The sequence below is a fragment of the Xyrauchen texanus genome, chromosome 8 (assembly GCF_025860055.1).
Source record: "Xyrauchen texanus isolate HMW12.3.18 chromosome 8, RBS_HiC_50CHRs, whole genome shotgun sequence".
Lineage (NCBI taxonomy): Eukaryota > Metazoa > Chordata > Actinopteri > Cypriniformes > Catostomidae > Xyrauchen > Xyrauchen texanus.
In genome coordinates this window covers 5,690,899-5,835,077 of record NC_068283.1, presented here as the reverse complement: position 1 = coordinate 5,835,077, position 144,179 = coordinate 5,690,899, and the positions used below count along the sequence as shown (strand labels likewise).

The 144,179-nt window shown below is 39.8% G+C and overlaps 5 protein-coding genes and 1 pseudogene across 7 annotated transcripts; 3 read left to right on the top strand and 3 right to left on the bottom strand.

Annotated features, from left to right (window-relative positions):
• The first annotated feature begins 23,781 nt into the window (after positions 1–23,781).
• On the top strand, positions 23,782–25,837 carry LOC127648371 (GTP-binding protein Rhes-like; annotated as a pseudogene).
• Positions 25,838–38,305: 12,468 nt separating this feature from the next.
• Positions 38,306–54,787, bottom strand: LOC127648008 (phosphoribosyl pyrophosphate synthase-associated protein 1). 2 transcript variants are annotated; one of them, XM_052132564.1, is made up of 11 exons: positions 54,505–54,787; positions 53,786–53,838; positions 51,488–51,554; positions 51,061–51,233; positions 50,751–50,866; positions 50,587–50,642; positions 49,891–50,033; positions 49,134–49,172; positions 44,913–44,983; positions 44,661–44,807; positions 38,306–40,061 (listed from the first exon to the last, which is right to left on the bottom strand). In XM_052132564.1, the coding sequence occupies exons 1-11, from the start codon at positions 54,585–54,587 to the stop codon at positions 39,903–39,905; spliced, it is 1,107 nt and encodes a 368-aa protein (XP_051988524.1). In that variant the 5' UTR covers positions 54,588–54,787; the 3' UTR covers positions 38,306–39,902. The 2 variants fall into 2 exon arrangements, with proteins under 2 accessions (XP_051988524.1, XP_051988525.1); XM_052132565.1 differs by lacking the exon at positions 49,134–49,172.
• A 2,138-nt stretch (positions 54,788–56,925) lies between these two features.
• luc7l3 (LUC7-like 3 pre-mRNA splicing factor) lies at positions 56,926–72,004 on the top strand. 2 transcript variants are annotated; one of them, XM_052132571.1, is made up of 11 exons: positions 56,926–57,137; positions 58,918–58,984; positions 59,075–59,114; positions 60,502–60,646; positions 60,946–61,020; positions 61,102–61,206; positions 61,330–61,491; positions 62,843–63,183; positions 66,573–66,760; positions 68,586–68,782; positions 71,491–71,995. In XM_052132571.1, exons 1-10 carry the CDS (start codon positions 57,039–57,041, stop codon positions 68,747–68,749), a joined length of 1,386 nt encoding a protein of 461 aa, XP_051988531.1. In that variant the 5' UTR covers positions 56,926–57,038; the 3' UTR covers positions 68,750–68,782; positions 71,491–71,995. The 2 variants fall into 2 exon arrangements, with proteins under 2 accessions (XP_051988531.1, XP_051988530.1); XM_052132570.1 differs by having other exon boundaries at positions 68,586–72,004.
• Positions 72,005–75,465: 3,461 nt separating this feature from the next.
• LOC127647680 (ras-associating and dilute domain-containing protein-like) lies at positions 75,466–117,729 on the top strand. The gene is made up of 16 exons (XM_052132087.1): positions 75,466–75,966; positions 76,975–77,307; positions 78,754–78,989; positions 80,997–81,325; positions 85,025–85,696; positions 85,943–85,980; positions 86,612–86,796; positions 87,353–87,465; positions 96,568–96,787; positions 97,248–97,420; positions 106,966–107,110; positions 107,300–107,478; positions 107,958–108,354; positions 113,109–113,227; positions 116,058–116,197; positions 116,577–117,729. Exons 1-16 carry the CDS (start codon positions 75,839–75,841, stop codon positions 116,674–116,676), a joined length of 3,507 nt encoding a protein of 1,168 aa, XP_051988047.1. The 5' UTR covers positions 75,466–75,838; the 3' UTR covers positions 116,677–117,729.
• A 3,480-nt stretch (positions 117,730–121,209) lies between these two features.
• Positions 121,210–124,817, bottom strand: im:6904045 (protein NATD1). The gene is made up of 4 exons (XM_052132308.1): positions 124,607–124,817; positions 123,476–123,594; positions 122,960–122,980; positions 121,210–122,879 (listed from the first exon to the last, which is right to left on the bottom strand). Exons 1-4 carry the CDS (start codon positions 124,776–124,778, stop codon positions 122,760–122,762), a joined length of 432 nt encoding a protein of 143 aa, XP_051988268.1. The 5' UTR covers positions 124,779–124,817; the 3' UTR covers positions 121,210–122,759.
• Positions 124,818–125,017: 200 nt separating this feature from the next.
• On the bottom strand, positions 125,018–138,869 carry dhrs7ca (dehydrogenase/reductase (SDR family) member 7Ca). The gene is made up of 8 exons (XM_052132307.1): positions 138,727–138,869; positions 137,352–137,408; positions 137,098–137,254; positions 133,804–133,916; positions 133,162–133,372; positions 131,090–131,182; positions 130,632–130,781; positions 125,018–125,578 (listed from the first exon to the last, which is right to left on the bottom strand). Exons 2-8 carry the CDS (start codon positions 137,352–137,354, stop codon positions 125,367–125,369), a joined length of 939 nt encoding a protein of 312 aa, XP_051988267.1. The 5' UTR covers positions 137,355–137,408; positions 138,727–138,869; the 3' UTR covers positions 125,018–125,366.
• Between the last annotated feature and the right edge of the window lie 5,310 nt (positions 138,870–144,179).

Genomic DNA, 144,179 nt, shown 5'->3' with positions numbered 1-144,179 from the left:
TCTGAGATTGGATTTGTGTTGATCTAAACATTGAAATCAATTTCAGCAGACTTGTTAGATGGTAAACATTGGGAACATTTTCAAGCAAATACTTCAAATCAAGATTATAATCATTTGAAGTGAAATCAACTTCTAAGTCATGAAGTAAAGGATTTACTCTTCAAAGGTTACTAACAAAATGCATTTGAAGACACTTACTCTGCAAGTACAGGTGTGTATCCCCATTTGATTGCAGGTTTTAGTTTTATACCTTAACCAAAGAAGATTTGCAAATTCAGCAGAGAGAGAGAGCAACAAATTTGCAAGGGGATGTTTTTGCCTGTGTGTGGTCCTGGGTTCAATCTCCACCATCTCCAAGGGTTTCTTGTTGTTACAAGCTTAAAAAAGTATCAAGCAGTTCTGTCTCTTGTTGTATTGAGATGCGAGTTGAGCTTGATTTACACTGCCTTTGAAAAAAAAAATTGGTAGAGGGTAAACAAACAATTCAAGCAAGTACTTAAAATCAAGATTATAATAATTTGAAGTGAAAGCAACATCTCAGTTTTAAAGTAAAAGATTGACTCTTTATCAGTTAAAACATTTCATTTGAAGATGACTTGACCCTGATGGTAAAGGTATGTATCCCCGTTTGATTGCAAGTACCAGTTGTTTAACGTAATACATGTTGATTTGAACCATCAGCAGAGACAGAAAGAATGCCTTACAAGGGGATGTAGCTCAGTGCTAGACCACATGCTTTGCATGTATGATGTATTTCAATCCCCAGCATCTCCAATGGTTTCTTGTTGGTACAAGCCTAAAAAAGTTCAAGCAGTTCTGCCTCTTGCTGTATGTGAGTTGAGCTTGATTTACACTGCCTTTGAAAAAAAAACTTGATAGAGTGTAAACACGAAATTACTCTGAAGTCACACCGCAGGGAACCCCATTTCTGGGTTCTTCCGAGCAGCAAATTTTAATTGTGGAAATAGGCATTGCTGCAGTTTAAATCATCTTTAAAGCTTAATATAATGTAAAAATCTATTTTAATGTTAATATAAGTTATTATAAAACAATATCTATGATTTACAGTGAAGAAAGTATGTGGGTTCTTTTCTGAAATATCGGCAAAACAAGTTTAATCTTGGTTCAATGAGCCTGTATGATTATGACGGACATGTAACTAATTGATAAATACACATCCTTACATGTTTAACACGCTTCTAAAGCCTAATAAATTTGATATATAAAAATAAAAATTACCACTAGACATGCAATATGTGCCTTTTCTGCTTAAATTATTAACCCACATACAATAAATAATATTCGTACTTCAGTATGAACATATTCCTTATCAAAACTTAATAACAGCCATTTCGATTGAACCATATTATTTATTTAAAAAAATAAATAAATGCAAAGACATTATTTTCACAGTATGACATTATTTTTATTCCCTTATCCTTTCACAAACAGTAGTCCATGCGCTGCGGTGGTGGAGATGGGATCTGTTCCTCCTGTTAAATCATATTTGTTGATCTTGATCAAATAAGATCATTGTTAGATTATATTTGACCTCAAATCTGTCACAACGACAGCACTTTGCAATCAGAGTTTGCGTGATTTCTTTGTAAAAAGTTAATATCCACCAACAGCTAATGCTGGTCAATTGTGTCTAATAGAGCAGACACGATAACAATAACGGTGACCCATGAATTATCCCTATGAGTTGTTCCTGATGCAGCGATCAGGTGGAAATATAAAGAAGCCCTAATCTCCAATAATCTGTGGCAAACGGGGTGTTTCAACCCTAAAAACAGCAACTTTTGGGCAGTTTCAGTGCAATTTGAGTGCAGCGCCCATTGACAGCAGTTCTTTTCTGGGCTACCAAAAGAACCAGGAAAGGGAAGGGTGGAGCGTTTGTTTGTAAATAGTAATCTATTATCTATGTCATGAATGGGGCACAAATGACACTGTTTTCTGAGAATGACCCAGCTATGTTTAATTTATCAACTGAAAAAATTAAATAAAAAAAACCTTGGAAAGAAATACTTCACAGTGCATTTTAGATTTCTAGTGGAAAGCGTTCAAAAGAGCCTACAATAAAAGTTTCACTGCAGTCCAGTTACTCCTGCCTGAAGAATGAGTCAGCAAAGTCTCTCCACACATCAATCTTAGGCTCAAGGTGAAGTGGATAGAGGGCTTTTTAAGTCCACATAAATAACACAGCAGAGTTCTTGTTGTTTGTGGTTTCATTCCAAAAACTCCAGAATGATACAAATCCAATAAGACCGAATGTCTTTAGAAATCCTGAAAGTAGGTAATTGGTTAGGAGGTTCTCATGTGCAAATAGAAGTACTCTCATTAATATTTTGGATGATCTATTTGGGTCAGTGCCTGGCAGCCATAGTGACCTGACAGATGCAGAAAATGAGCCCTCATCTTTGCATATTTCTGCCTATAAGGCATTTGAGGAATCTACTGCCGCAGCACAATGTTAATGATGATGTACACAGTGTTCCCCTTCTGTCGCTCTCTCCACGTTGTGTCAGAGAAGCGACACTAGGGGTCTCTCTTGAGCGCCGATATCCACCTCTGATCTATGAAAAAAGGCCAATTAGAAGTTGGCAGCCGGTATTTCCATTTCCCGCCCACGGACATACGGGTATTTAAGCGGCGCAAATACGGGAGTTCATTCAGAAAATTTCTTCGGAGCCGATGGTCGTGTCTGCAGTTGCTGCGTGTTACACACCGAGTTCCTGACATTCCTCTGCTGCAAGCTGTTGGATTCTACGGCGCACAAAAGCGGCTTTCTCCTGTTTGCACGGCTGTGCATTCCTGCCACTCTAGCCGCCCCCCGCATTGCTCCTTCTTCCCACGGGATTGAGGATGATGCGGTTGCGATGGAGGCGATTTGGGGATGGCAGTGGGTGCAGTTTGACTGCAGACGACTGGTTCCTGGGGACTGGACGCCGCTCACAGCCTCGTCCCACCCCAGTCCCGTTCTTCCCGGAAGTGCATGATGAGCTGATGTCTTCGTGGAGCGCACCCCTCTCCACTCGTCACACCGCCACCTGCTCATCCGCCCTCGCCACCCTCGATGGCGGAGCGCGCCACAGGTACACAGCGATTCTCCAGGTGGACAGGGCAGTTGTGCTCCACTTATGCCCCGGAAGCCCTACCACCTGGCGGGGCCGCCCTGTACTCCCTTCCCGGACCTGTAGAGCAACATCCTTGCTGACCGCAAAGGCCTACAGCGCCACCGGACGTGCCGCTTCCACCCTGCATGCCATGGCTCTCCTGCAGGTCCATCAAGCCAAGGCACTACGAAACATGCACGGGGGTGGTCCTGATCCTCAACGCTCCTGTCTCCCAGTTTGGCCTCTTCGGCGACACCGTCGAGGACTTTGACCAGCAGTTCTCCCTGGTGAAGAAACAGACAGAGGCCATCTCTCACATCATGCCTTGCCGCAAACCTGCCGTTACGGCTCATGCCCCGTCTGCTCGCCGAGGGCGTCCTCCCGCGGCCAGGAAACCTTCTGCTCTGCCTCAACCCGGGCTCAGCGCTCAGCCCCAGCGTCGAGCCAACCGCGGGAAGCGCACGCCCCCTGTCTCACGGACCCCCTCGAGGACCCGGAAGGCTCCCAGGCGCTCCTGAGACAGCCCACCCAGAGTCCAAGATGTTAGCTCCAGAGGTGGTAAGACCGCTCCGTCCCCCGGTGGAGGGCCGGGAGGAGACTCTTGTGTTTTTTCATTGACCGTACCCCCCAACAGGGGCTGCGGTACCCAAATTCTCAATAAAAGAGCTATTTCCTTTGTCTCTGGGTCACATGGCCCGCAAATGCCATTCTCACGGCACTCTGCTTTCAGGCCTCAACAGTCCCGGCTTCCTGGACGTGGCATCCCTCGCCTTCAGCCCCACGACTGTTCCACGGCCGGCCGGTTCAGACGAGTCCAGAGGACGTCAACATCAGACCTCCTCCTCAGTCATGAACCTGCCCCCTGCCGGGTGCGCGGAGCAAGTTAAGTGCTTTGAGTCTATTCTCAGCACCGCAGCCTCGGCCACTTCTCTGCCTCCCGACGCCACATTACCTGTTCCGCACCGCTGTGAAGCCCCGCCGGGTACATCCAAAATACTCGTTGCCTTGGTGCCCCTAGCATGGAGTTTAGAGGCGTGGCTTTCACTGCCCAGCCCGTCACGCTGGCTGCACCGGACCATTCGACTCGGTTACACAATTCAGTTTGCCAGGCCTCCGCCCCCCTTTGTGGGCGTTCATTTTTCCGCAGTACACGGCGAACATGCCCAGTCCCTGTGCGAAGAAATCGCCTCCTTTCTAATCAAGGTCGCGATAGAGCCTGTCCCTCCAACCGAAACGAAGAAGGGTTTCTACAGCCCTTACTTCGTTGTACCCAAGAAAGGCGGCGGCTTACGACCGATCTTGGACCTGCGAGTTCTCAATCGGACCCTATCCAATCTCCTGTTCAAAATGCTCACCCAGAAACAAATTCTATCTGGCGTCCGGCATCTAGATTGGTTCGCAGCAGTAGACCTGAAGGACGCATACTTCCACGTCTCGATTCGCCCTCGACATCGACCCTTTCTACGGTTCTCGTTCGACGGCCAGGCATATCAGTACAAAGTCCTCCCCTTCGGCCTGTCTCTGTCCCCTCGCGTCTTCACGAAAGTCGCAGAGGCAGCTCTTGCCCCGCTCCGAGAAGCCGGCATACGCATACTCAATTACCTCGAGGACTGGCTCATCCTGGCCCCCTCGCAAGAGTTACTATGCGCGCACAGAGACCAGGTGCTCCGGCACCTCAGCCGTTTTGGGCTTCAGGTCAACTGGGAAAAGAGCAAGCTCACCCCAGTCCAGAGCATCTCTTTTCTCGGTTTGGAGTTAGACTCAGTCTCAATGACAGCACGTCTCTCCAACGAGCGTGCTCAGTCGGTGCTGAAATGCCTCGCTTCCCTCAAGCCAGGTACCGTGGTCCCTCTAAAGTGATTCCAACAGCTCCTGGGGCATATGGCGTCCTCCGCGGTGGCCACGCTGCTGGGGTTGATGCATATGAGACCACTTCAGCACTGACTCCAGACTTGAGCATGGTGCCGCGGCACGCACAATGTGAAAGTTACCACCGCCTGCCGCCAAACCCTCAAACCCTGGACAGACCTCTGCTTTCTACGGGTAGGGGTACCCTTGCAGCAGGTGTCCCGATGCGTTCTGGTCACAACCAACGCCTCCAAATTGGGTTGGGGCACCGTGTGCAACGGGCACGCAGCCGCAGGCCATTGGAACCGGGCCCCGCTGCGTTGGCACATCAACTGCCTAGAGCTGCTGGCTGTTTTCTTTGCCCTGAGGAAGTTTCTCCCGTTAATTCGAGACAAACACATCCTAGTCAGGACAGACAGCACCACAGTCGTAGCCTACATAAATCGCCAAGGCGGAGTATGCTCCCTCCACATGTCACAGCTCGCCCGTCGTCTCCTCCTTTGGAGTCAGCAGCGACTCAAGTCACTGCGCGCCACTCACATCCCCGGAAACCTCAATGTGATAGCGGACGCGCTGTCAAGACAAAGCTTGCCCGGCGGAGAGTGGAGGCTCCACACCCAGTCGGTCCAGCTGATCTGGGACCGGTTCGGCAAGGCCCAGGTAGACCGGTTTGCCTCCCAAGAAACCTTCCACTGCCCGCTCTGGTATGCCCGGACAGAGGCTCCCCTTGGGGCAGATGCGTTGGCTCACAGCTGGCCCGCGGGGCTACGCAAGTACGCATTTCCCCCAGTGAGCCTTCTTGCACAGGTGCTATGCAAGGTCAGGGAGGACGAAGAGCAAGTCATTCTGGTGGCCCCCTACTGGCCCACCCGGACTTGGTTCTCGGACCTCACGGTCCTCGCGACAGCTCCTCCCTGGCGAATTCCCCTGAGGAAGGACCTTCTTTCTCAGGGACGGGGCACCCGCACCCAGACCTCTGGAACCTCCACGTCTGGCCCCTGGACGGGATGCGGAAGATCTAGCCGGCCTACCACCGACCGTCATAGATACTAGCAACCAAGCCAGAGCCCCCTCGACCAGGCATCTTTACGCCCTAAAGTGGCATCTGTTCGCGAACTGGTGTTCTTCCCGAGCCGAAGACCCACAGAAGTGCACGGTTAGGTCAGTGCTTGTGTTTCTACAGGAGTGGCTGGAGAGGAGGCTATCCCCCTCCACCCTCAAGGTGTATGTCGCCGCCATCGCGGCTCACCATGACACGATAGATGGCAAGTCTCTTGGTAAGCACGACTTAATTGTCAGGTTCCTCAAAGGTGCCCGGAGGCTAACTCCCTCTCGGCCTAACCTATTTCCCTCCTGGGATCTCTCGGCCGTCCTCACGGGCCTCCGGAGACCCCCCTTCGAGCCGCTAGATTCAGCTGGACTCAGGGCCCTCTCTCTCAAGACTGCCCTGCTGATCGCGCTGGCCTCCATCAAGAGGGTCGGGGACCTGCAAGCGTTCTTTGTTAGCGACACTTGCCTGGAGTTCGGTCCGGCAGACACATACGTGATCCTAAGACCGCGACCGGGCTATGTGCCTAAGGTTCCTACCACACCCTTCAGAGATCAGGTAGTGAACCTGCAAGCGCTGCCCCAGGAGGAGGCAGACCCAACCCTTTCGTTGCTGTGTCCAGTACGTGCTTTGCGTATCTATCTGGACTGCACGCAGAGCACTAGACGCTCTGAGCAGCTCTTTGTCTGCTTCGGGGGACAGCAGAAAGGGAACGCTGTCTCCAAACAGAGGCTTGCCCACTGGGTTGTCGACACCATTTCATTGGCTTATCACACCCAGGCCATGCCCCCCCCCCTGCGGGTCCGAGCTCACTCCACTAGGGGTGTTGCGTCCTCGTGGGCACTTGCCAGGGGCACCTCCCTAGCAGACATCTGCAGAGCAGCAGGGTGGGCAACACCTAACACTTTCTCGAGGGTTTACAATCTCCGTGTTGAGTCAGTATTGTCCCATGTTTTCTCAGGTCCGAGCCCGTAGAACTCGGTAACACGCTGGCGTTCTGACCGGGTGAATCGCTTGCGCCTAGCACCCTTTCCCTCAGCCTAGGTAAAATAGTGCGCCTCCGTTCCCAGGAGACCCCATCTTCGGGTCGCTGGTTGACTCCTCCCTAGCCCTTTTGGGTTCGCAGTTCAGCGGAGGAACTCGCCGACCCAAGCCACTACAGGTACCCGAAGGCTACCCTGTACTGGAATAGGTGCTCCACAGGTAAGGCCTCCTGCTCGGACTCCCCCTGTGTGTAATTCCACAGTACTGTCCCCTCACGAGCGGACCCCTGTGTCTCCCTTAGGCAGTTACAGCTGCCTCGGTCGCGGTGCTGTATGCTTCCCCCTCTACGAGGCTGGATCTACCACCGCACCAACTGTTCCACATAGGTCCTAACAGGCCATGTGATGCATTTGCCACTCTTTGCCTCCCCTCTCGGGTAGGTGTGGCCTCCGCAGGGTCTTCTCCCCCTGAAAGAGGGCTAAGACCCCCTTCCCTCAATGCAGGTAAGGGCCCCGGACGTAGTTGCTCTATGCGAGAAACATAGAGAGAAAAGTGGCCCAGCCAGGCTGGCCCGTTCCCAGGTTGGCGGCCATCACCTTGTTCCCCCCTCCAGGGTAACGAAAAGGATTCTGATGGCTTGAATGGGGCATTGGGGAAGGGTACGTGCAGTCTGATACAGTTGGTCATCCTGCACGTAAGAATACCTGCTCGCTCCTGTATCAGCAGTTCACGTACACAGCTCAGCGCATGGCACTTTTATAAGTGGACCCCTAGTGTCGCTTCTCTGACACAACGTGGAGAAAGCGACAGAAGGGAAATGTCTAGGTTACGTATGTAACCTCCGTTCCCCGATGGAGGGAACGAGACGTTGTGTCTTTCCCGCCACGTCGCTGAGCCGAGCCACTGTTGTGGCCGGACCATTTCCGGCTCCTCAGAAAAATCCTGAATGAACTCCCGTATTTGCGCCGCTTAAATACCCGTATGTCCGGGGGCGGGACATGCAAATACCGGCTGCCAACTTCTCATTGGCCTTTTTTCATAGATCAGAGGTGGATATCGGCGCTCAAGAGAGACCCCTAGTGTCGCTTCTCTGACACAATGTCTCGTTCCCTCCATCGGGGAACGGAGGTTACATACGTAACCTAGACGTTCTCATTACAAATGATCATCGGTGTGATTTGATGCTTTGCTACTACAGTTATGGATCATTGTAAATTATGAGGGTTGGTTACCCCCAGTCCCCGAGGACACTACTTTTATTTGTTTATTTGTTGACTTCAAAAGGCTAGCATCTAATATTGAGCAAGTTTAGCCCAATTTAAGAAATGTTATGAGATGTTCTGTGTTTGAGGCCATAAAATCCAATGGTTTTCAAGTTGATCTCCATCAACTGCAATGCCAAGATATGGTTTTAAATATAAAGCACAACAGTAGACATCTGGACGTAAAACTCCTGTTAATTTTGTCTATGGAGGCAGGGCCGGTCAACTCATTAGGCGAAATAGGAGACACTCTAGGGTGGCAACGCTTCAGGGGCACCGATCTACCGTACAGAGTTAATTTTAACATGGGTTGATCAAAATGTGCCATGTGCATTCCAATAACATGTTGTGGTGCATGTTGATGGAGTGGTGGTGGCGTAGTGGGCTAAAGAACTAAACTGTTAAACAGAAGGTTGTTGGTTCGATCCTGAGCAAGGCATGATGCTCCAGGGGGATTGTCCCTGTAATAAGTGCACTGTAAGTTGCTTTGGATAAAATCATCTACCAAATGTAAATGATACCCATTTATGGTGACTTCTTAAGAAGTCTTAACACGCACTTGCATATTTCTTCCCAACATAGTTTTTATTCATGCTTTTCTAGATTGAGTTTATTCCCATTTGTGATGTAAGAATTATGTTATGCAGCAGGCTGTAAGAATTGACATGCTTATGTGGTAAAATGCTGACTTACAAGAGACACGAAGAACTTAGCATTTGTTTTATAAGAGGTCCTCTTTCCAGCACGAACTCGTTATGTGTTTATTTGTAGTGTGCATACGAGTGTAATGTCCATATCGCAAGGTTTCCACCCTCTAACAAGTGTTCAAAACTCACAAGGAGCTGAATAAAATGTCAGAATCTTATGTCAAATTGGTACATGCCTTAATCGTGATTAAGAAAAATTTCCGTTTTATCCATTTTAAATTAATCGCATGTATTAACGCCGACAGCACTAATATATATATATATATATATACTTTAGGGGTGTAATGGTTTAAATTTCTCACGGTTCGATTTGTATCGCACCCACACTTTCTGTCTCCCCGTGTTATTCAACGGGACGTGAGACCAACTAAACAATTAAATTACACTTCACATATCTTTTTTCCAAAGATAGTTTCTGTCATTTACTGTAGTTTCTATCACGTTGATGTAATTTCAAGTGTTTGTTTTCAAAATAAGTTTTTTTTTAGTTAGTTATTTGATGCTATAAAAACGGTGCTGTGACATCATGATTGACAGCTGTGATTGACAGGTTCTCTGAGCGAAGTAGTCACTAAGCACCAACTGACTTTTTTTCGGGATCTTCGGAGGACTGAGGAGATTGGAGCTTTAAATTGAATATCAAAATTTCTATAATTAATTATTTCACACCGTCATAAGTCAAAAGTCAAAAGTGCAGGGACGTGTGCTTGCGACTGATTCCTTGATTTCGTGGCTTTACTTCCTGCTCACTACTGCGCCGGTCTGGTCCCGAAATCGCAACTGTGCAGACTCAAGTCCCAAGATGTCAGCGCCATATCGGGACACTGACGGCTTCAGTTCTCACCAATGGAAAAGAGCGAAGGGGCGTCGTCCATTTTTTTTACAGTCTTTATTCACATTTTATCCACACTAAATATTATGTGACAAGATCAAAAAATGCCAGCCTAAGGAGAATTTGTCATAAAAATGGGATCTTTAGGAAAGTAGGTTACACCTGGCCACAGCAGGTCTGAAAAGTGTGAAGTATAGTATAAAATAATTTTTTAATGGCATTTGATCTTTTTTGTTTTTGTTTTATACTGTTGTATTTTATTTTATGGCCATTATTAACTGTATTATTGTTACTATTCATTAAATGTATTAAATACATTTAATATATTTGATTAAACACATTAAATGTATTTAATTAATACATTAATTAATAAATGCAATTAGTGTACATTTTGTTATTTATATTATTGGTTTGATAGTAACATAAACAATACTGCCTTAATAAGTAGCTTCAATATAGCTGGCTACTTTTTGACTTGTAGTGTAGCTAACTGCTTTTTCAAAAGAGTAGCTTGACTGTAGTTTAACAGCTTAAAATAATGAGTATCTTGTAGCTTGTCAAACTACAGTTTCAAAGTAGCTTCCCCAACAGTGTGAAATATCGATGTATTACCAGTATACAGCACTCGTGTCGAGCAATGTCTGCTAACAGTGCCTGTTTTGTAAATGTTTTTGACCATCACTGTTGTAATTCACTGCACAAAGAAAATGTTTCCAGACAGGAGACCTGAATAACCAAGGGGGCTTCTCTATCAGTGGCTCTTTTTCTCCACTTGCCATTTTCAACTACACACAACACGTGCAGTCATCAAGTTGACCCACGTGAAACACAGGTGGCATGTATCCATTTACAGGTCCATTCAGTGCATTGGCTGAGGTCGTAACAGTTCATGTCTAGATGCCACTTTATTTTCTTCACAAAACCTTGTGCTCCAGATGCGTCAATAAACTTGAGGTGAACGGCGGTTCCAATGATTCCCGAATCGTGGGTGGTGAACCGTATGGTTTGTTTTATTTTTTTTTACAGAGAATATTACATCCCTAATATAATGTATATACAGTATATACACACAACAGTTAGTTCCGGTCCTTGAATCTGATTGGATGAAAGACATTCCATGAGTGCTGATGTCTCAAACAAGCACTCACGGATGCTTCACTGTTTGTATCACTCTGCTTGTGTTCGTGGCGCTCAAATCAAAGTGTAAAGCTGCGTTCACACAGCCAGCAACACGCAGCGACAAAACCGTTTGCGACAAGATGTGGGCGTGTCCAACGACACGACAAAGTTGAGAAATGTTTAACTTTATGCAAATGAAGAGGACTTTCGGGAGTGACAGCCAATATGAGAGAAGATGGTACAGCTCATGTGATCCAAATATCTTAATAATAATATTAATTGTAAAGAAACAGTGCTGTTTAGACTCTCCATACACACCACTAGCGACCTAACTGCCAGCCACTGGTGACATGCAGCAACAAAGTAGCTGGCAGTGTGAACGCATCTTAAGAGCAGTGCAGATGTGTAAAAAGGCAAGATGTGAGTCTTTTCATTTTTCCCTGTGACATAAAAGATTTTAGCAGGCAGGTGGCGACAAAAGAATGAGCCAGCGAAGTGAGCAGTATCATTGGCATTGTCTCTCACTCCATGATCGCTCTGCACTACACTACTACAGCTGGGAAATACAGTTAAACTAACAGCTTCAGCATTAGACTTATCACAGCTGAGAGACACAGCAGAAGGTGTAATCAAAAATATATTCATACTGACTGACCATATGTTTGCAGTCACAATTGCAATAAAAAGTTATTTTAATGTAATTTTCATGTGCAAATCACTTTTGTGCAGTTCACTGATTTAATTCAATCAATTTATTCATTATTCACAACATGATCAGCTGTTGCTTGAATCGGAGGATCATATCTATTCAGATACCAAAGCATTTTAATTAACATTTACATTTTATAAGCATCATTAAAATGCAAATTTTACAAGCATGCACATTTCAAATGCACGGTCGTGTATTTCCTTGCTACACGCATCCTTAACTACCTGAACAGAAAATTAAGCAGGTATAGAAAGTCTACAGAAGGGCATTTTGAGATCTCTTTTAGACTTTTAGATAGGACTCATTCCTAAATGTCCTCTGATACAATTTATTTAGTCATCTTTTTCCCTAAAGAGTATTTGATAAAAAATAGATTGATTTTATAGTATGCAGAAGGAGTCTTAGACTTTATTAGAAACAAAAGACAGCTGTTTCAATTATCTGTCCATCCCAAATGAAATGATTTGATCACTATTTAAATTGTCTTTTATTTCCCAATAAATGGATGAATTCAAATAATGAGCATACAATAAATGTCAAAGATGTCTGCTCTGATTGCAATCCAAGAGCATTTATTGAGTAATTTTGATGGAGTTAATTGCGCTACATTTTAAAGTTAGTAATTTTTCATGAACTGTTAAATACATGTTGTTTTTTTATTTTATGTATCAAAACAAAACAATGCAATAAGTAATAATAAATTAATCAGATTAGATTATTTTAAAAGAATAAGATAACATAACTAATTACTATTTTATTTGTGTAATTTGTAATAAGTCCCAAATAACAATTCAGGAGCAATCTACCCAACACTGACAACACAGATATTAAATGCATCTAATAAAAGCAAAACACATTTGTTTTAAACAGAGTTGAAAATATGTGAAGACATGAATCAAGACAGGTCAAAGAACTATTTCTTTCTCCTCTCCAAATCTTTCACAGTATAGTTATGGGATTAGATGTTTTGTACCTAACTTTTCAAGAAACAAATAAAAATATAAACCGAGAATTAATAAATGCAAACTGAAAAAAAAACCAAAAAAATTCAAAAAGGAAAACTGTTCTCTTAGTCTTCACATAAACTGCATACTATGTTAACGAAATTCTCTGCTTTCTTTCGCTGATCAGGGCCTATGAATGCACTTCTCGCATTAAAAGTCGCAATTCCAAAGATTCCTTTTAACCTCCCGAAGTTTTTATTTGCAGTTCTGATGCAATACTCTCATGTGGGCGGGGCTAACAAAGAGGAGTTCTCATTGGCTTGTGAGAGTTTGAGTTATTCGAAAAGGCCAAATAAAATTGGAGAGTGGAATTTGCATGCCACTGCCCTTGATACACGGGTATAAAAAGAGCTGGTGTGCAACCACTCATTCAGATTTTTACTTCGGAGCCGAGTGGTGTCGCTCGGCCATTCCACTGCCAATCCATTCACCTCTACAAGAAAGCAAAGAGCAATCTCCGTGGCTGCTGGACATCAGTTTCTCCCCTCTCTCACAGGTAAGTGCGGAGAACACCCCTGGGCGCTTTGGAAGCGTGTTGAGCACTAATAGAGCATATTTCTCCTTAAAAAGAGTATATATTCCCTAAATTAGTGGGCACTGACGGAAAGTGTCTTTTTAAAGATGCCTTAGTTGTTATGTGCAGTTCCTGGTGGCGGTCATTATCTCTCCACTTCTGACTGTCATGATCGCTGCCTTACGTGTCTGGGCTCCAGACACACTGAGACAGCTGTCATGGATGGTTCATGTCCGCACTGCGAGAACATGACTATGGCCTTGTTGCGATCGCGGCTTTCCTTCCTCAGAGGGAAAGCCACTCCAGCCGCTCCCTGCCTTGGTTCTTATGCCCGCTGGCACAAGAACATTACGGTTATCGCTGGGGGGCAATTTGGGACTTCAATGGAAGTAACTCCACCAAGGGAATCCCCACGCACCTCCCATTCCCCAGCACTCTCATGTACCCCGGTTGAGTTCCGGGATGAGCCAGGTGGCCCGCCTCAGAGTGGGTTCGACCTCTCATTTGGAGCTCAGGAGGAGGATGAGATATCGATGGCAGCTTCGGAGAGCAGGCTGCTTCAGTCCGATGCAGAGGACTCGGCTGGTCTGCCGCCATCGAGTATGGCCATCCAGTCTGAGGCTGACGCCGAGCTGACGGCTGATCCTGCCTCGTCACAGACCATTCCCTTCAGTTTGCCTTCGAAGGTCGGGCATACCAGTACAAGGTCCTTCCCGTCAGTCTGTCCCTGTCGCCTCGCATCTTCAGGAAGGTCACAGAGGCAGCCCTTGAATTCACAGCGTCATTATCACAGCTGTGTACATCCCCCCACAAGCTGACACTGACCTGGCACTCAAGGCCGTGTTCATTGTGACCGGGGACTTTAACAAAGCCAATTTTAAAACAACCGCACCAAAAAAAACACAAACATATCAGCTTCAACACATGGGGGGACCGGGTTTTGGACCATTGCTTTTCTCCTTTCTGGGATGGCTAAAAATCCCTTCCCCGCCCACCATTTGGCAAATCAGACCACTCTTCTGTTCTCCTTCTGCCCGCTTACAGACAGAAACTGAAACAGGAAGCACCCACCAAGTGCTGGTCAGACCAAAAAAGTTAATGAGGCAGACTCTATGCTACAAGACTGTTTTGTTCATGCAGACTGGGAGATGTTCCGGTCTGCCTCTGATGACGACATCAATGTTTATGCTGGATGTTGTTCCGACCAAAACAATATGGATCTACCCCAACAAGAAACCATGGGTTAACAGCGATATTAGCGCAGCACTTAATGCGCGGACCTCCGCTTTTAATTCCGGGAACGCGGAGGAGCATAAACAAGCCAGTTATGCCAGTTATCAGAGCAGCCAAACGCCAGTACAGGCACAAAATTGAAGGACAGTTCAACACCACCGACTCTAGAAGTATGTGGCAGGGAATTAACATCATCACGGACTACATTGTTTGGTTCACTCTCCTTCTCTGTTGCGGATATAACCCGATCCTTCCGAAGGGTGGACATCCGTAAAGCCGCGGGTCCAGACGGCATTCCGGGCCGCGTCATCAGAGCATGCGCGAACCAACTGGCTGGTGTTTTTTCTGACATTTTCATACTGTCCCTCTCCTTATCTGTAGTCCCAACATGCTTCAAAACGTCCACCATTGTGCCTGTACAAAAGCAATCAAAAATCCCTTGTTTTAATGACTGGCATCCTGTTGCTCTGACCCCCATGAACAGCAAATGCTTTGAGAGGCTAATCAGAGATTACATCTGCTCTGTGCTGCCCACCTCACTGGACCATTGCAGTTTGCCTATCGCAACAACCGCTCCACTGATGATGCCTTTGCAGCTACAATACACACTGCTCTCTCCCACCTGGAAAAAAGGAACACTTATGTGAGAATGCTGTTTGTAGACTACAGCTCAGCATTCAACACCATAGTACCCCCAAGCTTGATGTGAAACTCCGGGCTCTGGGCTTAAACAGCTTGCTGTGCAGCTGGATCCTGGACTTCCTGTCAGACACACATCAGGTGGTTAGAATTGGCAGCAACATCTCCTCATCACTGACCCTCAACACTGGAGCCCCGCAGGGCTGTGTTCTCTGCCCAGTCCTGTATTCCCTGTAGAATTCAGCCTACAGAGAAGAGGTGCACACTCTGACATGCTGGTGTCAGGGCACAACCTCTCCCTCAATGTCAGTAAGACCAAGGAGCTCAGAGAACACAGCCCCATCACCATCAATGGAGCACATCACAGAGGAACTCACACGGTGCTTTCACACTGAGGCCGTTGTGAAGAAGGCTCACCAGTGCCTCTTCTTCCTGAAACGGCTGAGGAAGTTTGCAATGAACCACCACATCCTCATACGGTTCTACACCAGCAATGTAGAGAGCATCCTGACAGGCTGCATCACCGCCTGGTACGGCAATAGCACTGCCCACAACCGCAAAGCCCTGGAAAGGGTGGTGCGACCTGCCAGACACATCATCGGAGGTGAGCTTCCCTCACTCCAGGACATATATACCAGGAAGTGTGTGAAAAAAGCTCAGAGGATCATCAGAGACTCCAGCTACCCGAGCCATGGGCTGCTCTCACTGCTGCCATCAGGCAGGCGGTATTGCAGCATCAGGACTCGCACCAGCTGACTACATGTCAGCTTCTTCCCCCAAGCAATCAGACTTTTAAACTCTTGATCTCTCACGATCAATATATCAACACTGTACTTTATTAATCTTATTATCTTACACTGGACTGTCATAATTATATTCTCCTCACAATACATCTACTGCATATATATTTTTTATATACTTTTGTATTTTTTTATTGTATGTGTATTCTTTATTGTGTTTATTGTTTACTGTACATTGTATATTATTATTGTGTTGTGTAATTATGTGTACATTTGATACATAAGATATGTAAATTGTGTTGTGTAAATATGTTGTTTATTGTAAATTGGTATAGGTCTCGTCACTGTCATGACTGCTATGTTGCTCGGAACTGCACACAAGACTTTCACACACTGTTGCACTTGTTTATATGGTCGTGTGACAATAAAGTGATTTGATTTGATTTGATTTGATTTTATTTGATCTCCTCTGCTGGAGCTAGCAGCGGCTCAAGTCACTGCAGGCCACTAATATCCCCAGCAAACTCAATCGCACAGTGGACGCGCTGTCACGGTCAGGGGAGAGTGGAGGCTCCACCCCCAGGTCCAGTTGATTTGGAGTTGATTCGGCGATGCACAGGTAGACCTGTTTGTCCCCTCCACATTGAAGGTATATGTAGCCACTATAGCGACACAACACAACACAGTAGACAAGTATTTGGGGAAGCACAACCTAATCATCAGGTTCTTTAGAGGCGCCAGAAGGTTGAATCCTCCCATGCCGCACCTCGTTCCCTCATGGGACCTCTCTGTGATCCTAGTGGTTCTACAGAAAGCCCCTTTTGAGCCTTTAGACTCAGTTGAGCTGAAAGCTATCTCTTTGAAGATGGCCCTCCTGACTGCACTCACCTCCATCAAGAGGGTTGGGGACCTGCAAGCATTCTCTGTCAGAGATATGTGCCTATAGTTCGGTCAGGCGTACTCTCACGTGATTCTGAGACCCCGCCCGGGCTATGTGCCCAAGGTTCCCACTACCCCTTTTAAGGATCAGGTGGTGAACCTACAAGCGCTGCCCCGAGGAGGAGGCAGACCCAGCCTTGTCGTTGCTGTGTCTGGTTTTGGGGGACAGCAGAAGGGGAACGCTGTCTCCATACAGAAGTTTCCCCATTGGATTATGGACGCCATCACGTTGGCCTACCAGGCCCAGGGTTTGTAATCTCTGGGTTGAGCCAGTTTTGTCCCGTGTGTTGGTAGGTACAAACAGGTAAGAATGCGGGCAGCTGACCAGGTGTACCGCTGGCACACAAGCACCTTTCTCCTTCCATTTTGCCCCAGCTGGAATCAAGCGAGATATTTCTCCTGGAGAGAAAAGAGAAGATAAGGCCAAACCAGCAGGTGTGGCCTGTTTCCATTGTGTGCACAGCTTTTTAACACTTCTGTGTACAAATTTTAAGGCTGTTTATAGGATCAATTCAAGAAAACATCATATTATGCGAATACACATTACTTTACGGAGATCTTAGGACCTACTATTTTGCCTTAAGGACAGGTGGTGAAACCACTTAGTTACACACTAACTAGTAGTTACCAAGCCCTGAGTGTGAACTTTACATCTCAAATTAAGTGAGACCTTACACACAGCTGGTGAATGAAAACTTTGGAATTGTGACTGAAAACACGAGGAGCGCATTCGTAAGTCCTGATCAGTGAACGCAAGCAGAGAATTTCGTTAACAAAGTATGCAGTTTATTTGAAGACTTTCAAAGCCTTTGAATTAATTTTTCAGTTTCAGATTGTTTTTATTCACTCTCTGTCAAGTTTGAAACAACTGGCACCAAAGTATTCCCATATATAGTAAGACAGCATATTATAGTGGCCTGAATGGAGCCTGAATGAAATGTTTCAATGATATTCCATGCAGCTGAAGGATCTGAGACTGAAAACCATGAAAGAACCAAGAGGTCAAATATATGAGCAATTATTGAGAAGTTCATCCAAAAAAGCAATCAGTTAACAGGGCTCTGCAAATATTTCTAACATTACTAACATTTGTGAATGCAACTGAAAATTACTGTGTACGAATGTGGAAAATGATTTGGCCGCACAAGTGTGAGCAACTTTTAACACCCAATCAAAACTACTGCATCTAAACTTAAACAGTATGTAATCTCATAAAACCTATCAAGAGCATGACCATATCATGTCACCCCAAAATCAAAAGAAATAAGAAATTGTATTTTGCTTAGAAAAAACGCAGCCTATTTTTATGATCATTAAGAGTTTTTGCATTGTGACATGATTTTCATGTCAATTACCCTAGTTTTTAGGACATCATTAACTTTTTTAACATTTAGTTGAATTGTTTTTTTTTATTATTATTATTATTATTATTATTATTATAAGAGAAATTGCATCGCTGCCCCTAGAATGCATGCAGTATGTGAGTCCTGTTTACCCCATATAGGTTTCCTAAATTATGTATTGCCTTTAACACAGGGATTATTTGTGTAATACATAGATTATTTTCAGTTTCCATTTGTTATGTAATTGTTAAATACCATGTTCACATTCATATGTATGTATAGTATACAAGTTGTCATTCAGCTGATGCTTTTATCCAAAGTCCTTGACATTATACCCATTACAGGGACAGTCCTCTTGGAGAAACCTGAGATTAGGTGACTAGTTCACAATCCAAATTCCAAAAAATAAGTCGTTTTATAAGAATAAGCATATAGACTTCACCTGGGTCTTTTCTGACCCACAACTGCTTAAGCTCAATAGAGAGTGAAAACATGTAACTGAATGAGGCAATACTGTAAATTACTGTATAATACTGTATTCTGTGTTCAGTGTAAATTATAACTAATAAAACTAAGAATAGTAACTATAAATAAAATGGTTTGCATTCCTGTAAGTGTGTTGTGTTATTTCTCCATAACATGTTGTAGCCACAAATATGGTCTTCCATCCATCCATCCATCCATCCATCTTCAACCGCTTATCCGAAGTCGGGTTGCGGGGGCAGCTGCTCCAGCAGGGGGCCCCAAACTTCCCTATCCCGAGCCACATTAACCAGCTCTGACTGGGCGACCCCCGAGGCGTTCCCAGGCCAGTGTGGAGATGTAATCTCTCCACCTAGTCCTGGGTCTTCCCCCGAGGCCTCCTCCCAGCTGGACGTGCCTGAAACACCTCCCTAGGGAGGTGGCCAGGGGGCATCCTTACCAGATGCCCAAACCACCTCAACTGACTCCTTTCAACGCAAAGGAGCAGCGGCTCTACTCCGAGCTCCTCACGGATGACTGAGCTCCTCACCCTATCTCTAAGGGAGAAGCCCGCCACCCTTCTGAGGAAGCCCATTTCGGCCGCTTGTACTCGCGACCTAGTTCTTTTGGTCATGACCCAACCTTCATGACCATAGGTGAGGGTAGGAACAAAAATTGACCGGTAGATCGAGAGCTTCGCCTTTCGGCTCAGCTCTCTTTTTCGTGCGATAGAGCGAGTGCAATACCGCCCCTGCTGCCCCGACTCTCCGGCCAACCTCCCGCTCCATTGTCCCCTCACTCGTGAACAAGACCCCGAGGTACTTGAACTCCTTCACTTGGGGCAAAACTTCATTCCCTACCTGGAGTACGCACTCCATCGGTTTCCTGCTGAGAACCATGGCCTCAGATTTAGAGGTGCTAATCCTCATCCCAGCTGCTTCACACTCGACTGCCAAGCGATCCAGTGAGAGCTGAAGGTCACGGACCGATGATGACATGAAGACAACATCATCTGCAAAAAGCAGCGATGAGATCCCCAGCCCACCGAACCGCACACCTTCCCCACCCCGACTACGCCTCGATATCCTGTCCATGATTATCACAAACAGGATTGGTGACAAAGCGCAGCCTTGGCGGAGACCAACCCCCACATGGAATGAACTTGACTTTGTGCCGAGGACCTGGACACAGCCCTCGCTTTGGACGTACAGGGATTGGATCGCCCTAAGAAGGGACCCCCCCCCACCCCGTACTCCCGCAGCACCTCCCACAGTCTCTCCCGGCGGACCCGGTCATACGCCTTCTACAGATCCACAAAACACATGTAGACCGGATGGGCATACTCCCAGGCTCCCTCCAGGATCCTTGCGAGAGTAAAGATCTGGTCCGTCGTTCCACGGCCAGGACGAAAACCGCATTGTTCCTCTTCAATCTGAGGTTCGACAATCGGCCGAACCCTCCTCTCCAGCACCTTGGAGTAAACTTTACCAGGGAGGCTGAGAAGTGTGATACCCCTGTAGTTGGCACACACTCTCTGATCCCCCTTTTTGAAGAGGGGAACCACCACCCCGTTCTGCCACTCCTTAGGCACTGTCCCAGATTTCCACGCAATGTTGAAGAGGCGTGTCATCCATGACACCCCTCCACATCCAGAGCTTTCAGCATTTCTGGTCGGATCTCATCAATCCCCGGGGCTTTGCCACTGCGGAGTTGTTTGACTACCTCAGTGACCTCCCCAGGGAAATAGAATCTGATCCCCATCATCCTCCGGCTCTGCCTCTACCATAGAGGGCGTGTTGGGATTTAGGAGTTCTTTAAAGTGTTCCTTCCACCGCCCAATAACCTCCTCAGTTGAGGTCAACAGCGTCCCATCTTTGCTGTATACAGCTTGAATGGTTCCCCGTTTCCCCCTCCTAAGGTGGCGGACGGTTTTCCAGAAGCACTTTGGTGCGGACCGAAAGTCCTTCTCCATGGCTTCTCCGAACTTTTCCCACACCCACTCCTTTGCCTCCCTCACGGCCGAGGCCGCAGCCCTTCGGGCCTGTCGGTACCTTGCAACTGCCTCTGGAGACCTCCGGGACAACAAATCCCGGAAGGCCTCTTTCTTCAGTCGGATGGCTTCCCTGACCACCAGTGTCCACCACGGTGTTCGAGGGTTACCACCCCTTGCGGCACCTAAAACCTTGAGGCCGCAGCTCTCCACCGCGGCTTCGGCAATGGAAGCTTTGAACATTGTCCACTCCGGTTCAATGTCCCCAACCTCCACAGGGATGCCTGAAAAGCTCCGCCGGAGGTGTGAGTTGAAGATCTCGCGGACAGGGACCTCCTCCAAACGTTCCCAGTTCACCCGCACTACTCGCTTGGGCTTCCCAGGTCTGTCCAGAGTCTTTCCCCACCCCTGACCCAACTCACCACCAGATGGTGATCGGTTGACAGCTCTGCCCCTCTCTTTACCCGAAGTGTCCAGAACATATGGCCTCAGATCCGACGACACGATTACAAAATCGATCATCGACCTTCGGCCTAGGGTGCTCTGGTACCACGTACACTTATGAGCATCCTTATGTTCGAACATGGTGTTTGTTATAGATAATCCATGACTAGCACAGAAATCCAATAACAAACATCCACTTGAGTTCAGATCAGGAGGCTGTTCCTCCCAATCACGCCTTTCCAGGTGTCCCTGTCATTTCCCACGTGTGCGTTGAAGTCACCCAGCATCACTATGGAGTCCCCTACTGGGGCCCTATTCAGGACTCCATTCAGGGTCTCTAAGAAGGCCAAATACTCTGAACTGCTGTTCGGTGCATATGCACAGACAACAGTCAGAGTTTTCCCCACAACCCGTAGGCATAGGGAGGCTGACCCTCTCATCCACCGGGTAAACTCCAACGTAGTGGCGCTCAGCCGGGGACTCGTGAGTATCCCCACACCCGCCCGTCGCCTCACACCCTGGGAAACTCCAGAGAAGAATAGAGTCCATCCCCTATCCAGGAGTACGGATCCAGAGCCAAAACTGTGCGTTGATGTAAGCCCCACCAGATCCAACTGGTAACGCTCCACCTCCCTCACTAGTTCCGGCTCCTTCCCCCCCAGTGAGGTGACATTCCACGTCCCCAGAGCAAGCCTTTGCTGCCCGGGTCTGGTCCGTCGAGGCCCACGGCCTTCACTGCCGCCCATATGGCAGCGCACCCGACTCCTGCGGTTCCTCCAATGGGTGGTGGGCCCAAGGGATGTAGAGGGGGGTTCCACGTTGCTTCTTCGGGCTGTGCCCGGCCGGGCTCCGTGACACGCCCGGCCACCAGGCGCTCGCCGACGAGCCCTCCATCTGGGCCTGGCTCCAGACAGGGGCCCTGGCTTCCTCCGGGCAGGGTAACTCCTCCTCTTGCCGTTTTATCCATGAGTCATTTTGAACCATTCTTAGTCTGGCCCCTCACCTGAGACCACTTTGCCTTGGGAGACCCTACCAGGAGCACATGGCTCCAGACAACACAACCCTCAGGATCATAAGGGCACACAAACCTCTCCACCACGATAAGGTGCTGGTTCCCGGAGAGGCAAATATGGTCTTAAATGTCTTAAATATGGACACACAATGCATATAGGGATTTGTGTGTTGTTGCTTCTAACATTTAAATTATACAACAAATAAGGCACCAGAACATTATGACAAGCATCTCAACTAAGCTGAGCAGACAACAACATAATTGTAAATAAGGGAAAAAAGAAAATAGGAGAAAAGGGGCTCTATTTTCGTGAGGATAATGAAGTGGCACAAAGAACAATGACATTTTCTCCTGAGAAAGGTCATTGTGCTAATACTTTGAAAATCATATCAGTGCAAAGTTTAAACCCAGTTCCTGCATTTGCAGTTTGGATATTCCACCAGCAGGTGGTGATAAAGTTCATGTTCAAACTCTGAAAATATAGTGGAACATGAAATGATATCCCTGACGATCAGAGTTGTAGCCATTTTATATGAAACAAAAATATATGATATTTTTGTTAAACTATCAATAGGTCATGGTTTATTTTTCAGTTATTATTATGTATACATTTTCAATTGTATTTATGATCTAATATGTAATGGTATTTTTCCACCTGTTGTCATCGAGTGATTTTTAAGTCATCATGAAATTACTATTATACTCAGTGTCTGTGTTTCCCATGATAGTCCCAAACAGTATGTACTATAGGCTTATATAGGGAATAAGGAGCAATTGATCAGACTTTTTGGGAACTGACTAAAAGTGAAATGCCAGGTGATTAAAGTCATGTGTCTGAGTGGTCAATGATACATTTTTTTTTAATCCTGTGCAGTTTGTGTAGTAAGCAGTCATGAAACTAAGCGGCTCATGTCTCATGAACACAAGTGCTGCTGATTCGACCCATTCGGATTCCACACCGCCTTCTTCCATTGAAAATACAGAACATGCGGCTACAGAGGAACCATGTAAAACCACTTTTTGTTTGTTTTATCATGACTGAAAAGGACAGGATTCACACTGAAATACTATAAGCCACTGCTTTCTTTAAACATTAAGAAAAGAGAGTGGAAAAACGCTGCAAAACCTGTCAAACGCATTTCACCGCTAAAGTAAATGAACAGTGACCGATCAGAAGAAAACATAAACATATTCTACATTAGAATATAAAAAAAAAAACTGATTGAATGTTCCGCATATAGTAAAACATATTTGACACGATTGGATATTAAATGACAACATTTAAACATGTGACTGTTTGGGCATCCATTTAATTTAATTATAGACGATACCATAAAAATCTATTTTTTGAAATTCAAATAAACCATTAAAAATCCTCTTGGCTCAAAATGGGCATGACACCTTTGGCAGTGACATATAAATACTTTCTACAGTGCATGCAAAAGTGCTAACTTCTATTTCAAGGATTGCCCTTGAAATAGACAATGTTGGGCACATGTCTTTTATGGCAATACGTTACTTTTTGTGGTAACAATGAGAGATAATGTGTGTCTTTTTACCAAAAATGTTTGTATTCTGCTGCCAATTCTCCTTGCTTCTAAACAAAGGACAACTGATGCATCTGAACCACAAAACACCTCTGAAACTTCTCCACCACATCACATCTTTCAAGAATAAGAGATTCTAGCTCATTTGCATGCTACCCTGTCATTGGTTTCTAGATGCTGCAGCAAGCTGATTGGCTGAGAGCTGAAGGGGGCGTAGAGCCTCTATAATTGAGAAAATTCATAAATAAAACAGGAGAACACACAAGACACAGATGTCGCTGCAACAGCTCACAATTCAACACTGCATCTGCTCGGAGACTGCAATAAAAACAGATCCATCATATTTAGAAGTTTGCAGTCTTTGCAGGGAGCTGCACAGGAATTAGGCAGTCATAAAACTTCAAGAAAGCTTGTGCTTGGGATTTCTAAGCATGTCTCTAGAGGTTATGGACAAGACAGGGGAGTGTTTGGTGTTTATGGGTGCTGCGGGCATGGGAAAACAGCCCTGATTCGTCGCTTCCTACAAGACAGCGTCGAGCCCAAACATCGGCGCATGGTGGAGGAGCGCCACAGCAAGGAATACGAGGTAGCAGGATTCAAAGTGACCATTCACATCATGGACACAAGCAGTAGTTATTCATTCCAAGCCATGCGAAAGCTCTCCATCCAGAACGGAGACGCCTTCACCCTGGTCTTTTCTGTAGATGACTCTGAATCGCTAGAAGCCATCAAAAGCTTGCGTGAGGAGATCAAGTTCACACCCATCGTGGTGGTGGGTAACAAGAAAGACAAACTGCACGAACGCAGGGTGTCTGCCAATGATGTTCTGGCAACAGTCAATCTGGACTGGAACAACGGCTTTCTTGAGGTCTCAGCCAAAGAAAACGAAAACGTGATGGTTTTCAGGGAGCTGCTCCAGCAAGCCAACCTACCTAGTCAACGGAGTCTAGCCTTGCGACATCGCAGAGAGCCCTTTCCCAAGGACAAGTGTGTACGGCCGCCTATGAACAAGATCAACAGTTACACTCTCTCCTAAATCCAGCAAGAAAAAGACGACAGTTGGGGTTGAGTCACTTCTCAACACTAAAGTTGAGATAATGAGAACAGCGTTGCAAACTATCTGTAATCTTGTTCCTCCCCAGTGATGAAGGGAAAAGGACAGAGATTACTGGCAAAGGGGAAAAGAATCGAGAGACACAGAGTTTGTTATTGCAACTGCTGTTGCATTTGTACAGACACTCTTGACTTTATCAGTGGTATGAGTGCCTGAAGTTCAGTGGTGTGCTGTGTAAAGAGCTACTTCAATATTCATTTGTGTTTATGTCTAGGTATTCGGACCAGTTGTACTAATATTGTAATGGTGTAGCACTAATTTTTATTCACAAAATCACAAAGATTACAGAAAAAAATGACAATGCATTCATTGGTTTACAAACCATTGCATCAAGTACAGTATAAAGCCATGTTCATTTTTCACTTCTTTCTGAAACTGCTTGGCACTGAGCACATGCACTTTTACCATGTAAAACCATTTCATTGTTTACTCATTCTTTGCATAGATTCACAAGAGTTTGTGATATACACTACCATTCAAATGTTTGGACGCAGTTGCTCATTCTTTATTCTAACTATCTTTTCCACATTTTAGAACAATAGCCAGAGGGGAACTGGCTCCTCCAGCTGACTTCACCCAAGGGTTTTTCACCACTAACTAACATGGGGTTTTTGTTCTTTGCCACAGTCACTTTTGATTTGCATACTGGGGGGCTAAGGATGACAAACATTTTTTTAAAGGCAAGATATTGAATTTTTAATGAAGATATACACATGGCACTTTAAGACATGACCATTACAGAATGATTTTCTGTAAAGCTGCTTTGAAATGATCTGTATTGTGAAAACTGCTTTAACTTAATACTAAATTAATAAAAAATATTGAAGCATAGGGAATTGTGTAGTGACTAAAAAAGCTAAACAAATAAAAATAATCTTGTATTTGAGCTTCTCCAAATTTGGCACCCTTTGTCTAGATTTCTGCTCTGCATTTTCTCAACCAGCTTCGTGAAGTACATCCTGAGATGCTTTTTAAACAGTGCTGTTTAAATGTTTTCCCATGTATGCTCCATGTCCCAATATCTCCTCCATGTCACCATTTACATTTTAAATAAAAATGTTGTACAGAAATTTATATGTAAGCATTATATATATTTGTCTATAATAATAATACATTTGCACTGCATATAACAGATTTGTATTTTGCACTTTACATAACAGATAATAGATTTGTACTAGTTTTGCACTACGTATGTGTATGTGTGCATGTACGTATGTGTATAACTATTTTTATTTTTTATTAATATCTATGTATTGTTGCTGTTTTTGTATTGTTGAGCACCTTCCAGTTTTTCACCACAGCTCCTGTCACCAAGACAAATAAATTCTGTTCAGCATACTTTTCAGCATCAGTACTTAAATACAGAGATATTCGTTCCTGTATACAGTATAAGGTTTTCAAAACACCCACCAAAAATCCTGTAAAAATCAAGAGGCTCCCCCGCAACTATGCAGTGAACATACTAAAGGAACTGTCCAATATTGCCCCCTTGTGGTGAGTCAACAGGTCTAAAGCTTCTAACTCAGTGGTCGCAACCTATGGCACGCAGAGGGGTTATCACTGGCACCAGGCCCGGATTAAGAATTCAGAGGCCCCTGGGCACAATGTCTTGTAGGGCCCCCCACCCCATCCACACAATCAAGCTTTTGAATTTTTGGATACTATTTGCTGGTAACACCTATAGCAAGCAACTAGCTGGCACATGCAAGCACATAGTGCCTCACCTTTACCAATCCAGTTATATGAATCAAATTCTTCCATAATTAACACACAAACACGTACACACACCCATTAATGTAGCTTTCCTATCTGTCTCTCTCTTCCTCTCCTGTCCTCTACTCCTCGGCTCTACAGGGGCTGCCGCTCTTTGTCTCTCTCCCCCTCTCCTCTTCCTGTGATGAAAAGGATGCAAACAGTATAGGTCATCTTAACTCAACTTTTTACTCTTCTTTATACTAAAAAATTCTGCACTTATGTATTTAGCACTTTATTATTCATGACCCCTAATGGCACTTTGTTTGATGATTGAATGATAGTGAAATGGTAGTAGACACATTACAAGATGCTGTAAGTATTATGGTATAATATTGGTTGCTTACAATACAAATTACAATTGCTGGTGTATGACCTGTCCAACTATTGACAAATGTACTACATGTAAGTCGCTTTGGATAAAAGCATCTGCCAAATGCCCTAAATGTAAATGTAAATCAAATGTAAAATAAAGCAGCTTGTTTTTTTTTTTTTTTGATAATACTATATTTCATGTAAGTTGTTCTCTCTCTCTCTTTCTCACACACACACACACACACACACACACACACACACACACACACACACACATGTTGTGTTTCCATGTTTTATGGGGACTTTCCATAGACATAATGATTTTTATACTGTACAAACTTTATATTCTATCCCCTAAACCTAACCCTACCCCTAAACCTAACCCTCACAGAAAACTTTCTGCATTTTTACATTTTCAAAAAACATAATTTAGTATGATTTATAAGCTGTTTTCCTCATGGGGACCGACAAAATGTCCCCACAAGGTCAAAAATTTCGGGTTTTACTATCCTTATGGGGACATTTGGTCCCCACAAAGTGATAAATACACGCTCACACACACACACACACACACACACACACACAATACCTCCTCCTCTCCTCAGGGTCTGTCTATCTGTCTCATGCTCTCCTCCTCTCCTCAGGGGCTGTCTGTCTATCTGTCTGTCTTTCTCCTTCTCTCCTCAGTTTCAGGGTCTGTCTTTCTCCTCCTCTCCTCAGGGGCTGTCTGTCTGAGTCGCTGCTGCTGCTACTGGTAACGTTACAGCTAGCAGGTTGTGCTGCGCTGCTAACACTAGCCTCCTCAGGTCCCTGGTTAGCTTGCTCGTCAAAGTCTACCACACATTCTTCTTCACCCTGATTTTCCTCCTGGTCCTGGCCCTGGGCCTGGCTACATTTGAAGAAAGTTTTGATAGATGGAACCTGTCTAAATAAAGAGGCTTTTTCTCTTTTTCGTTTGCGTTTAGTACAACCGCTTCTCTCACAAATTTTTTTCTGAATCACAGTCCGCTCGATTCAGCGCGGGGTTATTTGAAGACTGGGCAGTACCTGCATGTGTTGGGAAAAGGGAGAAGAGCGAGTTCGGCAAAAGGCGGATTCGAACTCTGGCCGAACGCGTCAAAAGCTACCATCATGCACCTCACGCCTTACGCTACAGTAGTTATTTTGTGTCGAGCGTCTTTTTGCTAAAAAGACAGGCACCGGGCCGGCACGTAGTGCAAATATACGCTCCGTTTTCGTAAATGAAAAAAATTAATAAAAAAAAATAAATAAATCTTCCCCTCGCTTGGGGAAGTGCGCATGGGCCCCTGGGCCCGTGCCCATAATGCCCATTGGGTAATCCGGGCCTGACTGGCACGCCAGCAACAGCGATAGAGAAGCAGCTATATAATTTAGATAAATTCCACACCTGCATTCATGATCACTCGGAGTGTTTCCATCAGCCGAATGGGAGACTAAACAAAAAGTTAAAATGTGACGAGACTGCAGAATACCCAACAGACTCGTGCAACACAACACTTTCAGTTAATCGCGTGAGTAAACATGGCTGCTTTAGGCGGCGCCGATGCTGAGGGATGGAATGTTATGAGATGATCAAGGATTGGGGAGAGGTGAGCCGACCGTTTTCCTTGGAGGATGAAATTGAGCAGAAACACATGTGGTCCTCTGCCCCACTCATGTGAACTACACCTGTGTGTAATGTTGCCTGCTGTTGTGTGGAGGGAAAATGCACTGACTGAATCTCTGATGCATATTTGCATACATTATTTTCAGAGAAATCCACATGAATCAGACACTCATGTGATTTCATTTCTTTCTTCAGTTCGCGATAGTGCCTGAACTGGTTTCTCATGCAAAAAAGATGCCTCTTAAAGGAAACCAATTGACTGTGGAAGAAGTCAAGCATCTCTCCTAAGGAACTTTCAAGTTCCTTTTTGACTGTGACCCTAACAGGCACTTTCTCTGCTGTCTCCTCGCTTCCATTTCAGTTGTCCACTGTGTGTATGAAACCCTGGCCTCAGGGTCATAGTTAGGGTTTACTTGAATCTCCTTTCTTTTGCAGTCACTGCATTCTCCATACATGCATTCTTTTGTGTCAATGTTGATTCCACGATGCTCTCCAAGCTGGTGGTCCCAACCACTTTAAAAAGATGTAGCTTTACAACAAGGAATGCCATGTTCTCATGAAATTTACATAAGCATGTCTCCCTGTCTGCATTGGTTGGAGTTACCACCCAGAATGGATGCATACGGCAGAACAAGGAGTAGGAAATGAGGGTACTTGGATTTTCAAGCAGGAATCGTTTGTGTAGATTTCTGACCTGATCATTTAAGAGGCGCTTCTGCTTCTTCTGTTTCATTCTTGTGATTGTTTGATGTTTGCCTGCAGTCAAACGACTGACATCTCTACTGAAGAAAGTGCACACTCTATCTTGTAACTTTATCCTCTTAGATGTGCATTTCTTTCTTTTGTAGGCAAGTTTTTTATTGCTGATCTTTTTCCTAAACCTCTTCCTTGATAATCCAAGAGTTTCCTGAACCTTTGTCTGGAACTTGTATTTCCATACGATTCTACCGGACACAATTTGGGAAATAATTTGTCTGGATCTCTCTGATTTGGAACTTTTATATTTTTCTTTGATGGTGTCTACAAGAGCATGGTGGTAGTTAAGGGTTTTCCTGACATTATCAGAGACATGGGATTTCCAACTAACTTCTTGGTCTTACTTTTAGGAGAAAGTCCATCTATTTTCACTCTCATAACGTTTGCGGTACATGTCAGTCTTTTTAAACTGCATTTTCAGTGCCTCTTTTAACTTCTCTATCTCCCTGTACAGTTTTGAGGTCCTACGCTGTACCCTCCTTTGTCCTGATCTCCGCCTGAAAATATATTTTTTCATTACTCAATAAAAGGCATATTGATCACTTACTCAATACTTATATAGTACTTATATATTAACAACTAATACTTGTTTTCTGTTCTAAAGTGTCACAAAAACAGCACAACACTTTCTACCCTACAACTTCTCATTAAACACACATGTTCCATCAACTTTTGGTGCCTTTTGCTGTATGTACCAACATATTCCACAGTGTCAACCAACCTCACTTCATGTTTTTGTAGGCCTTTAGGACTCTGGGGTGACTCGAAGGGCTCTGAACTCTGTGGTGTGCTTAGTAGTTCTCTATGCTACGCTATTCTGGCTCTACTTGCAGCCTGTGCCTTCCTCCAGTATCAATTTCAATTTCAATTTAAAGTACTGTGATGAGTGGTGGGGATTTGTATTGTGTGTGACTTTGGTCCCGCCGATCTGAACGTTTTGCAGTACGTTCTCTTTGCATGGACTGGAGGTAGAGATAATTGAGCTCACCTGGAGTAGATGATAAAAAGAGAGGGAGACGTGAGTGGCGGGAGGTGCTCGGGGAAAAACGGGGAAGCTTCTGGTTGCTCGAGACCGTTAGGGTTTGTCCGACAACGAAGATAGCTAGCTAGCTAGATAGATAGAGTAGTGTAGTAAGTAATAGTGGGACGGGGTGGGTAGCAGCGCTGGCCACATGTTCCCGGAGTGATTTTAAGAGCTGTGTTTTCATAAGAGACCACAGTTAGCCCTTGTAATTCCCAAATAGAAGTTGTATAACGAGGACTCATTAATGCCCGCGCCATTGTGATCAGCTGTGACTGTGGGAATAACGCGAAGAAGAGCGCATGCTTTCTCTGTGGACAACTTGGCACGGCTGATTCCTTTCCCGAGAACCCTGGGCGGGGTCTTGCTTCCTGAAAACGGGGAAGTGTTTTATACTTTACTTATTTCATGTATTTTTGTGTATGTGTATGTTGTTGTTGGAAGTTTTAGAGGTTGTATGAACATTGTCTTGGGTACGCTGGACTGGGGACGCGCTAATGTTTTCCACGCGATAAATGGATTGCTGTGTAATCACGATTTCTATTGTGCTGTGCGGGGCTGGGGAAATTTATTAGAGTGCAGTGTAGTGACGTGGAGTGTTCATTTGTGTGTATCACCGGTGGTCCTAGTGTGAGAGTATCAAGTAAATGTTTGGGTGAACCTCGTTTTAATGGTTATTTATATCATGGTAATATTTTGAAACAAGAACTTAAATAAAGTGATATTTCTCCCGAGTGGTTGGTGTGTGATGTACCCTCTGTCCTCCAGAAATAGTTAAACCTCTATTTAAAAAAATTAGAAAGGTTTACTACAGTACTTTATTGGCATGATTGTGTTTACATACAATATTGCCAAAGCATTAATACACAAAACAGATATGACAAGACAAATAATAATGATAAGAGAGTAACAAATAACAATAAAGATGGAATTAAAATAAGGTGCCAGGTAATGCATCAAATAAAATAAAAACTATAATAACAATATACACTATACAATATAAAATAAAATATTTAACAGGACATCATGAACATAAGAAAATAAAAGTACTGTGACTGAAGTATATTAAGGTAGTAATTGGTTTCTGATGAGGTGCAGCTCAAAAATGAATTTAGCTGCAACTGATGCATGATGGTCCTCCCCCAGTAACACCAGCATCTGATCGGTTTCTGCCAAACTGGAAAACTGTGGCATGAGGTTTGAGAGTTTGTGGAGGTATCTCTCTCAACTCTGTACATTTCTCACAGTGAAGGAGAAAGTGTGTCTCTGTCTTGACCTCACCCGTGTCACAGTGAGCACAGACTCGTTCTTCCTTTGGAAGCCATGTTTGTCCGTGTTGGCCTTTTTCTATGGCCAGACTGTGATCACTGAGTCTGTATTTGGTGAGGATCCGTCTCTGTTTTGGATCTCTTATAGTGTGCCGATATTCTGCCAGATCATATGTTCTGTTTAGGGCCCGATAACATTCCAGTTTGCTTTGGTTTTTACTTTCATTTTCCCAATGGTCCAAATATGAATTTTTGCTTTCTTTTATGATTTGGTTTATTCTGATCTGGTTATGTTCAGCAGTGCTGGTCTGAAACTGGTGTTTGTTAGTGGGTTTGTGAGTTTCAGAGCCAGCTGACAAAGGGAACTGGTTTTAGGCTTCAGCTCTTGGGTTTTAAGGGCTTCATGTTGCAGTATGTTTGGGGAACTTGAATTTAGGTGTGTCCAAAATTTGAGAGATCATTTTTCAATATGTATAATAAGGGAGTATCTGCCTAGTTCGGCCCGGCATGCATTAATAGGTGTTCTTCTCTGAACTCTTCGAATGTTTCTACAGAATTCTGCATGCAGGGATTCTATTGGGTGTTTGGCCCATCTCGAGTAATCTGCCATACAGAGTGGACCCCAAACTTCAAATCCGTACAGAGCAATAGGCATTATAATAATATCAAAGATCTTACACCAGATTGTTACAGGAATGTCAACTTGGTAAATTTGCCCTTAACAGCAAAGAATGCTCTTCTAGCTTTCTCTTTTAGTGCATTCACTGCCAGACCAAAACCCCCTGAAGCACTAATTTTTAGACCAAGGTAGTCGTAGTGTCGGTTGTGTTCTATTGCAGTGTTCCCCAGAGTGAATGTGTATCTGGTGTCCTGTAATCTGTTTTTTTCTGGAAAATCCTAATTTGAGATTTTTTCAGATTGACTGTCAGGGCCCAGTTCTGACAGTAGTTCTCCAGCAGGTCCAGGTGCTGCTGTAGCCCTTGTGCAGTAGTGGACAGCAACACCAGATCATCTGCATAGAGAAGAAAGTTAACTTCAGAATGATTTAGAGTAAGACCGGGTGTTGCAGATTGTTCCAGTAGCACTGCTAACTCAATGTAAATGTTGAACAGAGTTGGACTCAAACTGCAGCCCTGTCTCACTACTCGCCCTTGAGTGAAAAATTCTGTTCCTTTATTGCCAATTTTAACTGCGCACCTGTTGTCCGAATACATAGATTTGATAGTGTCGTACATTTTACCCCAATGCTGGATTGTAGAATTTTATAGTATAGACCATCATGCCAAATGGAATCAAATGCTTTTTAAAAATCAACAAAGCATGCATAAATTTTGCCTTTGCTTTTTTGATGCATGTGCTGGTTGACTATAGTGTGTAGCATGTGAATGTGGTGAGTGGTGCAGTGGTTTGGTAGGAATCCAATCTGACTCTTACTCAAGACATTGTGCTTGGTAAGGAAGGACTGTATCCGGGCGTTCAGGATACAGCAGAAAGTCTTCCCGAGATTGCTGCTCACACAAATGCCTCGGTAGTTATTGGGGTCGAATTTGTCTCCACAAATCTCTCTCTCTCTCTCCCCACTACCTCACATGAACAATCATGAACACACACTCTTACCCCTCTCACACACACACACACACACACACACACACACACACACACACACACACACACACACACACACACACACACACACACACTACCTCACATGAACAATCATTAACACACTCTTACCTCTCTCTCTCCCTCCCTCACACACTCACACATACATACTTGACTGTCAATTCTGTTACATACTGTCAACATTGTTACTCTACCACAGCAACAGAGTTTGATGGCAACAGAATTGACCATTTTTAACTTTTTAGCCAAAAACTCCACTTGCTAGCATAAATGCTAAGAGCACCACCATTGTGTCCTTGAGCAAGGCATTTAACTCCAAGTTGCTCCGGGGGGAATGTCCCTGTAATAAGTGCACGCTTTGGATAAAAGCGTCTGCCAAATGCATAAATGTAAATGTAAAATGTGATCCTTGACAATGAGTAAAAAACTACTCAAATAATACAAAATTTAACTATTTAAAAAAAAAGAAAGAAAAAAAATTATGACTTTGGATACCAAATGTACCCGCAATTATAGAATCACCCACATGTACACCCTCCTTAAACCATAGTCACACTCATGTTTGAATTACATGAAACAATTAAAAGAGAAAACATAAACCCACATTGAGAGGTCCAAAATCTGGAAATATAGTTTTAGGATTTTGCAGTTGCGATTCATTGATTAGGGCTAAATAGTTGATCAGCGAATGTTGTGCACATGCAGAGAGTCTCGTCACACTTTAATAGTGTTTAACCTCCCATTCAACTGATGAAAACACGCTGCATGATCATGACGAAAACCATATAAATAAAATAAACTGATCCTCTCTCGCTGTTGCTTGTGAGCTAGTGATTACATGATTACAATTACATAATATTAGAAATATTTAACAGTCCATACAGTTTCGTGATCAGTAATTAAATAAGCAAATTTGAGACATTAACTGGGTGAACTCATTTTGTACAAAAGGACAGGTTTTATTTCATTAAAGCACTTTCACAAACAAGATATTTCACATGCAGGTTTTGCACAAATTTTTCACTTCATCGACACAGCCATTGACCAGGAACATAGAAAATGGCATTCCATGCCAAAAAGGTTGCCGACCCCTGTTCTAACTTCATGCTTTGTGTGTAATAAACTCTAATTGTCCTGAACAATAAAGAAACAGGAAATGTGTGGTGGGTACAACAAAAGCTTATTGTCCTCTCATACGGTCGAACAGGATCTAAGTTAGTTCCTTAAACATTCCTCACATTGAATGGTCTTTTAAATGAAAATGTAGCCTGTTTTATGTAACAATAGGCTTATACTAACAGAATCACTGAACAGAACCCAACTCTCACATTGCAGAAGGGTGTTTTCATAAACTTAATTTAAAGGGATAGTGCACCTAAACATTTTAATTCTTTCATTATTTACTCACCCTCATGATATCTCAGGTGTGTATGACTTACTTTCTTCATCAGAACACATTTGAAAAAAATAGACAAATATCTCAGCTCAGTAGGTCCTTAAAATGCAAGTGGATGTTGATCATTGAAGCTCCAAAAAACACAGACAGTCAGCATAAATGTCTGTGGCAGGGCATAGGGTGGGGCCGGGTCATGATGCTGCCCCTAATCAAGCCACCAGGAGGGATAAAGGCTGACCGTGGACGGCAGTGCGAGAGAGAGATTTACGGACAGCTGTTAGACACCTGTGTGCGTTTGTCTTTTTGGTTCAGTTTTATATTAAACTATTATTTATATTGTCAAGCCGGTTGTCGCCGCCTCCTTTCCATTAAGCCCTTTACACTGTTGCCGAAACCCGGGAAGGAGGAGAGATGCGCTGTAGTGGAGTTCTTACCACTACCATCCACCCGAAAGGAGCAGCCGCGGCCATCCGCCAGAGGACAGTGTAGCCCGGCTGCCTGGAAGTGGAGGAACGGCCGCCGACCGCAAGGGGAGGAGGGGCTCCCAATCAACACCTGTCCACCAAAAACGCATCGGGGCGTTCTGTCCACCAGGGGCCGGCCTCCGATCCACCCGGGGATGCGCGGTTGCCATGCGCTAGAGGGTGGAGGAGTGGCCAAGGACCAAGCTACGGTGTATCGGAGAACCGGCGAGTACGTTTTTTTTTCCTTCTCTCTCTCTCTCTCTGTCTCTCTCACTACATGTTGGCCTTTCCCTCTCTTTTAAATTTTATTTTGGTTTTTAAGGGGTACTGCACTGTTACAGTGAGTAAACACTGTGTTTTTAATTATTGTTGTTTCCCTCCCCCGGTCCACTCCCAGATTCAGGAAGGCGGGGATAACCTCCCAGCAGACATCCATACGACTCCAGCTGTTAAATTAATGTCTTCTAAAGTAACATGATCGCTTTTGGTGTGGTAAAAGAGACATTGTTAAGAACTCTAAATGATCCTTCCGGTCGGCAGCGGTTCACACGTGTGACGTAATTGCATTGGTATTTGAAACACGTGAGAACTGGCACACGTGCGTCACAGACAGAAGAAGAGCGCTGTTTACAAGTGAGGAGGAACGCTTTACAGAAGTTTGATTGGTTTTGATTTAGATCTGCATATGGTGTGTTTGTGTACTTATCCTGGATGTCTCAACCGAGAGGAAAGATGAGATTACAGCCGTAACATGACAACGTGAATATGTCAAACGAGAGACTGCGTGATCTCCACCTTCTCGTGAAGCTTACCGGAAGCATTGAATTATAGTTAAAATTACTAAAATATTGATCTTTTTCACAGCATAAACAATCGTATCATGTAAGACGACATTCATTTAATCACTGGTGTCAAAAGGATGACGTTTATGCTGACTGTCTGTGATTTTTGGAGCTTCAAAAGAGAAATCTGCATTCACTTGCATATAAATGACCTACTGAGCTAAGATATTTGTTTATTTTTCTTCAAATGAGTTCTGGTGAAGAAAAAAAGTCAAACATCTGGAATATAATGAGGGTGAATAAATAATGAGAGAATAATGAATGAACTATCCCTTTAAGCACTGTGGATTTCTAGAAAGTAAAATCTCTTTGAAACATTTCTCAATAATCTTTTGAGAACATTTCTTCAAATATTTGTCTAGCTCAACAATGCCCAAAGTCTATGTAAATGCATCACAGGACATTTATGTCATTTTTGTCAATTCTGTATTGTTTTTAATAGACTTGTTTGCTGGAAATGACAACTTTTCAAAACATTTTTGTTTGTTTTGCTTGCGTTGCTAGAAGCGTATGTTTGGGCCTTAATATACAATGAAAAAGACAGTTAATGTTGGGTGAGATTTGATTACAAAGTAATTAGTTACTGTAATCTACATACTTTTTAGTCAAAAGTAGTGTAATGCATTACATTTAAGTAATGTACATTACTTCAGTTACACGTTTCTGAAATATTAATTATGCAGACAACAATTAAAACCTGAATTATGTTTATTCTATATCTACGGCAGTTTGCGTTTCTTTGACAGCTGAAGGTTGTGTAAAGTAATCTGATTAAATTTGAGATAAATCATTAGTCATTTGTAGTGGATTACTTTAAGACTGTAACAACTAATCAATAAAATCAGTTATTATCGATAATGGAAATCATCGACAACAAATTTAACGATCCATTAGTTGGATATTAGTGGCGAGCACGGAGAAGCTCCATCAGTGACGTCACTTGGTTTGAACTGACAAAGTCTACAGTAACTCAGATAACCGCTCTGTACAATTGCGGTGAGAAGAATATCATCTCGGAATGCTATACTGAGATGTGGGTTGGCGCAGTTTTGTCGGCCTACACGGTTTTAGGCAGGTGGTTTTAATGTTTGGCTGATCGGTGTATGTCTCTAACATAATTATGAATATTTAGCTGGGCAGAATTATTTATAGGCCTATTTCTATTCTGGTGTCACCACTGCCCTCTGCTGGACTGATGTTTTGTCACTCCATCCACGATTACGGTTTAATGAACTGTACTTTTTAAAAAGTGTTTTGCAGATGTACTGAAAGTAAATAATAATATTGCTAATAAATTTAAACGTAACTTTTCACGATTCAGGCTTTTTTCAAAGTTTTGTTAGAGTAAAGAATCATGAATTCAGTCATGCAAATCAAACCAAATCCTTATGCCCTTTATCATCTGTTTAAAAAAAAATCATATTTTAATTAAATACAGGAAATATTTTTTTTTTTATCCGATTAATCGAAGATTAATCGATTATCAAAATAATCGTTAGTTGCAGCCCTAGGTTACTTTTTTTGAGTGACACTGGTTATACAACAGCCCTATCTATTTTCCACCTGTCTGCATTGAACAGATTCAAGTGGAACAATCAAAACAGAAGTTTTACAAAGTTGAACAAGTGTCTATTCTAAATTCAGTCCTACGTTATAATGTTTCCCAAAGTCTATGCTCAGTTTTCACACAGCACCTGCTAAAACACAGTTGTCTCTCACACAAACACACACTTAAAGAGTATTTCCCCTTTCATACCTAGAGCAGAAACAAGGTGCATTGTTTCCTGAGGCCGAAAGCAGGAAGTGACCACCATGTGCTGCATATCTAGTTCCTCTTCTAGTCCACTTTAAACACACAGCTGTCTGTCTATCAGCCCTGACCGAGAGCCATCCACTCTCTGATAAATTCTGCTCTTACCAGGTCTTTTCATTTGTTTGAGATAAAGGACAAAGCTTCACAATTGAGAACAACCGGAGGTATGTTTTTTTTTTTTCAGTTTGTTCTAGTAGCTAAATGTTTTTAAATCATTCTGAATTAGGGTGTGCACTCTCGATGTGTGAGAACGCATGAAACTGGTACTTTTTCACTCTAGCACACAAAGAAATAAGAAATTAGATTTTGTACACAGCAAAAAAAAAATGTTTTGCATATTTATATTTTTACTGCAACAAAAGTACAAATGACTTTAACAAGAATCACCATTCACAAAATGACCTGTCCAGATTACAGCAATGAGAATAAGATTTTTTTTTGCGCAGAATATTATTATTTGTTATAATTTGTGGGAGGAGGGTGGGGGAAATATACTCAATCTTCATGAAAATAATGTAAAATAAAAAGAAGAAAAAGTTAAGTCTACAAGCAGGCTTCATTTTCTTTATTCTTTGTGCTGAAATGTGACCCATGCATGGTTTCGTAGTCTTGTTCGGGCCCCTTGACTTGGTCTAAGCTCCTCAGTGTCTTCTGAATAAACCTGAGGAGTTTAGAGCAAGTAAAGGGTCCTTTACTAACTCAACCCCTTTACACTGAAGACCACTGATGACATCATCAAATTCTGAGACGAGTTTGCTGGACATTTGCAACTATAATCCTAATATAGTATGCGCCCTGTCATTACTTGCAAAGTCAATTGCATGTTTTTTTCTGGTGTTTCAATTTAATAAAGAGACAACTGCAATCCATGAAGCAAATACATTGTTTATTTACAAAAATAAGATTGCAAATCAACAGCAGTGAAATAATACAGAACATTATAACAAAAATGTACGTCCTCCTTAAGGCTGGATCGAAGACCAAATTTGCACCACTGCAAACATATCTGTGGCTATAGGAGCTGAGAACCAAGTAGTTTTCTAGTCTCTCAGAGACGTAGGGCACTGGGAAATGTTTTACCTGCTTTACTGAACATAGCGATCTGTGGGTTTACATTTCTGTTAGTTGGATTACGGTCCATGTTTTTCAGACAATAAATGATGACGCAAAAGCAAGTACTATCTGATTGGGTGGATGAAACTTACATTTAGCCAACTGCTCTTATTATATATCAAATGAGTTGATGCTAAACACGTCTGCACAGATAATCCGCCTAGTATTGCTTGTCTGGTTTCAAATCCCTTTAGGTTTGAAACCAAGGTTTTATCTTCTACACCAGACTATACTGCAAATATAGAGATCCGCATTATTCCAGACACTGAAACAAGTTTTACATGCACTTTTTGCCCCCTTTAGTATCGTCTAGGAGTGTAGAAGCTTTTTTTGGAGAAATATTCACAGTACTTGGTTCATTTAAAGCTCATTTGATTTGTAGAATACATTCATGCATAAATCAACCAACCAACCAACCAAAATGGCCAAAAAACAATCATCTTCTCAATATAATATCTTCTGGTTCCTTACTATCCACCATAGATATCAAGTATGAATATTTAAGGGATAGTTCATCCAAAAATGGTGAAGGAGAACTTGGAATTATTGAGGCCCAAAAAGAAAGGAAAACTTCATTTAAATGTAGTCCATTCGACTCGTGCTCTTTATTCCAAGTCTTCTGAAGCTATACGATAGCTTTGTGTGCAGAACGAAATACAAATTGGTCATTATTCACTTTAAGTAGTCTATTGTTTTGGGGGTCATTTTGGTTCTTGACTTGACCTTTTAACTTTCATTTTTGCAATCAGGATCATCGTCCTCCTGTGTTTAGACAAATGAAAGTTATATGGATCTGAAATGTCATTTGGGTGAATAAAACGTTATTTTTTATTTTTGGGTGAACTATATCTTTATTTTATATCTCCTTCATTTGGCAGAATTAAAACCAAAAAATACTGGTAAGCACTGAAATCCAACTTGACTCTATAAGAATCTACACACTGTAAGAGTAGACCTAAATGTTTTAATGTGGAATATAACTTAAAGGTGCAAAACAGAAGTTCAAGTAAGTGAACTCTTGCATATTAAGTTGTGCGCATTAGATTACGAAGGCATATCTGTGTGCCAAAGAATGAGAGATTCATTATATGTTTACTGTTAACACTAGGCTCTGAGTGAATTCATGTTAGACATCCATATCAATTTAGTAAGCTGTCAATAGGAGTTTATTTGATTGTTTTGTAGGATAAAAGGAGTTTAATTTAGAATTTACGGTCACTTTTTGCATGGCACACCTTACAAGAGGGCAAAAGTTTCCCCAAAGTTGGACCTCACCACTGCCTTTTAACACAAATGAATTTGTAGGCTAATCATCTACTGTGATATTGCGGAACAGGTAGGCCATGGACTCCCCGTTGTGAATGCGACGGATCGCCTCAGCCAGGATCATACTGACATCTACTGTCTTGATCTTTGGACACTGCAGCTTTTGCACCTCATGAGGGACCGTGTTGGTCACCACCACCTGGAAGAGCATAAAATATATCACAAACATTGGTCAGTTTTGTAAATGAACCTTTAATTATATCTCTAGCAATCATTTGATACTGAACATAAACAGAACAAATCCATGTGAATAAAGTTAAGCAATTGCTGTGGGACATCTGGCCCATTTTCCAGTTTCCATTCAGGAGGAAAGTCATCATAAAAGTAATCCATATGAATTCAGTGTTTAAATCAAAGTCTCCAGAAGCGAATTGATTGGTGTGGTTGAGAATCAGATCAATATTCAAGTCCTTTTTTACTATAAATTCTCCTCCCTGCTCAGTCAGTTTCCACATTAACATTCTTCTTCTTGTGTTTTTGGTGATTCACGTTCTTCATGCATCTCACCCCCTACTTGGCAGGATGATGAATTTCTAGCAAAATGTACTTAAATATTGATCAGTTTCTCAACCATCATATCACTTCAGATGATATGAATTTATTCACTGGAGTCATATAGATTACTGTTATGATGCCTTAGTGTGATTTTTTGGAGTGTCAAAATGTTGGCATTTGCAATGTATGGACCTACAGAGCTGAAATATTCTTCTAGAAACCTTTGTGTTCTGCAGTAGAAAGAAAGTCATACACATCTGGGATGGCATGAGGCATTCATTCATTTTTGGGTGAACTATTCTTTTAGGCTCAATCAACAGCATTTCTGGCATAAAACTGATTACCACAAAAACATTATTTTTGACTCGTCTCTTTAAAAAAATAAAAAGGCAAAAATCTTGGTAAAAGTAAGACACTTAAAATGGAAGTGAATGGGGGCCCATTTTTGAACATCAAAATACTCACCTTTTCAAAAGTATAGCCACATGATATAAAGGGTATTAGTGCAAAATGCTTTTAGTGTGATAAATTAACTTACTAACCTTTTCTGTGTAAAGTTATAGACAGTTTTACAACTTCGTTACCATGACGATGCCCTAAAACGACTGTAAAAATATAAATTTAAACAACTTAACAGCTAATATAAATACACAAGTTTTAACAAAGGAATGAATGTAAGTGCTTTTATAAAATTATAAGCTTTACATTTCTGCCTTTAAACCCTCCAAAAACTGGCCACTTTCACTTCCATTGTAAGCTCGATTTTGCATCTTTTTTTTTAAGAAGGGATGAGTCGACATAAATTTTTGTGGTAAACAACATTATGCCTCAAATACTTTTGATTGAGCTTAACTTGTTTTGAACCCGGAACATTCCTTTAAGACATCGTTCAGGGTTTTATATCAAGACATTTTCTGGTATTCAGCCATAAAACGCTATTGTGAGTGGAACTACTTTCTACCGCCACAAATTCAGCATCTTTGTTTTGATGCAGTCCGAGCCTCAGTTGCTAGTTCGAAAACATCACTTTATAACTAGCAACGGTAGATATGCTGCTTTAAATGGAGCACTTACTGGAGTAATATGTTACTGTGTGTGAGTGAGAGAGAATAAGAGAGAAACTGAGAAAGATTGCGTGCGGAATTACCCGTGTTTGCTGTGGCTCTCGTCAGCAGTTACATCGCTTCAAATTGCCAAGATGTAAGTTTAAGTATATTTCTAAGCAGCAACACGTGTCGCCATTCTTGTATATAGCTTTTCAGTTTCTAAACAACTGTTTACAATCCCACTGAGTCACAAAGGTGTGCTGACATGAAGGCTCTTTGTTGCTTAAGTGTGAATGTGTGTCCGTGTGTGAGAGCAAAAGAGAAGTAGAGGGGGAGCGCAAGGGTTTTTCCCACAGATATAATAAGATATTTTGGATAATATAGAAACTGTTGTATTGACCAAGTTGTGGGGTGCATTGACATCATGTGTGCATATGCATGTGTGCAAGTGTGTGTGTGAGAGCGAAAGAGTGAGGGAGTGCAAGGGTGTCCTAAGTGTCAAAAGCTTGATCTCATATATATATATATATATATACACACACACACTCACCTAAAGGATTATTAGGAACACCATACTAATACTGTGTTTGACCCCCTTTCGCCTTCAGAACTGCCTTAATTCTACGTGGCATTGATTCAACAAGGTGCTGAAAGCATTCTTTAGAAATGTTGGCCCATATTGATAGGATAGCATCTTGCAGTTGATGGAGATTTGTGGGATGCACATCCAGGGCACGAAGCTCCCGTTCCACCACATCCCAAAGATGCTCTATTGGGTTGAGATCTGGTGAATGTGGGGCCCATTTTAGTACAGTGAACTCATTGTCATGTTCAAGAAACCAATTTGAAATGATTCGAGCTTTGTGACATGGTGCATTATCCTGCTGGAAGTAGCCATCAGAGGATGGGTACATGGTGGCCATAAAGGGATGGACATGGTCAGAAACAATGCTCAGGTAGGCCGTGGCATTTAAACGATGCCCAATTGGCACTAAGGGGCCTAAATTGTGCCAAGAAACATCCCCCACACCATTACACCACCACCACCAGCCTGCACAGTGGTAATAAGGCATGATGGATCCATGTTCCCATTCTGTTTACGCCAAATTCTGACTCTACCATCTGAATGTCTCAACAGAAATCGAGACTCAGACCAGGTAACATTTTTCCAGTCTTCAACTGTCCAATTTTGGTGAGCTCTTGCAAATTGTAGCCTCTTTTTCCTGTTTGTAGTGGAGATGAGTGGTACCCGGTGGGGTCTTCTGCTGTTGTAGCCCATCCGCCTCAAGTTTGTGCGTGTTGTGGCTTCACAAATGCTTTGCTGCATACCTCGGTTGTAACGAGTGGTTATTTCAGTCAAAGTTGCTCTTCTATCAGCTTGAATCAGTCGGCCCATTCTCCTCTGACCTCTAACATTAACAAGGCATTTTCGCCCACAGGACTGCCGCATACTGGATGTTTTTCCCTTTTCACACCATTCTTTGTAAACCCTAGAAATGGTTGTGCGTGAAAATCCCAGTAACTGAGCAGATTGTGAAATACTCAGACCGGCCCGTCTGGCACCAACAACCATGCCACGCTCAAAATTTCTTAAATCACCTTTCTTTCCCATTCTGACATTCAGTTTGGAGTTCAGGAGATTGTCTTGACCAGGACCACACCCCTAAATGCATTGAAGCAACTGCCATGTGATTGGTTGATTAGATAATTGCATTAATGAAGATATTTATATATATAAATTGTATATATATATATATATATATATATATATATATATATATATATATATATATATATATATATATATATATATATATATATATATAAATTGTTTTACAATATTGCATTAGTCTTTTACTGTTGCCAGATGGCCAGACACAGAGACTACAGTGCAAATTGAATAAAATCCCAGATGCAGTTTATTGTGCTACTCCAATCCTAAACAATAATTACCAGGAGAAAAAAAGTGGTACACATTACAGGACTTTTAATTGTAAACAAGCCTGAAATACACATGGGACTCTTATTTTGAAAAGTCTGTACTCCCAGTTGTAAGCTCACTGATGGCTGTCAGTGAGCTTACAAAGTGCTAACCTAAGCTCCAGAGTTCAAACCCTCAGTTCTTTTCTGGTGATTCATGAAAAAGATCAGATTCAAAAGAATAATTTGGTCAAGGCTCTCTTGCGCTGGATTTGTTGTTGTTGCGTGCGGTTCAGCGAGCTGGTCACAGCAGAACGGGTGAAAAGAGCGAGACACACTTATGGTGCGCGCTCTATAGATGTGTTAAATTACTCACAAGATGATATCTGATGAAACCGCATATGAACGCACACAACCAGACTGTCGCCAACGGCGACTAGATTTTAAATTATTGTCGCAATAAATAATTTTTGGTTGCATTTGCGACCATTTTAGTCGCAGTCTGGAGCCCTGTGTTGTGGGGGTGCTTTGCTGCAGGAGGGACAGGTGCACTTCACAAAATAGATGGCATCATGAGGAAGGAAAATTATGTGGATATATTGAAGCAACATCTCAAGACATCAGCCAGGAATTTAAAGCTCAGTCGCAAATGCATCTTTCAAATGGAAAATGACCCCAAGCATACCTCCAAAGTTGTGGAAAACTGTCTTAAGGACAACAAAGTCAAGCTATTGGAGTGTCCATCACAAATCCCTGACCTCAATCCGATAGAACATTTGTTGGCAGAACTGAAAAGCATGTGCGAGCAAGGAGGCCTACAAACCTGACTCAGTTACACCAGTTCTGTCTGGAGGAATGGGCCAAAATTCCAGCAACTTACTGTGAGAAGCTTGTGGAAGACTACCCAAAACATTTGACCCAAGTTAAACAATTTAAAGGCAATGATACTAAATACTAACTGTATGTAAACTTTTGACCCACTGAGAATGTGATGAAAGAAATAAATCATTCTCTACTATTATTCTGACATTTCAAATTCTTAAAATAAAGAAGTAATCCTAACTGACCTAAGACAGGGAAAGTTTTCTACGATTAAATATCAGGAATTGTGAAAAACTGGGTTTAAATGTATTTGACTAAGGTGTATGTAAACTTCTGACTTCAACTGTATACTGTACATATGCGCACACACACACACACACACACACGCACACGCGCCGCCACCATTTCCTGACAATGAAACATTTACTGCACTGTGAAAGGGGTGAAGCACTCACCACGTCTATGGCAGACTCCTCGATGAGACGTGGGGCATCTGCAGACAACAGGCCATGGGTGGCCATGATGTAGATCTTATACGCTCCTCTCTCTTTCAGAATCTCAGCGGCTGCCACAAAGTCCTCCACATCATCAATGATGTCATCCTACATGGGGTAGGAGATGGGATGGAAGCATCATGCACTGCTTGCCTTGGCTATTGCAAAGAAAACAACATACATCTACCTAGTCCAAAAATAGTAATTTCTTACGACAATGATGGCGATGCGTCCCCCAACATCTCCAACAACGGTGATGGGAGGTTTCTCCTTAGCCATCATCACTATAAAGAGAAATATCAACTAGTCTGTAAAGCAATCATTTCAGGGAACTGTAATTAGACCAAAGGCGCCCATCAATCACATTCCATCATCACAGTAGATTGGGTAAGATGGGTTCAAGTGTATGTATTGGCCTAAATCTCAACCATCTCGAATCCTAAAATGGTAAAATTACCATCTGGAGAGTCCTACAGGGCCCAAATTACACACTGCATAACACTGACGTATGCTGCAAACAAATAATATTCTTACACAATTACTTTGTCTTGTTTTGCCATAAAAATAAACATCCTAAACATTCATAAAGATCAGGTGTATAATAACTGTGCCACAATCATCACCAAACAGTATTGCAAAAAATAATGATTGTTTCCAAACAGGTTTCCAGAACACTGCCCATTTACCATTGGTTGCCCAAACAGACAGTTCTTTCAATGTTGCTATGTCGAGTTTGCCGGGATGCAACATTTCGATAGCACGACAGAGCCTCAGTATTTACACTATTCGGGGAAATCAACAAATGAATGGCCTACTTATAGGTGTGTTGGCTTATTTAGCTGGGATAGACAAGTGGAAGTAATTTAACATCCAAATAATTTAACACATCAGCTTTAAAACCAAATACATTTACATGATCAGCTAAATTTTACATATAATAAGACTTGTTTCCAGAGCACATACCTTTAAATTAAGTTCATTTTCTTACCCTAATGACAAACTTTATTACTATTTTAAGGATAAATCTTTAAGGTTTATATGTAAAACTAGGAAAAACTATTTGCCAAATTGGGGTAAGAGCAATAAACTTCAATAACTTCCACATAAGTCTTTAAGTCTTAACTTTTTGCTTCGCAGTTATTTTTCTTCCAGTTTTAAGGGTGTTTTCGATATTTTACTGGAAAACAAGACAAAAATATTGAGTAAGAAAACGATTTCACTAGTGTACTTGTTTGGAGAATGCTTCCCATTTTACCCCACCTACAATTCAATCAAAATTAGAAATCAAAAAAAGAACTGGGGGGGGAAATGCGACACAAGCCATGCGATATGATCATCTCTTGTCACCAATATACTTAATTTGAATGTCTAGAAGTTTACTCTTAATAGTCAATGTTGGAAAAAACAACATAAATCAATCTCGTCCTTGAGTCAACATGACAGACTCCAAGACATTGCTGTAATTTAGGAATGATTGCTGGGCTAATCTCATTGAGCCAAAACACACGCTCCAACCCAACTGAACATAAGAGGGGAAGACTGGAGAATACACAGGGGTTAAAGGAGTTATACATGCCTTCAACACATGCCTTTCATTAAGAGCACGACCCACAAAGCTTTTCATTCCTAATACCTTTACTTTTACAGATCAAAGATCAATAAACCACGTCCGATACTGTAGCGAGCCGCTGTCCAACACAATTCAGAAGTGAAACCTTTGTAAGGGGCTGTTCACACAGGACACGTTCTATGGAGTTGGCATGACTATGGACTACATTTGTAATTATTTTCTTGTTGGAGCTTGGAAGTATCAATCACCATCTACAGGACTTTCATTGAATGAAAAAGGCAGCTCGGGCATTCTTCCAAACATCTTGTGTTTCATGGAAAACAGAAAATAATAAGGGATTGGAGCAACATGGCAGTACACATGCTCAATACACTTGAGACCTTTATCCCATCCCAGATCTGACTGGTACATTGTTTTAAAACCGCTCATGATGTAAGATGCTAAAAATATGCAGCACAATGTGGCACAGTGGTCAACACTTCCATCTGGTGCATGTTGACATTGTCCAACAATTAAAAAGTAGTGCAAATGGAACACAAGAATGTGTCTTCTATGAACAGCCCTTAATATGGTGTGATGGACAACAGCAATATTGAGGTTTGACAGTTTGTTTATGCCCATAATCTCTATGAGTATCAAAAAGAGTTTTACCTTCCATAATTACCCAAATATGCATTAATATTATATTGACTAAAACGAAACAAAATTAGGGATGCAATGATGAATCTGCCACAAAGACTTTTCTGCCAATTATTTACATCAACATATCGGTCATAGGCGTGAAAATAAAACACAGATATGAAAAAACTATGGTTAATTTATAATTAACTATAAATATAATGCAATGTATAAAGCTTATAATAATTGTTTGTGTTATAAATAAACACCACGCAAAATAATATAAATCTGAATCCGTAAAGTAAGATGATGCATAATATGAATTTGTAATGTTCAATCATAATATGGAAACTGTGAGTTCTCTGGTTTAGAACTGCAAAAAAACATTTCATTCTCCCACATGAATCGTTAATTATTATTATTATTATTATTATTGGCCCTGTATCTACTACATCTGTACTACAACTTTCCGTCAACAACTTCCTCTTTTAATCAAGGTCATGTGTTTCCAAGACAGTGTGAAGGCCTTGGTTACAAGCAGCTAAACATCTGTAAAACTCTAGTCTATGGGATCCCACAAGCAGGCATGATGTGTTGATTGGCAAGATGAGCCTCGATCACAACAAAGGCTTTTCCCTCAGCCAGACATTCAATGGCTCCATTTCTCAACAAAGTTAATTACACAGAATTTGAAAGTAAGCACTCCATTTGAGGCTTCTTAGTTCTGTTTGGAAGCACTCGGAAGCTTACACATCCATTTTTAACTTCGTAATCAGGGCTGGGAGGGATGACAGTATAATGTATATATCGTGCAATGGTAGACCATATTCATTCAAACGGGTGGATAAATCCATGTGGCTATTAGTGAGCAGGACCATTACGTTTTTCATAATGTGTTCTTAACACGATAATGCTTCGTGATGCGGCACAATTGCAGCCAATCAGAATATATTTTATGTTCAATATACAGTTATGCGGAGCAGGATTTTGGACCAATGAGAGTTCACAGTGGGCTGGGCTAAGCGGTGAAACGGTGTAAATATAGAAACCAAGTGATTTCAAAAATGTTACATTTGTATCGTCTAAAATGCTTTAGGAATTATCAAAATTATACTATTTATAATATTTGAAAATGTTTTAATTAATTTTAATTACCTTTATTTGGTATGCTATTCATTACACTTAATTCAATTAATTACTCATATATCATGTAATTAATTTGATTTCAACATTTTATTGATTGACAGCCCTAATTATATATCATATCATATTATATTAGTTGCAATATTTTGAGTTTTTAATCTCCACTGTTCAATTATGTGAAATGTATTATTTAGTTATTATGAATAACTTTCTTTTGGTTTGTGTCCATCAAGTTCCAAATTAAAAAAATACAAATAATCAAATGAGATGAAGTACCATCCATTTTAATAGTATATAATTCACTGGATTATCCACAAATGGGCATCACCACATGGTTATTTAATACATAAACCATTTTTTTCCACTGCATTTCCAGCAAAAAATAACTAAATTGTGATATATACAGTTACTGTGAAATAAAAATACTCTATGATTTAAACTGAAGTGTGTAACTTTTTGGTGTTAAACTTTATGAATGGTAAAATGGTTCTTCCATATTCCAGCTTCATATGCAGAGGCAATTATAAGTCATTTGTAAGATAGTTTTATCAAAAACTGGAAAAACACTGTCTATGTGGCACTACAAAAAAGTTTGTTTTGAGCAGCCTGTCCAGCCGAAACAACAACTTTGACTCAACCAATGACATGACTTTTGGCCGGGACTATTTTGTTTGTTCGATCAACAGCCAATGGGGGAGTATTAAGAAGGCTGTTCTGAAAACAATGTTTATTTTTGCAATTCCACTGGGTGGCACAGAAATTACACACTTCAGTTTTAACTTAAACCCTCATAAAATTTGGGTCATACCATCCACCCTAATGGTTTATAATATTTAATAATTGCCTTATATTCAGTAAATACATAATTTTAATAATATTTTAAGACTTTTTGTCAAAATATGAAATGAATAATTAAAGAATAAATAACCTCAATGGGCTCTAAATCAATGTCTTTTCTCTAAATAAATGGTGAAAATAGTATGTCTTCAGAGTGCTTGAATTACAGATACTGAGAGACCTCAGCCACTGCACGCATGCAAGAGGGAACCATTTCAGAGTGGTTACTGCTGTGATCGGTAGCAAATAAGAGTTAACCGTCATACTTGGGAGCTCAATGCCTGGGAACGGAGCTTGCTGTTTGCCTATTTCCAATAAATAAACATCAAGTTACACAAAAATCCACACACAAATGATAGAACATACAGACAAGAAACTAGGACTTCAACAATCCGCAACAACAAACAACCTTTTTTAGGAGATAATTCAATTTAAGTGGGCTATGTACTTCAATAAACTTTCATATAAATTAGTGGCTTAACAGGGGAGGAAAGACAAGGAGTGTTCTGAGGATTGTCGAAGTCCATTCAAAAACTATAAATGTAAACACAGCAACTTGGAGTGTACTCCTATCAGGCAATGTATATTAGAGAATACAGAATAAGTAATATAGAAGCAGTATATGCAATAATGAAAACAGTGGCCATGTCTCAAAACCTAGAGTTGAAAGGTCTATTGCCTTTAAAGGTAGCCGTCTATATAAAGCATCCCAAATTCAATGCTGTTGCAAATGCTGGCCAGAATGGGGTATGCTAGAAGGGAATGCCTAATAATTTGTAGGGTAAAAGTCTTTACTTTTAAGCATAAAAATCTTATATATTATTTGTAATTATTTTGGTTTTGGGGTGAAATATGACCCAACATGTTTTTGACAGGTTACGCAAGTTTTGCTCATTCACTGATTTCCATTCCAAATCATTTCAAATAAGAGAACTCTGAGAAGCCCAATCAGTGTTGCTGGTCTTGTATGGGCTTATCCTGTAATAGTAACAATCAACAGATGCACAATGTGTTGGTTCTTACATGGTAACTCCAGGCCGGGGTGTCCAGTGTTGCGGACGCAGGGAGGAGATTGCCGCCCATCAGCCATATCTGATTCTGAACACTGAGCTTCACCATGCATGACGGCCAGACCGAGACGCAAACGCTCCGCATATGACTGAGCCCTGTAAAGAGAACCACGAGAGCCTTGGATATATGTCCTTGGATGCGTGGCTGGTTGTGGTTGAGAGATTCAAGGAGTTTATGCTTTTTGAAAGATTTATCGCCAAGAGAAATGGGAATTTCTCGAGAAATTTGAGAAAACAGACAGTAAAAACTCATCACATCTATAGCTGAAAGTGTGATAACTGTGGGTTCTGTGTTAAATACAAGTTAAGAGCGATCAACAGCATTTGACGCATAATGTTGATTACCACAGAAAATAATTTAAATAACTTAATGGCTTAATAGTCTCTCAATTCCTTTATAGGATGCACCTCATGAAGTTGATGGAGAGTGTGCAGAGATCTAGACCAAGAGTGACTACTCTCAAAAATGTCATATATAAGATTATTTTTGTCTTTCACTTTCATTTATGTTTGAACATAGTTCTGATTAATTTAGTTATATCCTAACATGTAAAAAATTTTAATACTAAAGAAAGAACAGCTGTGTCCAAACTTTGGCCTGATAGCGTATTATACAAAGAGATCACAATCCAAACCAGGTGCTGGTTACCTTTTGGCAGCAGATGGGGACTTGGCTACAATGATTGCGTTTCTATAATCAGGAACCTGAGCAAGAAAGAAAAAAGGAAGAACATAAAATGATCCTTTTGTTTCAATAGATTTGTTTCTCCTTGCTATTTAAAGGGGAAGTTAAAATCGGTCAAATCTACCCACCTCCTCCTGAATGTACTGCAGCAGGAACGGAGACGCCCTCAGGTTATCCACGGGGAAACTGAAGAAGCCTTGGATCTCTTTCTGGTGCAGATCCATGGTGATTATGTGAGTCAGACCTGGTTAACATTGCAGATTATTAAAAGGCAGAGCTCACGCAAAAATGAAAATACTGTCAAAATCTACTCACTCACATCTGGATCCAACCATGGTTGTAATTATCATTTTTTTTGGTGCACTTTTCAATTAAAGCTTGCTTAAAAACACTATTTTATAACATCAAAACAGAAGTAGGGACATCTTAGATCAATACCTGCTTTGGCTAACATGGACGCGAGCAGCTTGCACACTATCGATCCCCTCTTCCTCATCTTACACTGTTTACTATAGGGGAAGTATGGGATCACACCAATGATGTTCTTGGCACAAGACGTCTTCAGTGCGTACGCAATAATCAGCAGCTCCATAACAGCAGTATTCACATCTCTGACGGATAAAGAATCGTGTATTTTAGCCAGTGTCCTTGTGAAGAGTTTGGATGGAACAGCACAAACAAGATCGATGAAGCTAAGAATAAAGTGTTATGCTAAAACACAGGCTCAGAGGAGTACAAACTCACTCAAACTTAACAAGCAGGCTAAATCATCATTATTGTGCTTGCTGAATGTTTAAATCTGTTTTAATTGAGTGATAATTCATCTAATTAGATCTAATATTCTCCATCTCATTGGCACTCTTACCTGGGAATGGTTTGGATGATGAAGATTGTTTGGCCTCTAACAGACTCTTTGATCTCAACTCTGGTTTCTGACACAAATGAGAAAAGCCATCAAAATAAGAACACAAATGTATTTAGTACAAACACTAAGAACACTAACATCATCCTTTAGGTCACATGAAGATGAAATTTCACACTGAACACATCCAGGGCATATTGTAACACAAACAAAGCACTGAACAAAGTATTTTACTAGATAAAGAAATAATCATTTTGTTGTTTTAAATATTAAATTGTGTTATCCATTGCACGGCTCTCTGGTATCATTCATTCTAAATATTATCTGTTTCTTCGGTCTCTACTAGTGACAAATAAAATGATTTCAACTCAATAGTTGGATTTTGAATAAGGATATTTCCAAAATAGCAAATCCGACTTTTATCTACATTTATGCATTTGGCAGACGCTTTTATCCAAAGCGACTTACAGAGCAATTATTACATGGACAATCCCCCCAGAGCAACCTGGAGTTAAGTGCCTTGCTCAAGGACACAATGGTGGTGGCTGTGGGGATCAAACCTACAACCTTCTGATTACCAGTTCTGATTACCAGTTAAGTGCTTTAGCCCACTACACCACCACCACTCCATCCCACTATCTCACAATTGCGACTATTTCTCGCACTTTCGACCTTATGTCTCGCAATTTCAACGTTATTTCTATTCATACAGTTGTATGATATAACTAACAAGTGTAACTTTACTGTATAACTCACAATTTTTAAAAAACATTTTCGCAATTGCCAATTTACAACTCACAATTGCAACTCTCACATTTTTGACCTTATGTCTCGCAATTTTAACTATTCCTCACAAATGTGACCGTTTCTGGCAATTTCGACTGCTGTATTGCACACTTCTGACTTTATTTCTCAGTTTCGTGACAAACTCGCATTTGCATTACATAAACTTGAAATCGTGACTTTGACACAATTTCTTCTTTATTATTCACAATTTTAAATTATTTCTCGCAATTTCGACTTTATGGGAATTGTGTGATATAAACTTACAATTGCAACGGTTTAACTCACAATATTTACTTTATTGCTTGCAACTGCAACTTCATTTCTCACAATAGTGGCTTTATTTTGCCCAATTTCAATTTTATTTATTACAATTGCTAGACATAAACTCCCAACTGCGACGTAAAATCTCAGAATTGTTATTTCTCGCTATTTTGACTGTGTAACTCGCAATTCTAACCATTTCTTGCAATTTTGACCTTATGTTTGTATTTCTCGCAATTAAGTGATATGAACTCGCAATTGCCATATAAACTTGAAATTGCGGTCGTATGACTCACAATTTTATTTCTTGCAATTGTGATTTCATTAGTCACAATTGCGATCAATATTTTCCACAATTTCAAACGTGTCTTGCAATTACAATTTTACTTTCATGCAATTTCAACCTTATATTTTGTAATTTAGACTTTCTTGCAATTGCAAAAAAGTTGCATGATATAAACTCAAAATTACGACTTTCAAACTCAGAATTTTAACTGTATTACAATTTAAACATTACATCTCACAATATTTACTGTATTTCTCGCAACTGCGGGATGTGCACGAGTGATCGACTAATCAAGTACTCGTTCTGCACCAGCTAGTCAACAATTAAAACCCTACAAAAACATCGCAAATTAATTTTCTTTGCTTGTTGTAGGCAACACGGGATTATGCTGTACTCTCTCTCTGAATATCCACAGTGGGCAGGGGGTTGTGGATGTGTCGTAGAGGTGTTGAATGGATTATTTCCCAAAATAAAACCACAGTTTGTTGAAGTTATCTTATTTTGAAACCATTCTTGGTCATGTTTGTGAATAAAACTAAATATACATTTTTACTTATGTTTTAATTTACAAGTAATCGATTACTTGTTTATTGGTTAGCGTACTCGACTACTAAATGACTCAAAAATGCCCATCCTGAATATAAACTTGCAACTGCGTGACATAAACTCACAATTGTGACTTTATAGCACACAATTTTGACAGTATGTCTTGCAACTGTGACCTTATATCATGTTTTTTATGTTTTTATTTTTATTCTTGTGTTGAAATCAAGAAGTCACCATATTATAGGATACACTTACCTAAATTCAGCATAAATCAAACACTTAATGCTATTTTAAATGAGTACCTAAAAGTGTACGCCATTATTTTTAGAACTATGGTAAAGTGAACGAAATGTTCTCATTACAGTAGTGAGAACTGCCACATGTTATTAGGGCATCTAAAAGTTAAAAAGTAGAGCATTCACCTCTGTTGGATTCCTGGTAAACAACAGATTTCCCAAGCTCAACTCCCAGACGCCTGAGGTGCAGATACAAGAAAATCAAGATTAGAATGCCAAATTGCATGTTCACATAATCATTAAAAGTGACCTGTTGATGTCTGTGACTGATGTATCATTTGTCAACATTATGAACCATTTTGAACAGCACACTATATAGTAAATGTGATCTCATTTATGTAAAGTTAAACCCAAGGGTGGGGTCAATGAGCATCAAAGTACAGCTGAATGAGTCTTAATTAGAAGTTATTCTCTGGGTCACGTGGTTTTCTTCATGAATGCAGTCTATTTTCAAGAGCACTGATGCGTGATGCTCTGTTCGTGTGCAGAGGAAATTACATAAGGAAAGCATTGCATTACATGTCCATTAGAGGTTTGCAGACTTTTAGCTCTCATCCAGAAAACTGAGTATAAAACATCTCAGTATCTTGATCTGATAGTAAATTGAGCAATCCTGTTGGGGTTTGAACCTCCGACCTTTCAGTTATCTGCCCACAACTGAGGTGGTGGTGGACTCAGCACTTTGGCATCACAGTATGTGTAGAAAACATCAAATGTCATGTGTTCTGCTAATCCAAAGGCCAAAATCCTACAATAGCATCAATGCACATTCATACAACAGCAAGATCGGCCTCTATAATGACAACCCAGGTTAAATGTTGCGCTGTTTGTAATGGGATACGTACTCAGTAATCTTCTTAGCGAGTTCAGTGCATGCAGGCGTGGAGTTTGCAGAGAAAACACGATAACCGCTTTTTGCGACGTTCATGATGAATTATCTAAAGATCAACAACAGATCGGATCCTTTTTCCACGTCTACCGGTACGCCAAAAATGAATACAAAGATGCTGGGTTTTGTCTCTGTCTTTAAGTAAGAAATCCAACTGTGAATCATGAAAGTAATTAACTGCTCTGTGGCACTCAACAAGTTTACTGCAGTTTCCACACCAGTCGGAACTCTTACTGCGGGTTCTGGTGGTGTCTGTTAAAGACTGAAGGCTCACTACAGCCACCTGCTGGTGTGGATGCGATACAACGCCTGTGTGAACAAGCAAACACTCGGTTTCAAAACACCTTTTGTGGCATAATGTCTGTTACCACACAAATCAATTTGACTCGTACTAAGCTCGGACATAAAATAACACTGAATACATATAAATACTACTGAATACATACTGAATACATATAAATATATAATTCCAAGCTAACAAAAAAGTCCACAGAATGTCCCCTGAACGTCTTCGTGTAGACAGCAAGAACCTTTGGGCCAAATGTGGAAGTTAGCTGTCACATCTGGCATTGCTAAATGCATGTGGGCCATGTGTGGCTTGGCTATGGCAAGCAGTGGCGATTTCTCAGGGCCAGCAAAGCCATTTCTGATGGTGTAACATGCCTAATAAGTTAATCTTTTTCATTGACCTTTTTGCCTATGTATTTTCAATCGTTTTCCACTCCTATTTCATCTACAAATGAATAGCAAAAAACTAAAAGTTTCAAATCAGAATGTATTCCTCAATGTTTACAAGCAAAGCGTGAGTTTGAGCCTTCAGAATTCCACAGAATCCCTCAACAGTTTAAAGACGGGTGCACACTGTACGATTTACAATAGTCCTTTACGACTGTTGCTTGTCAGACTATACGACATGACCACATTGATATCGCCATGGCACACCGTGCGACATTATTTCAGACTGCACGATATACATCGTAGCCGACTGTGGTCTCAATCTTCCCGATCAGTGAACATGACTCACGTTACAGGAGTGTTGCGGAATAGAAGCGAAACGGTGAAATTGGCATTTTTGGAAAAAATAATTTCTCTCTCTGGAAGTCGAGACATCAGCATTTCCATTGCGCTAATACCCCTCCATCTCGAGCATAGGCTAACATTTACAAGAAAGATGGATTTTGTCAAATGGGCCTATAATAAGATAGCCTGATCACAAATACAGAAAATTACAGATGTTGAGAATGAACGTGAGTGAGGGACAATCATAAAGTTCATAAAGGCTGATAATATATCATGCTTGCAAATTCCCTATGAATGATGCACAAACATGACATAGATTTCTATAATTGTATCAACTGAATTTGATTCAATTTTACCAGTATAAATTGTACAATCTTTATATTTTATTTCTTTATAAATAAAATTGGATTGGTGTGAATCTTAATAAAGAAGTTTACAGACATTTAAAGTACATTTATTAAAAGTAAAATAGTAATTAAAATAACGTTGTAAAGAAAATTCATGATAAATATAAAGAAAAAACCAGAAAATGCAATTATTTATTTATTTTCATTTTGTAAGATCTGTATTTATTTAATTCAGAGAATAATGCTTTCATATTGCTGACGTGTTACACTTTTATCGCAGTATTTTCTGCTTATTTATTTATTAAAACTTTTTATATGAAATGAAAAGAAGAAAAAACAGAGTGATAACTGGACACAAATGCTGCTATGGTGCAAACACAGAGCAGGTTTCTTTCCAACAGAATTATGGTGCGAGAGAGTAGTGGAATATCTCATCTGGCCGTCGTAACAGCAGTCACACTATACGGCTACGATGCTAAATTTCAGAACATTGTAAGATTGCCGATTTTGCCCTGCAAAACAAAAGTTCATTATTGAGTGAGTACATACATTTTACACAGTAATCTGAATAGTACACTTCACATTATAGGAAAACATCCAACCGGCTTTTGTGATCATTGTCAGGTAACAGAAAGTGTAGAGCATGTGCTTGACAATTGCAGAAAATATAAAGCAGAAAGACATAACATGATGGAAGAAATTGAAAGATTTGGAATATCAGGAACAAGAGTAAAGAGTATACTGGAGTGTGTTGGGAATGGACAAGGTAGAAGATGCTTGAACAGCTTCCTAATAAGAACAGGATTGATGGGGAGAATATGACATACTGGACAATTTAGGAGTTAGATAACTCCAGAAGATGGCAGTAGTGTAACATTAAGGATGCAAGCTGCCGGTAAAACCCAAAGAAGAAGATGTCGCTCCAGTCGAGAATCGGTACTTGTCATCCCGTCCACTAGGGGCGCACTAAAGGCCAAAGTTCCTCGAGGTGGATTATGGGTAAGCTCCGTTGCGCAGCTGCCATTTTGTTGTGTAGATCATAGCAGTGGACACGGCACACGATACTCTGTAAGTGAATGAAATCACTCTGTTATAACGGATCACACATCAAACTCGAGGCACGATGCTCTCGGCCGCCCAGTTACTCGATGAGTTGATGGGCCGGGACCGGAACCTGGCTCCGGATGAGAAGCGCTGTAACGTGCGTTGGGATCATGAGACTGTGAGTGCGCTATCTGCTAATCACTCGTTACCTGCTAATCACTCGTTACACGCGCACACAGACTGAATGAAGACGCGTGTGGACGACTGAAGGGATGCCGATATAGCTGTTTGATTAAAGTTCCAGTTATTGAAGTCGGTCTTGCTTATTACTTTGTTCAGTGTTGTTCTCAAGCAGTTAGCGCGCTAGTGTCATTGAATGTGAACACATGCGGCACACGTACAGGAGCGCAACGTCCCGCCCTCAAGCTCTTGATGCAGTGTTTGCTAAGGCTGAATCACTTTATTATTGCCTTTATTTGGGATGCCGTGTGAACGCGCACAATGATTGACAGGCTGAAAATCCTCAAGCGAACTGACCGCGGATATCTTTTACCGCTGTTTTTCGAGACGGGCGCTGCAAATAAAAGTCACCATGGTTACTAGTTTCTGCCAAAAGACCTAAAAGGGAATAGTTCACCCATAAAATGAAAATTATCTCATTATTTACTCGCCCTCATGCCATCCCAGATGTGACTTTCTTTATTTTGTAGAACACAAATTAAGAATTTATAAAAAAAAAAAGCACAAAGTCAGCATACAGTAATCCATATCACTCCAGTGGTTAAATTAATATCTTTATCAGCCATATTATAGGTGTGGGTGAGAAATGGATTAATAGTCATATTTTACTATAAATCTCCACTTTTGACCAGCCTTGTCCAGTAGGTGGCAAAATGCACGAAGAATGCAATTTTCCACAAAAAAGTGAAAGTGGAGATTTAAAGTAAAAAAGCACCTAAACCTTGATCTGTTCTAACCCAGATCTATCATATCACTTTTATTTTTATCACCGAAGATATAGATTAAAAAACTGGAGTCTTGGATTACTTTTATGTGCTCTTTGGATCTTCAAAATTCTGGTCACCATTCACTTGCATTGTGACCTACAGAGTTGAAATATTCTTGTAAAAATCTTAATTTGTGTAAGTAAATAATAAGGGAATTTTAAATTTGGGGTGAACTGTCTCTTTACCGTGCATTTAGACCAGAGGCGTCGAGAGTGTCAAATCGACCGGAAGTCATACATTTTCTATGACAGCCAGCGTCTCTCGGCGGCGAGAAGCGGTGCGGCGTGTCTTGGGCGGTGTGGGCGTCAGAGGAAAGTTCAAGTGCAGCCAACATTATGTTAATGAGCTTTGACGTGGTTCGGCGGCAACCTATTGGAATATAGAAGTGCTCCGCTCTAGTGAAGTCTAGAGAACACAACAGTGTAAACTTTGGTTCCCACCAAACATTAGTTCCGAAGACAAAATGGAGAAACAAATTATTGCCATGGCGGGTTTTCCCGTAATATTTGTTTGCTTACAGGGATATAAATAAAATAAAAAAACTATGCATGGACAAAGGTGTCTGAAATTGTTAGTGTGCCAGGTGAGTTGATGAAGTGGATATTATGGTTTACATAATATGATATAATTTATTACAATATTTCATGAGGATATACGCTACTTGTAATATGTCTTCAAAAAGATACCGGTCGACATGTCTGGATGTTTTGTGGCCACTTTAAATATAGTTCACAAAACCAAGCATTCCCAACGAACGTTGCCACCTATTTAAAATACAAACACTAATTTTCGATAGCGTAGTTGGCAGGGCAGCCAGAGCGAACACACATTAAAGTATCATTCCTGGCACTTACACCAGAGGTCTTGGCCTCATCTTTGGGTTAATACTTTTCTTCATTGTGTGAGATGAGCTTTAACATGAGTACTAACCTGTGATTCTGTGTGCTTCAGGTCTGTAAATACTACCTGTGCGGCTTCTGCCCCGCTGAACTGTTCACAAACACCCGATCAGATTTGGGTAAGAATCTTAATGTTCTTAAATCTGCTAATCTGGTTTTGTTCTTGCAATCAGCTGTGCATTGTGTCTTTTTTTCTTTTTTTTTTTCAGGTCCTTGTGAGAAAATCCATGATGAAAACTTGAGGAAAGTGTAAGTTACCTCACAAAAACATGTTCTCAGGTCCATATTTCACCCCAAAATGATAAAAAAAAATCATGTATTTTGCATAAAGAAAACAGCTGTTTTTTTTTTTTTTTTTTTAGGATCTTCAAAGGGTTCATGACATTACTTTTTTAATATTTTAATATGTTCCTTGACATTCACTTATTATATTAGTAAGGGTTTTTGCACTGAAAACAGTCATTTATTTGTAAATCATGATAAATTTCCACCCTCATTCTGACCCTCTTGTCACAAACACACTGTTTTGGTGCTGCTTCCCCTTTAAGACTTGACAGTAAACACTCACTGTTATGATTGGCTCTGCTTTCGACTGACCAGGGCTGTTTCTCCCAATAACGAACTCTTTTAGTGGTTAAGAGCGTTTTCTACGAGCAATTTTTACGTCCGTTATTTTTTGTGCGTTTCCCAAAACTGCACTTAACATGAGCGTGTGAGGATGCGCTTTAAGTGCTACTGAAGAGAGTTGCTGTCCATGTGACAGTACTGAAATGTAACCGTATCAAAAAGTATCATTGCATGTTTTTTTTTTTTTACATGTACATTGGAGTACTAGTGTTGCATGTGCTGTGTGAATAAGTCTTTTATCAATAATTTGTCGCCCATAGTTACATTGCTACATAAGATATACTTGCGAAAAGGTAAAAAATGCTGCTCTTAAAGTCACCAGAATGAAATGCTTTAGTGCCGTTTTTGCATAAAGTTTCTCATGGGTGAGCATGTCCCCAGACCCCCCCAATAAGGGTACACTTTTTTGCTGTACCTATGCTTCAGACATTACTGTGAAAAAGTGCGTTGCCTGTTTTCAGGCTGCAGCGTAGAGATTTCTCTTCTGTTGTCACCACGTGCAAACTGATATTAATAAAATTGTTTGTTTTGCACATATTTAGTGACCAAAGCTCAGCTCCCTCATCAATGATTTAGCACCTCTACAGCACCGGCAATCAAAATGAGCTGGTGCCGCCCGCCCCTGCTTTTCTTATTGTAAATGTCTTTTACTTGAGTGAAATTTGACTCGGACGAGTTCTTTACAGGTTTCAGAGATTCGTCCATTTATTGTACTATGCCATTTTTTTTAAGGTAAATTAAAGTCAGCAAATTATGATGTTTAAATATGTGACAATTTTGATATTTTTTTGCATCATGGTCTTAAGTATTTGAGAAAATGTCTAGTCTTAATGGTCAATTTGTTTTTATGTATAATTTCTTATTTCTTTTATTTGAGTGATATTACCCGTCCGTGTTCTTGACCGCTTTTATAAGATTCATTGTAGTTTTAAATCATACAATGTCAAAGCTATTGAAATGAGTGTCGTTTGTTGAGTTCTGACTCGTGATCTGGTAATTAATGCTTCAGATATGAGAAGAGCTCCCGCTTTATGAAGGAAGGATATGAGCGAGACTTCCTGCGGTACCTGCAGAGTCTGCTAGCCGAGGTGGAGCGCAGGATTCGGAGGGGTCACGCTCGCTTGGCACTGTCACAAGCGCAGCAGAACTCTGGAGTATGTGCTTTTACATTCTGTCATCATTTACTTGCCCTCATGTTGTTTCAACCTTTCAAAGCTTCCGTTAAACAAAAAAGGAGAAATTGTGAGTAATATTTAAAACACTGCTTCCAGACTATGAAAATGGGTGGTGATTGTTACCGCAAAGTTCCAAAAAAGGACAAAAAGCACTATGAAGTTGCCCCTTCATAACCAGAAACCATATGATAGCTTTTAAAAGGAAAGTTTTTGGTTCAGTTTTCACAAATCTAATTTTCTGTCATATTTTTATTCCTACTTCCAACATTGATTTCCAGGCACCGGGTCCAACGGGGAAGAACGAGGAGAAGGCTCAGGTCCTTACAGAGAAGATTGAAGAGCTTGTAGTTCAAGTATGTTCTGAGTGTTGAAAGAAGTAAATACGAGAGTTTTGAAGGCTTTGAAATGTTAAGTGTGTGTTTGCGTATGATCAGATTGAGGAGTTGGGCTCAGAGGGGCGTGTCGAGGAGGCGCAGGGTATGATGAAGCTGGTGGAGCAACTGAAGGAAGAGAGAGAGCAGCTCAGTTCCACTCCTTCAGTGAGTCACACAAATGAGATTAATCCACATTTCCTTGTGGAATAAGATCTGTGTAGTCTTTATTGTAAAACAAACAGCAAACGTATGTGTGTATTAACATGTTTCTTTTACGTTCTTCATCAGACGATTGAGAGCTTTGCGGCTCAGGAGAAGCAGATGGAGGTGTGTGAAGTGTGTGGTGCTTTCCTCATAGTGGGTGACGCTCAGTCCAGAGTGGACGATCATCTAATGGGCAAACAGCATATGGGATATGCCAAAATCAAAGCCACTGTAGAAGAACTGAAGGTCAGTCAAGTTTGTGGATATGATTTTTGCCACTTTTTGTTTTTTTAACTGCTGTTTTCATAAATGAAATGATTGCATTTTATACATTTTGTTTGATGTGTCTGAAACATTAATGCATTTTCTTCAGAAGACTGATAACTGTCTTTTGAAACATGTAGAAAAGCTATTTTGAAAAATGCATATGAATTCTTTTTTGGAGTTAAAAAAAATAATGCCCTTGCATCATTGGCTTCACATATTGGCACTGTCAGATGCAAATGATAAAAATAAAGAAGAATCTCGAATGTTGGTCAGTACCAGGGTTGCTCTCAATGTTCCTTTTTTCTTTTGTTCCTGCTGAGCAAATCCTATTAAAAATAATGAATATAAACCATTTTGGAATAAGGCTGTAAAATAAAATGTGGAAAAAGTGAAGCGGTGTGAATACTTTCCAGAGTCATTGTGAGATGATAGAAGAGTTTTAAAGTTGCCAATTCAGAATATTTTTCCGTTGTGAAGTACTTGATGCAACCAGTTTAAATAGTTTGTCCATCATAACATTGTTCTAACAAACTCCAAACCGCTGTCAAACGCAACTCCTCACATGCCTATAAAATTAAGTTTCATCACATTCGTAGTAAAAACATTCAGTCAGTGAACTGAATAATTAATGCATTGCAAAGTGTGTTGCAATTCAAATATCAGAGAGATCCTCAGTCGCTAATGAATTAATGATTTAATAGAATAGAGCAGGCATATTGATTTACTCACAGACTAAAAGCTGTTTATTTGTTCACAGCATATAGTTATAGATGTTGTAAACAGATGTGGCTTACTGGTCGCGTTTCTTTCGTGAAACATAAACAAAATGTGAGAAACTGTTACACACGATTACTTAAAGCAAATTCTCCTGTTAAAAACAACACTATACGATGTGTATATTCTGAGGCACTGTAATATTCACCGAGCGCGCTTGATATCTGAACTGGTGAAGGGAAGTCATACGGCTGCTCCTGGGTCCTAGTGCCTGACCAAGGCAACCTCTGTCAGTGCGACTTACAGTATACAGAGATGCGACAATTTCTTTTCCACGCATAATGTATTATATACATGTTACATATGTATATGTTACAGACAAATCATATAAAACTGAAATGCTCACAGAAACTAACTTCCATTGCTAACACAATGATTGGAAGCACTTTCCTTTTTTTTTATGCAATGGGAGTAAACATGCAGGAGTGCTGTAATTGACACTAGTTAATTGTGGCAGTTGTAGTCTTAATTTTTTTTTTTTATTTACTGTGTAGCACTACTGATAAAGACACACAAAAACAATGAATAGTATGAACTGAGCTATTTGATCCTGCAGGAAAAACTGCATCGGCGCTCTGAGGACCCAGAGAAGGACGAGCGAGGGAAGAAAGAGAGGGAGGACCGAGAGCGTGAAAGAGAGGAGCGTGAGAAGAAACGCAAAGAGGAGGAGGAGAGGGAGAAAGAGCGGGAAAAAGAGCGGGAGCGAGAGCGTGAGAGAGAGAAGGAACGCGAGCGAGAGAGGGATCGGGACAGAGAGAGAGAGCGGGAACGAGACAGACGCGGGAGGCGAAGCCACTCCAACAGTAGACACTCCAGCCGAACGTCAGACCGCCGCAGGAGCCGCTCACGAGACCGGAAGAGGTCCAGGAGTAAGGACCGGGACAGGAAACGCAGCAGGTATGCAGCTATCACACAGCTACTATAGGCCACTATACAGAACCTAAGATTTCCTTAATGTGACACATTTTCAAGTGAAACCGATCTTTTTTTTGGAAAATGTTTTGGAGCATCTCACTGATTTTTAGCATCATGTATGCTGCATTTTTTGGACGCTGTGTAGGGCTGGACGATATATTGAATAATCTCAATATAATATGCAAAGATTTTGCTGACAATGTAAAATTAAGCAATATAGTGGATCTCGTAATTATTTGAATGCTTTTTTCATTTGGCCAATAAGTGGCATAGAGTGCATCAGTTGACTAATTTCACGATCCTTCAGGGCTGCACAATGAATCACAATAACATCAAAATTATGATATGGATGATATGATTATAATACTCCAAAAGGTTGCGATTGAACGCAGATAAACATGGTACTTTTGGAGTAGGTCACATGCGTTACAACAGGTTCAAGCAGTCGCACAATTCCAAACATTAGAAACCGCTATAAGTTATTACACAAATCTAAGAAGGTGGCACAGTATAACAGAAAAGGAGATGACAACGTTTCACCAGATGCTGAACACATGTATACTACAAATTTTCCACAGAATTTCAGTGTCCAAATAAAGGCTCCGTATGAAGGTGAAGCGTGAAAATAAAGGCTCCGTATGAAGGTGAAGTGTGAAAATAAAGGCTCCGTATGAAGGTGAAGCGTGAAAATAAAGGCTCCGTATGAAGGTGAAGCGTGAAAATAAAGGCTCCGTATGAAGGTGAAGTGTGAAAATAAAGGCTCCGTATGAAGGTGAAGTGTGAAAATAAAGGCTCCGTATGAAGGTGAAGCGTGAAAATAAAGGCTCCGTATGAAGGTGAAGCGTGAAAATAAAGGCTCCGTATGAAGGTGAAGCGTGAAAATAAAGGCTCCGTATGAAGGTGAAGCGTGAAAATAAAGGCTCCGTATGAAGGTGAAGTGTGAAAATAAAGGCTCCGTATGAAGGTGAAGCGTGAAAATAAAGGCTCCGTATGAAGGTGAAGCGTGAAAATAAAGGCTCCGTATGAAGGTGAAGTGTGAAAATAAAGGCTCCGTATGAAGGTGAAGCGTCAAAGTAAAGGCTCCGTATGAAGGTGAAGTGTGAAAAAAAAAAAAAGCTCCGTATGAAGGAGAAGCGTCAAAATAAAGGCTCATTTGAAGGTGAAGCGTCAAAATAAAGGCTCCGTATGAAGAAGCGTCAAAATAAAGGCTCATATGAAGGTGAAGCATCAAAGGCTCCAAATGAATAATTCAAGTTAACATTGCGGCATTGACGTATGGATCAGGAAGCATGATTAGTTGCGTACAATTCTTTAACACATTTTTATATAATTAGAACACTGCACTAAATTAGCGTGATCATTCTACAGCCCTGATTTATATACAATAAAAAATTTTATATGAATGTTATTTTTCAATCAGACGAACTTTAATTTAAACTAGGGATCTGCGAGACTAGTCGACTAAACGACACTGGAATTACTAGTCGGTTAATTTTTCCCCCCATTAAACTGCTCATAATTTTTACACATTTATGTTTAGCTTTATATTTTTACAAAGGCTGCGCTTATTACTATCAATTTATAGTTGCATATTTAAAATGGAATGAATTTTACAGATATTATATTTAAAAAAAAAGAGGATATGTGGCCTCTCTCACTCGCAGCGCATGCAGGAAAATGTCTTTTCGCTAGACAAGCAAACTCCGTTAAGTAGCTATGAAATCACTTCGGTGGTGGTGCGGGAATCAGATTTCAAAACATTTGAAAGTCCTTATGGATTTTCTCCACATTTGAGTCTTCTTTACATCTGTGCACGCTTGTACATTAAGTGCAGGATCAGTTGTGTTTCAATAAATATATCAATAAAAAAAATAGTGTTGATTTCAATAAATATGCCTGTTAAATATTTGCTAAAGTTGATAGTGAATGTGTGTCATGTTCTTTATTTAATGTATAATTATCATAATTTAAGGCGAGCACGTCGCAGATAAATGCCCCATTTCAGTGGAATTTGGCTTTTGGATTTGGAATAGATGAAATATTTTAAATGGGTCTCAAACAAATTTGTTTTACTTTTCTGAATGTTGGTTTATTTTTAGACTAGTCGACTTCAACATTTCCATTTAAACTTCAGTGAAATTTGTCATTCAGCACATCCCTAATTTAAACCAGACAACCAACTGGATTCCTAATGTTTACATTATGCATGTTAAATGAAATCCAGTAAAAATCTAGTTGAATATAGTCTAGGCATGTTTTCAACACTGTCTTTCGTTAATGGAACAAAGGAAACAAAATGTATTTTCATTTAAAGAACCAATATGACAATGCATATTAATGTACAGCGATATTTACCTACACAAATATTTTACTGAAACATTTGAATACATGAAATATGCCACTCGGATGTCTGTGACCAAACTTACCAACTAGTGCAACATTTTAAATCAGAGACTCTTAAAACATCTCTTGATTGTCTTGATGCTCTTATTCTGGACAGACGAGTGATGGTGAATCTTGAGAAAGTCTTTTGGAAACATAATAGTCAAATAAAAAGCATATTAAAATCATAGGGACGTTCACAATGCTGCTTATTTGGATATCACCAGAAAGGTTTTCATGATTATGTTGTGAATATTCAATTTATCACCCAGCCCAAGACAGCACTTCATTATTACTATCTGGACAAACAACTACAAAAATGAGCATTTTTACTTGTTAAAATGTTAAAATATATTTTTTAAAAGCTGTTGATTTATTTATTTTTTGATTTTGATTTCATGTTGTCTTTATTACATTCTGAGGATGGTCTTGTTCGACGTACTTGTTTTACTCTGTTAAGCCAGGTGCAAACTGTACGATTGCTACTTGTCAGTCTGTTTGATATATATCATTCCAGACTTTGATCCCAATTTTCTCAACGGACAATGCTGACTGGGGTTTTATTGAGCAGTCAAACCACATGATCGCAATGCAAAATTTAAGACGCTGCCAAAACTTTGTCTGAGGCTTAGATTCCTTGTATCGACTGTCGGTGAACATGTCACACTAAGCATAAACAATCAAAGAATGCTGATTTTGCTCTTTCATGATCCCCGGAATTTATCTCTGATCGCAAACCTGCATGTAGATTGATGGGCTAGTTAACGTAAATTCTAAATTATTATTTTATTATCCGCATACCTGTGTGTCTCAAGCACAGTGTATGGGACGCAAGTTTCATCATCAGCACAGTCATCGTGTCGTCGCTGTATGTGCCTGCAATTTATTGTACTAAAAAGCACTTCAAATCATCAGAAAAACTAAGCATACTTGCTGTGCCCATAAGATTTGGGATTTCCTTGATGCAGTAGTACTTAATCTCTCAACAGGAGCCGTGACCGAGAGAGGAGGCGCAGCCGGGAACGGTCGGACAGGAAGCGGCGCTCTCGGAGCAGGGAGAGGAGGAGGTCCCGCAGCTCTGAGCGCAAGAGCCACCGGCACCGCAGCCACAGCAGAGACCGAGACAGAGACAAGGACAGAGGGGACAAAGACAAGGGCAAATCCTCTAAGGACAAAGGTATGGCAGGTGATGCTGAAAACAAACTATTTCCAGAATAGTGCAACAGTGACCATCCATTGTATTTATTTATTTCTCAGTTTAGGGAATTTATGAGGAATTTAAAACATTAAAAATAATAAAAAATGTGTTAAAAAAATGACGAAGGTACAAGACTGTGTACTTGAAATCAACAAAGATGGTACTAGAGGTCGACCGAAAGTGGATTTTGCCAATACTGATAACTAAGGTGGTGGAAAAGGCAGATAAATTGTCTCGTTTGACCCATTTTAAACAACACAATACTAATGTTTTAACTTAGGAAAAGTTCAATATCAAGATTTGGTGGAATAACACTGATACCAGTCTTTCACATTGCTGTTGGGTGACGTTATGCCACTCCTGGTGCAAAAATTCAAGCAGCTCAGCTTTGTTTGAAGGCTTGTGACCATCCATCTTCGTCTTAATTACATTCCAGAGGTTTTCAATCGGGTTCGGGTCTGGAGATTGGGCTGGACTTGATAGGGTCTTTGTCCGGTGGTCATCCATCCACATCTTGATTGACCTGGCTGTGTGGCATGGAGCATTGTCCTGCTATTAAATTCAATAAAAATTAATTGGATATTTATATATATATATATATATATATATATATATATAAAAATATCGTGAACATATTTTTTGCATATCGGCCAGCCCTAGGAGGAAAAAAAAAATGTATTCAAGACACATTCAAAGTCATTACCCTTTCAAAGCAAACTAAAATGCCAACTGTAAACCCGCAACAACCCACAATAAGTGGTGTATTTGCCCAGACAACGGAATACCCGTCTGGTAGCCCACGATGGAGAGAATGCACGAATGAAGTAGGTTCGTTGCTAGAGAGACGTTGCCCTTAACTATTGAAAAGACATCTTTCAAAAAGTTGAACACCACACGTTTTAATTGCACTTTATTTTTATCCAGTTTCATTTGAATTTTTAGTTAAAATAAAGTTCGATGTTTGAAATCAAGCTGCCTTGTGTTATTGTGGTTCCCAACCCTGTTCATGGAGCCCCCCCCAACACGGCACATTTTGTATATCTCTCTTATCTGACACCCTATTCAGGTCGTGGAGTCTCTACTAACAAGCTAATGAGTTGAATCAGTGTTTGATTTGGGAGATATCCAAAATGTGTAGTGTTGGGGGGCCTCCATGAACAGGGTTGTACCACCTAGCGTGAACACTGCACCGGTGTGGAAGTCTTATATACTGTGTGTGTGTGTGTGTGTGTGTGGGTAGGTAGGTAGGTACACGCACATAACCCACTATCGGTCAACCTCTTGTATTTACACTTGGTCACTTGTATTTTTACTGATCAGACAGCTGTCCAATCATGAAAGAACAAATGTAAATGGCAACTAAAGCTGTTTTTTTACAGCCCATTTTGATTGTTGCTTGTCGGCATGAACTATATGATCGTAGCGAAAACTTAGCACATCATGCCACGTTGTCAGACTGTGCAATACACATTGTAGCCAAAACTTTGGTCTCATTCATCCCGATTAACGGGTAACCCTTGTTTGGCCATTGTACGGGCAGTCTTGACTGCAACACAAATTTTCTTACACTGCCAGGACTCCATAGGAGGCTAAATGCCTGGGTGTAGTTAGTTTTCTGTGTTCCGAATGAGATCGCGCACAGTCAACCATGCTGCCTTTTAAAAGTGCTCTCGTTTGACCCATGCGCACTACGAGTGCTTTTTGAAACTCTGATGTATACTTTGACCTTAAGACACATTGCAATGGCTGAATCTGACATCACCAATATTTGTTTTCTAAATATTATTGCCATCATTCCCCGCAGAGCACAAGGACTCTTCAAATGAGAAGAGGAGCAGCAGAAAGGGCTCTGTTGACAAGTCCAAAGAGCTTTCCAAACCAGAGCTCATGGAGGCGGAGCCTCCCAAAAGGGAAGTGAATGGCAACGACGAAGAGCTTCATTCTGAAGGTGACACACAGTCCAATTAAAACTGATCTGATAGGACCTCAGATCAGAGCCAGGTAAGTGCAACCGTCCCCCCCGGCCCTGGGTCTCTCCCCCTCTCCCCTTCCCCCCTTTTTCTTTCAGTTCTGTCTGTGATATTTCTTCCTGTTTTTAATAGTGCATCGTAAGTATGCACTGAAGATGGAGACTAGGCCGAAACGGAAGTAGAATGAATGAAACCCAGAGGGAAAAGCCAGTGTAGCCCTGAAAAACATGCTTTGAGGTACCTCGTTTTGTATCGGTCATCTGTCTTTTTAGACAAGTTCTCTTCCAAATTTACGTGTTTTTCCTAACTCTGCTTTTACTACCTAGACCTGTTTAGTCAATGCTCGCAGTAAAAATAAACTAGTATCTAACTTTTGTTTACTCCTCTATTACACTTCTACAGAATGATTGTGTGCTTGTGTATGTGTGTTCATGCATAAGCACATGGCATTGTACCATCTGCTGTCTATAAGGTGTTCATAAGAAGTCCAACAAGTGCATTGAACTGCAATAAATACTGATTCTGTTGGAGTTACATGGATATGTTGCACTTTAATACCGTCTGTTCTTGAAGTTGAGATCCGATAGCATTGGGATGATGGAAGTGTAGGGTTAATGAATTATTGCAGCTGACTTCCACAACTCACACAGCGTTGGTGTTGTGAACGACCCCCCCATGAAAAGCCCATTTAAAAATCAAGGATACTGTCAATCTGTGCAGGTACTCACCCAAGGTACTCCTTTCACTACCCACATCCATTTGAATGCTGTTGCCTGTGAACGTGTCTGAGCGCTTGATGTTTGTTTACCCTATCTCTTTTTTCCCTAGTTTGAAATATCCTCAGTTTTGCTTTCTGTTGGTTTCAAGTGCCAATGGCTTACTCTGCACCTTAAACAGGTGGATTTAATGTGTTAGATTTACCAATGTTGATATCACAGAGAAACCAGTCAAAGCAGATTAACCTCAAAACCGTTCTTTCTCATTTGTGTCACTTATTTTTGTTTTGTCTGTTCAGTAAGCAGAGATAAGTGTGAATATGGGCTGGGCAATACTGCTAAAATGGTTCTCAATATTTTGTTAGCCCTTAATGACGTGCGATTACCTCCTATTTATGTATTTGACCTGAAATGCATTGAAATAATTCAGAGGAAGCATTTTGACTAAACAGCTAGTGTCAGATGTAATGTAATTACAAAATAATTAGTTACTGTCATCGAATTACTTTTTAGTCAAAGGTAGTGTAACATAAAATGTTTAATTCTTGCAATCAGATTAGGCCTAAAGACAATACTAGGGCTACACATACTTCTAAAATAATATTATTTATGCAGAATACTTTTAAACATTTCAAATGTGAATTATGTTCACATGTATTGTGGTAAGGGAAAAATGTGCCAAGTGTATGATTTGTGTGCAAGAGGAAACATATACAATGTTTTGAATTTGTGTGAAAAAGTACAGTAATTAGTAATGTGATTACTTTTTCAATTATGAAATAAGTAATCTGATTACGATTTTTTTATTGAAGAAATTTGTAGTGGATTACTTTGAGTAACTTACCCAACGCTGTTGCAAAGTAGAATAAAAATTTATAATGCAAATAAATTCAGAAAATCTGTCAAATGTATTTAATTAAGAATGGTAATAAATTATTAAATATGTATTTTATATGCACTAATATAATACTAAAATTGCAATATTATTTACATATGTTTACTGATCATACGATAATTTGGGAAATTTTTTGCATTATGACAATAAATTTCGAATTGATGAATTGAAACGGACCGTTTGAATAGATTCTCTTAAAAGAATCGAACTTGTAAATTCTAACGGCATGTTTGCTACTGAGCTTCAAAGTCGCTAGACAGAATGATTGACACATTGGCATGTTTTGAAGTGTAATGACGAATAAAAAGTGCTTTAAAATCATTTCACAATTCATGATGTTGCTTAATTTAGTTAAATATTAGTTTTATTGCCAGTGAAAATCATTGCATATATCATGAATATCTGCTATTGCCCAGCCCTAGTCCAAGGCCACATCCGCACTAATCTGTTTTCGTTTAATTTTCTGTTTTCAATTTTCGAACGTCATCTTTTTTTAAAGTATACAGTATGCAGGAGGGCGTTTTCGAAATGCTCGCTCTGATTTCGGTGAATGAAAACGCAACTAGTGTGGAAGTGTAAATGTAGTGAAATTAGTGCGTTTTCAAACTAAAACAAATCAGTGCGGACGTTACTTGTTTAAATGCAGGTGTCTTTTTGAAGTAAAGTATTGTTATTATTTATTATTCATTCTCTCGTTCTTTAAATTCCCTACCTGTGTTGTCCTTATGATAGTGGTGCATGCTTTCAGAACAAGACCAGCCACCTAGAAAGTCAAAGTCAGACCGTATAGATGAGGGGATATCAATTCTTTAAAGAAACACTACAAGGTTTATTTGTCTGCTTTCCTTCAATGATTTTTACTTGTCACTGAGCAGTCAACTATCGCTGCTGCTATGCTAAATTCAAATGAAACATTTTTAATTTGTAGATCAAAATATTTAAAGGTTTAATGATTGTTAATTGGACGAAAGACATTTTTTTCTTAACAAATGTGGTTTGATCATTTAAGTGTTTGATATAAGGAGCCTTTTATTTGACTGAAATAATATTGAAATGTTACTTGGATCTGCTGCAAATGTCTGGTTTCACACACTAATCGAATGTTTTCTGACCATTTGTGTACGTCAGGCGGAGTTTGGACAGCTGCAAGAGGAAGACTTTGAAGACCTCCATTCTACAACACAACTCCGCTGCTTTAAAACAAGGTGAACCACAGACGTAGTGGCCTATTATGATAAAAATGATAAAGAAATGTAAAATGGTTCTGTAACCCTTTCTCAGCATTTCCAAAGGACCTTTAGTGTTCTTTTTAATATGTTTGTTTTGTTTTCTTTGGTGTTATTGCTATGAAATGGACATGCAGCCGTGATTTCATTTAGTATGCATTCAGAATGAATAAACTACTTGTGGCATGTTTGCTCTGTACAGTCCACACTCACATCTGAGCTATTGAAGATCGGTTTTGTTCAGTATTTTGACTGGAAGCATTAAAGGTCTCTCAACTGCTTGCGTATTATTTCCCCTCTGTACGCTAAATCCCAAATCGTTATTACATTTTAGTTCAAACAAATGAATTTTCATTTTGTCCCACTTTTAAATCCTGTATTTGTCTTAAATTAAAAAAAGAAAAATGAAAACTGTTTGAAGTGTCTTTTTTTCTTCAATAAAGGAACACACCATTGAACTGCCTGGTGTTAAGTGTACTTGTTCTTTTGAAATATAAATCGATGTGTGTGAATCCAAGATTAAATTGGCAGAACTCTGAATGTTTTGGAGTAGTCTGGTACTAATCGATGGGTCTAAAAAAATATATTGTTTTAAGTTTTCACTGTACATTCAACTCATTGCCTATTAAAGGTATATTTTTTTACAAATCCCCAAACTTCAGCCGAGTCAAGGCCACCAAACCACCTAAACGGTGTGATTTCTTTGGGTAGTTATTATATTTTATGTTGCATTAAAAAAAATTATTGCTTCAAAAAGAAACATCATTAAAGTTTCAAAGTGTTTCTCTGGTGTAAATGAATGTCCCAACCTCCTTTCTCAGCCCCTGTCAGGATGGACAAATCGCTGATTACTAATTGACAATTATTATATTTTTTGTTATTAACAATTTATATTGATTCCAAACAACAAGCCAAACAGAAAATGTGGAATCACATTGTTGAAGCTAAAACCCTTCCCCTGGAATTTTTTTTTATTCAAGAAATCCAGGCTGCCTAGCAATCTACATGACATCTCCTCAAATGCCACCACCCTGCCCATCTCTGTGTGCCACTCTTGAAATGAGGGCGCTCCAGCCCACTTCCATCCCCTAAGGATGACCTGTCTGCCAGTCATAACCCTGGCTAGAACCCAATTTTTTTTATGTACTTATCCCCTATATTAATGACCGCCCCATCGCTTAAAATACAGAGTCTGGGGCAAAATGAAATTTGACTTCAGAATGGTTTGCTTTGTTGTAGAGTGTTATAGTCTGCTCTGCCAATAGATGGTAAAATAGGGCCTTTCTCTGCTGTTATACTTCAACATTCAGTTGGCAAGACTTTCATTGATTATTTTACATTGTTGAGCCCTTTCACATCCAGAGCAAGGGAAATCATTTCACACCCTTCTCTCTTCCTCACACTTCATCTCATATTCACATACAGTGAGAGCACTGCTTACATTATCTGTGTCACAAAGCATTTCTGTTACATTAATGATAATGAGTCAATCATTTCACCTGAATCTATACTGTTTTCATTTTAGTAAATCGACTCAAGACGAACAAGTATTTCCACACTGTGTTCTAAATTCAATTGTAAATAAAAATGTCTGTTATATATAAATTAGAGTTCTTATTTAATAAGATTCTTAAATTATATTAAATAGATTATGATGTATAGCTAACTTCTGCTGTAAAACTTAATGTATCATTGTCTATATATATATATAATTTTTTTACCCTGTGGTGAAATCACAAATCCAGTTGGGATTGATTTCATGAAGAAATGTCTCAGTCCATCCATAGAGTCTGTTTTCACATCAGTCAGAGTCAAGTGCGCATCACAGATAATCTTTATTCAAATGCTGTTCTTATGTCAGTACATCATTTCTGTAATTGCCTTTAGAACAGAAAATATCTTAAACTAAGAAATCTTCGCTGTCGTTCAAGTTACTGTATGTTCCTTCTCTTTGATGACACGGGAAATTCCTCCAAAAGCAGTGCATCCAAAACCAATATTTCCTTTTTACAGCTTATTCTTTGAATGCCTTTTCAATTAGTTACATAAAAACAATATTGCCTACTATTGGCATGATTACAATTACTTCTGATTAAAGCACTTAACTACATACTTTTTTATTCTAAATATGGTGAATGAAATGAAAATCAGAGTTTATAATCGGTCTGTTAAGTTCATTGTTTCTCCAGCTGGAGTCACCAACTCACAAACACCAGTAAAAGAGTTTGTATGCACAGTCAACAGTCTATATCGATACACACACACAAAACAGTTAGTTCCGGTCCTTGGATCTGATTGGATGAGAGACGATCCATGAGTACTGATGTGTCAGATCATCAGCACTTGGACACTTCACTGTTTGTATTTCACCGCTTGTGTTTTTGCCATCCTAAACTAAAGTGTAAGAGCAGTGCTTATGTGTTAACAGCTATATGCGTCTCTTTACGTTTAATATTGTGACATTACATATTTTAGCCAGCAGGTGGCTGCAGAAGACCATTTTTATGTGTAAAATGAGTCAGCATCAGTCAGTGTTTACACTCATCAGCACTACATGATCGCTTGTATTACTACTAAAATTAAGAAATAGCATTAAACAGCTTTAAACAAACAACTTCAGCATTACAGCTCATCACAGCTGAGAGACACAACAGACTGATTAATTGCACAAACTCAAGGCTCTTAACTCTTACCGGACTTTCCACGTTGGAGAGAAAATACTGTCCAAAATGGCAGTTTCTATAGTGAATGACTCTTGTGCATCGGCTACAGTGAAATGGGGAGTAATACCCCCGCTTAGACGGCTATTTTTCCACTGAGAAAATAGGATGAATTTCACCAAAATGACATTATCTTCAGAAATCTGTCTAACACACTACAGCATCATCTAACGCTCCATCTCTCTCTCTCTCTCTCTCTCTCTCTCTCTCAAACACATACATCCTTGTTTCTCCAGTGACATGTTAGAAACAGTCCAAGCTGTGAAACTAGTAGTTTTTAAGTGAGGTTTTTGAGAGGCTTGGACACATCATTTGGTATGAACCAGCAACGGCAGATTCTGATCCATTGTGTAAGAAAGAAGTTCCATGCACAAATACGTTTTTAAGACCGTATTCAGATTATCCTAATTTTTTTATTTTATTGTTCATTGAACTGTTGTATATAAGCAATATCACACTCGCAATCATGCTGTGATTACCTACAGCCGAATCAAAGCAGTGCTGATGTAGAGCCATATAGCACTCTTGCTCGTGTGGTATTGCTTAAATTATCACTATAATCATCCCAGCTTGGAACACCTCATGATCAGTTTAAACCAGCTACCGTGTTCAAGGGGTGGACAAATCGGCACATGATTTTACATGGAAACTGGGCCAAAAGTTGTCATTTTCTGCATATCGCGGCGCCATTTTGTGGCCCGTTCTGCATAACCGCAGCGGCCCATCGGGAAAAGTTCTGGGTTTCCCGATAGCCAGTCCGCCCCTGACTTCCGCTACATTTCAGTGCATATTTTATGTGTACGCAGGGGCGAAAATTTCATCAAAATGTTGGGGGGGGACAATAAACATAACAATTCTCAAGAGCAATTTTTGAAGTTTTTTTTTTTGTTGTTGCCCCTTTTGCATTTGTATTATTTTATTTCTTAAACAATTATTTTAAGAATATATCATTATATTATTTACAATACACATATTTTAATGATATTTTAGGGGGGGACAACCCTCAGATATGGGGGGTCCTGACACTCCCGACCCCCCACGATTTCCGCCTATGTGTGTACGCAACGTGTATACACCAAGCACCTGGTCCAACCTCTTAACCTCGTTTATATGTATGTCCTAAACCTTGACTAGGAATTGCTGTCCGCTGCTGGTGGTGACGTAAGTGTAGTAGCGCTGAACATGATTCAAACGGGACGTAAACACACGCACCCGGGACACTCAACGGAATCGGACAGCTCGCTTGACACTTTGTGAATAGTTTAAGAGGACATCATCAGACTGGTCAATAGGTTTTCACATTATTTAATGACGAAGTGAACTTTGTCACAGTGGAATGTATTTATGAGAACGATCAAAGGACACTGACTCATATTGGGAGGCAGGACGTGCAATGATGTTTAGGACATGAAGTCACTATATTAGAGCAACATGTGTTGCGCTGGCACGAGTTATTTTAGCTGCACGCGGAGCTCCCAGACAGTGACATACTGAATAAAACGGCATATCAGCAATAATACACGTCCTAAAATGATCTCGGAGGAGAGAAGCGATTACATCTCTAAACAAGCTTTCGGCTTCCCTGTTGGGTTATTGATCCGCTCACCCAAGAGGCGCCTGGCAAAGCTGGGCATAAAGACCAGCAATGGATCTCTACAGTAAGTTATTAATACACTCATGCATTGCGTCCATTTGCTTTTAATACACGTAACTGAAATTGAATATAGCACTTACAGAAATGTTGAATCTTTTGTTGCTGAGACTGAAAATAAATAGTATGACCAAATAGGTAACTCAACACGGAAGACACACAAAAAGTGAATGAATGACATGTGGAGTAACAAAATACTAAATTGTCATTTATTGTAAGAATGATGATACAAGCACACTTTTCAAGCTAAACATTTTGCAAAAGTAAGTCTGTTAGGTTTAAAATGCTAAAATATATATATACAGTGTTTAACATTAAGACAATGTGTACTTACACTCTCTCTGCTTGTCCAACTTTGGGACATAAAAAAAAGTTTATATAGCAAGGAATTATTTTGGATTGATCTATTACACATGTGCAGAGGTATTTATTGGTTTTGGTGTAACCTACTAATATTTCCTCATTTATTTGTTGTGACAGCTAATATAAGCCTTATAACACACACACACACACACACACACACACATAGTATGTATATTTTGTTGTATCTTTGATCAATTAAATATGTGCCTCAAAGATCTACTATATTTTCCAGAAAATGTTGAAAATGTGAATGTTGCCAAACTTGCCATATGGCAACTTAAAATGGAATTGCAGTAGTGCATTTCCTAGTCTCAAATTAGACTGATTTCCTTCATAGAAATACAGAGCTGATTTCCTTGTTGGGAATATTTGTAGATAACGGCGTCGATTATATTACTGCAGTTATTTCATTATTAGGAAGTCTTTGTGTTGATATAATTGTGTTCATGCATATAAAACATAATTGTGATTTAAGTCTCGTGTGTCTAGAAAACTGTACACAATTCATTTATTCTACAGAATGGCCAAGAACCCATTTCCAAAATAATATTTTTAATCCCCCCATCTATTTTGTGATTACTGACATTGTTATATTTAATGAGACTGTGTACACGTCTAAACCTCAAGCTTATCTCCTCTCTGTCTCTCTTAGATCCAACACATCTGATAACATTGCTGAATCTGTGGAGAGCACTGGGGTCAGGCAGCCGGCCAAGAGCAAGATACGCCAACACAACAACAACCGACTGGCCACAGTGTTTAACCGAAGTCCTATCCTGAGAGATACTGGGCAATGTCAGGAGGGCAGAACCCTTGCCCTGGACTTACAAGCGGTGGACGACCCTTCAGAGCTCTCCAGTCAGAGATCTGTACCAGGGATCCTCAAGTTATTTGGCAGCGACATTTGTCAAGGGGCCAACTACAAGAGTGTGCTGGCCACCAGTCACTCCAGCGCAAAGGAGCTGGTCAAAGAGGCTCTGGAGAGGTGAATGATGCTCTCTTGATCTGTTCTTGAAGGATCAGAAAAGTGTAGATTAAGTTGTGTATGTTGTTTCCTAAGGCTTTATCTACAAAAAGGTGACTGATATTGGATTTTCAGATCCCAATAACTGAGTTGGTGAAAAAAAGCAGATAACTGATTAATTGACCGATAGATTTTGGAACGATTTAACCAGGAAAAGTTTCTTAGTCTTTTGTTACTGTGATGGGCCCAGACATAGAGGCTACAAGAGGCTACATTTAATGAAATCCCACAAGCAGTTTATTGTGCATCTAAAATCCACAGAAAACTAATAAGATGTGGTGCATAAAGCTGAAATTTTTATTTTAAACAAGATCATAATACACTAGGGACTCTTATTTTGAAATATCTGTATTCCAAGCTGCTAACACAAACAGATAGGGGAAACAATCATGTACAATGTACACTCGTGTAGTCAACACACTTTATGTGCTACATGTTACAAGATAAACATTATGAAGAAAACATTGTGCAAACTATCAGCTTTAATTTCTGACAAAAAACATTTTTCATTTATCGACAAAACCGATATATCTGTCACTCTCTACAAAATAAACACAGCAACTAATCAACAGTAGATTATAGGGAAAAAACTAACAATGAACTATCATTCACTGCCATAATAACTTCATTTCTGCCGATAACAATAGTTCCAAAAGTAGTTATCAGCACCGATTAATTGGCAAAACCCATACATCGGTTGACCTCTACATTGTAAAGAAAACACTGTCATGTAACAAATATCAGTAATTCATCATCAGTAGATCTTAGGAGATAAACTATTAGATAGTTATTTGCGTTATTTTCTGCCAATAACTGATAGTTCCAAAAGTAGTTATCTGCACCGATTAATCAGCAAAACCAACAAATTGGTCAACCTCTAATGTCTACAACAGATGCAGGCAGTGTGTCACAATGTGTTAATGCTTAGGCACACTATGCTGTCAAAGAATCTTCTTTGAATTCATTGATTTTAATGAGGATGGATCTTGCAAGGGCATAGACTGAAAATTCAAATGACGTTCTGTCCATTTGTGCTTTTGGAAATCCAAATTGAACTAAATTCAACCATTTACATGAGAATACAAATGTGTTGTGTTTGTGTGTATGACTAAAGCCCATTAGATGTAATGTTTCGCTATTCTAAAATGGCCCATTCAAATAAAATTGTATTATAATGGATTTCCAATGAAAATGATATATGATCAATACTATTCAACCATTTTTCTTTTGCTGAAGTACAGTATATCTTCAAGCTCATAACTGATTGGTCCTTTCTGAAATAATGTACTGCTCCAATGCTTCCATTGTAGACAACTTCAAACCGATTTCAGTGACCACTTCCACAATATTAGTCCATCCAATGAGGTCGGTGCTTTTTGTCATTTGAACAATTCTCTTGCCCGACAGGTACTGTTTGGAAAAAGAAGACCCCAGTGCGTATGTGCTCTGCGATGTGATTGGCCAAACTGGACTGGACAATGAGTGGAAGACAGAGTGCTTTCGCATTGTCGGTGACCATGAGAAGCCCCTTGTGCTGCAGTCGTTATGGAAACCCAAAGAGGGATTCTCCAGGCGTTTTGAGATCCAGAAAACATCAAGTGTGGAGGCACAAAATGCCAAGGATGCTGACACCATCACTGCAGGTATGGCAACAATATCAGTTTGGCTCAGTGAATTCAAACAATATTCTTCCATAGTTTTAGATAGGGATGTGCAAAATTACTTATTTTCAAAATTGACTATTCAATCAGTTACCTGACGATGTATTGGTTTTAAGCCTTGTATAATTAGTCTGCTTTGGGGTTCCCCTGAACCGGCTGGACACTTTTAGGGGCAGTTACTAGGACTGGAAACGGGAAAACCCATTCTTATTCCGAAACATACACTATGCAAGTCCATGAACACAGATGCATCTAGCTATGCAAGCTAGATTTTATCATTGCGTCTTTCAATTCTGAAATGTTTCAGAGCGCAATGCAGATTCCAACGCAATTACGCCTTGCATTCTCAGCATTGCCTCAGGGGGTGCTATAGCAAGATTAGTGTGAACTGTCCGCTTCAATATATATATATATATATATATATATATATATCTATATGAATAAAATGTAAATAAACTGGTTGGACCTCACTAGTTGTTGGACGACTAGTCAACTACGTGACCATCCTGACGATCCCTAGTTTTGAGATGCTTTCATGAACTGCTCTTTGATCTCTATTTCAGTTGACACTATAGGAATGTTTTAACAGTCTGAGGTACCTCATAGCTTATCCTAACAAAAGCTTGTCAGCGAGAAGCTTAGTGAAATCGCTCCCTCACAAATATGTTTTATTGGGATAGCCCTAAGTTCTCACACTGGGCTTTCCCACCGAGCTTTAGCCGCCAACATCGAACTGGCCGCTTGTTTTTATTTCCTGCACTCTTAAGGCTGTTTTGTTCTTGTTGGCTTTGGGCTGCTGTGTTCCAAAGAGTTCCCTTGTGAATCAGTGACTGGGAAGCTCAGCCCCATCGCTGTGTGTTCTGGCAGAACAATGTGGATGACTGCTCATTTCCACAGCTGATAACGCCCAGATTGTTTATGGGTGTGAAAGCCTGACCTCTCCGAGAACATTTCACAGCCCTTAACGGCCCTGTGGCTGAGTTCAATGGTGCTTAGCCTACGCTACGTCATTCCAATCCAATCAAGGGTTTCTTTGAGTCATCTTAAAGCAGATCATCTGAAAGTGAAGTTACACATTTTTACAGTTGTACAGCTATATTTAGTAGATTTACTGGGAGTGTATAAAATCATTGTTTTAAAGCTTTTAATTGTACTTGTCTTCTTATAATATTAGACAGGTATCGTTTCATGCATTTTTTAGTTGTTGCTTTTTGTGAGTAAGGCATAGTCTGTGCAGTTACAGCTGACTCAGATGAAAATCATAGCTTAACACTTACATCCAAAACATTGTTGACAGTGTTCTAAGCACATAACTGGTAATCTGGTAATCAGAAGGATGCTGGTTTGAGCCCCACAGCCCCCACAATTGTGTCCTTGAGCAAGGCATTTAACTCCAGGTTGCTCCAGGGGGATTGTCCCTGTAATAAGGGCTCTGTAAGTCGCTTTGGATAAAAGCGTCTGCCAAATGCATAAATGTAAATGTGTTGTACAAACTAGGCTTAGGGTTTTCCAAATCCATTGTTTAAAGGCCAATGTATACTTTGGTTTGCCATGTGCTGGTACGTCTCACTCCATGTCTTGTCCTGTTGACTGTATCACAAAGCAGTCGTAGTGTGTATGCGTTGAAACCGTCCATATGGGCTTGCATATAAAAAAGTATACATTGAAAGGCTGAACTCTTGACACTGCACAAGACAAAACAGCATGCTTCAAAACTAAGTATACCCTAATCTTATCTCTAACTCCTCCTTGAGCTTAAAAGCTATATCACATTTGAAATATTACAAATATAAAAATCTAGTTTATTCAGTTATTTTCCCTTTCCCTAGTTTAATATCTAACATCAAATATATATGTCTTAAGAATGTATTGATTATTTTTATCTACATAGACCACAATTTTTGTACAATTGCTCATTTAAAATATTAGAAATCCCTTTCTGGCTATCACAGCTAGTAATTGTTCCCATCCTCCCTCTACTTACCCCAGGCCTCAATGCACAGATGCGAAAGCTGCAGAACACTCGTTCACGAGTCACCTCGCTGTTTGTTAATGGGACGGGTGATGCTGTGGATGCTGTGGGCATGTGGAGGAGCTTGAGTAACATGGATGTGTCCACTATGGGGAAAGATGCCAGTGAGGCCCATCATGCATCTCTACAGGAGGATCCAGAAGCAGAGGCTGATAAAGACGCTCACCATCTCAATGCAGCGAAAGAAGAGACAGAGAGCAGTGATGACAACCACACACAATACTCCATCCACCTGCCTTTAGATTTCCCATACTTTCTTCTACTGCAGGGATACAGCCACAGACAGGTATGACAGTAACATCACAACTTGTTCCCTCTGTGAAGAACTTCAGCGATGTTCTCTAATGTTGTATATAATGGTATGTGCCATGCAATGGTAGAAATGTGTCAACCGGTAGAGATTCTGCTTGATTTACTTTGTAGATTATTGTGGGAGCATTTAGGTTTCACGTGTCTTAACAGACCTCTCACGTCCACTGTAGACACTTTGAAATGTTAGTTGTTTGCGGTTGCTAAGCATGGTCACAACTTATACTGTACATATTAGCTATTTTAAGGCTAATTGTTTTGTTCCATTGTATAAGTTAGACTTTGTACGTGGCTCATCCAGTCAGATTTGTAAGATTGTAGCTTGGGCATTTGAGCATGGGAAGAAATTACCAGGCAGGGGATCAGCCATAATGAGCCTTTGTTCACCTGACACTAATAAGCAACTAATGTCACACTGATATATTGCTTTAATAATCATCAGAAGAGACTTTATTTGATTTAAACATGATCACAGGTAACTCAAAGTAACACTAATCTCACCCAGGATAACTACATGTGCAAACACAACAGCCAAAAGCAAATCCATAAGCATAGACAACAACATAAACACAAGGTGATCAAACGTCCCTGACAGCAGTTTTAGACGGCTTACCCAATGCTTACATAAGTTGTTGGAAAACTCACCCTGTGTTGTTGACAACTGCCCTAAAGTCTTGATTTAAACCATTTTTAATCTGGTGAGCAGTATCTTGACTTGTGACCACACACTGTAGAGTGTGTGTGTGTTTAGTTAGTTCCAGGATTAGCTCAGGTCAGAGCGACAAGGATTTGGATAGACAGAGAGACATGTGTGAGATAGGTGATCCATGTGTCCCTGGGTATCCCAGGACCGTCCCATCACTGGACGAGGAGCGAAAACATAGTGCTAGTGAACTAGAGAAGCTTCCAGCAGCTTATGTCTCATGCAGGAGGAGACGACTTTCAGAGAATCCTGTGAGACGAACGTTAAGAACATGGCGAATCCCAAAGCCCATAATGACCCAGAGAGCTGACAGATTAACAGCTGTAGTGAGGAAAATATGGGTTTATATTAATATGGGTCTTTGACTACTATGTACTAACATAAAAACACATATAATACAATGAATTTATTGTGTAACAACATGTTGTTCTGCATAATTCTCACAAGATTCACATTTGTTTCATTTGAGGTTGAGGTGCGGATTGGTTTAGGGGTAGGGGCTAGGGGCTAGGGGATAGGGTTGGGGTAGGGTTAAAATTAACACTGTAACAACAGATGTACTTAAATGCAGGTACATATAGAGTATGTGCATAATAAATACATTGTAACAGATTATTAAGTACATAGAAGTTAAAGACACCTAATATATAATGGGTCCAGAAAGTTTGCCTTTTGTCTTTTGATTTATCATATGAAAGCTAACAAATGAATGTGACTCTCATTTGATATTTTTCTGTGTCATTAAATGTAGTTACAGTCTACAGTCTATTTTTGTCCAAGCTATTTAGTAATACTATCTTAATTTAAATCAGTTTGATTCATAAACACATCATTTGTGTTAATAGTACTTGTAAAAGCCGCTGGAACAATCTGTGGCATAGCCAAGCCCATTTTCAGAGGTAGGAAATGTGCTACCCTGCTATTCTTCATAGTCAGTGTTGCTGATTGAGCACTGTTCATGGTGTGTTATTGTGTGCACTGGAAACTTGCATCAACAACATAGCCACACTAGAAATAAACAGTCAAATTTAAAGCTGTCCATAACCCATATGGGGAAAGTCGTATTTTCAAGTAAAACAAGATATTAATAAAAATGCCCATCAGAAGTTGATTTGGGTCCATTTTGATTTCTTGTTGACCTTAAAATACCTCCAAGTACTCATGTATCACTTGATAGAGGAAAGCACTGGTTTGCAGTTCTAATAATTATATGATTATTGTCTCATTAAATTCCAAGAACATGATGACACGCCCAGCACTGCCATTTGCTGCAGGTAATAATCAGCATTGTTTACTATGCCTGCACTCAGCTATGGCAGTGTCAGAGCTTTGTGACTGAGAGAACACGTTCCACCACACAATGCAGCGCAACAGTGACTTGTGGCTGGGTGAGCATGAGATAGACACAGTGGGTGTGCCGTCAGGCCTCGGAGAGGCATTTATTTAAAAGAATAAAACACCGAAAAATGAAGTAAAATAGTGTCCAAAGAGGAAAGCGTCCAAAACAAAGGTGAATTTGGCTTCCTCCCGGTGCGCTAGGGTTATGTGAAGGAAGGGTTTTGATGACAGGGTAACGTCCAGGTTTAATGGGCAGGGTCCGGCGGCCACAACGCTCTTCCCCTCCCTGGTCTGGGGCATGAGGGGACATGGCTTAATCTAAGTATCTCGGCTTCCCTGGGCCGGGGCATGTGAGGGGAATAGAGTGCTTGGCATCCCAGCTTTCATTTAGAAGGACATATACTGCATTATCCAAAAATAAGCATTGCCAAATGTATAAGCAAACTAAAACTAAGTTTCAGCTACTTTGAAACTTCACTTTGCTAAGCAATGAGCTATTCATAATTTGAAGTACTTTATTTAAAGTTTATTTTGAAAAGTGTTTAGCTACACTACAAGCTGCTAAAAATATCTAACTACATTGATGCTACAGTATTTAAGGGGGTAGTACCTTATAAATAGACAACTATCAGTTGATATCGCACATGTGAATGGGTTAAAATTTGTCATCTCATATTATAATGTTGAATTTGCAGAAGCTACTGAATCTTTCACACTGTACAGCCCTGATTGATATAATAAACATTTTATCTACAACATAATTCTGAAATTCCATGCAGGGACATTTTTTGAACCAGTACATTTACATGAATCATCCGAAAAAAAAGAAAAGAAAAGCATTCTTGCAAATTGTTCCCAGATGGCTGACAGGGAATAAATCATGAGAACTCGTCATATTTACGTGTTCCACAAGACACGCCCACGGAACGTCAAAGTGCCAATAAACCTCTGAACATAGGACGAATCACACATGCGCATCACCGACTTTCCTTTCATTTGTTCTTCAAAATATACAGTAATCAAGTGTGGTTCTTCAAATGTGGGTCTTTGTGACTAACAGTATTTATTGTAATTTGTCACTCAAAGACGTCTTACAATTCGCTTGCTACAGTGGGCATGAAACACCCGCCATTTGGTGGATATTTCAGACCATGTGTACAACGTATTACAGTTTGAACACTATCAAGCAAACATTTTCATATCTGCAAACTATCAACATACAGTTCTGCCCATAGCTGAAAGTTCCAAAAGTAGCTATCGACAGAGATTAATCAGCAAAACCTATATATCGGGCGACCTGTACACTTTAAATTATACATCATCATAAAACAAATGTGAGCAGTAACTCAGCAACAATAGATCCTAGGGGAAACCTATCGGCGAACTTTCAGCGTTTCTGCCGATAATCGATCAATTGGCAAAACCGATATATCGGTTGACCTATAGAGATGATGTACATTTGTGTATTTCTGACATCCTTCCTTCAAATATTAAATTACAAAATGTGTCATGTCGAACAGACTGATGAAGACTATAGCTCGACAAAAACTTGCTGTAGCTTGATTATAACTGCACGTGTAAATATACTGACCATTATCTCGCTTTGAGATAATCTGTAGTTCTTCCTTATTGCAGGACTTTCTCATCTATCTAATGAGTGGAAACAGATGTGTATTTGGCTGCTCCAATGAATCCACCTCTGGTAAAGACGAGGAGACGTTAAAGGTAGACGTTCTACTCTTTGCCCCCGATATCCTGCCCCAACACTGCTGCGTACAGCGCCTGGATGCCACCAATGACCATTCCAAGGATGGTAGCAAGATGCTAACCAAGCTTAGACCCTTCCACGGCGCTCACGTGTCACACAATGGCGTCCCGCTTGATGAAGAGGTGGAGTTGTGTCCGGGAGACCTGGTGGGGCTCGGTCAACACTATCTCTTTATGTTCAAAGACCATACTGTCTCTGGAGCTTTCCAGACCCCATCCTGGATGTCCACCCTGTGTCCCCCTAGCACGACGGCCTCATGTAAACTGTGTGGATCCTCCATATTAAGGACAAAGCCCCTTAAAGCGGTGGCACGCTGGAGGGACCTGGACGGTAGAGTGGTGTCACTGTCCTACCAGCTGCAGTATGAAGATCAGGTCTTTGAGAAGATTCTCAGTATGGTGGACCCAGCAGAAGAACCCAAACTCACTACAGCGTTTCTGATGTGTCTTTGCATTCAGCAGTCGGCCACTAACTTTGAGTTGGTTCACCTGCGGAAATTACTGCTACGTATCGCCAGTCAGGTCCAGCTCACCATTTGGGTGAGTGGAAGTTTATAGACTACATACAAACAACCAACACTGCTAAAAACTATTGTCATGCTACTGAAAATATAATGCTACTGTATATCAAAATACCATGATTTTATGTGAGTTTATAATTTTATTCAACATGATGGGGACTTGAAAATGTACAGCATAACAGCAATGACCCATCAGAGATGAAAGATTATGGCACACTTAAGCAGAACTATTCTTCTGAGATGGATTTCTTTTTTTGCTCCACAGGAAAGAACAAAGGAACTTACAGTTCAGCAGCCGGACATGTGAGAGAGCTTTTCCTTTTCCACATGCCCCTGAAATTAGAGCAGAGAACTTAAAGATCAACAGTAACTAGCTCATGATCACCCATGGTGCTGTAGATGTTCAATTCACTTTTGTTTTCAATGTAATGCCCAACTGTGACCTCAGAATAGACCACTTGAGTGCCGTCATTAACTGCTGATGAGTCTGCAGAACTCACTTATAAAATGTTTAAACGTTAAAGTGACTCATGCTCCGACTGTCTTGTGTTTAAATTGTGTATTTGGCTATCAGAGAGCTAGATCGTTTTTTTCAGCTGATATTTTCTGCCTGAGTCACATACTAATTCTCAATTGTTTCCCTACATATTATGGTGAGTTAAATAGATTTGTGGTTAAAATTGAAGCACTAAAGCGGGAAATTAAACTCCTGGATGGTTTGCACTTCCTTTGATTTAGTAGCTTTTTTGCTGCTTTTAATGCTATTAAAAGTACAGAGACAAATCAATTATTACGTTTTGTGAAACCAGTGGCATCATTTGACCAAGATGTAGATAGATAGGTAGATAGACAGATGGACGGACGGACAGATGGATAAAGCCATGTGTTTCAGTGTTTAATAATATGTGTGTTCATTGTGTTGTGGATGTTGCAGAAGCTCCAGTGATGTCGAGCTGGACTCAGTGGAGCTGCATATGTTAAACGTGAAGGATCTGATCTCAGGCTTGCAACCAGTAGTACTGTGGATGTCCAACTCAATCGAGCTGCTACATTTCATCCAGCACGAGGTTCCTCTGCTCTTATCATGGAGACAGCAGGACACTCAGGAACAGGACAAAGGTACTCGTTTTGACTGAGATTTCATAAGCTGTAGTTCTCTTATGCTTGATATAAAGCTTTTGTGGTGTTGTGATTTCAATCTTTGTGGTTTATGAAAACATTATAAATGATTAGTTCTGTCTGAAATCTGATTGGATGAGCGGAAACTATAAAATAGCTGGATGAGCTGTGACAGCTAATTAAATAAATTAATAGAAATATTTTTGATTCTAATGTTGCTTGGCAACCTTCAACAGCCTACAGATAGGACAATGAACTATATTATTTGGTGGAAGTATTGTTTATTTTGATTATTACTAATAATAAATATTTTGTGCAATTACAATGATTTACCATGGTTAAAAACAGGTTGTTTGGTGCAACCCTCTTAACTGTGGTAAATTGCTGCAACACATGGCCTCTTGTTGCTTACTACTTAAATAGTAATTGGTTGATTCCAACGGATTACCAGTTTTCAGAGTTAAAATATGCTGGTAGCAGAATAAATCAGTACTCTGGTCAATACTGAGGCATGTTGTGAATGTGCAGTTAAAGTGTCATGTCTCCATCTGCTCAGAATTGTTAGATTCTCAGATCCAGTCCACACGTATTGCCAGTGAGGAGGCCATGACAGTGCTGGAGGAGGTCATCATGTTCAGCTTCCAGCAGTGTGTCTATTATCTCACCAAAGTAAGTTCCATGGCTGTCTGATGTTTTTTTATTTTTTATTTTTAAGGTGGGATTATCTGTTGGTCTGACCAATGGCTCTTTGAATACAGCGATTATCTTTGCTGATGTTTATGGTACACTTCATCTTTGATTTTAGTATTATTGTTCATATGAGGAAAAGATTATCTTTTAATTTGACCACTAAGTTCCCTAAAGAGTGTGTCATTAAACTAGTTTCACAATGCTTCCTTGTCTCATCACTGTCATCATGAGCATCAAGACAGATTTTTTAATAGTGCAAGAAGCAGATAAACTTTGGGGAGTCACGCCATAAGAGGGTCGGACGTGTGAATGGCGAGCTCTGCTCACTTTGTTAGTTTTAAATACTTTTTGTGTCATAAACCGTTGAGATTCGATACACCTGTTCCATAACTGTTCTTTGAAGACAATATGTCAAATAATTCAAAATCCTTGGGCTCTGGAGACATTAAAAGACACTTACATGCTCAAGCTGATACCCGGACAGGGCCGCAGACCAGGAACTTGGTTTGGACGGTGCAGTGGAAGAGATTTAGCGTCAACTGTCAAACATGTCTGCAATGCTGGCAAAGGTTGTTGCTGACTTGGATGATCTTGCTGTAATACGTCGATCGATCACTGCCATGGAGACGAAATTCTCTGAGTTACCGATTATCTGGAGTCATCGGAGAGGGAATTAGCTGCTAAGCCACTAGCGACCAAGATGGACTTTGAGCGCATTTGGGAAAAGTTGGAAGATGTTGAGGATCGTAACCGGCAAAACAACATCTGAATTGTTGAAATTCCTGAGAACGAAGAAGGCCGAGATATGGTGAAATTCCTAGACGGGCTCTTTCCGAATCTGCTCGACACAACAGGCCATAAGCTGGAAGTCGAGAGAGCTCACAGGTTTCCGGCGCGGAGATCCGCGGAGGGGGGCAGCCCACGATCAATTCTGGCCAAATTTCTGAGATCATTCAATAAAGATCTTGTGTTACGCAAGGCGAGGACTAAAACAAGGCTTTGGAAGAACCACAAAATGTTCTTGTTCCCAGACTTTGCGAATTCAACAAGAGAGAAACGTGATCGATTCAAGGAATGCAAGAAACTCTTACATAAATGTAAGGTAGCTTTTGCACTGATGTTCCTGGCTAAATTGAGAATAGATACTAAGGATGGCCGCAAAATATTTACATGCCCACAGCAAGCGATGTGATGGAATGTGTAAGTCATTGTGTGCTTCTCTCGATCACTTGACCACTCGACCTTTGTTTCTTTTTGTGCTGGTTCTGCCTAGCGGCTGGAGTTTGTTTTATAGATTATTTTCTGTTGTGTTATTCTGTCTCACAAAATATGTATAGAAACACCGGACTTGAGCAATCCGATGGCAAAGTTGTTGCGGGGGCTCTCATAGGCGTACTTGGTCTGTTTGAGTTTGGAGGGATGGACGCCAGTTGGCGCTGTCTTGAGCGGGGTTAATGGCACATTTTTCTTTTTTCTGTTTTTTTTGTTGTCCTAAGGAAGTTCGGGTTTGATTGTTGCTCCAATTTTGGAATGTGGTCTTTATAATTTTGTTTTTGACACACAATCTATTTTTTCTAATCTTTTTCTAAATCTATTTTCCACATGGAATGTGAATGTGTTGGGGCACCCCATATAAAGAATGAAGGTTATTTCTTTTCTTAAACATAAGAAATATGATATAGTGTTTCTTCAAGAAACGCATCTTTCTGTGCAGGAAGCTGAAAAATTTGGTAAGATATGGGGTGGACATGTTTTCTTTAATGCTGGCTCAAGTAAGAGCAGGGGAGTCATTACGTTGATAAGTAAACATCTACAATTCAAATGTCTCAAATAGATTAAAGATAAATTAGGAAGAGTCATTATTGTTTTAGCAGAAATTCAGGAGCAAAGGTTGATTTTGGCTAATATTTACGCAGCTCACGTTGATGATCGGGGCTTTTTTATAGATCTTGGAGGGATGTTGCAAGCCACTGGCACCCCTCATGATATAATATTGGGAGGAGACTTTAATCTATTGATGGACTCTGCCCTTGATCATAGTGAAGCAAAAGTGTGTAAGCCCCCTAGAGCAACATTGACGCTTCACAGGATGCGAAGTCTTACAGATATTTGGAGACTTTTGAACCCAACTGTTAGGGACTATACATCTTTTTCATCAGTCCAAAAGATTTATTCTAGAATAGATTTTTTTTTCTTTTATATCTAAATCTTTAATTTGTTGTGGAATACTCAATTGGAAATGCCTTTGTCTCAGCTCACTGAGACTAAGAATATAGAGGTGTTGCAACATCCATCATCAACCGCTTATCCTGTGTACAGGGTCACAGCTATCCCAGCTAACATTGGGCGAAAGGCGGGGGACACCCTGGACAGGTGGCCAGTCCATCGCAGGGCCACACATAGACAGACATACACTCACACTCACATCCACATCCACATCCACATCCACACCTAGGGCAATTTTTTTTGGAGACACCAATTAACCTAGCCTGCATGTCTTTTGGATGGTGGGAGGAAGCCGGAGTACCCGGAGAGAACCCACGCAGACACGGGGAGAACATGCAAACTCCACACAGAAAGGCCGGGGCAACCAGGGTTTGAACCCACGACCTTCTTGCTGTGAGGCAACAGTGCTAACCGCTGCACCACCGTGCCGCCCGTGTTGCAACATATGGATCAAAATTAATCATATAGTTGGCATTTTAATGTATCTCTTTTGCAAAATCCTGAATTCCAACAAATCAGTGTTTATATGGAGACCAACTGGTCCTCAGTATCCTCTGTGGGCGTGGCTTGGGAGGTACTTAAGGCGGTTCTTAGGGTTCGGATCATACAGTATGCCTCATTCATCAAAAAGCTCAAAGCACGAGAACTCGGGGTGCTGGAAGGGAATATTAAAAGTGCAGAGTCAGATCTGAAGTGCCGAATGTTGTCTGATGGCCTCAGGGAATTGACCTGATTGAAATACAGATATAATACTATTTTGTCATGCAAGGTGGAGTTTTGGCTATTCAGGGCATGACAGTCATACTTTGAGTCAGTGGAAAGAGCAAGGAAGCTTTTGGCTAGTTATATAAAGCAGAGAGAGTCTTTTCCTACCATTCCCTCAGTGAAATCTGCTGGTGGTGAAATTTTTACCTGAGCCATTGATATTAATAGCTTTTAAATAATTATTTCTTGATTTTTATAGTTCCACATCTTCGTCTACTGATGAAGATATTAGAAATGTTGTGGAACCATTAGAACTCCCTAAACTGACGACTGAGCAAAACAATTCTCTTGAATCTGAGATAACCTTGGGGGAACCTGGCGAGATAATTAAGGCAAGGTTCCGGGGCCAGATGGCTTTGCCGCTGAATTTTTTTATCTTATGGTACAGAACTGGCTCCACTTTTGTTAGAAGTTTATACGGAATCATTAAAGAATGGAAAGCTTCCACCAACCATGACACAAGCCCGGATCAGTCTGATTCTCAAAACTGACAATTTCCCTGCTCCAGCTGGATGTAAAAATATTGTCAAAGATTCTGGCTAACCGATTAAGTAAAGTTATGACATCTCTTATCCATATAGATCTGGTGGGATTTATTTGGGACCATAGCTCATCTGATAACATTAGGCGTTTCTTCAATATTATGTGGTCAGTGGCGAATGATCAGACACCGGTCACAGCCATCTCACTTGACATCTAAAAGGCATTTGATATGGTAGAATGGGATTATCTTTTTAAGATTTTGGAAATATATGGGTTCGGGAACACTTTTATTGGATGGATTAAGTTACTTTATAGACACCTGGTAGCAGCGGTACAAACAAATAGATTAATTTCAGATTATTTTACTCTGGATAGGGTCACCCAGCAGGGTTGCCCTCTTTCCCAATTATTGTTCTGTCTTGCCCTGGAGTCATTAGCAGCTGTATATAAGATAAGAAAGGCATATGATTTTCCAGGGTTGATTTCGGGAGGTATGGCGCACAAGCTTCTGCTTTACGCAGATATTTTATTATGCATCTCTGACCGTGCTAGATCTATGCCTTACCTCCACAGAATTATTCATTCATTTTCTAAGTTCTCAGGATACAGAGTCAATTGGTCAATCCGAAGCTTTGGGTCTGACAGCATACTGCCCAGTAACGGCTTTTCAGCTGGGTGCCTTTCAGTGGCCCAAACTGGGCATTAAGTATTTGTGCATTTTATTCCCAGCTAATTTGTGTGATTTAGTTAGTTCATTTTGACCCTTTAATAAAAAGGTTTTTTGAGCGATCTGGACAGGTGGGCTTCATTACATTTATCTATGACTGGGAAGGTTAATGTTATTAAAATTATTTGTATTCCAAAATTCAACTACCTGCTACAGTCTCACCCTATAGATGTCCCCCTCTCTGATTTCAAGCAATTTTATAGCATAACGAAGTCCTTCATTTGGAATGGGAAACATCCCAGATTACATTTTAGTAAATTGCATAGGTTGATTGACAATGGTGGAGCCCCTCACTGGTTTTGTATTGAACAGGAAGTTCTTGCCCCTATTTCACCATTGCAAAGCCTTTCTATCAAACTATCCTAGTTAAATTACACCCTGTTATCTCACATTTACACTTGGTATGGACAAAGTTGTCCAGAATGTTTAATTCGGACATTTATTTAAATGTTGCCTCAAGCTTTTGGCTGAACTCCAAGTCCCCTTTCTGCTGGTTAGACTGTATTGTGAGGGGGGTTACTACATTTGGTGACCTATATGAGAGTGTTGAGATCCTTTGAAAATTTGGTTCAACATTTTGGGTTTCCCAGATCTCAGTTCTTTATATATTTACAGCTGCACCACCTGCTCTGTACTATTTTTGGGAGTAGCATACACCCCCATAAAGTGGCAGATACTTTGGAAGTGGTAATTACTGCTTTTGGAAAAGGTCATGAAACATCAGTGTATTACTCCCTGCTAATTCATGATAGTGTGGGGTTAATTGTTGATTCTGTTTATATATGTTTTGTTTTTCTGAGTTCAAAATGTGAATCAGTAAAAAATTGTGTAAGCAGCATGAAACTGTGTTTTGAAAAAAGAATCACGGTTTGGAGGCATAACTCAGAAATGCGGTGTTGAAAACGTGCATTAATTAGGTTTTTTTTCTAGCATTTAACATTTTAAATGTACTTAGCTACAATGGCTGTATGGTTGAAATTATCCCCCTGATTTATTAAAAAAATTGTGGATTTGTCATCAAGATATATCATTTTATAGAAATATTGCCTGCCCAGCCTTATTTCCTCGTAGCCCTAAAAGGATGTAAAATATGTGAAACAGGACATGCAGTGTGTAAACACCATTCTGTGCTTCCTTTCAGCAAGCCAGTGTTCAGTTATAACAAGGCAGTGGAGATATAGAGATTGGCTGTCTGTATTGATGGGCGAGATGGCTAGTTTTCGTCTTCCAAAGAATCAAATACATAAATATTTATTTTCTCAAGTTTGAACCGATGGCCTGTATCTGTCCATTAAATTATTCTGAACGAGCAACTTCAACGTTTATATTCTTGTTGGATTTATCTGTAGCTGTTCTTGATGTGTGTTTTAGGGATAGTGCACCAAAAATGAAAATTCTGTCATCATTTACTCACACCATGCATTTATTCTTTCCATGTAACACAAAAGGAGAATTTCTGATAAATCTTAAGGAACCCATGTACCGTATAGTTCCACTGCCAATTTTTTTTTTCCTTAAAACACGATATATTTACTTGACAAGAAAAATGGCCAGCAGATAATGGCCATACTGGTTTGAATTGGCAAAGTCTACAGTAACTCAGATAACAGCTCTGTACAATTGTGGTGAGAAGAATAACTTCTCAGGATGCTATTATGAGATTCGGGTTGGTGCTGTTTTGGTGGCACGAGGGTGACCTACACAATATTAGGCAGGTGCTTTTAATGTTTTGGCTGATATGAAGTATGTCCTGTAATGTTCTGTGTGCACTTGATTCTCCTATCACCAAAAAAAACTAAACGTGTTGTACATGAGAACACATGGCAAATTAAGCTCACATATTAGGCCATTTAGCTTTTCAAGTAAATATATCTTATTTTAAGAATGTTTAGAAGTTTTTACAGGGAAAAGTCCTAATTAAGAAAATGATTATTGTTATTTTATATATATATACTGTATATATATACACACCTATCAGCCATAACATTAAAACCACCTGCCTAATATCATGTAGGTCCCCCTCGTGCCACCAAAACAGCTCTGACCCATCAAGGCATGTACTCCACAAGACTTCTGAAGGTGTCCTGTGGTATCTGGCACTAAGACATTAGCAGCAGATGCTTTAAGTCCTGTAAGTTGTGAGGTGGGGCCTCCATGGATCGGTCTTGTTGGTCCAGCACATCCCATAGATCCTCAATTGGATTGAGATCTGGGAAATTTGGAGGCCAAGTCAACACCTTGAACTCTTTGTGATGTTCCTTAAACCGTTCCTGAAACATTTTTGCAGTGTGGCAGGGCACATTATCCTGCTGAAAGAGGCCACTGCCATCAGGGAATACCATTGCCATGAAGGGGTGTACGTGGTCTGCAACAGTGTTTAGGTAGGTTGTACGTGTCAGTTAACATCCACATGAATGCCAGGACACAAGGTTTTCCAGCAGAATATTGCCCAAAGCATCACACTGCCTCCGCCTGCCTGCCATCTTCCCATAGTGCATCCTGCTGCCATCTCTTCCCCAGGTAAATGATGCACATACACCCGGCCGTCCACATGATCTAAAAGAAAACGTGATTCATCAGACCAGACCACCTTCTTCCATTGCTCCATAGTCCAGATCTGATGCTCACGTGCCCATTGCAGGCACTTTCGGTGGTTGACAGGGGGCAACATTGGCACTCTGACCGGTCTGCGGCTACTTAGCCCCATACGCAGCAAGCTGTGATGCACTGTGTGTTCTGAGACCTTTCTATCCTGGCCAGCATTATGTTTGTCAGCACTTTATGCTACAGTAGCTCTTCAATGGGATCGGACCAGACATGCTAGCATTCGCTCCACACATGCATCAATGAAGCTTGGGCGCCAGTGACCCTGTCGCCAGTTCATCGGTTGTCCTCCTTCGGACCACTTTTGGTAGGTACTAACCACTGCATACCAGGAACACCCCTGGGTCAGAGATGCTCTGACCCAGTCGTCTAGCCATCACAATCTGGCCCTTGTCAAAGTATCTCAGATACTTACACTTGCACATTTTTCCTGCTTTCAACACATGAAATTCAAGAACTGACTGTTCACTTGCTGCCTAATATATCCCACGCCCTGACAGCTGCTATTGTAACAATATAATCAATGTTATTCAATATGTTTGTCTCAAGAATCGCATTTTGTAATGTATGTGACATCGGCACCATGTTTGTATCTGAATGCGATCACAAATGATATTTTTTACATCATTACGTCAGTTTGATGGTGCAGAACGTCCAGGTGATGTAGTAACCTTGAAACGAGGACCAGTCATTGATGAGAAATCCCAAATATATGACGGGTCGGTTGTATATTAACTTAGAAGATAAATAAAGAGGTTCAATCATTCACGGTTCAAATACTGCAGCCCTGTACTATAAAACATCTGAAAGATCAGGGTTAAAGCAATAGTTCATCCAAAAATGGAAATTCTGTCATTATTTACTTACCCTTATTATTGAAACCCTTGTTTCAAACCTGTAAGCTGTTATTTTCTTTCTGTGGAACATTTATGTTAAGAACCACCAGGGAGGTTAATATTTAGCAGTGGTTTATAGGGTATTGAATCATTAGCATTTAAATGAGTTTGAACAAGTCTGTGGTTTTTCTGGTACCTGTGATTTCAGGCATGTAAAGTTATCATGCAGCAACTTTCAGTTTGAATCAGTTGAGTCAATCATGTCCTCTACTGCTTTTATTTAGATTCACTATTGTATAATATGTGGCCATTGATGTGAATGGTGGGCTTTTCTTAGTCATGCACTGAGTGTGCTGATGAAAGCTGTGATGTCATTAGAACAGAAGGGCAGAATGTGCCATTCATACAGGAGTCATGAGGGGTGTGAATATTTATATATAAATATTCGGATATATATATATTTCAGGATTTGTAATAATATTTTCATAATTCTAACTAAATATATTTTTAACTATATTGCAAAATCCTAATTTATATATATTCGCATTTCTAACTTTAAACTTCAGGATTCTAAATATATGTATGTATTTTACCCCCTTTTCTCCCAGTTTGGCATGCCCACTTCACACTATTTAGTAGGTTTTCATGGTGGGGCGGTTACTCACCTCAATCCAGGTGGCGGAGGACAAGTCTGAGTTGCATCCGCGCATCTTATCACGTGACTTGCTGTGCATGACACCGCAGAGACTCACTGCATGTGGAGGCTCATGCTACTCTCCGCGATCCACGCACAACTTACCACACGCCCCACTGAGAGCGATAACCACTAATCACGACCACGAGGAGATTACCCTATGTGACTCTACCCTCCCTAGCAACCGGGCCAATTTGGTTGCTTAGGAGACCTGGCTGGAGTCACAATAAATGATTCTGTTTTTTAACTTTGAGGATTTTTAACTATGTTTGTAGAATTCTAACTTTATATATGTATTTGGATGTATAACAGTAAATAACTAAATATATTCAGATTTCTAACTTAATTTAGAATTCTAACTATCTATATATTTATTCCTGTCTTTCAGGATCTTATATTTTCAGAATTCTAACTGTATGTTCAAATCACAAACAATGTATATATTCAGATTCATAAATGTATATTAAATGTATACATTCATAAATTTTGCATGCTGCAAAATAAAGGTCAATGGGCCAGATTCCAGTTAAGTGTGGTGTGTTAAGTAAAGAGTCCAAGCATAGAATATACAGTGTGTACTACAAAATGTAAAGTGTCATGTGGGGTGGTAGAGAATCAATAAAGCTGCTAGACAACTTTTTGCCAAGTATTTACACTAGCAGCATTGGCATTAACAGATTTTCACTGTACACATCATGTAAGGGATTGGTCAACATTGGAAAAGAACAAGTTTTCCCTTCTGTTAGAGCATGTATGCTGTGTTACCTGGGCTGCTGGACAGTAATCCCTTCTCTGAGAGTGGTCAGCTGCGCATGCCTGCAGCAGTCAGCCAGATCCTGGACGTGCTGAAGCAAGCACTGCATCTCCTCAACACGTTCCAGGTGCACAGTGACATCACATCTCAACTGTTGGCATACCTGTTCTTCTTTACAAACGCATCGCTGTTCAACGCACTCATGGAGAAAGGTGAGCACTAACACGTACTGTCCTCTGAGGCTTGAAATACCCAAACAACGTTAATAATTCGCCCACAAATATCATTAATTACTGACCTATAGATTTTTATTGAGTAACACAAAAAGAGAATATTTAAAGAATCTTTATTCAGCATTTTCAATTTTGGTTGAACAATTTCTTCAAATGCTTCTCATAAGTTTCTTGTAAGCATCGATGATTCACCAGTTTTTATTTGTCCCAATTGTCTTGTTGTTCAACATGGTTGAGAGGTGTTTTTCACCAGGACATGATTTTTACAGACTACCTATTTTCACCCAGCCTTAAATAGCACTGGCCAGTTACACCACAGCATTGCTGTTTGCACCCCAAAAGTCTGGTGGAGCCAGACAAAGTTGGTGGCCAAATTTAGCCATAACTTTGTAACACATTTTCCCCAACACTGATTGTGACTTAAAAAATGTGTTTTAAGGGTCTGGAGGTGGGTTCTACCAGTGGTCTAGAGGAGTCCAGATCCGGGCAAACCTGGATTTGCTCATGGATTGGATACAGAGCATTGGATTGGCCGATCTGGCTGCAGACTTCTTCCAGAAACTTTCCTCAGCCGTCAACCTCCTCGCTACTCCCAAAGAAACCCTAATGCAGGTCAGAAGCATTCCTTATTACCCCAGAATTTCTCTTCCAACTACTTAACAAATCTTTACGCAGTAGAGGAGGGGATTTTGATTCATCTCAGTCTTTTGAATCCGTTCACCAGTAAGATTTGTTCAGATCCATTCGCTGATTCGTTCAGTGACTATTTCTGCAAATTACACAATAGACATCAGCACAACATCAGTGTTTATGCATCATAACTGTTTCCCTTCAAATGACAACAAAGCATATCTATCATTTTGTAAACTTCTGAGCATGACTTTTATCAAGCTAAATAAAAAATATGGGTTTTAAAAACATCCTTATATCATTGTAATGTGTGTTCATCAGTCATTTTTAGAATTCATCCGTTTCACTTCTGGAACGAGATTGCCGAACTGAATGAACAACTTCCCTACTCTCATTCAGTCGTTTAGTGGGTCAAACCAGTGATGTGCTCGTTCACAGTCCGCACTTGAATGCTATTGGTTTACACTATAGTCAGCCTTGTGCTTAAACTCAAACTTAGATCTCATTGACTATGAAAGGGAGAGACTTCATTGAGCGAGAAACATGAGTCAGTTTATGGAAGTGAATGAGAACGTTAGTTTACTTTAAAAATGTGTTCAAAAAAACAGATTACAATAGGGATGTAACAGTTTGACGGTTTTACGATATAGCTCGTTGTAAAGCAGTTCAATGGAAAGGAGGAGGCGAGAACCGGCCTGGCGATATAAACAATATTTTAATGATTAACTTAAACAAAAGACAAACACACACACACATGACGGACATGTCCGTAAACAATCTCTCTCTTGTCGCACCACCGTCCGCAATCAGCCTTTATCCCTCTCGGAGGCTTAATTAGCCTGATAAGGGACCGGGTGTGTATAATCAGGACCCGGCCCAGCCCTCCACCCTGTCAAATTCCTCCCTCGTTCTCTCAGGCAGGGGAGCCCCCGACATGATGTACACCCGCCCCTTCTCTTTCCCTGGGGGAGGGCGTGCCCTAAGCTCCGTCTGCTGGCAGGTCATCCCCGTCTACCTGGATGAGGGAGGGGACAAGGGGAGGGAAACAGAAATATAAAAAATGGGGGGGTACTTCCTGTAACAGTGTAGTACCCCCCCAAAAAATCCTGTAAAATGTAAACGAGAGGGAAAGGCCAACGTGGAGTGCAGTGAGAGAGAGAGAGGAGAGAGAGATGAAAAAAAAACACTTACTCGTCAGTTCTCCGATACGCCGCAGCTTGTTCCTCGGCCACTCCTCCACCCTCTAACGGACAACAGCCGTGCCTCCCGGGCGGATCGGAGGCAGTCCTCCAGCCCCTAGTGGACAGAACGCCCCGGCACATTCTCGGGGAACAGAAGGGGTCCCGCCCCTGGCAGCGGCCCTGACCGCTCCAGGCGGTCGGCAACGAGCCCCTTCTCCCCTCGCGGCTGCTCCGTTGGGGTGGATGGTAGTGGTGAGAATTCTACTACGACGTATCCGGAAAAGATCTCTCTCTCGTCGCACCACCGTCTGCAATCGGCCTTTATCCCTCTCGGAGGCTTAATTAGCCCTCCGCTCTGTCACACCATTAGTGTCTTTCAATTGCCCAGTTCAAATGTTTTGTCGCAAGGAAGTGTCAGCTCAGGCAGGAAGCACCTCGAACCTGAAGCACCATTTCCACGAGGATCATCCCACTGAATTTACAGAGATAAATGTAAGTGAAAATCAAGGCAGCCCTGTATAATGAGGCTGTGTCATGTCCACCAGACCCCAATCAAGCACGTTTCTTAAAGAAAGCTAAAGACGCTGAAAGCAGTCCTTCAGTAGAATCACTAATAGATATTCGACAAATAAATAGGCAAAATTATTCTAACCTTATTATCGAAAAGAACTGTCAAAGTCCTCATGTATGATGTGCTACATTACAGAGCGGCACAAAATGTATGCGCCTCTGCACACAAAGCCTGCACAATCTAAGCTGAGCGCTTGGACTCAAAGCAGGATCCACATTATGCCATTGAAAGTTGATTACTGTTAGACAGTGACAGGGCTATGGGGGGCCTGTACCCCCTCTTTTTGACTGCTATTCTGTCCTTCAATAACGTATGATGTGCAAGGAAGGGCAGCCCAAGGACTTTTGGGTTGGAGCCCTAAATAGATTGCATAATCTGCATATAGGGATATATTCTTCCCTGAGCCATCCTAAAGTGCCTTCAGAGAAGTTTTGTCTCTTAATTCATCCATTTAAAAGCAACAAAATCATCAACCTCACTTATCAACTAGTTGGTTGATGGATGACTAGTCAACCATGTCCTATCCCTAATACAACATGGCAATGAAAGTTAATTGTGACTTAGGCTATCATTCTGCTAAATAACTCCTTTATGTCAAAAGTGTGGGATCCCTAAAACATTGTAAATGTGCATCCATACATTGTTTGTTTAGTTGACTTAACAGACTGCTCAGGCTAGTTTGACTGAGTTGTCAATGAATGAGGCAACAGTTCTTCAATTGAAAAGAAGAATTAAATTAGGGTTGACTGTAAGGTGTGTTGTAGGTGTTGGTTGAGTATGAGTATTTGTAATAGGAACACTGATAATGCATCTATTAAACCCTGTTGTGCAAATGTATAAGCCTTTAAGCCACTAATCTGAAAAAAAAATGACGTGATGTTCGAAGGAACACTAAACAGACCTGTTTCACAAGTCAATGGCCTTGCTTGAGCTATAATATGACAGCATGATGGTATAAGTCTCATGACAAAGGTCATATTTACTCCTTGAGTGGTGCCATTTAACCTTACGTCACCTCATTCAGAATGCCTTTACATGCAAGGTCTCGATTCCCCTGATTCACCCGTGATGTAATCCTAAATAATATGCATTATTGAGCTCAGTCATTAGTTACATCACTTTGGAAAAATTACACTAATGCATTCTTCAGTACCTGGATGAACATAAGAGATGAGGTTTTAAACAAGTGCAACAGCACTCAATCCTGTCTCAAGCCTGTTAACTTCCATTAGAAGAAGGCAATGCATTGTTTACCCTTTGTGAATAAGGAAATGTCCTGCGGCAATTTCACTCAGCTTATCAAGCCCATAAATCAAAGGCAGGAAAACGTCTTCTTAAGAGGACAGTACAAAGTTTACAGAGCGCCACCCAAACACTTCCTATAGCGGTGGGGTTTAGAGGTCTCATGAAGTGGCTGTCATTGCTCAAAGCAGTAAATATGATGATATTAATTGGTATTTTTGGGTGAAATATTTCTGTTAGGTTAGTAATGTGGTTATTTGTAGTTGGTTACTCTGCAGCACTGTTCAAGGGGCGTGACAGTCTCTAGGTTGACTGCTCGACTGTGGTTCCCTCTGTTGTAAATGATCTTCACTTGTTAGAGTATCACACACACTCAGGCGTGAGGGCTGGATTAAGTCTGGGTGGGAGGGGCTCATATGTTTTCACTTAAGACGTCAGCTGAGTTTACTTTTAACACACTCCAAACAAACATATACATGACTCACTCTCACATGACCCCTCTGTTTACTTGTACTGCATTCAAGATATAGAAGCCTCAGCGAAGTCAAATGATGTCCACACAGCAAACTAACAATAAAGCTGTCCAACCACACAACTGTGGAATGCTGTTTGCAAATGTTTGTTGGAACTACGGTTTCGGGAAACACCAAATTGTTGAACTATGTTAGTGATGATGGAACTTGTTTGGCTAACAATGCTTTTGGGAAATGCACACCTGGGCTGTTTAATGAAGGTTGACACCTTGGCTGATCGCTGTCATTTTTGACCGGAAACAGTACAGGTGTATCTTTATTTTTTTAAAGAAATGCTTATATTTCTTTCCCCCCAAAGAACAATACAATCATGCATTTTTGGGGGGAATTTTATGCTATTTAGATATTATTTACATGCAAATTTCTCAGTTACACCACTCATTTGCATATGCAAAATAGCAAATTTATGTTATCTTCACTTCAGTATAAATCCCCACTTCTATAAGTGAAGAAAATATTAGAATGTGTCATGCATTGGGGCAGATTGCTGACATCTGGTGAGAAAAAAAATTATATTATTGTCATAACAATAATAACCAGAAGATATGAGGATAATTGTTGAAAAGCCTCATATATTGATATGAACATGAGTGAAATTCATTCATATGCATTATTGAAGAGCGTCTTACATACACTAGTGAAATAAAAATATTAATTAAACTGATTCTGTGGACTTACCTTAACTAAATGTACACATTTGTAGCTGAAAGTGTCTTACAATCATTGCTTCAACTCTTCTCATATACACATATGAAATAGTGTCTCTCAATCACTTCTGAATTTTTTTTCAAACAGACAGATGAAGATGTCTTACATTAACTACTATAGTGTTCATACTGATCTAACAAGATGTTGAGATGATATTGTCATATTGTCTTATGTCCTCTCATTTGTTCAGTAAGAGCCAGTTTCACAGATTGATGAGAGACGATTTCAGTATTTAATGTGAACTAATTTCACTGGAAAAGGAAGCCGTGTCCCCACTTCCTGTTGAATTCGGTGCATGTGGTGCAGGAGGTCAAAGTTAGCTGATCGGTAGATCCCAGTTAGCCCCTGCTGGGCTACCCTAACACCCTAGCAACCACAGAACACCCTAGCATCCACTTAGCAATGCTCAAGTGATTGCCCAGAAAACCATAGCAACGGCCTAGCAATGCCCTAGCATCTACCCAGAACAGCCTAGCAACAAACTAGCAGCTCCCTAGCGACCACCCTGAAGCTGTGTCCCGACTTCCTGTTGAATTCAGTGTGTGTGTGTGGTGCAGGGGTTCAGGAATTAGACGGTTAGCATGTTACTGTTGATATTGGAACGACACCCTGAGATAACTAAACTTATGTTTCTCCATTGACAGTTATTGAAAAGTAGCTGTGTTTTCAAACAATATATTTCTTTTTCCCAAGAAAAATATGCATCACAATTATTTCTATAATTAGGTGTGGTGGTGGCGTAGTGGCTAAAGCACAGAACTGTTAAGCAGAAGGTCGCTGGTTCGATCCCCACAGCCACCACCATTGTGTGCTTGAGCAAGGCACTTAACTCCAGGTTGCTCCAGGGGGATTGTCCCAGTAATAAGTGCACTCTGTAAGTCACTTTGGATAAAAGCGTCTGCCAAATGCATAAATGTAAATTTCATTACATTATAGTATCTTTTTCCAGTGACGGATTGTTTCTGAAGGGCTCTTGTATCCATTGATGAGTGACCAGTCACACAATTATTCTATTTTATTTTTACTAGCTGGTTGCTAGGTGATCACTAGGCAGTTGCTAGGATGCTTTGGGTGGTCGCTAAGGTGTTGCTAGGAGGTTGCTGGGTGGTTGCTAGGGTGTTAGGGTAACCCAGCAGGGGCTAACGGGTAACTGCCGACCAGCTAACTTCGACCTCCTGCACCACACGCACAGAAATCAACAGGAAGTGGGGACACGGCTTCCTTTTCCAGTGAAATAAGCTCTAATCAACTAATGAAATTGTCTCTCATCAATCTGTGAAACTGGCTCTTTCTGAACTTACAATGTGACAATATAATTTCAACATCTTGTTAGATCAGTATGAGCACTATAGTAGTTAAAGTAAGACATCTTCATCTGTCTGTTTGAAAGAAATTTCAGAAGTGATTGAGAGACACTATTTCATATGTGCATATGAGAAGAGTTGATGATTGATTATTGAAAGACACTTTCAGCAACAAAAGTGTACATTTAGTTTAGGGAATTTAAGTCAACGGAATCAGTTTTATGAATATCTTAATTTCACTAGTGTATGTATGAAACATTTCAATAATTTATATGAAGGGATTTCAATTGATGTTTGTATCAGCTATATTTCACTCGTGTTTATAAGATTTTCAATAATGCATATGAATGAATTTCACTCATGTTAATATCAATATATTAATTTCACTAGTGTTTTTAAGAGGCTTTTCAACAATTATGGCCCACTGGCTCCTCATAAGAAGATGGCTGCAGAGACTTTGTGATTACCTTATTAATTTAATTTTAGATTAAGATTAGATGATCAACATTTTAGCATTAATTTGTCAAAGGAAAAAAAATCAAAGTGTTTTTGCAATAATGCCACATTTAGTTTACAGTCAAACCTGACCATGGTGTTACAAAGAGAAGACATAGAATAAGCATTTACATACTAATCATCTGTTTAAAATATAAAAATTAAATAACTCAATGCTGTAAATTAGTTTATTTATATATTTTCTTTGTTTCTATAACAGAAAGATGCAGCTGTTTTGTTTTTTGCATCACATATATAGCATAGTATCTAACCTGTAAAGGATTACTAATACTATCATCACATACAGTAGCCCTTCATGTCAAGTCAAAACAGATTGAGCCTCTTTCTCTCAGTTTATTCTAGTATGTAATTAAAGTAAATGGTAACTTCCTCTATCTCGTTAAACAATAGTTGCATGTCATGGTTGCTAGGAGACTGGTTGTTAGGGTTCCACCCATGGCATAAGGTCAATGCATGTGGTTTGTAAAATAATCACCATTCATTTAAGTGGGTTAGGGTTACATGTTTCATATTGTTTGTAGATGATTTCATTTAGGGATTGGTGTGATATGGACCAAATCGGAGGCTGTCCATCACAACTGGGATAAGGGATCTAACCTATAGATACAATAGTGTAATGTAACTAATAAAACAATAAATCAGAAGCTTGTCGAGCCTGTGACGGATTCGTCCAAACTGAGCAAGACTGCCATGACAAGGATGTTTACATGATGCAGGTAAAAGTTGCAACGGTGATGTCTTCGTCACTATGATGAGCTGCAAATCCTTTGAGGAACAGCTTGAGGAAACAAATGTTTGGCATGATCAGCTGGAAAAAAATGAGTTACTCATAAACATGTTCCTGATACACATGAGAGAAACAAATACAGGCCTGTGTTTTGACTTCACAAGCTAAGAACACAGTATTCGTCACAGCTTTAGAAGTCATTTCACTGTTTAAGGGTGAATCTCACAAACATGTTTTTTGTCTAATGGCAGTGCTGTGGATACCTTATTCAGACTTCAAAATGAATAATGGATTCATCCGAATAATATAAGAAATATTAGTTTGACTGATTATCCAAAAAGCACAAGGATAAAGTGACATTTTAAAAAAACTTTACAATGTCCAAAATTACAATGAATTTATGAATCTGTACAGCCAATATTTGTAAAGTGTAAACTTTATAAATGAAAATGCTCTCGGTGTGATTTCTGATCAGATGGGCGCAGTCTCGACTTTGTTTACGGTCTCTGTTAATTATTCATGTCTGGAGCTGATCGAGTGTAACAAGATATGAAATCATATACACGTTCCACGTCTTGAAATGTCTTTGTTAATGTATCACATGATTCACACGTGATTCTCGTGTATTTATTTAAAGCCTAAACCCGGTATGTTTAATTCCTGACCTGAAGTGATGATTTCACGTCGGAGCTCGTCTTTCTGTCTCTTAAAGTTGACCACATTTATATCCACATCAGAGATTTATTAACTCGTTTAGACTTTATTCTGAAATAAAATTAAAATGCTCCATAAAGGTTTAAATGCTCAATATAGTATTAATCTATTAGGAACATTCCTCCTTATGTAAAACAAAGAAACTGAAACTTGCTCTGTCTTTTTTCTTTTTTTTCTTCTTCTTCAAACTGTATTACTACCTCTGGTAAGGCACTACATAAATGTAACATTATTATTATTATTATTATTATTATTATTTAACTAAATAATGTTGTCCTATTGTATACATTCCTGATAGACTTATGGGACTTTCACCTGTTTGTGGGCTAAATTAATTTTATTTTAATTGATTTTATTGTTTGAATTTGTATTTATAATTCATTGTAAATGTTTGCTTGACACCTCCTGCACAGACAAACAAACATACTGTTTCATGCAGATATTAATGTCAGAAACCAGGAGAAACTCCAGATTACAACATATTCCACAGTTAATGTAGCCTACAAATTCAGCTTTATCTGGTAAGACAAAAAAAAAAGAATGAAATAGCATTTTTTACTTGTAGTTGTATAATAATTATAATAATTATAATTATTATTATTATTATTATTATTATTATTATTATTAGGCTATTGTTATGAAAAGAAATATACAAGGCATATTTTATTAATAGAAACTATAAATATAAGAGTAACATTTCTGGGTTAAGCCCCGCCCACATTACATTTTGTTTAAATGTTAAGAGGTGTAACCATGGGGCAAAGAGTAATAGCATTTCATTTCAGCCTTAATACACGTGAGTGTACATTTATGTCTACATTTTTACAAATTCTTGAATTTCAAGATCATGACGTTTGCTTGAAGAAAAATCTCTTCAAACTCTGGTTTAAAATGCAGGTTGCAAGTTTTTAGAAAATTAATAATAATAATAATAATAATAATACAATTAATAATATATTTTCTTATGACTAAATAATTACGGTTACAAAAAATTTTGATACCGTTTTTACAAATATTATATTTACGTTTTCTTGGGGTTATTTGATGTGACATTCGAAAACATGAACTAACTAAAATGAACTACATTTATTTATTTATTTTTTGTGTTTTGCTTTTGTTTTGTTGTGTTTTAAAAAAAATATGCATATATTTTTTAAATAAATGCAATTTGTTGTTGTTGTTGTTGTTGTTGTTGTTGTTTTTCAAGAATTTCGGCCTTTAATGAGACCCAGGCCCTGGTGCAGGCCGAAATGATGGGGGGCATGAGAAATCATCAAGGAGGCTTAACTTTACATCGAGGGTACACTTTAGAAAGACAGATTTTTGAATGCAACCGTCAACACTTCTTAGGAAAAGACAACACACACACAACCCAACACAACAGAGATGTCATTACAGTAACCTGGAATTGTTAGCCATGACTGGATATACATCATGTATTTGAGTCTTTCATATAGCCTACACAATGTCTTTATGTGGTTTGACAGCTTGAATGAAACCTTTTCGAAAAAGAGAGAGTAAACGTCACCATTTCTAAACATTCAGTTTGTATAGTTACACCAGTTTCATACACTAACCTGCAAACTCATCAACGTCACTGTTCATTCTTGATGGAGTACAAAAACCGGCATTTGTAATTTTTGTGTGTACGGTGACTAGATATACAATTTTGGAGTTCCACCTGCACCGCATCGACTCGTCCTGTGTGACAGCTTTGTATCCAACCAAGTTGCAAATTTAAATTGTATCCAACTTATTTACTCTGCAAACTTTTAGATTTTCTTGGCTTTTCAAGACACCGTTATTTCAGGATGACCAGAGCAACATTTCGGATGTGTTGATTGGTCCGCTGGTTATTCCAGTTATGAATGAGTTATTCAGTCACATTACTTTTTTGATGCACATTGTGTATTCCTATTAAATTCAATAGGAGTTTATTTGGTAAATGTGTTTTCATCATACAATTAGTAGACTTATAGACAGACATGAGCATCACATCATTGACCCCTGTCAATCTGTACATGCTTACAGGCTTCATGGTCGTCTCTGAGAGCTGAGTTTGTTCATCTGAACCCCGTACAGCTGCATCATATGTTAAGAGAATATAATACTGGCCGGACATTTCCTCCCTGCTGGAGCCCATCTACAGAAGACACTGAGGCGTCCCTCCAAACCTGTGAGCTCACATATAAACTACATCATCCTTATTTATTGATTTATAGAGATACACACTCTTATCTGTGCATGATTCACTGTCAGGGAGTGGCTTAAATAAGAAAAATCCCAAATGATATTATGCATGCTTTTCTTTAACTGATGAAATCCTGGTTCCTGTGCCTGACAGCATACATTTCATGTGTCTTAGCTCACATCCTGGAGAGTTTTGACAGCCATCCTCCTCTCATCCTGCCCAACGCCAGCTTTCATCTGGAGCTGGGCAGTCCCATCACAGATTCAGGACTGTTCACTCCACTTCAGCGACTGCAGGAGTTCATTGACTCCATCACAGATGGACAATTACTGCCTGATGCTCAGCACCCACAGGTAAACCTTCTCCACTGCTGTTAACTGGCCACACATGCCACAGCAAATGAGCATTGTATTGTGATGGTTAGTTAAAGGCTTGAGTTCTTATGGTTTAACACTCATGAACTGTTCGGTCATTTTTGACCGAAAAACATTTTGTTTCTTCAATAAAACTGGTTTCCGTTATCTGACGGGTCTGAGACTTGGTGACTTTTTGTCCATTTGATATCTGAACACACACAAAGAAATTGGCATTGATTTGATCAGTATAAGTGGTAGAAGAAAAAAGTTACACTTCACCTGTTCCTGGTCAAAAGTGACCCCAATAGGAAATTAATGGGAAACACAAAAAATCTGATATTTGTTTTCATTATTTATTAAGTAATATCTAAAAAATCTAAAAACCAATTTCCTTCCGAAACAGCAAAATCTAGGACCAATTATGTGCATTAAGAAAGTAAAAAACATCAACTTTAAGACATTCCTGTGTCATTCAGGGCTCATGCAGTGACTTGACTGAAGAGACACGGTCCATATCATCTCCTATAGACTCACCACCCAACTGCCACACCCCTCATATAGCGTATGAACCAATCAGCATCCGGGATTCAGAGGCAAAGTTCAAGCAACATGTTCCTGTGACACCACCTCAATTTCGGGGGTCTCACAGCAAGCTGAGTACATGTGAGGCCGTCCTGACCCAGAAACTCAAGTGCTTGGAGCTCCACAACATCCTGCCGGGGGGCACTGACCTGGGTTACCACAGGAGCATGGCCCTTGACCCCTCCTGCTTACTCACACCTCCCAACACCCCGCAGAGTCTCGACCAAGCCGAGCTTGAGGCCACTCCGCATGAAGGTGCTGCCCAGCCGACCACAAACCACCAAAGGAAAGGTAACTATCACTTGACTGTGAAGTCTGTGAAAGCAGAAACTAAAACACATGTGCATCTGATATGATCCTTTGCCAGGCCCCTGAAATTACATAATCAGTATTTTTTAACACTGTTTAGTGTCGATGCATTTATATAGCAATGCATCACAATGCTTTTTCTCATTATATTGTATCAATACTTAATAATCTTGCTTTATTTATTTATTTGTGTGTTCATGTCATGTCTGACAGTTAATAATGATGCTGGTCATCTAAATAAGATCTAAATCTAAATGAGATAAATTATTCGATTTTCATAATAAGTTAACCGCTAAAGCTTTATTATTGTGGTATTGTATACCTTACAAAAGGGTTTGAAAGATAAATTTGTGGTTCTTAACAATATATTCTTTAAAAAAAATTACAAAATATATAAATTAAAATAAGTAAATAAACCATAAAGTAAAATTAAATAAGTATTGTAAATATTAAATCAAGTGGTCACTATGTCTTAATATATTTCCACACTTCAGACATTACCCTTTTAGAAGGGGGATAAAGGGTCACAAGTGTTTGTGCTTGAGTATGCTTCTTGTCTAGGGTGGCTTTTTTGTTTACATTCTCAATCTCCATTATTATTATAAAACATTTATAAACTATATAAAAAATCACCATCTATAAGTAATTTTTACCTGCCATGCAAATGTATTTAGCATTATTAAAAGCAGAAAAAAATGTTGGCCCTTATATATAGCGCAGGACACTGATGACTCAGTCTGTTAAATGGAACTTGACACAAAAACATGAAGACACCTTGTGGTTTTGTTCCTCGTGTTTTAATTTTGGTGTCTTAATGGGTGGAGTATTCCACTTATATATCTCCGCATGGAGTTCAAGGCATCCTATATAAATGTCCAACGATAAATTTTCCACCAAGGTAAGCTGTTAGAATACATGTAACTTCTATTAAGTTATGTTCTAGTTTTTTGTGGTCCTTTCTTAAGTTATACATTTCCTGGTAACTACATAAGGTTTGAATGCCTTTGATTTGAATAGCTCACAAACCCTTTAGCAAGGGTCTGACTGTCCTTCTTACAATTTGACTTATGTTGATGTTGCAGTATAAAGTTAGCGGTCACCGGCAAGTAACTGTGTTTTTTTTTAGTTGTCAAAGCAAATAGGTGTCCGCATTTGGCGTTTGATTCAATTCTGTCCCTGGTTGTGAATCTTGACTCATAGATGGAAGCTTCAGTGCATTTAGAAAATCGTTAATTTGAAAACCCCAAATGTTGCTAATTATTTAACAGTGAATCTTGACTTGCGTGACTATCTTCACGCATTCAGGAGTGCATGAGAGTAGCTCATATGCAAACAATGCAAGTACTCGCGTGAATACAAAGATTGTATTGATTGTTCTATTCAAGATTGTTTAACACCTCATCTTTCCATTGATGGGGAATAAAATATGCAGCATAAGCAACAGATCAACTGTTCAGTTACAGTAACATAAAACAGCCTTCACAACGCATTTTACCATAAGCAATCTGGCATATTTTTTTCAGTGATAGAGAAAGTGGGGTTGTTGATTTTATCCATTTTCTCCTTAATACATGACTCTCTGGAAAACTTGATTTTTATTAATCAAACTTAGATCAATATTTCATGTCCATTTATGTATGTATTCAGTAAGCAGACATACATATGTAATAAGGGGGATAATATACAGTCAACTTATAAACCTTTTAAGATCCGATGCTGTTAATAGTTGGTGTATGACTCTGTTGAAGCCATTGGTCTGTGTTATTTTAACTTAATTTAAAAAGAGATGGTTTATAGAGGAATTTCTAATGGAGATCTATCAACTATCCAACAATCAGAGAATTGCGGCCAACAAAGTGCACCAAAAGAGCTCTCTAGCAACCGCCCAATTTCTTAACGCAATTAAGTCAGTCTTTCGACACTCTAAAATGATTTATATATTTGTAAATGTCTAAATATTCCGCAGGAAAATTTATATATATATTTTTTCTAAACTTATAATCAGTTACTTTTAATCAACAGTTTTATATTTTTCCATCAAAGCCTTGAACTTGATACGTGAATCAACCGGCAGCCAGTGAAAAGATACATGGAGTGGTGTAACATGTGCTCTCTTTGGTTGATTAAAGACCAGAAGTGCTGCTGCATTCTGAATCATTTGCAGGGGTCTAATTGCACATGCAGGGAGGCCTGCAATTAGAGTGTTACAGTAGTCCAGTCTAGTTATGACAAGTGACTGAACAATAAGTTGTGTGGCATGTTCAGAGAGGAAGAGTCTTATCTTCCTAATATTGTAGAGTGTAAATCTACATGATCTTGCGGTCAGATGTGGTCTGTTAAATTTAGTTTGTTATCGATGGTTACACCAAGATTTCTTTTGGAAGGAGTTACTGTAGTTGCACCCAGCTGCATAGTGATGTTGTGTTCAACAGCAGGGTTGGCTGGAAAGACAAGGAGTTTGGTCTTGGCTGGGTTAAGTTGCAGGTGATGTTCCTTCATCCAGGCCAAGATGTCTGCCAGGCAGGCAGAGATTCGAGCAGTCACTGTGGTGTCGTTGGGCTGGAAAGACAAGTAGAGTTGCGTGTCATCAGTGTAGCAGTGGTAAGAGAAACCATGTGCCTGAATGATGGGTCCCATTGATGATGTGTATATAGAGAAGAGAAGTGGCCCAAGCACTGAGCCCTGAGTTACCCCAGCAAGTAGCTGATGTGGCTTGAACGCCTCACCTCTCTAGGGTTCCTTGAAGGACCTACCTGAGAGATTGATTAAACCAGTGAAGCACAGTTCCTGTGATGCCAAGCGAAGAGAGGGTGGAGAGTAAGATCTGATGGTTGACTGTGTCGTCTGCAGAAAGTCTGCAGAAAGGTCCAGCAGAATTAGTATGGATAATCTGGATTCAGCTTTCGCCTGTCACAGCGACGCAGTGACAGACAGCAGAGCAGTCTCGGTGGAGTGTCCACTTTTGAAGCCTGACTGATTGTCATCCAATTTTTGAAAACTGCCCTTTCAAGTGTTTTTTCCATGAATGGGATGAGAGAGACTGGTCTGTAGTGTTCTATTTGTGTGGGGTTAAGTGCGGGTTTCTTCAGCAGCTGGGTTTTAGAGACAGGGGGAGGGGGAGGAGTTTAGAGACATCAGTGTCAATCTGAGGAGAGAACATAGAGACAGAGGAGTTGCATACAGGAGATGGGTGTTTGAGATGCTGAGAATGGACTCTTGTAGGCTCTGTCTATGCCCGTCACAGAAAGGAAAAACTACGAACATGTTCTTAGAAAGAAAGACATTGCAGTGTAAACTTAAGTCTAAACTCTCAAAGCCAGGTAAAGCACGGAGCTTCTGAAATGCTTTTACACCTATTGTAGAGATATTTGAAGGAATATGGTTAAGACTTTCTGTCTCATAAATGGTGAGAATTTACATCCAGGAAGGCGTTGTAAAACAGGTCATAAATATTTACAGCATCAGAATACAATTCATGTGTTAGATCCCAGTGGGCATAGATTCAGGTCCCATTCATCCAACCAAGAAATATGGCCCTTTAAATTGTAAAAAAACACAAGAGTTTATTTTGAAAATGGACTCTACATGTGGTCATTCCTTAAGCATACAATTTAATCTGGTCTCCCACCGCCTCTTTCTAAAGTATGGATTTTACTCATTAAAGGGAATTTGCTTCAACCACACCCGTTTTGGCCACAAATAGATTCTGCTTTTTGGAATTGGCACAAATCCTATAATCTGGCTGAGTAATTATAGAGAGCTGGTGATGTCAGTAGAAAAGAGCAGAGGATAAAGCATCATGGGAATTTACAGATGGCTTGCTGGGTGGAATCTTAATCGGGGCAGGCATTGTTCAGGATGCTGCTTGAGGAGGTCATGAAGCGAACCATGCGGCTTACCCACAAACAGTGACATCGTCTGCAAGAGTTTGTATAGTGGGCGAAATGGTATCGCTGAAGGACACAGACTTTGATGTTCTTCTGGTTTATTTAGCTTTTGTTGGAAACTTGTAAAGAAGAGCAGAAGACTCGGATAAAACTTCAGCAAGATTCTTTATTTACAGAAGAACTGAAACATTAGTCTACAGAAAGTGCTGCTTTGAGCAGCAGTTTTCAAATCTAAACTAAGGGACAGTGCAGAATTACTTAATGTCATACAAAGTCCAGTAAACATAAAAAAGATAAATCAATATTCGGTGTGACCACCTTTGCCTTTAAAACAGCACCAATTCTCCTAGATACACCTGGACACAGTTTTTCTTGGTCGTTGGCAGATAGGATGTTCTAAGCTTCTTGGAGAATTCGCCACAGTTCTTCTATCTGTTTAGGCTGTCTCAGTTGCTTCTGTCTCTTTATGTAATCTCAGACTGACTCAATGATGTTGAGATCTGGGCTCTCGGGGGGCCATACCATCTGTTGGAAGGCCCCTTGTTCTTCTTACATAAAGCAGAATATATAAATTAACCATCTTAAGACAAATGTTTTTGTGAAAAATATAATGCACCTAAGACTTTTGCACAGTTCCGTATATTGCATTCAGAAAGTTAAAAAGTTTCAGTTGACTTTAATTGTCATGAAAATGTTGTCAATGCAACAAAAAAAAAACATATTGGTCCTAAAAATATAGGCTTCATTTTCATTATGCACAATATTTTTTTGTTTTTCTTTTGATTTCTAGGTCAAATATGACCTAAGCTGTGTTTGTGAGATTCATCCATTCATTTTATGTTTTCTCAGTGGGAAATGGCCTCACGGGAAGCACAGCACACAGAAAGGATGAAGATGAGGATGAGGTTTTCACTGTAGAGCTGAAGAGAGGACCTCATGGTCTTGGGCTGGCGCTTGTGGATGGAATGGTAAGTCTTTATCCTATTTCCTTTTGTCTTTATATCCTTAGTTTCTCATCTTTGTGCTGCTCTACATCTCTCTTAAGGCCCTTTCACAACAGTCGAGACAAGAAAAAGATATACGAATTCCTGACAAATGGCTCCTTCAAACCAAAAGTGATGCAAATACTCACAGTTAGCACATTCATGCCCTTACAATAGGTGGCACAACTTAGCATTGCTAAGTAATTACAGCCGTGATTCTCTATTTTGACTAAAGTTTTGTTTGGAGTGCCAAATGTTAAAAGGCATGTTGACACAAAATGAAATTTTTTTTAATTCAAAATAACATTGAATGAATTTCCAAGATGATAACTGGACGCCATGATGTGGTAATGGGACAAGTGAGGTGATTGACAAAAAAAGATTGGCCGAGGTGATAAATACATGGAGAAACATTGCTCCGTTTGACCTGAACAAAAATGTCAAAATATTGATGTTTGATTATGTTAAATAATATATTTTTAAACTGAACAAACTTGAGGGATTAAAGGGGTGTATTATTATTAAGGGTCAAGCCCCAAAGGGCTTTTGGTATTGCTGACATAGGTGCTAGATATGTGTGGCACATGTGGGGGGTTACGTTTACGAGAATGAATGAGATTAATGGGTTTGTGTTGGTCCCACTGATAGTCTTTTGAAGCCAATAATAAGTTTAGAACTTGACTAAACAAGAGAAGATGACTTCATTTCTCATAACTGCTGAATTGCCATTTAAAAGGTGGTGTTAATGTTAACAGTAAGATGAAAAAAGAACCTGATGATGGTGTGCTTGGTCATTCAAAGACAATAAAACATCTATTTCTGTAGCTCTGTGTACTGGAGTGACTCTCCCAGTCAAACTGACCTGAAACTCTTACAAAAAAATGTCTTTGATTAAATGCTCAATGAAAATAGGTTTAGCCGATTAATCGGTAAAGATTGCTACTTCTGGAACTATCGGTACATCATAGCCGATGGTTCTAATATTGATGAACCACTGCTCAAGTTTGTTATATGACAATGTTTACTAGTGTTTTAATGTACAGTGTGTTTTAGATGATTGTAAGAGTGCATATGTTTATGTTAGGAGCTGGGAATTTCAGTTATTTCGAAATAGGAGTCCCAAATTATATACAGTATATATATATATATTGTTGTTTATTTTGTGGATTTTGGTTGCACAATAAACTGCATGTGGGATTTAATTCAATTTGGACTCTTGTAGGCTCTGTCTATGCCCGTCACAGAAAGGAAAAACTAAGAAAAAGTTCTTAGAAAGAAAGACATTCAATAAATCCAATTTTAAAAACTATCACCCGATTAATCGGTCATGTGCTTTTTCCACCACTTTAGTTATCGTTATTGGAAAAATCCCAATATCAGTTCACCTATTTATAACTTTCAGAAAATGTTGATCATCAACCTCAGAAGGTGAAACTTAAATATTAAATGAGCCTCTTCTGTTTCCTATTCATTTTCTATGAGTTTACAATTTTTGCAATGTCCAAATATTTTAAATTGCTGATTTCAGTGATTTTGTCATTTTCTAGCAATACAAATACAAGAGCAATATAAAGCACTATAAACATTAAAAAAAACTACATTTATAAAAATAAAATACCACAGAAAGAGAGAAAAGTGTTGCAAATCTTTCTTAAATTAAGTGGTTCTAGTGGTTCAAGTAGGTTTGTAGTTATTGACAGTGTTGGGAAAGTTACTCAAAAAAGTAATCCACTACAAGTTACTTATTACTAGGGCTGTATAGCAGTTAAACATTTTTTAACTAATAAATCACACAAATGTCTGTGAACAATCATGATTTATCATGTTACACGGTACATTATAACAAACATTAAAATCGAATCATAAATATATTTACTTTATACTTTGTCTCAGAAATTGGGGACAGAGTTAATTTTTACAAGTATCCATAAATCCATCCATTTAATATAAGTATATGTATACATGCCATAAAATCAGTGGACATGCTGTTATTAAAAGTTGGGCAAAATCTTGTGGCGTTTTCCTTTACACTTTTTTAGTAATTGGATCAAATGGGCAGATTCAAGAGGTGTATAGTGGGTGAAATGGTATCGCTGATTTCTGGCTTATTTAGCTTTTGTTGGAAACTTGTAAAGAAGTCAGAAGACTCGGATAAAACTCATGACATAACTGTTAATCAGAAGGTTGCTGGTTCAATCCCCACAACCACCACCATTGTGTCCTTGAGCAAGACACTTAACTCCAGGTTGCTCCGGGGGATTGTCCCTGTAATAAGTGCACTGTAAGTCACTTTGGATAAAAGTGTCTGCCATATACATAAATGTAAATGTACTTAAAAGTAGTTAACTTAATTAAGAGTCAGTAACTGTAATCTGACATTTATTAGATTACAATAACTAATTACTTTGTAGTCCGATTACACCCAACACTATTGATTACCTCATATTTCCCATAAATTAAAGAACAATATTTGTTTGTTCATTTTATCTAACAATAACTTTGGTAACCGGGTTAAATGTCTACATATCTAATAGTTCCTCTCTGGGGCTATTAATATTAGTGGTCAACAGATAATCAGTTTTCAGTGGTCTGTTCCTAAACCAGTACATTGAATGTTAATAGAAACATTGATTAAAAATGGTGTTTATCCCAAAGTAGGAAATAAGAAAATGCATAATCTTTGGTGTGTTAGAAATTAATTAGCTATAATTCATCGTAACATTAATTTTCATAGTAATAAAAATGGGATGGGATGCATGGGAATTATTGCCCATACACCCCTAATCTCATTGTGTCTTCTCTTTGTTCTGAGCAGAAAAGTCCACTGCGGTTGAGTGGGATTTATGTTAAGTCTATAGTGCCGGATTCTCCAGCGGCACTCCGCCAGAGACTTCGAGTGGGTGACCGCATCCTCGCTGTGAATGGAATCAGTCTGGTGGGCATGGACTACCACAGGTGACCACTGAACACAGCATACTACTTACACAATGCAACACACTGGCCTAAAGCTGAAGTGTGTCATTTTTATAGCATACAATTAAAGGGTGAATCTCACAAAAACATGTCCAAGAAAATCAATCAGTCAACAAATAAAAATGTACAGTAATGTTACAATGCAAAGAAATCTTAATGATCCTAAAAATGGCCATATCATTTATACAGTATAGAGATTTCTTGCTTTTAATTTTGGTGCAAAAACAAGACCCAGACATGTTCTTGACTGGTCTCACCCTTTGAGATTTAATGTTAGAGGCTTCACAGATGAGATGTGATGGACATTGTTGGCACTGAAGCTGACCGAATAACCCTCCTGTGGTCTGTCTTTTCCTCTCAGTGGAAGCGAGCTCATCCGGACGTCAGGCGATTCGCTCCGACTGGTAGTGGCGAAAACTGAGTCGAGGAGCAGCGCCAGGAGCTATATCACCAGATGCTAAAAAAACAAAAACACTCGGCCGGACAGTTGACTCCACCTTTGATCTAAGGACTGTAGCATTGGGCAGATCGATCTGGTCAAATCTCAGGCACTCGGACAATTTTGTTGAAACCAAAGGAAAAGTGATCCAGAATGGATTAAATTACACTTATATTTGTGTTGTTGTTTTGTTGTAGCTGCTGCTGGCAGTCTTTCCATCTCTGGCTTTTCAGCCAAATATTAGATGTCCCAAAATCTCAAATGACCAGATTTTTTTTAACTTTTATTTTCTTTCATAAATGTACAGTATTAATTTACTAGAATGGGCATTTTAAGTTGTTTACCAGGGTTTTATTTCCATTTAGTATCTGTGATTTGTATGTGTAGTGTTTCTGGTTTAGGAAGAAATAGCTGTGGTCCAGACGGGGCTATTGCTGTATCCTTACAGCTCATACCGGCGGGGAAAATTATGTGTTTCAGCCACATTTTCTGTTCATAACATCTAAACATTAGTGTAAATATAGTCAAATAGGTTAGTAATGTCTATATTTGTAGTATTGAAACAAACTATCACTTTGAACATGCATTGTTGGTTATATGAAAGTACTCAAGTATTGTTTTCATTTTGATGTCATATTGATATTACTTGTATGACTCTCACCATCAGTGCCAGAGAAACTGTTATATTTTGTCATCAGTCAAAAAGCATTTGGTTTATAATATTTATATTGGTACGTGTTATTATACAAGTGGAATACATTTTATTGAGTGATATTTATTTTTTAAAGAAAAGATATTAACAGAGTTTTTTGTTATTATAGATATGACCATTGTTTGGTTTTCTTCCATCATTGCTTCCAATTGAAATTCATTGATACTATCTTTGGTGTTGTCTTTGCATATTAGTGTAAGATCAATAATACTATTGCATAATCATTCTGGAAAAGATGCTCAATTGCAGAAATACGGTATACTTTTTTGTCCCATTACTTTTTAAAGCATTAAAAGCACAAATCCCATGTTTTCTGTTGTTATATAAGATATGTTAGACAAACTATTATCTAACATAATATCAGTCTAGCATGAAAAGAAGCCATCTTTAATTTGATTGAATTATTTTCGATCTTCTTTAGGTTTTCGATAAGGAAGTCATACTTTTGAGATAATCTATTGCATTGATATTCAATCCACTGTATTAGTGTACAACTTTAAATTATGAACAAATTTCATGCACCTCCTTTCACAGATAACTGATAGTGTTTTTAAGAGTTTCAGCACAGTCACTATGAAGTTTTTCAGAGACAAAAAGAAGTTTGAAACAGCTGAGCAAAAACATTGTACGGGGTTAAGATGGGCAAGGAGGAGGCGAGAACCGGCTTGTCAATATAAATTATAATTTAATGAAAACTTAAACCAAAACACACAAACATAAACACACACATGACGGACATGCCCGTAATTCTCTCTCTCTCTCTCTAACCGTCGTCAACGGCCACCTTTATCCCTCGTGTGCCCCATCAGGCCGATTGGGGACCGGCGTGCGACATTCCAGCCCGGACCAGCCCCCGTCCGCTCCACAGACATACTGTTTGTAAACATTCCGAAACGACCACACTGATTAGAGGTACATTTAAATATGAGGTTGCGCAAGAATACATGGAAACCATCAACTACTATGATGTTAAAATGTGTTATCAATGACCCCATGACTCATTGTAAGTAGAATTTACACAAGATCAGTAAAATAAGCTGTTTTAACCACTTGATGATGATTTAAAGTAATATATATGCTGTATATAATGTGTAATTTGTAATGTTTACCTTGTACTAACATGTTATACACTGCCATAATATGCACCAATTACATTCTGTTATTGTATTTTATGATGACACAGATACTACCACAAAGATTGGTGTATAAATGAGTGTTAATGGGTAAAATACAGACAAACGAATGATTATTAGAGGCATATCTTACTTTGGGCAGATGTGGGAATGGCTTTCAGCTGCAGATGAAATATGTGTGAATGGGCACTTAGGAGTATTTGAGTAGATTTGATTCCTTCTGTAGACTAAACAAAACAAAAATCGCAAGACTGCAAATCTTCTTGGAAAATGTATCTACGTGAACGATCGTGTATATAATGCAGGTACATTTGTTCATGTTGACTGACTGAATGGGAATTAGCTGCTGGCTTCAAAGTAGATGGAGCTCCAGGTCACACCTACTGATGATGTGGACCAATGGCAGTAAGAAGGTGCTTAGCAGCCGATAAGAAGTATTTCCTGAAAATTTACACTGGAGAGCCGTTACGAACCACCAAAACAAATTCTAAAACATCTAGTTCAGAATGGCATGCTACCCATACTACTCCCGTCATATCTGTCTCTGGCAGAAATAGCAATACGTAGTAGTATGCCATTCCAAACTCGGCCACCTTCTTTTTGGCCGGATTTTGTTATAAATTATGTCACACCCATGCGTTCTTCGATTTCGTCAGAAGTATTGTATCAAAAACGTATTGAAATGCAAATCATTCATTTTGTCATTTCGACTTATGTAAAATGAACCAATAATTCAGAGTAATTAAAGGATGGTTGTTGATATGACAATGTGTAGGCAAAGATCCACTTCATGGGTTTTGTTGTAATTAGTATTAATTTATAAAATCAGTTCTTCAGGAATATGAATCTTTAAAATCCATTCCATTCCCTATGTAGTATTAGTGGGAGGGGCATTCTTATGTTATAGAGCATTTGATTGGGAACATTTTAATAAACCTGCATGAATTTCACTGAACTGAAAGACTGTAAATGTAAAATGTGTATATATGATAAAATTAATTTTGTCAACTTTTAAAAGTACACAAGCTTATAAATGTCTTAAAAACAGACAGGGACTAAAATGCCACAAACTGCTTGTTTTGATGAGGTCTTTAACTGCGGTTACCACCCTGATCTGCTGGGTCCATCAGTCTGTGGAGGTTTTACAAAAAATGAAATCCAAGTACAGCAACAGCACACTCCTGGGCGAACAAGGAGCCCAGCTGTTTTCAGATGGGATGCAGCCCAAGGGTACGTCAATCTCAAAGAATGCTGCCCCGGGTCACCACAACACTTGCCATTGAGCTTTCCACTGCAGCAGCTAGACACACCCATCATATACCAGAGGTCCTGCTGTATTTTAAGATGCTGATTAGACAAGTTTCTCTCTTTATATGTACACTCTAAAGAAATGGTGCAAACCGCTGAGTCGTTTAGTTGTTATGTTAGACTTTAATAGCGCCTAACTTTTTATAGCAATTGCATGCTAGTGTCCATTACTAAATGAGCAATGTCTTGTGTTAAGATTTTAAGATACTAATTGTCAGAAATTATTTAGCAGAGATGGGTCACTTCTATTAAAATTAATGGGAAGAATTGGAACGCTCAACCAAGCAGCTCTCGCGCCCAACGGAAGTTGAAAATAAATCCTGCCTTACAGTTTAAAGAGCCAATTACATTTTAGATACAGACATCACCTGTCAATCAACTTTATAATGTGGATGCTCATTAGCTATACAAGTTGGGATTTAAAAAAATTTTTTTTGGTAATATGAGGTAAAGGATCATCATTTATGATTCCAGTATTGTCATATATTATTGCTTAGTTGAAATATGTTCTTTGATTGTAATCTTGACCAACCGCTTAGATAGAAGCTGCACAAAATGAAAAAAAAAGAGGGTGATTCTTCAATTGTCCCAGCCCTGTGATGAGAGGGGATCACTAAGTTCCTGAACATGTATTATTCACAAGTTTAGGCTTGAAAGCAGCTATATGAGTGATGTGTCCCTCTGGTGGTTTAATAGAGCTGTTCAGCTGTGCCTGTGATGTCATTTTGCAGGCAGTTGTGGATCTTTGGAGCGTCTGCATTTCCGGCAAGTTTGGGAAAGTTCTGTTGTCATTAGCCACAATGTTGTTAACTAGGAGAAATACAACAGAATGTAGTGGTGTGAGGTTATCAATTATTACTCAACAACAGGATGGACAGCAGAATATTAATATGCTAATAGGATAATTTTCAAACTACATCATTTATAGTTCATACTTAAGTGAACAAAACAAAAAATGGCATAATAGCGTAGATAATAAATTGTATTGCTTCAAATAGGGTCGTCCCAAGCAATGGGCATGGCCTAGGTTGGTTATGAATGCCATTCGGAGAGAGGTGGCTGCTGGGTCTGTTGCAGTCTCAAAACATTTTCAGCCACCACAGCCAAATAGGAATGGGGCAGAATCTCCAAAATGGAGATGTGCCAACTAGAAAAAGTGTCACTTCCACACACGGTTAGTGACAGGAAAAGGGTTAGGGACTCTCTATGGGTGCTGTAAATGGGCTGAATTTGGACAGAGCTGAAATGTATTCTTTTTTTTTGTTGGGCTATTTGCATTTTTTGTGCATATCTCATTTTATCAAAATGTTAATTGCAAAATGTTTGTCATGTTCAAGTAAATTTCATGAGATCAGGCTGCTCCTAACAGTTAGAACCATAGAATACCAAACGTATATGCAATTTTGTACATCAAACTTTTTACCAACTTTCCTAACATCCAGTCAAATAGAACATTTTAAAAGGTCCTTAAGTGTGAATACACTTTTCAGTCATGACAACTCTCGCAAAAACTTTAAAGTATTACAAGTTAGTAGGCTGCTGCATTAACATAGAAAATCCCCCTGAAGCAGCTCTAGACAAGTGATGCTGGGGAGGAGGAGGGTTTCAGTGAGGAAACTGTACTTTTGTCCACTGCAGCTGGTTCCAAGCAGCTGCACAAGCTTTGAAGTGTTCCCATTGATGACAGCTTATTGGCCAGACGCTCAGACTGGTCTTCAATCCCGAACAACTTCAACCCTGTTATTGCTCATAAATCAGTTTTTCATGCAGCATAGCATTACAATCTTACATCGCACAACTACAATTTATGGCTATTCAATTAAAGGGCTAGTTCACCCAAAAATGAAAATGATCCCATAATGTTTTCATCCTCAAGCCATCCTAGTTGTATATGACTTTCTTCTTTCAGCCAAACACAATCAGAGATATATATATATAAAAAAATATCCTGGCTCTTCCAAGCTTTATAATGGGAGTGAATGGTACCTTAGATTTTGAAGCCCAAAAAAGCACATCCATCCATCAAAAAAGTAATCCATACGGCTCAAGGGGGTTAATAAAGTTAATAAAGAATTTTTCTTACAAAAAACACAGATTTTTTGTAAGAAAAATATCCATATTTATAACTTTGTAAACTACAACCACTCGCTTCCGGTAACGGCCGTCTGCACGTTCACTAGCTTCCTCTATCCTCTGCGCTTTCCCGTTCAAATTATTATCAATTTAACTTGATATTGCCTTGAATTATTTTACAATAGATAAATTGATAATTATTCTCCTCCCATGCAAAAGAATTCCATTCACATAATTGTATTATTATTATTTCCAGAAGATTATACTATACAATGGTTACAATAATATAAACACATAAAATAAGGCACATTAAGAAATATATACCTCAAGGAAAAGAATATAAAATATAAGGTGTCAGCACAGTAAAAAGAAATCGAGCTCACTATCAGCGACAGCTACAACTGTTTGGATACACCGTGCTTGATTTGTACAAATGTATCATATATCTTTACCACTCCTCCCACGACTGCAATCACGATGTCGAGCACACCCAATTTAAATGCCAGATGAAGAGGGAGTGCACATTATGCAAGTTGACTGGCTGACAGGTGACAAGTCAGGGGTCAACTTGTGCCTATAAAGTTGCATGAAATAGAGGCTTGTTGTCACAAAAGGTATATTAAATTAACGGTTTAATTTATTTTTATTGTGCAATAATGCTAGAAATGTTATAGTGAACAGTTTAGAAATGAATAGTTTTTCTGTAGTCAACACTTTAAATTATGTGTCTAAAGAGAAACTGACTTTGAAAATACACGTATTCTGAGAAACGTTCACTGGAGTAATAGGCCACATCTACACTAATCTGTTTAAGCAGGAAAATCCTTCCTATCATGATGATATGATAACACAATGAGAATTTCTTCAGGCATTCTGGCATTATTTATCTTCAATGTAAGCCTGGTATCCAAGATGCGGGTTTTTAGCCACATATTTTCGGATGTACCAACAGTATATGCTCGCTTTAAAATTTTCTTTAACAACGAAGTCCAGAGCGGCCTAAGAAAGAAAAAAGACATCGTTATTACCATTCAGTTACAGAAAACAGAATAATTCACCCATCATAGAAGTTTACTCACCCTCATGTCACTAATTTTGTTCTATGGAACACAAAAGGAGATATTTAGAAGAATCTTCACATAGCTCTTGCCCACAAACATTAGTTCATAGCGACCATCTGTTAAGCTCATAAAAGGACAAAAAAGCCCCATAACAGTAAATCTCATACAAGTTTCCATGAGACATGCCAGATGTCAAACACTTGTAAGTCTTCATACATTCTTCAAAACCGACTAAATGGAGAGTAACATTTGAGAGCTAAAGAGTTTCAATAACTAGCTATTTAAATTTTGCTCTTGTTCCTTAAACAAAACTATTCATGATATGCTTTTTTGGTGGGTTTTCTCCATTTTTGGGGCTTTACAGCTGTGGTCATTTTTTTGGAAAAGACCTGTATGAACATTATTCAAACTTTCTTCTTTTTTGTTACACAGAAAAATAATGGCATAGATGTTAAGAATGGCATGAGGGTGGAAGAATAGTTGTATGAACTGTTTTGTTAACTGTTAAAAATAAGGATGGAAGACGAATTTCACCTTTGCCAGATGTGCTGCCACACCTTTCCCCCGGAGTGATTCAGGAACCTCTGTTGACATCAGCGCCACATGTTTGTCATGTGTCAAAGTGTATTTCAGTTCAGCACGATTCACTCCTCCTGATTCAGATCACAATGTAAATGATACAAGAGCATATACAGCACAGGAGCAGCGAAATTCATCTATGTTCGGAATAGCACACTATATACTACAGAAATAGTATTATAATGCACACAGAATGCACATTTTCTGAATGAATTGAATATCCAGATAACCTACTATATTAGCGAAAAATGTGCCAACACTAAAAGAAAAAAAAATGTACAGCAGTCTCAGAAATTCACTTTTTAAATAAGGAACAAATTTTCAGGGGCATTCTTTATAACCATATAAAACACAGCATGCACCCAAGAACTAATGTCAGATACTTAAAGTCATACTAAACTAGAGCTACTGAACCTGGTCTAGAATAGAATCATTATATTTATTACGCGATTCTGATTGGTCAATGGCGCCATCTAGTGGCCTGATTTTTCTCAGTAACAACCGCACATCAGGGGATTGCGTGCCATTTTTCCTGCTTCTTGTACGCTAATAAAATTATTTAAACTTTAATCAGTGTTTCATGTGCATTTCTTTATTTATTTTACAAGCAGTCTTGCAATAAGATGCATAATGTGCAGTCAGACGTTCATTATACAAAATAAACCCAACTGAACTTCGATGCAAACTGGAGATGGATTTCAGCTGTTCGGCAATGTATTTCTTCTCACATAACAGAAGTTCAACACAAATCAATATTTTACGCCTATGTATTTGATTTATTTAGCAAGGATATTGTACAGTTAGCCAGTTGTTAATGCTAAATAAACCCCTGAATGGGGTTATTTAGCGATAATACAATATCCTTACTTACTTATTAAATGTTACATAAAAACTAAGGAATTCACTTCAAACTTTTTTGCCCCGTCATTTTAAATATTTATATTAAATAAATGTGCATTTTGGGGACTTACAGACGCGTTTGGATGAGGTTGAGCGTTTATGGCCAAAAGTTGCTATCAAGTTAGGAGCCTCACAATATTTTAACAAACAGCAGTTGGCATACAATAAATGTTATTTTCCTCTTACCATCGCAGTCAAGTGTGACTGTAAAACGCTGATTTTGTCTATCGTGTATCACATTTGAATTTGAGTCGCGACTGCACACAGAAAATCTGTATTTGGCGAGCAGTTTGCTGCTCTTATATCCTTGAGTTAACCTAAACATAAAATGTTGTTGTGAGAGTATATGTCGCGCCATGATGATGATTATCCACTGCAGTGACGTCACCAGGCAGTGCTGAACAATAACAGCAGAGGACGCCGTAATGCTGTTTAAATAAGGGTGATTTTACAAACGCTGGCGGCCAAAAGTTTGGAATAATGTACAGATTTTGCTCTTATAGAAAGAAATTGGTACTTTATATATATATATATATATATATATATATATATATATATATATATATATATATATATATATATATAATCTTAGCTGGATCTTATGTTGAAGAACAGATAGAGACTAACAAATAAGAGCATAATATTAATAGAAGTCCACAATCCCCACATTCAAACTTGTTCAAGCACAGTCTTTTACTTATTAATTTCTCTCATCATTTGAAAACTACAGCACAATGATAAAGTCATGCTCTATGATTTTATACAAATGTTATAACAGTATAGGCTATTATAGGCCTATGCTTAACCCTGGGTTAACCCTAAGAACAATTCCTAACCAGAACATGGAATTAGATATACCAGGATTATGTTTAACCAGGGTTAAGAAGGATGATTTGTTAACACCCATGTAGCATTAAATGTGCACTAGTGAATAATTTTTTTTGCTTCAGTCGACAGGCATCTCCTCAGCTGCAGCGTTCCTTACTCCTGCTGCCATGATAGCAAAGAAGAGGTTGGGAAAGAGAGATCTGGCATAGATAGCTGCTTTGGAGATGGAGCGGGCCATTAAAATCTCCTTCTTCTTGCTGCTCAGAGTCTTCATAAGCTCATTGGCCATCTCCTCAGGGTTCACACCTAGGGACGTCTGTTGAGTGAAGGCTGTGATTTCCAACCAGTGTCCAAGATCCAGAGGATTATAGCAGAGAACACAAACAAATAAGATTTCATGAACTCAGAGCAGTTCAATTGCAAATTAAATTGGGCAACATTTTTTTAAGAATTAAAAAATTGTGAATTTGAGTCGAATTGGCCACTTGAAACAATAATTTAAATTGAAATGAGAGGAAGAGGAATTTACTGAATTGCGACTTCCATTAGTCCAACAAGTTTTGTAACAAGAAAAAAAAAAAAAGAAATAATTACAAAACTGATTTTTTTAACTGATCACAATTTTCTATACTGATTAGACATATTTCTCTATCCGAAGTTCAACACTGTCAAAACAATCATAACATCAAAACAGACATTAAATTTGAATTTATTCAATATACAATTTATTTAGCAATAACCACTTGTGCACTCAAAAAAATGTATTGGTCCATTCTTTCAAGGTTTTTCTCTATAATGGCAAGTGAGATGGCAATTCTAGAAATAGTATAATCAGCTCCAGAATTATCAATGCATTTATAAAATGAACATCACAGATGGGGAAGCAATATTTTTTATATGTATACTATTATATATAATTATAATTATATATAAATTAAATAGGGTAAAATTAAGCTAAAGGCACACCATTTGTGCTTTTTTCTCGTTGCAAAGTGTATCAAGATTGAAAAAATAAATGTCTTTTTATGGAGCAACATAATAACGGAAGGCCGTTTTGATTAAAATTTGATTGAAGCCTGGCCACCCCACTCGCAATTGCCGTTTTTGAGCACAAGACTTAACATGTACTGCCCGGAAATTTCCGTGCCACCATAGACTGATTACTGGCCTCTGCCCGGCCACCCCTGTGAAAAACTCCTACCTCTGCCCCTCGATCAGTCAATGTGAGCCCATAACAAATCCATTCTCCCCACTTAAGAAAAACAATTTGCTTTATGGGGGGCTTTAGCTCCCTTAACATAGAGGCTTTTAACCCCAAATACCATAATTTTTATTGGACATTTATTAAAATTTTTTGATTTAATCACCTTGGACAAAACTGAGATTTAAACTGATTTACTACATTAAAATTACATTATCTTCATAAAGTAACAGCATTTTAAAAGTTATTAAATGTTAGATCAAATGACATCAAAAACAACCTTTAGACATGAATCTCATGCATCAGGTCATTTTGCAGTGTATACTTATGTTGCTATTTAGTGTTTTTGGAGAAAATGAAGTCAAAAGTGCCTATTAAATGCAAAAAAGTGAGTATTAACAAATGTTCCTGGAAATACCCCCAATGTTGAGTGTATGATAACATATTTATCGGAAATGTATACAGAAAATAGATAAATAAATGAATTTGTGTCATGACAACTCTAGGAAAGATTTAGCATATTAATGTGGGCATGACATATTGATAGGATATTGGTCTTGGCGGACTTTCTGATACGGTGCTGCAGAGCAAAGCTCGCTACTGCTAAAAATACACAGACATACTGATTTAAGCATGTAGACATACTGCTGCTGCACAATTAGAGAAACACAAGACATGCTGTATTAAGCATATATCACATACTGCTGCACAATTAGACATAAATACAATCCACATGTAGCAGATCTAGACCAGTGCAGCTGGGGTGGAGGAGGGTTTAAGATAAAAACTCTAGCAGTGCACTGTAGTAAAACCACTTACAGCAGATATTAAAGCAATAAGCCACGAGAGGACATGTGTTAGCATGATTTTTCTACGTGTAAGGGATATTTCTGAGGTGTCAGGACATAGTTTTACATTCCGGCTGCTCGTACATGAATCCTCATCAGCTGTCTCATTAAGATGGTTTTGAAAGTCAATGTTGCATACTTGATACCATTCTCATCCTCGCGAACAACAAACGATTCAGCACTCAGGATTTACCTCTTTCACCTGCCATCCTAGATGCAGCTGCATGTCAAACCAAGCTTTATTGACAAGCCCCTGCAGTGTTTTTGGATTGTATGTTTGATCTTGATAACATTTTAGTTTGTTAAAGCCTGGTGGTGTGTTGGCTTGTCTTGTCCCTCTCTACAAAGTTTTTTCACCACTTAAAGTAAAAGAATCCAACGTATCACAACGAATCATACATTACGTGGCAGTCAATTAATAATACCAATTGACATTTTAAAAACCCGTCCATGCACGAAAGCCAGAACCAAGGAGGTCTATTGCTACTTAAGATTAAAATTTTGGTTGCAATACATTTTGTTTCGTCAGGGTACACAGATACTTTTCAAAACTTGATCTGACACTGAATGCTCAAGCGGCCTAATTTATACTTAGAAAACTGATGTTGCTAAAACAATGCAAAAAGCATTTACCAATTTACTTGAAGTGAAAATCAGTCCTCCTTTCCTGTTTAATTATTCAATTGCACAATCATGCAGAACATCTTAAGTTTTTAAACCCATAAGGATCTCTTTCTCAATGACAATACCAGCAGTGATGACAGCCGACTCGTCAGCAATATCTCACGCTCTTCGCATTCAAATTACATACATCACTTAAAGCGTGATTGCGTCACTCAACGCCAGCTAGAAGGCCTGGACTGGAACATATCCTGTAGAAATTCGGAAGGCCTGATGGGGTGGAGCCCAGACTAGTGATGGGAAGATCGGAGCTAAATAACTTGAATAGATACTAACATGAATCTTTGAGTCTCGTTCAGCAAAATGAACAAATCTTTATTCAAGTCATTTCATTCATTTGAGCAGAATTAAATTGAAATGTTAAATTTTCAATAGACAAATCCCTCCCAACTTTACTTACTCAAACTTTGATTATAGTCTCTATAAGGAAAAATAGATAATGCAGCCAAGGACAAATGATGAGAAACAGAAATGATTAATTCACCTCTGGAATCATCTTGTTTGTGTCGTTCGTTCTTTTATCATGTGACAGCCATGTGTGCATAACGTATATGGCTGTCACGTGACAAAAGAATGAATGACTTGGACCAGATGACTCGAGAAGTGAACTATTTATTTTGGTTTCCTGTGTGAGCAATGCATAGCGTATATGGCTGTCACGTGACAAAATAATGAACCACTCAGACCAAAAGAGTTGAAAGATCACTAATCATTTCTCTTTCCTGTACAGCGCCTATATGGTTTTCACTTAACGAACAAATGGGAGGTTGCGCATTGCAAATGCGCGGCCAACGCAAAATGAACAAATCACTCTCTGAGACTACTCGTTCTTCTTAGTCACATAAAAGATTCATTCAAAATGAACCATCACTAGCTCAGACTCACGCTCTGGACGCTTCGGACACACTTTGCTTGTAAGCATTGAGGAATAAATTCTGATTGGATACATTTTAATTTTCTGCTATTCATTTGTAGATTAATTAGGAGTAGAAAGTGACTGAAAATAGATAGGCAAAAAGGCCAATGAGAATGAAAGGATGAAAAATATTTATTTATTTATTAGGTATGCTACGCCAGCAGAGAAAGCTTTGCTGGCCTTGAGAAATCACCACTGTACACCAAGACTAACTAAGTGGTGGGCTGTTGACATACCGGTTCAGCCCCGCTCGTAAGCCAACATACCTACTGAATCCATACGACTCTCTTTTTCCATTTTTTACTGTAGCTTAAGACTGCCTCAGAGCTTGGTTGAGCTCTATTCATGATTTTTTTAAAATCCAGAGCCAAGTTTTTCTGGTTCAGCGAACTGCCCACATATAGCCGTTTTCCACCGAAATGGCACTGGTTCTCGTGTGGCCTGTGCTTGGCTGATTCATTGCCGTGGCAATCTGGAGCCTATCGCGAACCAGCCACGCTTTTCCACTGACTTGAGAACCGAACTGTGAACTAAACTGTAACGGGTTACATGTGGTAGTTTTTTGTGACTACCTCACCTGCCCACAAACAAACATGGCACATCACTGTGTTTGAGTACAGCTTTTACTCCTGTTTTTGAGGACTTTTTTAAACATAAAGAGAAATGCAATCCAGCATTAGTACATTGCTCAACAAGATTGCCAAAGACAACATCAAGATTCAAGGCAACAGGTTATTTCGACTGTAAGAGTGGAATCCTTATTAACATTGGTGTAGCAGATGGTTATATTTGGATTTATGTCATGGCATATAATAGTGTTTACATCTTGATTGCTCTGTCCACTGCCACTTTTGCTTAGGTCCTTCTTATTGTCCTTGTACTCTCTTAAGTTTATGATTTGGTCAATCTTCTGATTGAAGCCGGCATGCAAAATTTCTTGCAGTATCTCCTCATCTACTAATTTTTTCCTTTGGAATTTCTCTAGTTTACCTTGGATCGCCATAAAGACCATATCACAAGTAGAATGCTCGTTGTGTGTACTAAGTGATGAAGTACTCCTTGCAGCAGACAGTAGCTACAGTTGTTGTTTGGAAAGCGTTAGTTGGTGATGAAACATAATCCCACCCTTCACCCCCTAACATAAGCGGTTCCTACGTAGAGACCAGCAAGCTTTTGGGGGTGGTGCAGAACCAGTTTTTTCTGCCCCATAACGGCCTTATCTGCTATGGAACGGTTTAAGAATTCGGACCGGCCAAGGAACATGCCCCAGAAACATGCTGGTGGAAAAGGGCTAATTGTCTGCATAACGGTCTTGATCTTATTCCTTACTTTCACCAATTCCTTTATTTCCCTCTCATTAATTTCAGCATGTCTTGCCATTGAATCCATCTCCTCCCACCATTAATCAACTGTAAATATGCCATTTAAATAAAAACTGATAGCAAAATCTTTCATGTCAGTGCAATTGTAGCATTAGACACCAAAATCCTCAAATTCGTGATATAAAATCAACTGTTTTGCAGTTAGAGGTACGCATTTGTAGTCATTTTACAGCGATTTGGAGCGCAGCTCATCCAATTGGAATTCAAGGTCAGAACTATCCATTTTATTACTGAATTGCTTTTCATTTCATTCCATTTTGAATTCTACTTTTTGTAATTCTACTATTTGTATTACAATTCAGTAATTGAATTTGAATGTTACATTCTGAATAGAGCACAACCCTGCTTCACTCACTTGTCCACATGGATTTTGCAGTTGCCTCGTCCGTTATGGTGGTTGTTTTTATGAAGGTGTGATTAACAGTGCTGACAGTGATGTCATATTGTTGAACCTCAGACCGCAGACAGTCAAAGAAAGCCTGAACTGCATGCTTGGAGGCTGCATCTGAACAGAACAGGAGATAATATTACACTTACACATTGATATCTCAACATTTTAAAGAGAAATTTTTAACGACAGTTAAAGCTCTATAAAAGTAATTAATAAAACGTATGTTTATCATTAATGGAGGATCGCCCCCACCCCAACCCCGATAAATATCGATATTGTTTAATTGCCCAGCCCTATTTCAGAGCTTCATTGGAGGGCAAGATTTTCAGCAAATAACATTTAGATCTGTTTCTCACACAAAGCTATCCAAAGCAAAGCTATGACTTCAGAAAACTTATATAGAGAATAGAGCACAAACTCACAGGTGGCACGGAAGGGCACTGCCAGTTTCCCCTGAATGCTGTTGACTAGAACAATGTGACCTGTCCTTCTGGAGATCAGGGATGGGAGGACACCTGTGAAAGCAAGCACAAGTTAAACATGATCTAACACAGCACAGAATTGATGTTGACATCTGTCACAAAACTAAAAAACTATTCTTAATCAGTATTCTTGTTTTCCTCCAAAAATATCCGGGCGATTCTTAACAAACCAGTCAAGAAAATGTCCTGGTCTTAATTTATTCCAAACTGAAATGAAACATACAAGAAACAATATTTTGCCTATAGAAAACTAATGCTATCTGGTACAATTAACTTTTCACACATTTTCAAAATCATCATTAAACACAAAGGGAATTGTGAAATGAACAGGTCTAGACACATTACAGTGATGAGAATTGGGGGATAATGTGTGCTGAATGTAACGTAGCAGGCAGACAGGAGCAGATGATGATGATGTGCTGAACTTAAGAGCCAATTTTGTCAATGTGTGTGTGGGTCTGCAGTACATGCATGTTGTATAAACCCCATAGATGGACATTTGGAAAACAGTCCCAATGAACAGTTCCATTTCTTTCTCTGTACAGTTCAGGGTTGAGTTTGGGGCGGTTTCTAGGCATATGTGAACTACTGTAGTATATATATGTATATACTCCCCAATAACAGGACTTTCATACATGTTTATGATAATTATGTATCATTCATTCATGATGCAGACATGTTATGTTGTTTGAGGCCTTGTTTTGTACAATGTACATTAAAAATGATAACAAATATTTAGAAAACACCTTTGGATGCAGAATGGTTTTTTTTAACAATTATGATGGGAAGCTGGGACCGGTTTGACAAAGCACATAGACATTTATTGTCATTTGCGACTGAGCTTTAACTTTCTGGCTGATGTCTTGAGATGTTGCTTCAATATATCCACATAATTTTTCTTCCTCATGATGCCATCTATTTTGTGAAGTGCACCATCCCCTCCTGCAGCAAAGCACCCCACAACATGATACTGCCACCCCCATGCTTCATGGTTGAGATGGTGTTCTTCGGCTTGCAAGCCTCACCCTTTTTCCTCCAAACATAACGATGCCCATTATGGCCAAACCATTTTTGTTTCATCAGACCAGAGGACATTTCTCCAAAAAGTAAGATCTTTGTCCCCATGTGCACTCGCAAACTGTGGCTTTTTTTATGGCAGTTTTGGAGCTGTGGATTCTTCCTTGCTGAGTAGCCTTTTAGTCTATGTCAATATAGGACTCGTTTTACTGTGGATATAGATACTTGTCTACCTGTTTCCTCCAGCATCTTCACAAGGTCCTTTGCTGTTATTCTGGGATTGATTTGCACTATTTCGCTCCAAATTACGTTCATCTCTAGGAGACAGAATGCATTTCCTTCCTGAGCAGTATGATGGCTGCGTGGTCCCATGGTGTTTATACTTGCGTACTATTTTTTGTACAGATAAACATGGTACTTTCAGGCGTTTGGAAATTGCTCCCAAGGATGAACTAGACTTGAGGAGGTCCTCAATTGTTTTTAGGAGGACTTGGCTAATTTCTTTTGATTTTGCCATAATGTCAAGCAAAGAGGCACTGAGTTTGAGGTAGGCCTTAAAATACATCCAAAGGTACCCTTCCAATTCAGTACACTTCTTATAAGAAGCTAATTGCTAATTGTCTGAAGACTTGACATAATTTTCTGGGATTTTCCAGGCTGCTTAAAGACACAGTTAACTTGGCTTATGTAAACTTTTGACCCACTGGAATTGTGATATAGTCAATTAAAAGTGAAATTATCTGTCTGTAAACAATTGTTGGAAATATTATAGTATATTGTAAAAGCTTTTTTCTTAAAACAAGAGAAAACTATTTACCAATGGGGAAAGAAAAATAAATTGAATTAAGATAATATTCTCTGAAAACAAGTATTATGGAAAAAAAAAAAATCTCAGGTAATTTTTTCTTGTTTTAAGGATGTTTTTTTTACTTGAAAACAAAAAAACACTGATTAAGATATATTTTTATGTATTTATATTTTTTGCAGTGTTTTACCTTTAGCCAGTGTGATGGGCCCAAAGAAGTTGACATCCATAACAGTCCTGTCTATCTCTAGTGACAGACTTTGAACAGGAGCCTTCACCTTCAAGCTGCTGTTGAAGATAAGAACATCAAGACAGCCGTAACACTCCAGGATCTCAGAGACCACCTCAGGAACACTCTCCATATCACTGAAGTCCAGCTCCACGAGTTTGGGCGGAAATGTCTAAGCAGTAAAGTTGAATAACATTTTATAAAGTGACTCCCATTTTAAAAAACACAATTTTAAAAGCATGGAAGACCTGGGTTCTCATCCCACGTTGATTGCAGGAAGTAATCACCTTCAAATAATCACTGTCAAGTGCCATTCAGAAGTTGTATTTTCCCTCTAAGATTAACATTTTAATAAAATATGCATTCTTCTTCACTGTATTACAATATTTTAATCTAAAAACAACTAGCTTTTGGCACCCCTCAGTGGGCAATTTACCTGGAAACTGGAGCTCACCCATGGCCATACTTTCGAAAACACTTCTAGCTTTGGCCACTGGGGGAGTACTTCAAATTTCAGAAAGCACTGACCGATTTTAGTTCAAGAAAACTCGCCTGTATGGGGACAGAGTTTGTTTATATTAATATTTGTAATTCTGTACTTACAATTGTAGGATTGGATTCAGTCGTCAGCCGCTGAGCTAGAGAATCCAGCTTCTCCCAGTTATTTCCACACAGAATCAGTCGGGCTCCACCAGTATGGAAAAGTTTTGCACATTCTAAAATATTCACATGTCACACAATGTCAATAAAATTATGGAGTACTTTGTCCTGTCCCCAAACAGTACATCAATACATAGAAGAAATATTAAAGGAATAGATCACCCAAAAATCCCTATTTTTTTAAGTAAACATGAGTAAACCCATCATTTACTCACCCTCATGTTGTTCCAAACCCATATGACTTTCTTTGTTGTTAAGGAATGCTATGGCATGACAGCCTCACCATTCACTTTTGTTGCATCTTTTGTGCATACAATGAAATTGGTGACTAAAGCAGTCAGTATGTAACATTTCTCTCTAAATATCTCCTTTTGTGTTCCATGGAAGAAAGAAAGGAATACAGGTTTGAAACAATGTAAATAACAACAGAACTTTCATTTTTGATTAAACTAACCCTAAACTAAGATGGAATTTTTTAAAAAGGATATCTTATTAGTTTATCACAATAATCAGTAATTAATTGAACAAATGAATTGAACTGTTGTGTGTGAAAATCCCAGAAGATCATCAGTTACAGAAATACTCAAACCAGCCCATATGGCACAAACATGCCACAGTCCAAATCACTGAGATCACATTTGTCCCCATCCTGATGGTTGATGTGAACATTAACTGAAGCTCCTGACCCGTATCTGAATGATTTTATGCACTGAACTGCTGCCACACAATTGGCTGGATAATTGCATGGAGGTTTGTTGGCTCTAGAATTTACTCCAAGTGGTGCCAAAAGCAAAAACATCCAGTGAGCGGTAGTTCTGCAGATGAAAACACCTTGTTGATGAGAGAGGTCAACAGAGAATGGCCAGAATTTTTCGAAATGACAAAGTCTGCAGAAACTCAGATAACCACTCTGTACAAATGTGGTGAGAAGAATAGCATCTCAGAATACTGAATATTGGGTTGGCACTATATTGTGGCACGTGGGGGACCAACACAATAATAGGCAGGGGGTTTTAATGTTGTGGCTGATCGGTGTAATTATACACACAGGGGCTGAAGTTGCCCAGGCTTTTTCTACCACCTGCTGAATCTCACTAAACTAGGGTGTAGCTACATCAAATCCGATTTATGGCTCTGCTGACCATGGGACATATCAGTGGGACGAGAGGGCTGTATTTCTGGGGATCATCAAGTTGTTCCATGTTGTCTTCTAGTTCTTGCTTCTCCATTACCAGCTTTCCACTCCTCTTCTCTTCCAAAAGCTTTCTGGCAAACTTATAAGGATCTTTGATGAATGTCACCCTCTCATGCTCCTTCCTTTTCTCCACTGTCAAATTCTCCCTGCCCTCCTCAAAACCACTAGCCTAGCCCTTATGCCATCCCACAACACATTCAAGCCCTCCTTCTCACGCTCCTCTGCTCTAATCCACACCTTGTGGAGCTGCCTTCGTTCTTTCACCAACTGAAGTATTTCCCTGGGACCACTCTTCCTCACTAATGTTTCACCAAATCTACATACAGATTCTTCATATACAATGTCACAAAACATGTTAAACTTGGCCTCCACCCTTGCACTAATTGTATTCTCCATTCTAATTGTTTTGCCTTACCTGTCTTGTCTGTGGGTTGATGCTTGTATCCTTGTCCTGCCACAACAGTGGATTCAGTAGCGCTGTGGTGCTCAATCGGGCTCTGTATCATTCTTGTCTGATCTGCTGCTGCAGTGCAAGGTTGTGCCTGGCCGTTCCTGCCACATTTCATCCTTCCTTGATGAATCTGCAGACCTTTGTAAGTTGTTACTCTCGACCACCCGCAACTCCATCTCCGAAGGATCCTTTGCTCATTAACCATGGCCATTCCAGACGTGTCCGTAGAGTCTGGCCTAATTGGTCCATCTTCCATCCCACCTCTCGGAGGACCACTGGGCTGTTTTTCTTGTATTGCGCTCATAGTTGTTAAGGCGTCCCCTGTGTGAGGACCTGTGGGTAAGGTAACTAGCCTTCCCACCCCTGTGCAGACTTTCCTACAGTCAGTCAGTCTTTCCTGACTGTCTCCCAGTCTTCCCTAGACTCCAAATGCCCTGTCCACAGTAGTCACAGGTCTCCCAAAATACTAATCAGATGCACAGGAATCTGTCTAAACCTACTGGACAGTCCTACTTCCCTACTTCCAAGGCATCTTCTCTGTTAGAAAAGACAAGCTATCGGACTACGCCTACCACCCCTCCAATGCTTAATTAAACGAATCCCCCAACAGATTAATTCGTGAGAGGTGAGCCACAAGATTTCATCAGCCACCAAGCAATGTATAGCTTGGAATGGTTTCGCTCCCCAACTCAATCCTTCTCTTCAGAAACACCCGGATTTGATGAACCAAGTGGTTCAGCGGAAACAATTCCTCCCCACTTCTTTCCCTCTCCCACAGAATACCTCACCACATATCACAAATGTTCCCTATTCCTACTTTCTCCCTTCTGCACACCCCACGGTTCATTCATTCTTAACCATACATTTTCCCTGCATTCTGTGGCCAGATCATCATATTTTAGCTTCTTTCTCTCATATGCTGCCTCTAGTCCATCTTCCCATGGGACCGTAAGCTCAATCATTATGACTTTTCTAGCTTACACTGACTATAACACTACGTCCTGCCTCAAGGAGGTTATGACGGTCCATTTCAGCTGCTGGACAAGGTTGATCTCCATTGACCAGTCACATCCAGGTGCCAAGATTGATCTTACTTACCTCAGTGCAGTGGCTTGAGTGGCACCTCCCTTTTAATAAACTAATATACTATATATATATATATATATATATATATATATATATATATATAAAATGTAAATCTCCTCCCTGCCAAATAGGTGGCAATTTGCATGAAGAATGCAAAACAATTTAAATATTGATCTGTTTCTCACCCACACCAATCATATCACTTCTGAATACATAGATTTAACCACTTTATGCAGCATTTTAGTGCCTTTTTTAGCTTTTATTTTTATTTTTAGATTAGGCCACTATTCTCTTGCTTTGTATGGATCTACAGAGCAGAGATATTCTTCAAATCTCATTCTTCATTGGTGTTCAGCAGAAGAAAGAAAGTCATACTTATCTGGGATGGCATGAGCATGTGTAGATGATGAGATATTTTTCATTTTTGGGTGAATATCCCTTTAACCAAAGTATATTTCTGAAAGTATGGAACACCCATTTTGTTCAGTTGTTCATGAAGCCATACCATTTCCAAGTGTTGACAGTGAATCTGTAATAAGCACCACTTTGTTCCTCACAGTTGCCTTGGCCAAATGCCTGAGTATCACACTGTACAGATAAAAGATAACAGCTGTGAGCAGCACCACTGTGGGCACAAGCCAAACTGTGAAAAAGTCCACACTCTGAAAGAGAAATTAAGACAGAAAAACAGTTCATTGTGTAAATTCTGCATTCATTTTTACTTAGCATAAATGCTAAATGAAATACATCAATTCTCACCATAATTTCACTTATACCTCTGGTGATGGAATTTTAGTGCATTGAGTTTAACAAAACCTTAAAAGAAGAAGAAAAAAACAATACATTAAAAAGAATTCTGAAAAAAATGTTGGAAGTTTGAAATAGCATACTAACATACTACACTTTTCTGCAGTAGTACAGTATGTACACTGTGTGTGTGTGTGCACATTTTATGCTAACTTTCCTGTATATTGTACAACAGTGCACAATTTAAGGATACTGTATATCACATAGCAAAGCACTTGTCTCGACCTTCCATTTCCAGTGTGACGATCTAGAAGTAACATAAGCCGTGATTTTACATTTCTTTCTTGACTTATTATTTTGATCACACTGCCAAAACTATGGGGCGGCTGTGGCTCAGTTGGTAGAGCGGGTCGGCCACTAATCGCAGGGTTGGTGATTTCTGACCCAATATATATATATATATATATATATATATATATATATATATATATATATATATATATATATAAATACCAATAGTGGCATCTCAGGCTCATTACTTCTGGTGGGGCACAAACAATCACTTAACACAAAATTGAGTTATCTTTACATGATCAACACTGGGCAGTTATTTTAACTTTATATTTTAAGTTCTGATAGCTAGAAGGCAAACTAATTTATATAAGGCCATTTAAAGAAGATACCAAATGAAAGTTTGTTTTGAATTTAGAATCTAAAAGGATTTCAAGATATGTTTAATACTTCTGGAGTTAAAGGTATTCCAATTGCCCCATTGCTCCAAAATCATAGGCAATAAAGGTCATTTTGAACCCTGTTTACAAAATAATAAGTAAATAATAAGTACAAATTGATCTATGGTATTTAATATTTTGGCTTTCATCATAATTTATGTTTATCTTTCTTCAGAAAAAAGTATCAGTCTGGAAAGTTTCTGAAATTTGTGTGACATGGAATAACCCACATAATATTTTTACATGAATAAAACTGGTTAATTTGATGATACAATGAGACCATTTTATTTTACCTGAAGAAAAAAAGTTTACTGTGTGTCTTAGAAGTAACAAAGAGACATTCAATGAAAACCTGTTAATATGAAGGTGTGCATGGAAGCTCTGTATCACTGCTATTTGTGTTGAAGGAAGCTCTAAATATATTCTAGCCTTGAATTTGAGCACTACATAAATTTCCAGCCTAAGTTTGGACTGCAGGACTGACTCACAAAATAAGAGAGAAAATAAAACACAGCAAACTAACCATCACTATTAGAAATCATGTTCAATTAACAACAGTGAAGTTAAAGTAACACAGAGCCTGAACAGTAGACCCCTAGATAGTCCTGCTCTGTCATATTTCTGTTATGTATTGTTCTTGCATTGTCATATCTTACCACACACACGAGCCTGGTATATCCTCCTCTGCCGAGAAAGTCTGTTGTATTAGGATTCAGCATTAATGGCTGTAATCTTCTTCACTGTGTCTAGGCTCACTGCACAGCTCTGAACAGCAGTCACACAAGCAATATTGCCATACTGTGGAGTTAAAGTGCTTTTAATAGCTCACAGCTGAAGCTGTCATTTGTCATGTGTGTTTTAAGTAATGCTTTAGATGGATAAGGTCTAACCAGTATGATCGTCATCGGCATCGTGAAGACTAATGCTAGCTGTGATCATCTATTTGATGTAAGATCGCTTCAAACCAAATTTCCAAAAATAAATAAATAAATAATCTTAAAAAGTGAGATGTGAATGACTGTTATTTTGGAGCCCCACAACTTTCAGCCCTCCTATCCTATCATAGTAGATGGTAAAGACTATAAAGAGAATAGGAAATATGGATGATTGCTTCTGAATGAATGCACCCAATCATTTCTTACCAGTGGTCTGGCTGTGTTTCTCCTCGTCTTCCTTTTTCTTTTCTTCTTCTCCCAACTTGTAGGTGCACTTCATGATGAAAAACTCTTTGAGCGTGCATGTGTCTGTCACTATGGTTACCCCTTTTGTAGTTGTAAAAAACGGGACACGTTTTCAGATGGTCCCAGACCACATCTCCTCCAATTTGTTCCCAAAATCAGCGGATGGGAGAGGCGGGAATTAACCGCGGCCTCCACTCTATGTTTTACTCCCCGAAACTGAATAACGGTGGTCACTACCGGGTATTTGTGAACATCCCTGTGCACACACCTCACCAACACCCTGTGATTTGTACCAAGCCATGGTGGATCGAGGTTTCATTGCAACCTGAATCCACCAGCCCAGGCTCCCCGGCTGCACCCGTGGCGGCGGAGACATCACCCTGGGAATGACGACGGAGATGGGTAGGAGAGTCGGTGCATAGAGCAGCCTGTGGAAACAGGGCGCCGGTTTGGGTAAATGCACCAAATTCTTATTTTCGTACCTTGCAAGAGACGGAGTGGCTGGCTGATGAAGTAAGAAACAAAAACGACAATGTATAAATAAAAACTCAATTAATTTATTCGCTTTTTATTTTTTTTAGGTCATAGATGCATACAACCTTCTATGAGAAGAACATCAGGAAAGTAATAATTAAACAGAGATTATTTTTATATACTTAAGTTGTAAATATTTTGTTCACAGAAACCAGTTCACCAACTAAGCACAGTTGTTGGAACGTCCTTGTTCTTTGGACAGTTCCGATGTCTCAGTAAGGTGAACTGACTATCCAGAAGGTGATCAAATTACTAGAATGGCTTGACATAGCATTAACTTGTATCCTTTCTACAGATGAAGTTTCCAGTTGAGGACATTTGGCTGTGCCCTGTGAACTTTGGAGCACATTGGATTGTTGTGGTATGTGTTTTGAAATTGCGTAGCTGCATTGATATTGCTTATTTATAAAATAATTGGTAAATATTCGTTTTTTTCTTTACTTTTTAAGGCAGATTTCATAGTCTATGACAAATTACTATAAATATATGAAAAAAATTGTATAACATGTACAGTGTAGTTCTTGACCAAAGCAAGATTAAATGTTTTAACAAATCTGCCTAGTAGTGAGTTATTGATGAATGTTCAGTTCGTGATGTGCTTTGTGGGCTTATATTTTAAATTGTTTGTATGTCCACTGTGGCAGGGCTGAGCGTGGGCCGGGTCCTGATCCTACACACCCTGTCCCGTATTAGGCTAATCAAGCCTCCCGAAAGGGATAAAGGTCGACTGCAGAGGATCGTGCAGAAGAGAGAGATTGTTTACCATCATGTGTGTGTTTGTCCTTTGTTTCAGTTTATTATTAAACTATTATTTATATTATCAAGCCGGTTCACGCATCCTCCTTTCCATTGATCCCTTTACATCCACAAAGACCTTGGTAGACATTGACCCTATCGGAAATGGAGGTTCTTATGAACTAAAGATACTGCGGAACTGGAGGTAATGCCAATTTATTTCTTTATAAGAATGAAACATATTTCCAATTAAAAGGCCTTAAGATGAGACAGTGGGATGCAGTAGGAGCGCATTGGCAGTTGCATTCCCTGCAACACCGCAATCTGATGGATTCCAGAAGTTTTGGGGGTATTGGTATTAGAGGTATGTTTTCTATTATTTGCATTTTACCTTATTATCTATTGGCCTAATGAGTTATCTGGAATTAAGATTAATTTTTGTAACTATTTCTTAAGTTTGCTGAACATTACCTCATGAGGGGAAGGATCACCGATGTGAAGATGACTCCAGCAGCTGTGAGCACTGCCCGGATGGACATAGCTTGCAAACTTCTAGAGCATCGAGGTATTATAATGGCAGATATATTTGATAGTATTTGTTGAGTTCAAACAAAGAGTGTTTACATTTATCGACTCAATGAGCATATTACAATAAGTGAAAGTTTTTCTTTTATAGAATGAATGTAATGGGAACCAATGTGTTCATATTGTAGGAAGTGTCGAGGATGTTTGTGTAGTGTGTTCAATGGTAGAGGTTGATCCTGAGAAAACCATGACTCAAATGGTAAGAAATGGTGACAATTTTTCCACTTGCACAGTATTTGTGTTAATGACATTATATAAACTTTATTTTATTTTTTTGATATGTTCACAATTTTTTATTTTGATGCCTGCAACACAGAGCCTGCCACCTCCCTCGGCTCCGCCTCCAGAGCCTTCCAGGGCTCCGCCTCTAGAGCCTTCCACGGCACCACCTCCCTCGGCTCCGCCTCTAGAGCCTCCTACGGTGCCACCTCCCTCGGCTCCGCCTCCCGAGCCTTCCTCGGCTCCGCCTCCCTCAGCTCCGCCTCCTGAGCCTTCTACGACGTCGCCTCCTGAGCAGTCCACGGCTCCGCTACCAGGAACTTCCATGGCTCCGCCTACCTCGGCTCCGCCCTTGGAGTTCCCCATGGCTGTGGTCCTGAGGCCGACTCCCAGGCCTCCTGAACCTGTCCCTGTCCTGTGGCCGCCTCCCAGGCCTCCTGAGCCTGTCCCTGTCCTGTGGCCGCCTCCCAGGCCTCCTGAGCCTGTCCCTGTCCTGTGGCCGCCTCCCAGGCCTCCTGAGCCTGTCCCTGTCCTGTGGCCGCCTCCCAGGCCTCCTGAACCTGTCTTTGTCCTGTGGCCAGCTCCCAGGCCACCTGACCCAGTCCCCATCTGGTGCTCCCCTTGGACTGCCTTCTTGCCCTCTGTGCCCCCTTGGACTTCCTGTCTGCCCCCTGTGCCCCCTTGGACTGCCTTCTTGCCCTTTGTGCCCCCTTGGATTGTCTGTCTGCCCCTTGTGCCCCCTTGGACTGTCTGTCTGCCCCTTGTGCCCCCTTGGACTGTCTGTTTGCCCCTTGTGCCCTCTTTGGACTGCCTGCCCCCCCCCACTCCTTGGATGATTTTTGTTTTTTGGGTATTCTTTTTTTTGTTTTCTTAGGAGCGTCTGGAAGCCGCTCCTTTGAGGGAGGGTTATGTCAAGATCCCCTATTGTCTGCCCCGTGTTTCACTAGTTTATTGTCATGCACTACAATTCCCATGATTCCCGGCCCTCATCACTCTCTCATTGTTTTCACCTGTTTGTCATTTAGTCTCATTACCTTGTGTATTTAAACCCTGTTTGTTTTCCATTCCCTTGTTGATCGCTGCTTGTTTGTAGATGTCTGGATGCTGTTGTTTTTGCCCATGTTAGAAGTTGTTGTTTTGCCTTGTTTACCCAGTTCTTGTACCCTTGATGTTTTCGTGTTTTTGGTTTCTGTTTTCCCATCGTGGATATTTCCTTTGTTCCTGCTTTGTCTGTTTTCACTTTGTTTAATAAAAACCCAGGTGTAGATCCTCACTCCTCGTCTGCCTCCTCCTACATTCTTAACACAGGTGATACTTACACATTTGATAATAAATGGCATTGAAAACTGAGCCCCCTGGTTCTTTAAGAGCAAAAATGATTTAAGGTTCACCTTTGCATAATACTGCATGAGAAAATATCAGTGTAAGAACAAGTTTTCAAGCATTTTAGGGATTTCACTATCTACAGCACATATTCTTAGAGATTTTTCTGGATTATCTCAATCATGTGTCTAAGGTAATGCCAAAAAGCTAAATTGAATCTCTGATCTTAAAGCGCTGAGATGACACTACTGCTTTAAAAACAGACATGCTTATGTACAAAGTATAACCTCAAATACTTCAGGAATTTTACAAAACCTCAATGCTATAAATGCGAGTACGTTTGACAGCATCTGAGATTCCTGACAGACCACAGCACACTTTGCATCAGTCTATCTCAGATAAACAAGGATTTCTGTTCAGTATACCTTTCAATATTGGGGATTTGGGGTTGTATGTACTTGACGAGTATAACAGACTAGCAATAATAGTTGATGTTTTTTCATTTTAATTCAAGTATAGCGAAATCACATTTTTGTTAATCTACAATCCTGATATAAAGGAAGATCATCCTGAAAACATACAGTACTGGCTCAGGTTACTAAAAATGGTTAACTTTATTTTTTCAGGTACAATGTGACATTTGCAGCAGATGGGCACATTTTGAATGTGTCGATTATGACAACCAGGCAACATACACTTTTTCAAAATGTATTTAAATTACACACCGTTGTGTAAAGTTCTTTATGTGTTTGTGTAAAGTTCTTTATGTGTTTGAATAAAGTTTTTCATGTAACTATGTTGTTCAGTTATTTACATGCATCTAAGAAAGGATAGGCCTATAACAAGAACAAACGAATCGGTTACCTAACGTAACCTCGGTTCTCTCTAGATGAGGGAACGAGTATTGGGTAAGCTAGCTTACGCTACGGGAAAGATTCATCTTTTCTGAGATATTGAAGCCAAAAAATTATCCTTAATTTTGTATAATTTGTCAACGCAGTGCAGCAACTGCAGACCTTGAGCGGGCTAGCTAGCGAGCTCATTGGTTGCTCTGCGGCAACTGCTGCAGCCTATAGACGAACTTGGGCGAACTCGCGTCCAATGAGAGAGCGTCCCGCGCTACTGCATCAAAGCCCGCCAAAATGGGCGTGGCTAGAGTGCATATAAGCGTAGTTCGTAGGCTGGAACCCTGGTTTTCATTGAATGAAGCGAAAGTCGCTCGTGGCGCGAGACGCGCCGGCTACGCAATACTCGTTCCCTCATCTAGAGAGAACCGAGGTTACGTTAGGTAACCGATTCGTTCTCTTATGAGAGGTTCTCTCGTATTGCGTAAGCTAGCTTACACTACGGGAACCCATTGTCAACGCCGTGCGCGCCAAGCATCCACTGCATGAGCCCCGGGGGTGGGGGGACCCGGGGGAGCCCTTGTGAGTGGGGAAATAATATTTGGCCGGCAAGAGTGCGGGCCAGTGTGTGTGTAATACACAAGCACATAGTGGGAAGGGAACGACAGAGCGGCGGTTCCGATCTGT

Excerpts from the sequence above, each read along its gene's own strand:
- luc7l3 (XM_052132570.1), top strand. The coding sequence starts at position 57,039 with ATGCTCTCGGCCGCCCAGTTACTCGATGAGTTGATGGGCCGGGACCGG. Across the intron at positions 57,138-58,917 it reads TGCGTTGGGATCATGAGACT|GTCTGTAAATACTACCTGTG; the intron begins GTGAGTGCGCTA and ends TGTGTGCTTCAG. Across the intron at positions 61,492-62,842 it reads CCACTGTAGAAGAACTGAAG|GAAAAACTGCATCGGCGCTC; the intron begins GTCAGTCAAGTT and ends TTGATCCTGCAG.
- LOC127647680 (XM_052132087.1), top strand. The coding sequence starts at position 75,839 with ATGATCTCGGAGGAGAGAAGCGATTACATCTCTAAACAAGCTTTCGGC. Across the intron at positions 97,421-106,965 it reads CCAAAGAAACCCTAATGCAG|GCTTCATGGTCGTCTCTGAG; the intron begins GTCAGAAGCATT and ends ACATGCTTACAG. Across the intron at positions 108,355-113,108 it reads CACAAACCACCAAAGGAAAG|TGGGAAATGGCCTCACGGGA; the intron begins GTAACTATCACT and ends ATGTTTTCTCAG.
- im:6904045 (XM_052132308.1), bottom strand. The coding sequence starts at position 124,778 with ATGGCGCGACATATACTCTCACAACAACATTTTATGTTTAGGTTAACT. Across the intron at positions 123,595-124,606 it reads AGTCACACTTGACTGCGATG|GAGGAGTGAATCGTGCTGAA; the intron begins GTAAGAGGAAAA and ends GATCTGAATCAG. Across the intron at positions 122,880-122,959 it reads ACAAAATTAGTGACATGAGG|GCCGCTCTGGACTTCGTTGT; the intron begins GTGAGTAAACTT and ends TTTCTTTCTTAG.
- dhrs7ca (XM_052132307.1), bottom strand. Across the intron at positions 131,183-133,161 it reads GCCCATCACACTGGCTAAAG|GTGTCCTCCCATCCCTGATC; the intron begins GTAAAACACTGC and ends TTGCTTTCACAG. Across the intron at positions 125,579-130,631 it reads TGCAAAATCCATGTGGACAA|CCTTCACTCAACAGACGTCC; the intron begins GTGAGTGAAGCA and ends TGGAAATCACAG.
- LOC127648008 (XM_052132564.1), bottom strand. The coding sequence starts at position 54,587 with ATGAACGTCGCAAAAAGCGGTTATCGTGTTTTCTCTGCAAACTCCACG. Across the intron at positions 50,034-50,586 it reads TCCCCATCTGCTGCCAAAAG|GGCTCAGTCATATGCGGAGC; the intron begins GTAACCAGCACC and ends TTCTCTTTACAG. Across the intron at positions 49,173-49,890 it reads CCCCGGCCTGGAGTTACCAT|GCAAACAGCAAGCTCCGTTC; the intron begins GTAAGAACCAAC and ends TATTGGAAATAG.